Source organism: Poromitra crassiceps (assembly GCF_964638095.1).
Source record: "Poromitra crassiceps genome assembly, chromosome: 2".
NCBI lineage: Eukaryota > Metazoa > Chordata > Actinopteri > Beryciformes > Melamphaidae > Poromitra > Poromitra crassiceps.
Window position 1 is genome coordinate 40443110 of NC_139624.1, and position 144179 is coordinate 40587288.

A 144179-nucleotide genomic window follows, 5' to 3' on the forward strand; every position below is an offset into this window, starting at 1 on the left:
ATGTCCAAAAATGTATGGAAAAATACATGAATTTAACTTACTATTTACTTTAGCTTAGTATTACACATGAAGATATTTTTATACTGGCTTACTGTATGTATATGTAGCATGGAATCTATCTGGTGTACATCAGGCCAAAGTGCAGAATACAGGTAGGCCTATAATATGGCACACTTTGTGTGTGTGACCAGTGCCCACCACTAGGTGGAGTGCTAAACTCAGGCTTCACAGGTTTGGTTTGTTCCAGCAAGTCCATTTTGGTTACTTCAGAATTCTGTCAACAATTGCAGAATATTTCATTACTTCTACCTGGAGATGTTTGGACATCGGTACCCATAGTGTTTGTTGTCAAGTTTAAGCAAACGGTAGAATTGGTCCTCACAAAAATATTAATTCCACTTGAGTGTGAACATGATCTTTCAGTTAATATAAGAGCTATGCTACACTTACACATTTGTGTTATTTAATAATATAGATATTATAGCTACAAATATAAAGATAATTTGTTTTAGTTGATTTGTCCCCTCTTGTGATTACAGCACACTGTCAGCACCTCCCTTAAGAGATTTTCACACATGGAATTAAAGTAATTATTAAACTACATAACGACTTCCCACAATGTTGATAGAGGCACGCTGTGGTTACAAAAAGCTACAACCATAAATTATCTTCCTTCATGAACAGCACCGTGTACGCCGTGCCCTCGCTCAGCCTACTCAAGTAGAGGGGGGGGGGGGGGGGGGACAGAAAATAACCCACTCTTATATAAATCTCTTCACAGTGAAAATATAACATGAGTCCATTTGCATCAGCAGTTGAACAGAATGGAATGCAAGTATCTCCCTTTCATTTGCCCTGCTCAAACAGAGAGCCGTGCATACAGTACGGTCTAAGCCAAGATAACAGCACAACTAACCAGGCTTAGATCACAGTCAGATATCAAGAGCTTTAACAGTCTGGTTATGCCCCAACTGCATCACATAATATATGAAGAACCTAAAATTAGCCTGCTTGGGCAATGGCACCATTTGTTTCTGACTGCGATGTGGGTGACCTGGTACGTGCCCATCATCTTGACTTGGTTTGGATCAACAGGTAAGAGTTCAAAGTTCAAAGGTTGAAGTTAGGTGTTCATTGCTCCAACTGCATGTTGGAGGTGGAGTGTTGGTGGCCTGGTGTGCTCAGTAAGGCTCGATCTTGATCCTCCTGTACAAACAGCAGGTGAACACCATGCCACAGATCTGAAAAGAAAAAGGGTTAGGTCAAAGGGTGCTGGTCAGTTGCCATGGCAGACCAGTGGAAGCCTGGATGCTGTTGACTGTGGGAAGGGAGAGGGGTTAAAAGGTGGTGCGTTGAGAGATTTCTGCTGGTTGCTATGGCGACGTCAGGTGTCGAGCAGCCGTTATTGTAGCAAAGTGTGTGTGCACGGTCTTGCACAAGCAGAGTACACAAAAGGGGTCAGGCGTGAATGAAGATATGGGCAATGCAGTCAATGCTTTTCTTTCTTTGTGTGTGTGTGTGTGTGTGTGTGTGTGTGTGTGTGTGTGTGTGTGTGTGCGTGCGTGTGTGTGGGGGGGGGGGGGCAGATTTCCCGGTGAGATTTTAACTGAACTTTGGCGTCATTCAGAGAGAAAAAAAGAGCATCAGCTGAAATCTTCAGCCATAACTTAGATTTGAATAAAACACTGTGATCCTAATTTCATCAAATTAGGGATGCATGATATATTGGCAATCATAACGGTATCGGCCGATCGATGTTAGTCATTTTTTAATATATCGGTATTGGCCTGATGAGTAAATGTTCATGTCGGTTATCGGTGTTGGGCAAAATCTTCATATTGAGAAGAAACAATGCGGTAAATCTACAATTTATGGGCTTTTACAAATGTTTTGGAAATAAAGAAAAATACATTTACTTTCTCAAATGCACAGTGTTTACATGTTTTTCAGTATTTTCAACATTTGATTATCATAGAAACTTGTTTTTATATTGATCATATCGATATCGGTAAATATCGGTTATCAGCCATAACAGCAATGTTAATATTGGTTATCACTATCAGCAAAAATGTTCATATCGGTGCATCAAATGCAAAATACATTGAATGCAACCACATTTTATTGCTACTTAGTAAATGCATCATTGTTCTTTTGTACTGCAACACCCTGGAAGATAAAGCTACCCACTACATTTACCAAGACACAGGATCTGATGTAGCAGTCCCTTAGGCTATTAAACCAGGGTGAACACTGCACCTACACAGAACCTAAATAGAGCCACAAGACTAGTGGTTCCCAAACTAAAGTAGGGGTACATGGTGGTACTAGAGGGCAGGGGGTACTTGAGATAAAGGGGGAAAAGGACAAATGCAAGACTAAACAATGAAATACTGTAAATGAAACATTAAAATAAATCTGCTCAGGAGGCCCTCTTTTTTGTAATTTTTGTAATGTTAGTCTTCAAAAGGTGGGTTATCATTCATTCATTGCATAATGCTATAGCTTTCTCTTGCAATTTTATAAGCAAAATGTTGTAGTCGGGTAAAGGGGGTACTTGGAAAAGTAAAAGTACAGAGCAGCAGGGATATACATTGACCTCAGCCACTGTGTGCACAACTGGCCGTGTGTGTGTGTGTGTGTGTGTGTGTGTGTGTGTGTGTGTGTCTGTGTGTGTGTGCGTGTGCGTGCATGTGTGTGTGTGTGTGTGTGTGTGTGTGTGTGTGTCTGTGTGTGTGTGTGCGTGCGCACACATGGGCATGTCAGGCTTGATGGATGAACAGGCGAAGGCTCAGATTCAATCTTCGGGTCTCTGAAAGCCCTCCAAGAGAGCATTATCGAGCGGGTGGCCATTGGGAATAGACTCATCGCAGACTCTCTTCAGGCCGGTTTATGATGTTTCTCTCCCTCTCTGCTGCCTCCGCTGACAATTGATGTGACAGAGCGCGGAAGGGGAATGACATTTAGGCTCAGGATGATGATATGAGAGGGGAAAGTGTGAAAGACTTCCTGTCTGCTCCTTAGTTTTCTTGGAGCATAATTGAAAAGACTTAGGGCATGGATCCAAAGAGAGCAGCGATGGTGTAGCAAATTATCATTTCAATTTCAGTGATAAAGAAAAAAAAGTTACCAATTTAAAAATACAGGTTATTACCTCTGACAACGGAGTTGCCAACAAGTTGCCCAGGAGGTTGTTTTCAACCCCGTTTATCGGCAGGATATCTCAAAAAGAGTTACGAACAGATTTGCACAAAACTTGGTAGATCAAAATAATAAAATTAGCAGCGCTCCTCCGGTATCAGACTTTGCTGAGGTGCTGGGCTGGAGCTTAACACGTTCATTGCCAACGACGTATTGATACGTCAAGCAGAATCCAACCGTTGACTGCCAGCGACGTATTGATACGTCAAAAAAATCGTTTTTTTTTTTTTGACGGTGGGGCGTTGATCAATCCCTTTTACGTCTCCTATACAATTATTGGAGGTATTGAATGTGTATAATCTATTTTACCGACCCACTAAGTGTTGACAGTGCTCCCCCAGACGAGCGAAATCAAAGAAAAAACTGCCGCGGGAGCAAGCCATTCAAGGAAATGGCGAGGCGATTTTACAGTAATCCATTCCAGACTTGTCTTGCCCGAGAGCGGCCGCGCAGGCAGCAGCACACAGAGAGCGGAGAGCGATTTGCAAAATAGATTATAGGTGAAACACACTTTGAAACACCTCAGAAAGGCCAGAATCAACATCTGCCCATCGCCCACGCATTCCCCGGCCCATCTTGACTCGCACAAGGAGCGTCCGCACGCAGGCAAGCAGGCAGGCAGGCACGCAGGAGCAACGCGCTTCTGACACGCCCGCTGTAGAGCCAGGAGGAAGGAGGAGAAGACACACGGAGGGAGGAGTTTGAATGAGAGGGGTGTTTCCTGTTGTTATGGAGGAAATTACTGTTCAAAACTATTGTTTAGAATGTCTGACGGTCTTACTGATGCCAAAAATGAATGGTTAAAGTGACTGTTCTATCGAATTCACAAAAAGCCATTTATCTCTGAATAAATTTCCAGACGCTGAAACCATGCTGTACTCAACGGCTAATATCTACATAACTACTAACTCTACAAACTAACTCTTTTAGACAGAGAAAGCACACATTCTATTAGTACTTTTCTGAACTTTGTGTTCACAAAGTCCAACCAGAAAATTATGCTCGGCTCTTGTAAAATGAGCCAGAATCCTCAAAAAAAGGCCTGGCAGAAGCTACCTACAGTAAAAAAAAAACGGCTGGCAGTCAATGTGTTAAAAGTATCAAGATGGATTTTTTTGGATCCACACCCTAGAAACTTTACAACCTCTGGGTCTAAATGAGGATTTTGACATGAGTCTTGTGCTCTGAATGAATTATAATAGATTGTATGTTTTACGTTGTATGATGGCTACTGCCTGATGTTTACATATTATAACATTCTCTATTGTTTTTTGTTCTGTTGTATATATTGTAAATGATATTTGATGTACTTTATATTGTTTCTTGTCTCAATGGACACTTGTGTCTTTGGGTTGTCGTCCTGAAAATCTATAGGACTACAATTCCCTTGATGTTTAGCCACCAGGAAATGTTTTTTGACACAGGTGTTGTACATTGGCTAATCAAGTGATGATTGTCTGAACCATTAAAGGCTGTATTCACTTGTGTTACCTGTCTTATGCCTGAAGAAGGTCTATGACCGAAAGCTTGCAATAAACAAGATATTTGTACAGATTTGAGTGTGCGGACGCTGCTTTTTTCATTCATCACAAAACTTGGTAGAAAAGCAGATGATGGGCCAAATAGAACTGATGAACTTTCCACGCCCACTGGCCAAAAGGGGGCCAAACACAGAAAAATGTAAATGTAAATATCAGATTGAAGTACTGTAACATTATCCGAAAACTAGATCCCAGCTCCATCCCAGGATTCTTTTTATCATCATTTGTCATCGTCCCATCACAAAAATACAACAGAGCTTCATAAGGCTCCAATTAAAAATAGTTGCAAGTAAATACGTAGCAATTATTTCAGAGGTGAGTATACACAAACATCACCCAATGCTTGTTTGTTTTCCTTGCTAACAGCCACAAGTACCTTCTAGTACGAGGCGGTATAGAGCTATGGATCATGATCGTGTATACAGTAGCTAGCAACAGTGTCATCATGCAGACGCAGTTAAGTTTTGATGAAGTTGTACTCATTCAGTGTTTGACCTGAACCATGTGATCACATCCTTTTCAGTCATGCAAAGGTGATCTGATCACACACGCAGCCACAGGTAGTTCAGCCATTATATCACGACATACACGGTCACAACCGCCAATATATAAGCCAAAGCCAGCGAGCTGCATGCTTGACCATAGGCAGAGAACAACTAAGAACATAAACACCACCACACCCTCACACAATACATGAGCAGGCTCACAGACTGTACTGTACACACATTGAACACAAAAGGACAACATGCAGACAGACATCAATCAAATGTTCACAATGCCCTCCAACCTTGTCCTCTCAGTTGATTAAGACCACAAAGTGGCTCGAGAACTAATCACATTGTAGCAAAGTCCTCTTCCTCTTCTTTATAGAGTAGATAGATAAAGCAGGCTGTCAAGACTGCCCCAGCCAGCTACAGTGACACCACACACACACACATACAGTACATACACGGAGACACACACAGAGACAAAGACATACATTGCACCACCGACAGGTTAGTGTGGTAGACAAGTTGTATGACAAAAACTACAACTATCTAGATTTAACATGGACAATAACACATAGACAAAGATTTCCAATCAGTCTGACAAAATTATTGATATGAAAGATCAGCAGTATTGTTAAAGCAGATTACATTGCAGACTTGAAACATACAGCACAGATGGAGAGCAAAGATTTGATTGGATGTAAATGCCAAGAGGAAGTGTTTAGAAAAACTTTGAGAAAAGTGCAGCTAAACAGGCTTGGCTTGTATAGTATTATTAGTTATATTTTACATGCATTTCACCTTGTATTCAGTCCCAGATTGGCCTATTTGGCATAATCACTTGGGGCCATTTGGGAAAGAAAATCTTCACAAACAGGAAGGGTTAATGGAATGCTGTATATACTATGCATATGAGAATTCCCACACCAACAGCCATATCTGTCAAGGACATCACACGACAAACACCCCACTGGTGATTTATTTTCCTCCTTTCCTGTTTCAACACTTCATTGTTATGGGGAAGTGGGGACAAGGACAAGAAAGATGACTCCTTAAGGAAAGCTGATCTGTTTCCTTGTGCTAGATTACAAAATTCCAGCTCTTCAGCCTCAATATCAAGTAAAGAAACAGTGGGCACACGGGGGCATGTTCATCATCTCTCACAGTAGACACACAGGGGGGCATGTTCATCATCTCTCACAGTAGACACACAGGGGCATGTTCATCTCTCACAGTGAACACACAGGGGCATGTTCATCTCTCACAGTGGACACACGGGGGCATGTTCATCTCTCACAGTGAACACACAGGGGCATGTTCATCTCTCACAGTGAACACACAGGGGCATGTTCATCTCTCACAGTGAACACACAGGGGCATGTTCATCTCTCACAGTGAACACACAGGGGCATGTTCATCTCTCACAGTGAACACACAGGGGCATGTTCATCTCCCAAATACCATGAGCAAGAATCAATGCAGGGCAGGTTTGGGTGTTCTCATGTTTCTCTGGAGTGTATTTAGAGAGAGCCGGTGCAGCGCTGCTGGACGGCAGTCGGCCATCCCAGAATGGTAATAAAGCCTCCTATGGCCCCATGAGGCTTAAAAGCTCAGGCCCATCTGAGACAGGACCAAATCAAATCACTTGAATGAGTACAATCACATAATGATGACTGAGAGGCTCACATGAAAAGAGGAGGCCATTTTGGAGGTTGTCTGACCTGCAATGGTACATTTTCAGTAATGGCAAGATTAAAAGCCATTTGCCTGGGTTTGGTTTTAGAAGCTTTTACACAACAAAGGGCAACGTTTTGCTTCAAAAAGGTCAAAGCGGTGAACCTCACCTTGTGGACTTGTTGGGATGACAGTATCATGATACAGAAAACATAATGCTTTGCATAAAATGTCTGTCTCGGGATGAAGGCAAGTAGAATATTTGTAATATATTGCGTTAGTGTGCAAGACATAGGGTTCTGCCGCTTCAACACTGTGGGGACTAAACATTATAGATACACATATGATATATATACATTATATATATATATACACACCGTACATTTTATATCTCACTTACCTGTAGACAGGCCACTCCTATCCCCACAGCACCAATGACCAACAGGTGGTCTGTGAGGAACTGCTCCAGCTTGGTGATGCAGCCCCCCTGCGGAGTCAAAGGGTCAAAGTTGAACTCATGTCAAATAGACGATACATACGTTTGAGCAGTTAGGCATCCAAAGCCATCAATGTGTTTATCCCACATTGATGGAAGCTTGCTTGCTTTCACAGAGGGGCATGTTGCTTTCCAGCTCTCCATGGCTAACATCCAAATTACTGCAGCAAACAAGAAGACATCCTGTGGGAGAATACTCAATATGTGTTGTTCTGTGTGTGTATTCGCACAAGTGTGATTACAAGCCTGTATAATCAGACATGTTTATCAAAGATATACTTTGAGAACACTCAAATCCAAAGGTGTTTCTTTTTCCCAACAGTCAAATCACTCAAAGGAGGACAACATTCCATTCAATATGCCTTACAAACATGATAGCAGGCAAAGTAAATGGTAAGAATGGGAACTGGTTTGATGCCAAAATACTTCACCTGAGCCTCTATCTTAGATAAACAAAAAAAAAACTCTCATCTTTTATTGATTTCCAGAGAGCTGTGAAAAGTTTACACAGGCAAAGGTTCAGTGTAAACTTTTCAAACTGTGTGCTCTGGACACTTTTAATTCAACACATGGAATAAGAGGAGGGGAAGATTTGGCAGGGCCAAGTCTCTGAATACTGTGAAGATTGTGTTATATCATCAAGCAGCGCCCAAAGCTTGGACATGAACTACTGATCAACTGCTTCAGTGTTCTTATTTTAAATTTCACAAATAGTCAATCAAGTCACGTCTTAACTCAACTCAACATTAGGCTGTTTGTTTGTTTGATTGATTGATTGTTTTAAGATCGCCATTAGCTTTTGCATAGCAGCAGCTATTCTTCCTGGGGTCATACAATTTACATGGTGACAACACACAAATACACATTCACACTACTCAACACATTACACTGACAAAACACATAGAACAAACACTAAAAACACACTGCAAATAGACAATGACCATAGACATTATACAGGCTCCAACTGAATCCATCATGAGCTAATAAATAAAATAAATAGCATAATTTAACCTAGAAATGTCCATGTAACCTTACACACCAATTAATTACTTACCAAAATTCATTTTTAAGTAATGATCTTTAAGCTTTTTTAAACAATAATATTATGTTATTATGCGTAATAGAGAGTCAAAGTGAAACGTCACTTCCTGCTTTCTCCCTGTACCAGCGCTGTGAAAAATATGAATGGCGGTGGACGGAGAATAAGGTTACTTTTTTGATCCCGTTTGAATTGTGCCACGGGGTGCCAACGCTAATTTTGTCAATTTAAAACGTAACTTTGCATATCAAGAAAGTCGCAGTTTGTCGCCAAACTGTTGCACTAGAAGTTATAAATCAGAAAGACTACATGCACTGTCGCCTAAGTGACGTCACTTTCTCTACCGGCAAAGCTGAAGACCGGCGACATGACATGGGCTTCCACAAGCTATGTAGTTTTTATACTAAACTAACCCCTACGTTTCAGTTTGACGACAAACTGTGACTTTCTTGACATGCAAAGTTATGTTTTAAATTGACAAAATTAGCGTTGGCACCCCGTGGCACAATTCAAACGGGATCAAAAAAGTAACCTTATTCTCCGTCCACCGCCATTCATATTTTTCGCAGCGCTGGTACAGGGAGAAAGCAGGAAGTGGCGTTTCACTTTGGCTCTCTATATGATTTGGGAATGAATTCCATTGTAGCATTGGTCTGTATATTACTGTGCACTGAACTGATAAAAAAGTAAAACAACCTCCATCAGCATGCCTTGTAGACTAATTGTGTGTACCGGAACTAAAAGATAATTTGTTGTAAAACACAAATGGTTCCTTTGTTGTTATGCCATTCCTCATCAAAACAATCAATAAATACAAAAATCTATTTTTCCACTTCCAACCAAGACAGACATTCATGCATTTTAGCAGCATTTGTTCTCAAGCCACAAGAAAGAGCAACACGTGCTGCTTTATTCTCGACCAGTTGCAATTTTCTTAAATTGCCGAGTGAAGTATTGGACCAAACTACTGAACAACAATCCACATGAGACAAAACCAAAGCTTGAATTGAATTGTTAAAGTTACTCCTAAATGGATGAGTCAGCATGAGAAATTAGTCAATAACAAAGAGAGAATGTTGAAAGTGAGCACATCCACTCCCTTTTAAATTCTGCGTATCTTTAATCAATCTGGCCAAAATTCCCCAGTCAAAACAATATCTATTCAGCAACTAGTCAGAAACTGTGCTTGCCAGATCCAGTGTTTAGTGGTGCAGAATCACACAGCCTAACTGACCTCCACCTTGTAGATGTTGGAGGGGTGGTCCCTCCTGCCGCAGTGGGGGGTGATGGTCTTGCAGCAGCTGTCAGGAACCACCCTGCGCTCCGCCAGCTCTGATGAAATGTACACACTGTGCACCCAGTCACTCATGTTGTTGCTGCCACAGCACTTGAACTGCAGAGGTGGGAAAATAAGAAAATCATTTGGTTTGGTTCTTTTTTAAACCTTTATTTAAACAGGGGGAGTCTCACTGAGAGCGATACTCTCTTTTTCAGGAGCGCCCTGTTCACATTCACACACACATTCATGCCTTGAAGCTGACCAGTACAACCACAGTCTGATCTGCTGGCTACTGAGCAGCTCCACTGGAGCGGTTGGGGTGAAGGGCCTTGCTCAAGGGCCCAGTGGTGATAATGAGGGAGGGGCAAGCACTGCTTTTTCACTTTAACATGGCCAGACTTATGCTGCATTCGTTTATGGTAGGAGCTGGCAAGTGGCAAACGCGTCATCTCCGACCTACGTGCGTTCGAGCTTCAGGCTTCAAGTCGCAAAACCATGGATGCTACTGTAATAGCCATTAGCTGTCTAAGCTAACAGCTAATAACAACATTAACGTTTAGTTGTATGAGTTTAACCAACTATTGTATTGGTATGCTGATTGGTCTGAAAACTTACTATTGTTGAAAAAAGAAAAATGTGTCAAAAATGTTTTAAATTCTTACAATAGTGGGTGCCATGTTGAAATGACGTCAAATGACGCGCTGGGAGCAACTGGAGGTTGAGAAGTCATACCCAAGTTTACGAGTAGGAACTCCCAGTTAATGTGGCGTTTTATTTAATTTTTGCTAGTAGCAACTGGCAATTTGTCACTTGCCAGTTATAAACGAACACAGCATTATCCTGCCGGTCCAGGGGATTGAACCTTCTGGTCACCAGCTTGCTTCTCTAACCTTTAGGCCACCACTGCCTGTCACATATGAGAATCTCAAGTCGCCTTAAGCTCCAAATGATCCAGTTTTTTCAAGGTTTTGATCAACATGATTTTACCACTCTGAATGAATACCCTGCCTATGAAAATTCTAGCAGTCGGGGCGGATAGCATGAGCATGGCCTGCCGGTGAAACTCCAGGTCAAAAGAAACAGCTGGCGACTGCACATGACTGCACATCGGAGGAAGCATGTGCTCCTCTACAATTCTCCCCAGATCGGCAGAAGGGGGTGGGGTCCGAATGAAATGTTCTATGGTCTCTCGTGATTCCAAATATAGCTGTAAACTTGGTAAACTATTTTTATAAGCATTCTATGAAATGTATATGGAAAAAAGAATGGCAGATGAAATCCCTTTGTTCGTATGCCTAAACCGGAAGTGGCCGTGACTTTGTAACAAACTTTGTAACAAAGTTTGTTACACCGCCCTGTTTTTAAGTGAGACGTTTTATGGTCACTCATGATTCAGTAGGTCACAGGTTGGCTTGGTTCCAGCCTTAAAACTGGTTATATAAGGATTTTTCTAAATGTCTATGGAGAAAATGAATGGGGAACTCTCTTCCAGGGCTGGATACGTCACGGAAAGTCACGTGACTGTTGAGCTCTATAGAGGCCTGGATGAAATGACTTGTTTCACCAGTACTTTTAGGAACAATGCTTTGGGCAAACCCCCATAGATTAAACAGGTCTTTAATTTGAGCAATGAGTCATGGAGCAAAATGTATTAAATTCATAACAAGAGTGTCAGCGCACTTGACCCTGCTTGCTTGAGGAAAAGTACAGCACATAACCTTACATACACGATACACCAAACAAAAACTTCAAATAGTTTTTGAAAATGTAGCCCATACATCCTGCTGTAGTCTGTCCACAGCTAATGTGATGGCCTCCTTCTCTGACTGGGCGTAGTTCTCCGTCATAGTCTGGTTCAGATGCTGCTTCAGCTCCTCACTCAGCTGGGAGGGGGGGGGAGAGAGAGAGAGAAAGAAAGAAGTGTACACTTTTATACAATAGTTATTTGTGGGTTAACAGCCAGCTTCATTTAGTACACATGGAAAACATCAAATATGGAGAGAACAGAAATAGAGAAAATATGTGGGAGCACATGAGAAAGAATCAAAGGTGAGAGAGTGTGGAAGTGATAAGCTTGACAAGGTGAAAGAGTGGGAGGATTAGGGCGAGATAGAAGGGTAGCTACCGCCACGCTTCTGTGGATGCTATGATTGAGGGTAGCCTACACACCAACACCACGCAGCCAAAACTAGCTTTAAAAAAATATTGCCTTTCCTGTGTGTGTGTGTGTGTGTGTGTGTGTGTGTGTAGCAGAGAAAGAGAGAGAGATAATGAGAGGCCTTATCTTTAAATGGATCCTATCCTGTGCTGAGCCCTTTTCCACTATGATAAATCACTTGAGCATGCTTGCAGATAGCATCTTTGCAGACCATGCTGATGTGTGAGAGATAAGTCAACCCTCAGATAAAGCCCAGACACACAGCTGCCAACTCAGACATATGGAAGAGAGGGAGACCGAGGGAGTTTACTGTAAGGCTCATCGCCACCAATCTACAAGATGGAGCAAAGAACACCACCTTTAAAATAAGTATTTCAAACTTTTTGGACTAGGGAAAAAAAACATAAGAAATGTTGTGATCGACACATTATGGACTGTACTGTATCATGAGAAATATGAATGAACATATCATGATGTAACAGGCTCTCTTCTTTGTCTTGACATTCCTGCTGGAGGGAGAACCAAATGGCTGGGTCACACCCTCCAGATACCAGCACAGCTGGATGCAGAGCCTGGAAGGGCTTGCCATTGTTTTTTATCCCTCAACCCCCAGGACGTTTAACACCTCCCGGAGCTTCAAAGACCAAGTGCCCCACAACCGAAAGGTGAACAGAGAGACCTTTCAGTTGAACTTACAGAATGGGTTGAGCCCACTCAAATAACACAAAGTAGGCTGGGCACAGCCCAACTCACCGAACGATGTGATTGGCCACCATGCATGCTCATTTTAATATGCAATCTCCAACAAAACTGTTGGAAAGCAGTTTTTAACTAAGAGTCTCAAGTAAGCTTTCGCACGCAGCGGAACCAAGGGTTGGAGGGGCCAGGAAGCCGGCTCCCCTCCCCCGCTCGCTGCACCCCCTGAACAAAGGCCTAACCAGGCCTGACCACAGCCACCAGAGGACTCCGAACCCACAGCAGGCCCAGGGATCGCCTACCAAGGCCGTAAGTCCCACCAGACATAGCATGCGTAAACTGAGATAGTTCCACTTAATCTCAGTTTAATTTAAGTCGGTTTAGTGTTATAAGTCGCACGGAAAAGCCCTTCCTGTGCTTTCAAACTCGCGCGTAGACCAGCCGCTCTCCTTGCCCAGAGAAGCCCAGCTGGACCGCAAAAGCCGACAACAAGACCGTACCGCGAGCAGACCGCTCAGCAGACCAAGAGGAGCAGAAGAAGCAGAAGAGCCACACCGCAGCAGATCCAACCAACTGCTGCAGACGAAAGACGCCCAAGACAGACCGTGGCTTGCAACCAGCCACAGAGAGGGACCCAAAGCAGCAGACCTCGACTCCACGAGCAGAGAGACTGCACGTCAACCCCAGGCATCATCTGCACCCCCAGCAGACGTCCGCTGCCCGCTTTTCCAGGCCAGGGTGAACCGCGCTGCAGGCCATCGCTCCCACGAACCAACGCCATCCGCTCCACGGCACCCCAGAAGCGCGTGCAGAGCAACAGAGGAACCCGCTCACAAAGCGAGACCCACGTGAGAGTTTATGGTTTAATGGTTCTGGGCAGTTAGGGTTAAAATGCATTACCATGTATGTGTTGATTACAGTATCCTGTATGTTGATGTACCATGTTTGCACACTGTTGAATGATATAGACGCCTGAAGGTGAGCGCTAAGTTCAGAAGAACTTGGCGGCCATCAGCGGGCCACTCTCCTCTCTCCCTCTCCCTCTCACCCTCCCCCACTCTCTCAGCCTCCCAGCTGAGCCCGTTCAACCGGGAGGGCTAAGCTTGGAACGGTCTGGAGGTGTTCAGAATGTCTACCCGCAAGAATACAGTTAAGCTGAATTAGAGAGTTTGATCAGTCACTCACACCGAGTGATCCAGGCTAAACAGTCCCTTCCTAAATTCGGCAAAACCGCCATTTTGAAACGGAGGCGGTCTTAACACGATCAGCCCGCCCCTCAGCCAATCCTGGGGTGACATAAGACACTCCGCCCTCTCCTCCCTCCTCCTCTCTCTCACACACACACACACACACACACACACACAAGTACTAATTAACACACACACACAGACATTCAAGCCTGCTTCGGACCGGCAGACGGAAATCATCGCACACACACACCCACACACACACACACACAGTGATATAATGTTGATTCATATTAGTTATTAGCGATAGATGTGGTAGAGTATTAGTCATAAAAGTAAATGTGATGAACTGATATTTTAATCATTATGTTAATGTCAATTGATATTGTGATTTATTAAATCTTTTTTATTACATAATGCTATGAATCTTGGTGGTTATTCATGAGGTATTTTATCTGTGGAAATCTGTGACAGAAGCTTACAAACTTTGACCCTTCAATTAACTGTACAATGTACACTATATCATTATGAGACTGATATGACAATTTGGTTTGGTGTCTAAACAAGTCATAACTTGACTTTTAGACAGGTCTGTAGCCTTAACTACAGTGGTGCCCCGAATCTTACAGAGAATACAATATTTTCTGTCAAATCTAATAAATTTATGAATATTAATAATTCATAATTATTAATAATCATATTTCATAACCAAACCAGCTCCTGCGAGCACAACAGAAAGAAACAGAGCCAGATATTCCTCAAATTGTATGTCTATTAGCTAGGACTGCACGCAATGGGCTTCTGTGATATTGTAGCAAGCCTCGTATTGTTGCAGACCTGCTCGTAAGGGTTTAAGACTGGTGTCTGTCAACAATGGCACGTCAAGCAATAGCTCTGTCCAAAGCACAGGGAGGTGGCCTGTTCAGTGATATGCTGCAGGGACTGAGCTGTAGTAGCCCTACAGCACTTTGTGCACTAATCTGTGGCTCGTTCTGGCCATTCTGCCTTTGGCTGCTGTCCACAATAAGGGTGTACATGAAATAGCCTAAATGTGGTCTAAATTGAACGTTTACTTGCAACATAGTATTACAAACTATTACATGATTAAAAAATATATTTTAGCAAAAAGATTGTGTTCTGAATCGCTGGGGTCACTAGAGTTTTCTGCCGGCAAAGCGGGGTCACAAGCCAAAAAAGTCCGGAAAAAAGACAGAGCTCAGAGATACTATGCATGCCAGGCAGGCAAGTATCCTATTTGATGAGATGAGGGACAATGGCCTAAATACGAAGAATGAGATAAAAACTAAAGAAGAGAACAGAGACTATAGAAAAAAGAAAAGAAAAAGACAAAAGTTTGAGGAAAACCAGTAAAGGAAACAGTCAAAGGAATGTGTTAAGGGGCTTTTCACCAATAATACTTAAATATTGTTAGGTCAAATGCGAATAATCCCATAAGACTTCCACTTTTGGAAGTTTTCGGTGTATGTGAGAGAAAATTCATTGAAAACACTTTATTTTATTGGAGAATTGCCCATTTAAAAAGGAATATAGCGAGAGCCATAAGAAAATCATAATCAATGATCACTTACCCTCTGGTAATACACATAGGCCAGTACTCCAGCCACCAGCTCAATCAGGAAGATGAACAGCAGGCAGGAAAAGTACTGTGGCCACAGGGGGACAGAGAGGGAGAGATGAAGACAGAGCCACCCAACAAACAAAAGACTTTGCTTCATCCACCACGTTCATCTTGAGTCGTCCGCTCAGCCAACTCACTGAGTAAAGTTGCTCACACATCGTGACAACTCAATAAAAAGTTCAATCAACTGTCATTGTGCTGCCAAACCCAACACAGATGGCAATGCTGCACGGAAAAGACAAGCAGAAAGCTATTTGACAGACTGTAGAATCGGGCGAAAAGAGTCATTGGAAAGGCTGTCACATTTCTCTAGTCTACGGTAGCTTTTAATGAGCTTTCTAACTAGTGCTCCAATGTGTCAACATTCACAATACTTCATTCAAAAACATCGTAACACAAAATTAAATTCTGCTTATTTGACTGTTGTTAACCAACACAACCAGTCTGCAAGTAGGGATATTAATGATTAATTGACAATCGATTAATCGCCATTAAGAATTTGATCGATCAAACATATAATAACCAATTAATCGACAATCTTGGCTTTGTGCCATTTTCTTTTATTTTTTGCTGAAATGATTTAAAACAACTACGAGCAACATTTTCACTTGTTATGAAAGCGTCTAGATTTATCATGATCTGCCAGTTCGGCCATAACCACAAAATTACAACAAGAAAAATAACGTGCTTCCAATCAAACTGTTAAAACAGGGGTTCCCAAACTTAAGAATGCCGCAGCCCACTTTGAAATCTAAACATCTTCTGGGGCCCACCCAACCCTTAAATCACAACTCTGATCAACACATGAGACTAAGATGATGTATTTCACTATATGTTTTTTACATTATATATTTTTTTATTTAATTAACAGAGCATGTGAACTGGGGCATAAGGGAAATTAATAATCCATCCACATACATGTACAAAAACATTTCGGCCAAATACCCAAAAGCACATTTGCTCCCCCCTTTTACTCATCAGAAGTATTTGCATGCATAACACATTTGTTGAGACAAAATGTGATGAGCAACAACATAAGAAATCAATCTACAAGTTATTAATGCTAGGCTTTGAAAAATGCGACCTTATCTGTAAAGGGGAGACTCGTGGGTACATTCAGATAAATTGAGCTGAGAGGTCAAGGGACCCCTTTGAAATAGTATTCCCTCGCCAAAATTTAACCTATGTTTGATGCGTTATTTACCCCCCTTCCCGACAAGCTCGCATATTATGCTCTGTACCAATGGATGCTTTAGGTCAGTGGTACTCAACCTTGCCCTACTCAGGAGCCACATTGACAAAAAATACTTTTGTTAGGTCAGTGGTACTCAACCTTACCCTACTCAGGAGCCACATTGACAAAAAATACTTTTGGCAAGAGCCACAATCCAAAAACATCCCTTTCCTCTCTGAAACCAGTTTGGTTCAGTTTCAGTCTCGCCAGCTCTTCAGCTCTCCCCCTTTCGGAAAGTCAGTACTGGACCTGCTTTATTTTGTGATGTTGTTGCAAATTGGACCTTTTGAATTGTGAAATGACATCAAAAAGCAGAGAGATGCATTTTCCTGAACCCATGGACACAAAGAAAAACTCAAGTTCTCACTCAGTCCGCTTTAAATGTTCGATATTCCACTTCAGCCATTTTAGGTTCATGCTAAGCTAGTTTTCCCAATGTGATGGAGCTTGCACTTGTCTCACGCAACTGCAAACAGAGCGCGACACCCGAGATAAATTCTGCTGACAGTTTTGTTGTTGTTTTTATTTATTTATTTAATTAATTAATTTATTTTATTTATTAATTCTTAAGTAGGACTTAAAAGAGCCACATCCACCCATAAAGGAGCCACATGTGGCTCTAGAGCCTCACTGCCATAGGTCTTCTAGTTTCTTCTGATAACAGGATCTCCACTGTAGCTTTAAAAACGACCGTTCTACAGCCATTTGATTGCCCGCGAAAATCGGGAGTGTTGGCAGACCACTCGCGGCCCACCTGCAGTAGCTCCACGGCCCACTAGTGGACCACGGCCCACAGTTTGGGAATCACTGTGTTCGAATATAGTGACGCTTGGGGACTGAGCCACATCAAAACTGCAACTTTCTAACACACACACACACACACACACACACACACGACTGCATGTAAAATGGTTCACACACACAAATAAAACTATAGGCCACGCTGCACAATGCAAACACAACACAGGTCATTAATCCCACCTGTCGGAGAGGCGGGACACCAGAGTTTGACGGCAACAACAGCGCTGTTACGCTCAAGGCCATTACGGAGAGACAGATGCTACATCCACAAAGTGATGGCAAACTACATAGACAGCTGCAGGGGAGCAATCATCTCAGGGAACAAAGTTAATATTGAGGAAGCTCAAGCAGATGTTCACTTCCTCTTTCTTTTTTTAAGTTAGTTATGCAGTAATTATGTGATGCAGAAACACTTCCTACTGTGTGTATCTCCTAGTTACACAGGTACAAAATGTACTACCGGTACTCTCTCCATGTGCCTGCTGCCCACACAGAATGCTGACTGCCCCTGCCTTCACATACATGCACAAGTAACCCACCCTCATTAAAGCACACAGTAACAAACACCACGAGTAACCCACCCTCATTAAAGCACACAGTAACAAACACCACGAGTAACCCACCCTCATTAAAGCACACAGTAACAAACACCACGAGTAACCCACCCTCATTAAAGCACACAGTAACAAACACCACGAGTAACCCACCCTCATTAAAGCACACAGTAACAAACACCACGAGTAACCCACCCTCATTAAAGCACACAGTAACAAACACCACGAGTAACCCACCCTCATTAAAGCACACAGTAACAAACACCACGAGTAACCCACCCTCATTAAAGCACACAGTAACAAACACCATGAGTAACCCACCCTCATTAAAGCACACAGTAACAAACACCATGAGTAACCCACCCTCATTAAAGCATACAGTAACAAACACCATGAGTAACCCACCCTCATTAAAGCACACAGTAACAAACACCATGAGTAACCCACCCTCATTAAAGCACACAGTAACAAACACCATGAGTAACCCACCCTCATTAAAGCATACAGTAACAAACACCATGAGTAACCCTCCCTCATTAAAGCACACAGTAACAAACACCATGAGTAACCCATCCTCATTAAATCACACAGTAACAAAGCTGCTCTGCATCCACCTCTTCACTCCTGCAGCCCCCTTCCTCTCCTCTCCTGCTGCATCCATCTCCAGCACATAGAGAGCTATAAATAGTGGTGCAGCAGTGAAGGCTGCTCTCCCACTGGGCGCTGTCTCTGTCAAATAATGAGGACAGTAAGGGCCCTGTCACAGCCATTTGTCAGCATCTAGCCACAGAGCACTTGTTGTGTATTTTCACAGGAGAGAGAATACCTGCATGTATATGTGGGCTAGTACTATTTATCATCACAATGTAGACGTAGTAAACTAGGACCACTAACCAGTAGACTGGCTCAAGCACTATCAATCACTTCCTTTCATTTTGCACTCTTTTCACGTCCACTGCCCATTTCATTTCCTTGACCATTTCTATTTTGCGATTATGGGACAGGGGCTACTTAACTTGATGCTGTTTCAATCCTCAGACTAGATTGCTGTTGGCCAAGCCACAGTAGAGTTGATTTTCTCAAAATGGGTATATACAAGCACAGAGTAACAATTTTATATATATATTTTTACATTTTTATTTATACAGTGAATATCAACTTATAATATATAATATCAACTTATAATATCATACTAGCACAGCTGCTCAAGCATTCACACCTGGAAGCTCCCCAGTACAAACAGTATATTGAGCAGCTACAATGGAGCAAGTGGAAGTTAAGGCTGCATTTACACTACAGGTCTTGTTGCCCAGATCCAACTTTTTGCCTATATCTGTTTGTTTTTTACCTTCTGCTTACATCTACTTTTAAAAGTGACCCATATCTGATATGTGTGTTTACACTTGCTTCACTTGAAACAAGCCGCATGCGTACATGAGGAATAAACTCATTATTGAGTAGCACAGATCTGACAGTGCAGCACAAGTCAGTCCCTATGGGAATATTATAGGAATATTATAGGAATATTATAGGGGAGCCACATGAGAAAGAAATAAGCTTCCTAAACTCATTCTCGAGCACCACTGACTCGCCAAGTCCAGAAATATTAAACAAATATTAAATCATCATGCTGATATTAACTCATTGAGTGCCAGCCACTTTTGGAGAACGGACGCTCCCAGTGCCAGAGTTTCAGAGCGTTTTCAGTGATTTCTCGAGGCCCACAGAATATTGTGTGATATTACTATGTAAACACCGAACACGCACAAAGAACGATGAGACTATCTTCTATCATCTGCAAAAAAAAGTTTATTGATACCATTTTCCGTTCTTTAGTTATGAGCCGGAGAAGATAGGTTGTTTTGAGCAAAAAGACACATTTCAAATTAGAAGCTGAGTTATTCCGCCTTTTGTGAAATGAAGCATTTCAAGCACATTCACTGAGTCTGAAGCTAATATTTTCTGATGTAGTGACGTGGTGTAGTTGTGTGGTGCCCTGCGTGCCCCACCCCCCTCTCCCCCCCTCAGCTACAAACTCCTCCCCACACTAACACACAGCCTAACACGCACCCAGTCTATTTTCGGAGCGCTCCGTTTTTGTGCGCCGGCTCCCAGCGCGACACGGAAATGCCAAACCGGACTGCAGGGAAAAGTTTGGCCCTTCGGCGTCGGGTGCTGCTTTTCTGGCGGCTAATCGTGTGGAGAAACTATGCAGACAGACAGACAGAGGCAGAGGGGCTCAGTTGTGGGCGTGGATTGACTGCTGTTCGCAGCCAACGTCAGCTGCAGACAGAGCAATCTATATGGCTCTGGCTGCAGCATGAGCGGTTTCTCTTTCATGACAGGGCTTTTTCCTGCTGTTTTCCAGACCTTTCTCTAATCTGGAGAGCACTGTCGCCACCTAATGAGTCCGTAAAATAGGTTATACACCTTCAATAGCTACAATATTTGTACAGGAGATGCAGGAGGCTTTGATCCACATCCCACCGTCAAAAAACGCATTTGACGTCGATCGACATCTTTGGCACTCTACGTCACTATTTACTTTGACGTCGATCGACGTCCTTGGCACTCAATGAGTTAAACCACATGCAAAGAGCTGCATGGTAAATTGCCTGTTTCTCATCCTCCAATCTTTTGATCAAAACGTTATTAATAATAAAGTGACCGGGAGCATTATGCTCAGTGTGCGGACATTATTTTTAGCGTATTTGATTTGACTGTACTTTGCTTTTAAGTGCTTTTAATAACATCTAGGGATGGGCATTGCAAACTAGCATAGGCTACAAATGTTGTGATACATGACATCAGACGTTTCTTGCTAAATGTTAAAAAAATGTTTAAAAAAAAAACTACTAACCTAAACTAAACTTGTACCACTGTTCCTTCAAAAGTTGTAGTTGTCATAGACTGTGTTGCATAGTTGATTGCTCTATTGCTGACAGAAATGTGATATTGTAAGTCGCTTTGGATAAAAGCGTCTGCCAAATGACGTAATGTAATGTAATGTAATGTTTGTGTCCCTATGCAAATAAACGATAAATTAAAAAGAAAATCCCAAGTTAATTTGTCCTGCACCTGACTTATTGAGCTAATGTGCATGCTCCACTTTCTTCTTCATGAAACTGTTTCTATAAACCCAAACCACATTTTTTCTGGAAAAATTTCCTTAACTCATTCACTGCCAATATCTGACTGGCATTTTTGGCACAGGCCAAGTATTTCCATAATGTTTGGTCATCTTTCAAGACCCACAGTAAATTCTGTACTAGGACTACAGTGATGTCCAATACCTCGAAATGAAGATCTAAGTCTCTACTTTCACCCCCAAAAAGAAAGTTAGCTTTTAGCATGTTCTGTACTCTACTTATAACCCTTTTTATACACCCCATGTTCACCAAAAAAGCCTGTCTGGGAAGAGAAAAGGGAGAAAAAAGCATTTTTGTAAAAGGGCACAATCTCAGGCATAACTCACTCTCAATTCTTTTATTTTGAACTGTATTGACATCAGACATGTAAATATTATTCGTTAGGACACAAATGACAAAAAAAAAATATATATATATATATATATATACACACATGAAGTGCTTTTTTTTTACATTCAACAATACAGTTTACTCGGTGTGAGTGTGCAGACAGACAGACAGACAGACACACCGACAGACAGACAGACAGACAGACACACACACACACACACACACACACACACACACACACACACACACACACACACACACACACACACACACACACGATCCCCCTTTTAGATTTCTAACCCAACATAGGATAAGCAATAACCACGCCCTGTGGCGCTGGGATTGGCCAGGAGCAACACTGGAGGGCGAGCAGCCCAGCGATTTCATGAACCAACTGCAGAGCTCTTGAGAAGGACAGCGGGCTGCTGTGAGTGCCTTCTGCCCGCTGCTGCCTAGCTGTTCCTGTGTTTATTTTGATTTGTTCTGGTACACCGTCCTCGTCCATGTCTCCCTGTCATATCTATGATCGTTCCCGTTTTCCCCTCGGCTATTCAACACGTCCTCACCGCCCTCGCAAACTGATCGATCATTTCCTCATTCCTCCGATGATCAAACACATCTCTTGATTACTTTCTCCCGTTTTCTCCTGGCTGGCACAGAGGAAGGCGACTCCAGCTCGGCGTTTCAATTGCGTTTCTCCTGTCTGCACAAGGAAGCGTTACCCGTTCTCTGCTTTCCCTCTGCTCAATTTCAAAACAACAGCTGCGGTATGTGTTTGATCGCGTGCTGTCGGCTACCCTTTGAAGGCAGGGACCTGTGTCTGTGTGACAGGCTGGGCAAGTGTTTGCTGCAGGCGCTGCACCAATAAAAACAAAAACACGTCAAACACGTCCTTGGCGGGGAAGGCCATTGCTGATAACACGTCAAAGACGTCATTGGCGGTGAATGAGTTAATATAAGCAGAACGCAAAATAAAGTTATCAAATAAAACAGGCTGCATCTGAGGAGTTTAATTCTAAAATGAACCTCCATTATTTAAGAAACTGACACCTATAAACACAGAATGACAAAGCAAAAGTAAAAGAGATCATTATTATTATGTCCAATTCATATCTTATTTCCACATGATTGAGGCCTGATTCGGACCTGACAATATCTGAATCCATGTGCTTTGTTCCTGCTTGTAACATGTTCATAGCACATATCGGACATGTGCCACATCAATGTGAGCACTTGTACTGTACCAGACAGTCTAAATGTGGCCTAAGTGTGCTGCTCAAGCAGCTGTTGCCTGTACACTCAAAGTCCTTCCTCAGAGAAAACTACTCTCCCACAAATCACAAAATCCAAAGTGTCACCTATTTAACATTGGAATGTGGGTTGAAACAAAAATGAGAATGTCACAAAGCTAGCACTCTGGCTGATGATCCATCAACAGGCATATTCCCTCAACACACACACACACACACACACACACACACACACACACACACACACACACACTTTGCCATCTGTCCACCTTCAGGACAGGCACTTGAGTAGAATGAGTGCCATGTCTCACCGTGGACAGGCAGCTCCTCTGCTCCCGGATGACAGCACAGCAGCCCAGGAAGCCCGTGATCACCACCAGGCCACCTGCCAGGATGAGGATGTATGCCGACACAGCGAAGGTGCTGGAGGCCAGCAGGCTCAAGTAATCACTCTTCTCCACCAGGGTCCAAACTCCTACGCCCAGAACGGCTGCTCCACCCACCTGGGAGAGGGAGGGGGGGAAATGGGTTGGAGAGGGGTGTTGAAGGGATGAATACATTACAGAGGGAAAGCAGAAGAAAGGCATAAAGAATATGTATATAGAACAATGTGGTATGAGTTATAGATGGAGGCATAGAAGATAAAGGATTTCAGAGAAGAGAAATGATGAAAGGAATGTGAGGAGATATGGCTCATAATATGGAGAGAAAGAGATAAAAGGAGGGTTACAGGAGATATGACTTGGGGAAGAGACAAGGAAGATGGTGGTGAGTCACTGATCCAAGTCTTTGTTGAAGAAAGGAAGACAAATAAAAAACCCAGAAGTTAAAAGTGTATCGCAGGAAGTGACAAATAGGAAGTGAGGTTGACGACATCGATGATCAGGGGAATGAAAGAGCGAAGATGTTTCAGGACGGTGGGAGAGTGTAAGAAGGGGCACAACAGCGGGTAACAATGATGGAGAGAGAAAAGAAAAAGAGAACCAACAACAACCACAGGGGGAGGGCGAGATCACAGTCAGGGCATACAGTAATGACCGTTTCCTCACAAACAATCCCATAACACACCCAGGGTGACGTCCAGATCTGTTCCTCTCATCAGTGTCACAGGAAATGCCTGCGAGAGACTTGCCCCTTCATCCTGCCATCCCTTTCCTTCAAAAGCATAATGCCTCTTCCCATGTTCAAAACAACACAGAGCAACAACATGCACCCAGTCAAGACACCACTTGGACTAAATGGACCGCTTGGCTACCAAGTTATAAGATTTATAAAAAGTTAGTTAACCCAATTGCAGAATTAGAATAATTACTATTTTGATCATAGTTTCACTGTTATCTTCCTACCTCCAATATAGATTCTGGACAAAATCATATCAAACAATAAAAGATATTCTCAGATCACAAACCACTGTGTCTCGACAGAAGATACAACAAATATTCCTGCGTCCCTTGAATGATTATGATAAGAGTGGTGGTGGATGAAGAAAGAGGAGCAGAGGAGAAAATGTAGAAGCAGATGGGATGTTTTTCCTTTTGAAGTGAAGGAGGAAGATATGGGAAGAGAGGGGCCTGTGGTCCAGGGAGGAGAGCGAGACATGATGCGCTTGCTCAAGAGATGAGTGTTCAGGTGACAACACCACATTAACCTGAGCCTGAAAATAAAGCTTGATCCCTTGTCTCCATTTAACTTCTCCTACCCAGATCTACTGTATCTCTTTCTGTAGGTCTCTCTCTGTCTCTCCACAAAACATCGCCTCTTCAAAGTGACTGCAGACTCTGTGTGCGCTCGACCATCTTCTAAGGGCTCAGCAGTGAGAGTGTACCGCTTTAATAGCAAACTGCAGTATCAAACATTAACGGTAGACTGTCTTTGCCAGAGAGTAGCTTTGATACAGTGCACCCCACCATGCACTGACAGCTCGTAAATAATGTGACTCACTTTGGGCCAAGTCCACTGCTCGGCCCTTTCAGATTCACAACTCTCCTCAATCGTCTCCCTCTTTCAACACCTCTCCCCACGCTCAAGCATTAAATATGATTTTTACTTTCCCATAGTACAAAATGACATGTTGATAGAACATGCCCCCCCACCACTCATAATTTCTACTGCATAACGATGGATAGAACATGCCCCCCCACCACTCATAATTTCTACTGCATAACGATGGATAGAACATGCCCCCCCACCACTCATATTTTCTACTGTGTAACGATGGATAGAACATGCCCCCCCACCACTCATATTTTCTACTGTGTAACGATGGATAGAACATGCCCCCCCACCACTCATAAATTCTACTGCATAACGATGGATAGAACATGCCCCCCCACCACTCATAAATTCTACTGCATAACGATGGATAGAACATGCCCCCCCACCACTCATATTTTCTACTGCATAACGATGGATAGAACATGCCCCCCCACCACTCATAATTTCTACTGTGTAACGATGGATAGAACATGCCCCCCCACCACTCATAATTTCTACTGTGTAACGATGGATAGAACATGCCCCCCCACCACTCATAATTTCTACTGCATAACGATGGATAGAACATGCCCCCCCACCACTCATAATTTCTACTGCATAACGATGGATAGAACATGCCCCCCCACCACTCATAATTTCTACTGTGTAACGATGGATAGAACATGCCCCCCCACCACTCATAATTTCTACTGCATAACGATGGATAGAACATGCCCCCCCACCACTCATAATTTCTACTGTGTAACGATGGATAGAACATGCCCCCCCACCACTCATAATTTCTACTGTGTAACGATGGATAGAACATGCCCCCCACCACTCATAATTTCTACTGCATAACGATGGATAGAACATGCCCCCCCACCACTCATAATTTCTACTGCATAACGATGGATAGAACATGCCCCCCCACCACTCATAATTTCTACTGTGTAACGATGGATAGAACATGCCCCCCACCACTCATAATTTCTACTGCATAACGATGGATAGAACATGCCCCCCCACCACTCATAATTTCTACTGTGTAACGATGGATAGAACATGCCCCCCCACCACTCATAATTTCTACTGTGTAACGATGGATAGAACATGCCCCCCACCACTCATAATTTCTACTGCATAACGATGGATAGAACATGCCCCCCCACCACTCATAATTTCTACTGTGTAACGATGGATAGAACATGCCCCCCCACCACTCATAATTTCTACTGTGTAACGATGGATAGAACATGCCCCCCCACCACTCATAATTTCTACTGTGTAACGATGGATAGAACATGCCCCCCACCACTCATAATTTCTACTGCATAACGATGGATAGAACATGCCCCCCCACCACTCATATTTTCTACTGTGTAACGATGGATAGAACATGCCCCCCACCACTCATAATTTCTACTGCATAACGATGGATAGAACATGCCCCCCCACCACTCATATTTTCTACTGTGTAACGATGGATAGAACATGCCCCCCCACCACTCATAATTTCTACTGTGTAACAATGGATAGAACATGCCCCCCCACCATCATATTTTCTACTGTGTAACGATGGATAGAACATGCCCCCCACCACTCATAATTTCTACTGCATAACGATGGATAGAACATGCCCCCCCACCACTCATATTTTCTACTGTGTAACGATGGATAGAACATGCCCCCCACCACTCATAATTTCTACTGCATAACGATGGATAGAACATGCCCCCCCACCACTCATATTTTCTACTGTGTAACGATGGATAGAACATGCCCCCCCACCACTCATATGTTCTACAGCGTAACGATGGATAGAACATGCCCCCCCCACCACTCATATTTTCTACTGCATAACGATGGATAGAACATGCCCCCCCCACCACTCATATTTCCTACTGCATAACGATGGATAGAACATGCCCCCCCACCACTCATATTTTCTACTGTGTAACGATGGATAGAACATGCCCCCCCACCACTCATACAGTATGTTCTACAGCGTAACAATGGATAGAACATGCCCCCCACCACTCATATTTTCTACTGCGTAACGATGGATAGAACATGCCCCCCCCACCACTCATATTTTCTACTGTGTAACGATGGATAGAACATGCCCCCCCACCACTCATATTTTCTACTGTGTAACGATGGATAGAACATGCCCCCCCCACCACTCATATTTTCTACTGCATAACGATGGATAGAACATGCCCCCCCACCACTCATATTTTCTACTGTGTAACGATGGATAGAACATGCCCCCCCACCACTCATATTTCCTACTGCATAACGATGGATAGAACATGCCCCCCCACCACTCATATTTTCTACTGCATAACGATGGATAGAACATGCCCCCCCACCACTCATATGTTCTACAGCGTAACGATGGATAGAACATGCCCCCCCACCACTCATAAATTCTACTGCATAACGATGGATAGAACATGCCCCCCCACCACTCATAATTTCTACTGCATAACGATGGATAGAACATGCCCCCCCACCACTCATATTTTCTACTGTGTAACGATGGATAGAACATGCCCCCCCCACCAATCATATTTTCTACTGTGTAACGATGGATAGAACATGCCCCCCACCACTCATATTTTCTACTGTGTAACAATGGATAGAACATGCCCCCCCCACCACTCATATGTTCTACAGCGTAACGATGGATAGAACATGCCCCCCCACCACTCATATTTGCTACTGTGTAACGATGGATAGAACATGCCCCCCCCACCACTGATATGTTCTACAGCGTAACGATGGATAGAACATGCCCCCCACCACTCATATTTTCTACTGTGTAACGATGGATAGAACATGCCCCCCCACCACTCATATTTTCTACAGCGTAACGATGGATAGAACATGGCCCCCTCATAGCTTAATTTAAGAACAAGGCCATGTCCAGACTAGGTCGTCTGGACATGTCCAGACTAGGTCGTCTGGACATGGTTTATTCTTAGCCGGCGTATTGAAAATAAAGACACTATCGTCCACATATGCGTTTCAGCTGCTTTTCAGGAATAATCTTTGTCTATGCGAACAGGGCAGGCCTGAAAATGCATTTCACATGACCATTCACATACAGTACACTGAGGATGTGCGTGCCGTGTAAACAGAAGACAGATTGTCCGACCACTCGGTTGGTTGGTTGCTAAGCTAAATGGATAAAACTCGCCATTGTAAATAAGAATTTGTTCTTAATGACTTACCTGGTTAAATAAAGGTTAAATAAAAATAAAATAAAAATAAAAACTCAGTCTGAGCTGTCTTAAGTCAGTCTTTTTCTCATCTTTCTCGTTTATCTTTATGGATTATATTGATGCCGAATTGACAAGAACACTGTCTACATATGACGAGTTTTATCTTGTGTTTCTACAGTTATGTGTTTTTACGGACACGTAAGGAAATGTTTTATTATGTCATAATTCTTAAAGGGAGTTTGGCACAGACAGCGCAGGGAGCTTCAGTTTAATATTCAGACTGGTAATGTGTATATATTTTAAATGTTTTGTAATCACTACAGAAACACTAGGTAACTGCTAAGTATGACAAGGTTGTGTTGACATTGACTGCTGTTAGTTATTGGTTTGATTCATGGTTTAATAATGTGTTTGTAATTGTACTCAGTTTCTAACAGTAAATGGTTGCAGTAAATGTTGCCCTTTGTGTGCATGTATTCTAAACTAGTTTCCTACTTAAACATTATGTGTAAGCAATAGCATGTAAACTTGATCGTTTTCCAAAGGACTCCATTTCCACCTGTCCACCCTACAACACAACCCCGGAGTATTCCAAGCAATGCAGGGTCAGTAGCGTATTCAGGTCTCCGTCTTCAGGGGTCAGATACACTGGACGCAAGGCACAAACATGCGGATTCATTTCAAAACGCAATAATGTGGACATAGCCCCAAGTTGTAAGCAAAGTGAATGCAAAGTGTAACCTTGGCAGTACTAGTTGTTTAGGTAAAGGGCTTGTCAGTTAGGTTTTTGTATATGGCCAGTCACCACTCACCCAGAAGAGGAAGTTGAAAACAAATAGCAGGTACTTGAGACACACAGTCAGCCAGTCCTCTTGGTCATCTTTGTACACCGCCGACATCTTCCTTCCTCTGGTTCAAATCAGTTCTGGGAGAAAACACCACCAAAAAGGCAGATTAGTCCTGAGTACAGGAGGATTATATAAACGGCGTGCAAATTTGCAGCTAAAGTGTAAAGATGCATAGTTAAAGTAACATTTACACAATAATACAAGATAAATAAATAAAAAACACAGGATTTGAAGAAAAGATGTTGTATAAAGTATTTCAACTTGAAACTTTTATTAAATTTTAACTTTTTTCTTACTTTCTTTTTATGAATTTGCAATTTGAAACTTCTTAGTTCTGACAGTATCCAAATTTACAATCATCATTTCCTCTTGTTATACACAAACCACCATGGTAAATTTTTAATAGCACCATTATATAAAGATCAAGGTATGAATCTTTAATTGAGTGTACAGTTTCGCTACTGTAAATAAAAGGTGGGAAGCACTTAGTCCCATCAAATAGATCTGTAGTAGGGTATCCATAATTCATCAATGGACCAAGGGGAGAGAAATATTATTTTCAATTTTCTGAATGAAATGCAGGGCAATATCATTTCACTCGGACCGAAACAAAAAAAATCAAACGTTTACTGTTGTTTTTTGTTTTGGTCCGAGTTAAATGTTATTGTTTCTCTGATTCTAAATAGTTGAATCGCTTGGTTTGACCAAGTAGAACTATTTTTTTATAAGCGTTTTACTAAATGTCAGATGGAAAAGTGAATGGCAGATGAAATGCCTTGGTTCGTATCCTAAATGCGGAAGAGGGCGTGACGTTAGATAGAATCCCTTCTCTCTCCCAGTTTACCAGATATTTATTATTGATGTATCATGTAACTACCATATATTGTATTTTTTTTAACAAAACAAAAAAAGAATCGCTGTATTGTGTAGCTAGCATTACGTAACGTGTTACAACATTATTATCTGCGACGATGGTTTCCTGAGGGAATTAATGGCCTAACGTAACGCTAGCCACCGTCAGGCATGGGATACTTTCGGACTTTGGCCACAGATACCCTTCAATAAATATCATACACAGAGATGCCAAGCGTTCAGTATACTATGCTACATCATGCGTTTGATTCCCAAACTTTCCTGTAACGTTTCAGGATGGGGTGGCCAAGCGTCCCGAAAAAAAAATCTCTCCACCTGCGTCGTTGGTGTGCAGGACTGGACAGAGTTTTACCGAATTACCTTGGTGTTGCAGATATGTTTTCGCCTCCTGAGCAGCCTACTCACCGTCACAGCTTGGAACAATAAACTCGTACTGTAGCTATTCGCTATTCCCGTCAGGTCGGAGTGTAGGCTACTGCACTGCAGCACTGTTGTACCTTTGTCCGGTCAAGCTTGTTACTTTCTGTGCGTCCGGCAGGTTGTTTGAGCGAATGCTGCCTTCAAGTGCTCCTTGTAAAGTCCTAATTTCCAGAACGAAGCCCATATACATACAGTCCACAATACGACTCGTAGCGCTGTCAAGTGCATTTGGTCAGAAATAATAACATGAGCACTGTATCTTTTTATTGATTGATTGATTGATTGATTGATTGATTGATTGATTGATTGATTGATTGATTGATTGATTGATTGATTTTTAAATATATTTTTAGTGTAGGCTGCAGCGCATGAAGTAGGCTATCGCAAGATTATGTTGTGCTGCAGTGCCTAAGGACAAAATGTGAAACTGGTATGATTAATTATTTGCCAAATCAAGTTGTGTATGGGGGACAGATGAAAACAGAAACCTGCAATTTGCAACAATATTAGCTATTTTACATAGAAAGCGAAAGACACCAACAATTGTCCACACAGCTTCCCTTACAACGCCACCTAAATGTCACACTTTGGCAACAGGAGGAATCCTCGATTACCACTTTATGTGAAATATAGTCATTATATTTTTGACAGCACCTGAAGGCAACACGAATGCGAACTTGGGAACTTGTGGAAAAGCAAGGGGTGGAAATAATAAAAGGTCAATGTGGGCTGGGTGAAAGGAATGATTCAAAAGGCATAGAATAGAACTGATTGAATGAATAGACAAGAGCTAGATTACCATAGCCCCTAGGGCATTTGTGGCCTAATGTGTATCAATTTAATTGTGCTTCACATGAAAAAGTTCATGATCTGACACCTTTAGAAAACATGGCTAGAACAAAATGAATGCGTTTCTATTATCAAGTATTCACATTTTCCAGTTTTTATGTAGGCCTAATGAAGAGTTGATTTACTCATATTACAAGAGTAGCTGTTTATGCTTTTTACACTGACTATAACTCTATTCTACAGGTTAACTCTATCCTGAAACTATTTCTGCAAAATTATTGAAATAATTCATTGGTGATAATATGCAAGCCTTGATTTGGACCAAAATACATCTCATGCATTAGTTATTCCAATCAAGCGGTAGAGAAAGACAGACAATCAATTCTCAAATCGCTCTTCATTATGTAAAGTACCCTACTTACTGATTGAACTGGGGACCTATATGACCCCGAAGCCAGGGGAGAGGCTAATTTGGTAATTTCAGCAGAGAGCTGATTGATTTGACTGTCTGGCATTGTTTGCCTTTTTAGTCAGTTATCCAAGAAATGCAACCGCATACCCAAAATGCAAAATTTTATTTTATTTTTATGTTTAACTAATTTGTAAATAAATACGCTTTTCAAGGAATAAGCCATGACGCCAGAGGAATGGATACCTTTAACAGCTTGTTTTCATTGAGATATGTGACTTTTGCAAGAGAGCCCTGTAAGGCGTGTGCATATAGGAATGAACAATAACAACAGACATTAAGGAAAATTGTAAGATTGTTGATTTTTTTCTGAAAGCAGCTGTAATACTGTCGTATGCATTAAAAGCCATATCACATCACATTTTCACACATTTTCAGACCATTATAGTATTTTAGTGGTGATTGTGATTACTCTCTATACATGTCCCAAAGAGCAGCAGATAGACCTGCATCTTTAATGCTTCATAACACCCCAGCTCACAATGACCAATGCGTGTGTGTGTGTGTGTGTGTGTGTGTGTGTGTGTGTGTGTGTGTGTGTGTGTGTGTGTGTGTGCGTGAGTGCGTGCGTGCGTGCGTGTGTGTGTGTGTGTGTGTGTGTGTGTGTGTGTGTGTGTGTGTGTGTGTGTGTGTGTGTGTGTGTGTGTGTGTGTGTGTGTGTTTTCGGTAATCATCAGATCATCAGGGCAAGACTTCCTCTCTTGCAAAAACAGGCTACTCTCTGTGTATTTACCTCTTTTTCCACCTCAGTAAGTCAATAAGCCAGTAAGCCATTAGGACTAGATGGAGGTCTGCAGGGGAATAAACTCTGCACTCACCTGCCCTGGTGACAATCAGTCTAGTAAGTCTACCAAAACAGCATTACTTAGGGGAGGATGCCATCTGTCAAGTCCAGATCTCACCAATAAAGAGGATTCACCCAGAACATAAAGACAATGAGATTTATAGGTAGGAATTTGGAGTGTGTCCTGTTTCTCACTTTTGAATACATTATTTTACATGGTAGAGGAGAAAGAGAAATTAGAGCAATAGGCTAAACAATAAGCCAGCTCATTTCTATGCCTGGCCAGTGCCTCTCTGTCCACTCTGTGATAGTTGTATCTATGCCTGGCAGGTGCCTCTCTGTCCACTCTGCGATAGTTAGTTTTATCACACCTCTTCCTTTGTAGCCTGCTAAGCTCTATAATGCAGGCAGCGTGGGAATAGGGCTTGAGCATGCAAGTCAAAGGCAAACTGACTGAAGAGAAAGCAAACATGATGTGCAGTGGAGGGAGAGAGAGAGAGAGAGAGAGAGAGAATGAGAGTGTGTGTGTGTGTGTGTGTGTGTGTGTGTGTGTGTGTGTGTGTGTGTGTGTGTGTGTGTGTGTGTGTGTGTGTGTGTGTGTGTGTGTGTGTGTGTGTGTGTGTGTGTGTGTGTGTGTGTGTGTGTGTATGAGAGAGAGTGAGAGAGAGAGAATGAGAGAGAGAGAGAGAGAGAGAGAGAGAGAGAGAGAGAGTAGCCTGTGGAAAAAAAGACTATGGAAAATGAACAAAGGCTTCCACTGGCCAACAGTATTGCTGGTACTATACATGCATTTGATTTGATACTGCAAAAGTTCAATTCAATTTCTCATTCAGTTACATTCATCATCCCACAGCAGCTAACATCTGTCTCCTTGGCTGTCTGGTTAGCAGGCTGATTAGTGGGCTGTTTGTACAGTTAATCAGGAGAGACCATATAACATTTCACTAGGGCAAAAAAAAAGAAATATGTTTTGGCCGAGTGAAAATGTTGGTCTCTCCTGTTTCTAAATATAGCTGAATTGCTTGGTTTGACCAAGTAAAAATAAGCATCCTTTTCCTATAAAAGGGAGCATGTGGGCAATCTCTGTTCTCTCTCTGTTCTATCTCTGTTTACATTTCTGTCCCACTGATGATGTCATCAGTGATGTCATAAATCACTGATGATGTCATAAGTGATGTCATCAGTGATGTCACTTGAGTAATTGTGGCAACTGATGATGTCATAGCATCACTGATGCCTGTTGACCTATTTTGTCAAACCACACGTAGTTGAACCCATTGGAGTTAAATATTGTAAGTGTATGTTGTCCAGATATGGCCAGTGCAGGCAGTCTGCTTTCAGAGAGCACTTCCTGTGTTCCATCTGTCTGGATGTGTTTACTGAGCCAGTCACAACATTATGTGGACACAACTTCTGCAAAATATGCATCCAAATGTATTGGGAGAACAATGACATTTGCCAGTGCCCATTGTGTATGAGAACATTTGCCACAAGGCCTGAACCGCAAGTCAATACTTTTGTGTCTGAGTTAGCTGTTCAGTTTAAGAAGTCAGTTCAAGTGAAAGCCTCGACTCCAGACCTGCCATCTCCTGAACAAGTGCATGTGCTGTGCGATATTTGCTCTGACTTAAAGGTCAAGGGAGGCACTTAAATGTTGTGTGGTGTGCCTATAGCTTCTCTGTGTGAAGTGCACCTGGAGCCTCATCACAGAGGTGCAGGCTTCTCTGTGTGAAGTGCACCTGGAGCCTCATCACAGAGTTGCAGGCTTGAGGAGCCACACTCTGATAGACCCAGTAAGGAGCCTTGATGAAAGGAAGTGCAAGAAGCACAAGTGGCTGACAGAACTGTATTGCAGGACTCACCAGACCTGTATTTGTGTCTTGTGCTTTAAAACCGACCATAAGGGTCATGATGTTGTATCGCTTGAGGAAGAGTATGAAGCAGTGCTAGCAAAAATAGATGAGACAGTGCATGGTAAAAGTACAGGAGATGATAGCGTCACGGTCTGAGAAGATCAGTGAGTATGAAAGCTCACTGGATGTCAGCCAAAGAGAAGCGGAGAAAGAGAAAGCAGCCAGCGTGCAGGTCTTCACTGATCTGATCCACTCCATTGAGAAAAGTCAGGCTGAGCTCATGGAGGTGATCGAGGAGAGGCACGGAGTTCCAATGCAAAAGGCAGAGGGCTTTATCAAAGGACTGAGGATGGAAAGGAGATGCACCGAGTTTGAGCGACTGTTACAGACCGAGGACCACCATCTTTTTCTCCAGAGCTTCTCCATCATGTGCTCTCCTTTAGACAAAGGACTGGAAGAAAATTGCTGTTGACAGTAATGTGTCTGTCGGGACAGTGAAAGGTGCTCTGTTTCTGCTAAAAGAGATAGTTGATCAAGAAATGGACCAGCTGTCTGAGATCAAATTGAAAAGAATGAAAGAACATGCAGTGGACCTGACCTTTGACCCTGACACAGCATGTGAACTCGTCCTAACCCAGGATGGGAAAAGAAGTGACACATGTAAAGACGAGACAGAATGTTCCTGACAATCCAAAGAGATTTGCCATATATACTGATGTTTTGGCAAAGGAGGGGTTCACAACAGGGAAGTTTTACTATGAGCTGCAGGTGAAGGGAAAGACTGAGTTGGTTGTCGGAGTGGTAAATGAGTCCGTTGATAGAAAGGGGGAGACAACACATAAAGTTTCACATGGATTTTGGGTCTTTGGGCTGGATGACGGAGAATATCAAGCACATGAAAAACCCAGGGTTAACATCACACTGAGAGAAAAGCTCCATAAGGTGGGGGTCTTTGTGGACTATAGTAAGGGAGTCTCTTTCTATGATGTGGATTCTAAAGCTCACATCTTCTCTTTCACTGGCTACTCCTTCAAAGAGAAGCTCTATCCATACTTCTACCTTCAAGACAACAAAAATGGAACAAACTCAGCTTCTCTAATCCTAAACCCTGTACATCACCCAGACTCACTTTTTGTCTTTGGTTTAAATTCCCGCCTTTAAAGGTTTGGGAGAAATTGCATCGGTCTATGTAAGTGTGGTCTTTGACTGAATTTCAATCATGGAAGACTAACCTCTACACAGCATAGTTTAGAGCACCCCATGCGTACATGCCCCTCGTCATTCAGGGTGTGTAACTCCTTAGTGACATCACTGATGACATCACAATTGCTTGAGTGACAAGCTTTTGGGAAACGCAGCCTTCTTAACGGAAGATAATTTTAGGATAAGAAGCAATCGGGAAACGCGTTGGCTTCGTTGGCTTCTTACGGGAGCCTTAAGAAGGGTCAAAGAAGCTTCTTAGCGCTAATAAGCTTTTGGGAAAGGCATGCCTTCGTAACGAAAGATCATCTTAGGCTAAGAAGCATTTGGGAAACGCGTTTGCTTCTTAAGGGGGCCTTAAGAAGGGTTAAATAAGCTTCTTAGCGCTAAGAAGCTTTTGGGAAACCCAATGTGGTTTAGATTGTTGATTCAACTTGGAAAAGTTGCCCTAAGACTGAAGCACTGGTGGTACTTATTGATGTTCTGTGCATGTGACATGTGGTGCTGAATAAATTCCATAAGACCCAGGATCACCCTCTCTTTCCTACTGTTGAGAATTCTAACTATCCAGCAAACTCACCCATAAACTATCAAATGAAAAACCTTGGGGAAGCCTACGCCAGGTATATTGCTTAATGTTAAAAGGTAAAAGCAAGCACAAATGTACACTCTGGATGCAAGGGAATTGGGAAAAATGCACAACTTAAATCCACTGCAAAAATGACACAGTTGCACTGTTCTATCTATCTGGTTCAATCCGGCCAAATCTATTATCTGGAGCCTCATTCGTCCCCCTGTTATTGCACGGAACACTATTTCTGGATTCTACTCTACCGTGACCTGCCCTAGTACCTAGCTGTGGCTACAACTTCTCCGCTCGGTTCCTGCCCGGCTCCTGCCCACCCCACAAGCGTGAGTCTACAGTCCAGCTGATTGAGGACCCACATCAGTGGTCAGGGCCATCTGTCCTGGTCGGCCGCGCGGTGCCTGTTCCAAAGGCGGATATTTTTATTTTTATTTCTATTTTTTAATTTTTAATTTTTTTCCTTTAGTGTCTGTGTTGTATTTGGATGTAAACATGCTCTTCTTCACAAAATCCCCTACGGCTTTTTGGGCCACATTGTTGGTATTTTGTTTGCATACTCTGGCCCAGTCTCCTGGTCTTGCCAACGGGCATTTCCACAGGCCAGCCATAACTTCCCATGGTGGTGGCACGTTGGACTTCAGTCTACTGCCCAGAGATGCCCCCTCTTTCTGGATTACTAAGAACACAGGTCTTCCTAGAATGTCTGTGTCTTGCTCTCCACTATGCTCATTTATTCTATTGCAACAACTTACTGACCCTTCTCTCCTAACTCCTGCTAAACCCTCTAAGAAACCAAGCAATCTAAGGCAATGTTATGGCTCTATTCTAAGGCGCATTTTAATTATTCTCTTGCTATTTATCTCTGGTAATGTACATCCCAACCCAGGCCCTGCTATTGACAATCATGCTGCTTCTAATCTGTCATTTATTGATTTCTGTGATCGCAAGTCTCTGGGTTTCTTACACATTAATATCCGTAGCCTATTACCCAAAATTGACCTGCTAAAATCATGGGTTCACACTGCTACTCCTGACGTTCTAGCTATCTCTGAATCATGGTTAAGAAAAAGCGTTTCCAACCTAGACATCTCCTTAACAGGTTATAATGTCTTTCGCCAGGACAGAGCCACTAAAGGAGGTGGTGTAGTCTTATTCGTCAAGGACCACTTGCAATGCTCTATTTTACTGTCAAAATCTGTTGCTAAGCAATTTGAACTACTAGTGTTAAAAATCAAACTGTCTGCTAACTTCTCTCTCTGTGTTGCTGTCTGCTATAGACCACCCTCTGCCCCAGCCTGCACTCTAGCTGCACTTAGCAAGCTCCTGGCCCCTCACATCTCCTCTGAGTTTGTGCTCCTGGGTGATCTAAACTGGGACATGACCAACCCCCCGGACACAATCACACAACAATTTGATGCTTTAAATCTCTCTCAAATCATATCCGAGCCGACTAGACACAATCTGAAAACTCCTTCATCTGCCACACTGATTGATGTCATCCTCACTAATGCCCCATCTAACTATAAATCTGGTGTCTTCAGTCAAGATCTGAGTGATCACTGTGCCATTGCCTGCATCCGCTCTGGCTCTTCGGTCAAACGACCACCAGTGCTCGTTACTAAGCGTTCCCTGAAAAAGTTTGTCTTGGAAGCCTTTCTTCACGATGTAGCCGCTGAGAACTGGGACAAAATCAACTCTCTCGCCACTATTGATGCCGCCTGGTCTTACCTCAAGATTACCTTTAGCCGGATCATCAACAAACATGCCCCACTTAAAAAACTACGGATTAAGGATCGCTTCAGCCCTTGGTTCTCCCATGACCTGGCTGTACTAATCCGTCAAAAGAACACCTTATGGCGGAAAGCTCGTTCCTCTCAGTCTCCTGCCGATTGGCTTGCCTTTAGGCAGTGTAGAAATAAATCAACTCAGGCTGTCAGGAAAGCCAAAATCAGCCACTTCTTGGACAAATTTTCAACCTGTGGCTCGGATGCCAAGAGGTTTTGGAAGACGGTTAAATCTATGGAGAACAAGCTCTCTTCTCCTCATCTTCCCAATGCGATGACATTTGGTGACACTGTTGTCACTGATAAGTCTCGCATGGCCTCGCTCTTCAATCATCATTTTGTTAACTCGGCCCATGTCTTCATGGCCACGCCCCCCTCTGCTGTTTCGTCGCAGTCTCCTCTTTCTCCTCCCAGCTCTGGTGCTAGCTCTGGTGCCTTCTCCTTCAAACCCATCTTGACCTCGGAGGTTTTAGAGGAGCTCACCAAGCTGGACTCAAACAAGTCAGCTGGCTCTGATGGTCTCGAGCCCATGTTTTTAAAAGCTGCTGCTCATATCATTGTCGTCCCCATCACACGGCTTTTTAACTTGTCTCTTGAGCTGTCTCTCTTTCCTTCTGACTGGAAATCTGCACTGGTCTTCCCGCTCTTTAAAGGTGGCTCTGCCTCAGACCCCAACTGCTATAGGCCTATCTCCATCTTGCCCTGCTTGGCCAAGGTCTTGGAGAGGCTGGTTCATAATCAGCTCAGCCACTTCATGGCCTCAAACAACATCCTGACCAACTTGCAGTCAGGGTTCCGGCCGGGGCACGGGTGCATCACAGCTACCCTGAAAGTCCTGGATGACATCATCACTTCCCTGGACTCCAAGCAGGTCTGCATCGCTGCCTTTATTGATTTAGCTAAAGCTTTCGACTCAGTGAACCATTCCATCCTCTTACAGAGGCTCTCCAGCATTGGCCTCTCACCAAGATCATGCAAATGGTTTGCCAGTTACCTTGCTAACCGTGCTCAGCAGGTGAAGTCTGAAAGCATCTTGTCCGACCCTCTTACCATCTCTAAAGGGGTGCCTGAAGGCTCCATCTTGGGCCCATTGCTGTTCTCCATCTACATCAATGATGTAGCCAAGGCTGCTGGAAATTCATTGATCCACCTATATGCCGACGACACCATCCTATATTCAACGGGCCCTTCTCTCCACTCTGCGGCATCCACCCTTCAACTTCTCACCAATGTTGAGCAGTCATTTCACAGCCTCCATCTGCTTCTTAATTCTAAGAAGACGAAATGCATTCTTTTCGACAGAAAACATGATACCACCAGCGCCCCCAAGATCACCTGTGCCGATGGCTCCGAGCTGGAATTTGTCACATCATACAAATACCTTGGCCTCTGGCTCGACCCATCCCTCTCTTTCAACACTCACATAAAACACCTACAGTCTAAAGTCAAAGCTCGCCTGAGCTTCTTGTACCGCAACAAAGCTTCTTTCACCCGTTCTGCCAAACACACGCTTGTCAAGATGACCATCCTGCCCATCTTTGACTACGGCGACACCATTTACAGAATGGCATCCCAGAGCGCCCTCAAAAAACTGGACTCGCTTCATCATTCTGCCATCCGTTTTGCCACTGGCGCACCATTCACCACTCATCACTGTGACCTTTACAACCTGGTCGACTGGACATCCCTTCACACCAGACGGCTTCTTCACTGGCTCCAGCTCATCTACAAATCCATTCTAGGCAAAACTCCTCTCTACCTCTCCTCCCTTTTACACTTCTCCAGTTCTGACTACAATCTCAGATCCAGTAACTTCATCCGACTCTCCGTTCCGAAAGTCCGCACCGTTTTTGGCCGCAGTGCCTTCCGCTTTGCATCAGCTTACGACTGGAACACTCTACAAAACACCCTCAAACTCACGGTCCTCTCATCGCTCACTGTTTTTAAGCAAAACCTGCAACAGATTGTAATCGACTGTTGTACCTGTTGACCTCCTCCCAACCACACACATACCCCCAGTCCCTCCTCTTCTCCCTTCCCTGCCCCTTCACCCCCTCCCCCCTCCTCTTCCTGTCTCTCTCTCTCTCTCTCTCTCTCTCTCTCTCTCTCTCTCATATTGTTATTGTAGCCTGTGTTTGTATATAGTTTGCTCCTATTACTACTGTAAGTTTTTACTTGTATTTATATAACCTTGTTTTTATTTCAGCCTCCCACCCCCTTCCCCCAAAAGGCCCTTGCTTTTTGTCAGGCTGCTTTTGTATATAAGAAATTGTTCTTACTTGCTTGCCTGGGTAAATAAAGGTTAAATAAAAAAATAAAATAAAAATTACCTCATATGACGCCCCATTTTCTCATATCCTGTGATCCCATGTCTTTGCCTGTATGAGACTGCTACTCAAAACACAACGCCTAATAAGTACATTTCGTTATCTGTCTGTATTGTACTCTTAGAAGAACACCATACGTGACCGTGTCTTTATCTGCCATTGACGTCCTTCCTTATTCAGCAGTACTAGGATAACAGCTGCTCTATTTTGGCTGTATTCAAGTATTTTACATCACCTACCTAGAAGCTAAGCTCTGTCACGCTGTTGTGTTAAACCTATGAGCATCAGGGGCTCAGTGGTACAGTAAGAATGACTCGGGCTCCATTCCCAGTGCTTTCTGCATGAAGTTTGTTCTCCCTGTGTTTTCCTCGCTTTCTTCCTGCATCCCAAAGCATGTCAGATGACTGGAGCTGCCCATAGGTACCATCAACATATTATAGCTCAATGATAGGTACAAATGCAATTGTTTGCCTTACGATGATGGTGACCTGCCCAGGCTGTCTCATGCTGCTCCAATGTAAAAAATAACACGCAAAAGAGGGTTTTTATACTATTGTGGTCGAAGAATTTTCATGACCTAAGAATGGCCACTGCCAGCAATCTCCTGTATGGTGAACAGCTTGTGTTCTGTCTACGAGAATTAACTGCGCTGCTTGTTCCATGTTGACATAACTTTTGCCATGGCCTGTGTCCATATACTGGAACAGCCAACAGTGACAGCTGCCACTGATGGCTCTCCACTAAAGATGATGAAGGCTCAATGTTTTTTTCTCCTATAATAATTTAATAAGTTGCAGCACACATTTGCTGAATATTTTGGTAACGCTTTAGAATACAGCCCGCAAATAAGCATGTAACTAGAGGGTAACAAGATCTGTACTTATAGTATAACTACGGGGTACCACACTGTAGTTATAGTATAACTACGGGGTACAAGGAGTGAATTTAGACTGTAACTAGAGGGTAACAAGATCTGTACTTATAGTATAACTACGGGGTACTGTGGAGGAAAAATCCACTGCAATGCTCTGCTGATTCATCAATAACGAAATATCCGTTTTAAATGTTCATAGGAGGTTTATTCCACAATTCATCTCCGTGCACGGAGGTCTCCCCTCATCAACATTTGACGATACAAGAGCCCCGAATTATTGTTTACTTCACATCATATACTGAAACTCAGGTACCTGCCCTCCACCTTGGAGGGCAGTTCATTCAACCTCCCTCCAACTCAGTACTTCTCCATGACGTCCATAGTTAATCTGTTGTTCAGAAGAATACATAACAAATCCAGTCTAGAGCCACAACAAGACACAGGTTCTCACAGGAACCTACATGTTCTCACAGGAAAATTCTATTCCCACAGACACTTCCCAAAACAAGACATATGTTCTCACAGAAACTTACATGTTCTCCTTGAACAGCAATCTTCTGCATTGATGAAAAACACAGTTCACAAAATACATCTTAGGATTGTCATAATTAATAATTAATCAATCAATACACACTTGATCAATAATTTTCCATTACAATTCCACACTTTTGATAAGAATAAATCATTATTATCAATATTAAAAATAAATTATTGATAAGAAACTATAAGTTCAAACACAGTCAAAGAAAACTAAAATAACTATCATCCTTAACTTGTTAGAAGAAAATGATTAATAAAAACGACTTCATCAATTTCAGTAAGTGGTGTTACCTCCAACATCTTCCTGTTCAAACTTTTAGCAAAATGTTGTCATTAGTCCTTCCCTACTAAAATGAATCATTACTTTGCTAACAAACTTTTATCACGATAAAATGAATATACTGCTGTACAATCAACAATAAGAAAACAACCTGTGAAACATCAAATGATAGGCTGTTTGCCTTTCTGCATAGATCAAAATTTCCCTCTGTGTTCACAATTACAATTAATAAATCCTCACTTAACTGTATTTCGGTTACTTACTTACTTAATACATACTTATGTTACAATGTATCATTTGCTCAAATCAAACTCTTGGCGATGCTAAATATCAAATCAAGCATGATTATTTACCCAGGATTTCATAGCATAAACAAAGTGTGTCAGAGGCAAGATGGCCTTTTTATTGTTCCACACTTTTATCACATTTCTGGTAAATGGGCCCCTGTTGTCCAATCGAAGACTGAAACCTTTAACTTGTTGCAGGTTACCTTCAAATTAAGCCCTACTTGGTAGTTTAGAATATGTTTATATTCATTTAACACACAATTTGATTAATTACCCCCAACCCTGCTTAATACACAATTTACACAACCTACAGAACACATTAGTCAGATTAACCTCTATGTTTTGGGTTCCCTTCCAAGCATCCGGCAGACATACATCCCAAGTCGACTTTGGCATGTACTCTGCTCAAAGGCCGGGAAACAAACCCGCAACCTATCAGCTCACAAGTCATCTTACAAGTCCAAGTCATGTCTCAAGTCTTTGTCCTCATCTCCGCTCTCTAGTCACACTGGAGTCATTCACATTCCCTATATCAATCCCACACCTTTCACTGTTCCAAATTCCACACTTTCACACTGTGTTCACACTTCCCCTGTCTCCTGTGGTTCCAAAACGCTTTTTAATACACATGATCACAGTTTTTTACACAAACCACACCAAGTACGACTCTCAGCATCTTACTCGCCAGGGGGAAACCGTCACGAAGGATGCACTCGCCCGAGTGCACCACACTGTCCGTCCTTCGCCATTCATCCGGTCTGTCCTCAAACTTTCGCATGTGTGTGTGTGTATGCAGAGACTAAGCTAATTACGCTGGCAGAGAATGTGGGAGGCTGGAACTCAGCATCTGGCATTGGAGATCTGATTGTCCCATGGTGATTGTCCAATCTGCCTGTCTCAGTCACACAGACACACAAAACACATTCACCACAACAACACAAAAAAACTTAAAAACAAAACAAAAAACAGACACAAAAACAAAAGCTGCTTACCCCCTTTGACAGATGCGTTATTTAACGCATGTGTCAATTAATTTAGCAGTTTTTCTATATATTTATTTTTTAGAGAGAGACACCCTTTAACTTGTCTCTGCCTCTCTCAGTCCTCTTGGGAAAATGTGTGTGCGCTATGCACTGTGGTTATCTTGGAAGGTGCTGATCACATTTCTAGGCTTCAGGCCGAGGAGCGGGGGGGGGGGGGGGGGAGAGAAATCTCAGTGTCTATTCACAAACATTTACCTTTTCGCTTGGCAATAAGAGTTTTTCCAGGCTAAATAATCCCTTTTCCAAAAAAAAAAACATAACTTCTATCCAACAGTATTGTAATAATGCAAAAAAGTACTTTTGCTCTGTGTGCATTGCATATACATAATGTGTGCAGTGTGTGATTCTCTTGCTAAAACAATGGTTTCTCAAACAGCTGTAACATGCAAATGTTCATGTGTGTCATTACTTATCTGCTCATAATTGGTGTCTTTGGAGGAAGTTCTGCTGTGAACCCTCCACCCTCAACTGGCTTGCGTCTCCGGCCGTGTCAGTCTCTCGCCTGTTATTGACCAGCGCCTCACACCTTCTCCGCTCCGTCTTGATTCGCTTCGTTGAGTCCTCTCCGCTGTTAAACTGTCCAGGTCGGTCCCCCCACAGCGCATTGTTCATATCCAAGGGCAGATGTTATCCTGCTGGCATCAACCTCCGGGCCAAGCTATGAATGGGAAACTCAACGGCAGTTATATATTCTTTTACAGCAAGCAAACCACTCCTGTTGCATTTCTGTAGCCCGTTTACACCGGTGTGGTCAAACACTTACACGGGAGGGAGAGATAAATCTCTCCCACTGCTGGCCGCTAGCAGCGGTGTTCAGAGCTGTAGTGGCTTCGGATGTTGCTGCCGTCGGTTCCCTGGCTGAAGCCTGCCCGGGGTGTTGATAGTCTGCGCTTGAGCCTGGACTGCTGGTGGTCCTCAGTGTAGTTGAGCCTGGCGCTGACTCTCAGTCTGCTACATGATGGTGGTGAGGCACGGGTCAATTTCCAGGTTGAGACCTTTTTAAGACACATTAAGAGACACTAGCGAAAGATTAAACTCCTCACATAATAAATGAAAATGTATGTATGTATGGTATGTATGTATTGCTTCTGGCAGACATACTTTCTTTCCCCCCTTATAATAAATGTGTTGCTCTTGTTTTCTGTGGTTTTTCAAAACCACCTAGGCCATAACTTTTATACAGTCTATATTTCCCTCTAAATGTGGCGTGTAGGTCTGCTTGAGATAAATGTGCTTTCCTGGTGTGTATTTCGACCTCTGCAAATACAAACCCATAGCTCCTCGTGAGCTTTCTCTAAACAGCTGTGGTTTTGTTTGTGTGTGCGAAATCAAAACCAATACCTTGTGATATTACCAATAAAAACAAAATAACAACCAATCCCTCTTTTGTAGGCAGGTATGGGTTAAAATAAAACACACTGTGTATCCACATAACAAAATAAACAGCCCCATTTGTCCCCTGCCGGCCGACTTATCTACACACATATGAACGTTTAAGCCCCAAAATAAAAAGTTGAATTTGAACGTTTAGCCCCTGTTTACGATTGAGTCCCAAAACAAAAAGTTCAATTTGAATGTTTAGGCCCTGTTTAAGCCCAAAACCATTTCCCATTCATTTCTGTTTAAGCCCAAAACCATTTCCCATTCATTTTTCATTCCTTCCCATTCATTTTTCATTCATTTTTCTCATTTTTCCTTCCACAATGAGCCTCACTGCTCAGAGAAATTTCTCAGTCATTTCCCATTAATTTTCCCATTCATTTCTTCCTCAATGAGCCTCACTGCTCAGTTTCATTCATTTCCCATTCATTTTTCCCATTCATTTTCCCATTCATTTCTTCCTCAATGAGCCTCATTGCTCAGTTTCACCCACACATTTCCCCTTTTTTTTTATTTTGGTTTCATTTTTATTTATTTTTCCAAAGGAAAGAGACCTTTTGAAAACAATTTTTCTTTTTTTTCTTTTTCTGTAAATGAATGGTAAGAATTTTCCCAATGCTTTGACTTTGTAACTGTAACTACATATAATTTATACCTCCTTTCGCAACGCTCAGGTCTGGGTATGTGCTGCTTTACCCCTTTATACTGCAGTTTTAGACGCTAAGTATACCTTTCAACTTACGTCGACGCCAAGTGTACCTTTCAACCCGCGTCTTTACTGTTTGCCCGTCGACAAACAGGCCGATTTTTTTCTCTAAATCTTGCCCAAAACGAGTCGACTCTAGTAAGCTCCTCTTACACGTGCGTTCTAACCTAACGCAACGCCTCACCCTCTTCTGGATCCGTTATCCAAGGCGGTGAGTATATCCGAAACAGCAATAGTGAGTTTTATCTAATATTATCTCACGCAGGCATCCCCAGGACCCCGCACCACTCTCTTCTAGACAATCCTATTTTGACTAAGGCAGTGGTTACATCCGTTTTACACGCACACACATCCCCCAGACCTGTACCTTTTACCAGAAATTGCAATTGCCTATGTTTTAAAACCAACTGTATAACAGTATTCAGCTAAACAAAATTTGGCATAATTGGTCAATCAACAACAATGCATTCCACACCTCTCACCGGATTTTTTTTTTGTAGATCTCAATCACCGGGCAGGGCTGCGCAGGCGGGCCGACCCCTCCACTCGTAAGCTAACTCGAGTTTTGAGGTCCTGATAACAGGAGATGATCAATCAGTCGACTCCCCGCTTACAGCCCGGTCCAGCAAAAAAGGATTACAATCCCGGGCAGAGCCCCCAAGTTGTGGAGGAAAAATCCACTGCAATGCTCTGCTGATTCATCAATAACGAAATATCCGTTTTAAATGTTCATAGGAGGTTTATTCCACAATTCATCTCCGTGCACGGAGGTCTCCCCTCATCAACATTTGACGATACAAGAGCCCCGAATTATTGTTTACTTCACATCATATACTGAAACTCAGGTACCCGCCCTCCACCTTGGAGGGCAGTTCATTCAACCTCCCTCCAACTCAGTACTTCTCCATGACGTCCATAGTTAATCTGTTGTTCAGAAGAATACATAACAAATCCAGTCTAGAGCCACAACAAGACACAGGTTCTCACAGGAACCTACATGTTCTCACAGGAAAATTATATTCCCACAGACACTTCCCAAAACAAGACATATGTTCTCACAGAAACTTACATGTTCTCCTTGAACAGCAATCTTCTGCATTGATGAAAAACACAGTTCACAAAATACATCTTAGGATTGTCATAATTAATAATTAATCAATCAATACACACTTGATCAATAATTTTCCATTACAGTACCACACTGTAGTTATAGTATAACTACGGGGTACAAGGAGTGAATTTAGACTGTAACTACAGGGTAACAATATCTGTAGTTATAGTATAACTACGGGGTACCACACTGTAGTTATAGTATAACTACGGGGTACAAGGAGTGAATTTAGACTGTAACAAGACGGGGTACCACACTGTAGTTACCACACTGTAGTTATAGTATAACTACAGTGTGGTACCCCATAGTTATACTATAAGTACAGATCTTGTTAGCCTGTAGTTACAGTCTAAATTCACTCCTTGTACCCCGTAGTTACACTATAAGTACAGTGTGGTACCCCGTAATTAGCCTATCAGTACAGAATTGGCCCCCTGCTTTAGAATACAGCCCGCGCACCTCTAGTTACACTATAGTTACTATGTAAGTGTGGGCAAATTGACACAGCTTCAGAATACAGCCCGCGACCCCGTAGTTACCCTGTAAGTACAGGTATGGTACCCCGTAATTAGCCTATAAGTACAGATCTTGTTACCCTCTAGTTACAGGCTAAATTCACTCCTTGTACCCTGTAGTTACACTATAAGTACAGTGTGGTACTCCGTAGTTATACTATAAGTACAGATCTTGTTACCCTCTAGTTACAGTCTAAATTCACTCCTTGTACCCCGTAGTTACACTATAACTACAGTGTGGTACCCCGTAGTTATACTATAAGTACAGATCTTGTTACCCTCTAGTTACAGTCTAAATTCACTCCTTGTACCCCATAGTTATAGTATAACTACAGTGTGGTACCCCGTAGTTATACTATAAGTACAGATCTTGTTACATTCTAAATTCACTCCTTGTACCCCGTAGTTATAGCCTACTATAACTACAGTGTGGTACCCCGTAGTTATACTATAAGTACAGATCTTGTTACCCTGTAGTTACAGTCTAAATTCACTCCTTGTACCCCATAGTTATACTATAACTACAGTGTGGTACCCCGTAGTTATACTATAAGTACAGCTCTTGTTACAGTCTAAATTCACTCCTTGTACCCCGTAGTTATACTATAACTACAGTGTGGTACCCCGTAGTTATACTATAAGTACAGATCTTGTTACCCTCTAGTTACATGCTTATTTGCGGGCTGTATTCTAAAGCGTTACCAATATTTTTTGCAAGCTTTCGCCAACCATATAAAATCATGATATCAGCTTTGCAAGCCGTATTGTAAGTGAATCAATAGTAACTTCCCTCCTTCACTCCTGCCTATTGTGTGCGCGCGTGTGTGTATGTGTGTGTGAGTGAGTGCATACTGTGAGTGAGTGCATTACCCTCAAGTGCGATGCATAGGCCGGTGCGCTGACGGAGCTCATCCATAAATGTGACTAAAACCTAAAATGTGTTTCAGTGTTTTGTCTTTCATTAACAGGAAATGAGCCCATTATTCCTTGTCACAAATAATTTATAACATGAAAACTTTGAAGTAGTTGAATGATGAATACCTCAGAACAATATGAACCTCAGTGAAGGACTGAGTGAGTTGGTTGAGTGAGTGAGTGAGTGAGTTGGTTGAGTGAGTGAGTGAGTGACTGAGTGACTGAGTGAGTATAGGTTGAGTCAATGTCTCGTCATAAACGCTGCAGTAGCTTGCTGGGTGCGTGGTCAGGGTGGGTTAAATCCCCTGTTCTCCCCATTCAGCATAGTTAGCATTTAGCTGCCAACCCAGGCAGACAGGATCAAGGATTTAACCCCTGCAATAAACGCACATCTGAACAGATGTGTACCTGCTCTAGAATCCTCAATCCTACAGTGTAGAGCCACAGCACTGTCCTTTGGTGAGTCAGATTGAGATATATGGGTTTTGTTACCCCACCCACGCGCCAGTCTAGTAACATTTTGTGGGCGTTCCCACACAGACTGACTGTATCTATACAGCATGTCACCTGGAAAATAGAAGAATATGGCCGTTCAAATTTGTGGATACATGCTTTTAAGTGCAACCTCTGAGAAAAGGCTTTCATCATTTGAAAACCGTCTTCACTTCGGTGCCCAGATAAAGTAAGTAATGTCTAGAGATGGAAGTGTAGACAGAGGGAAAAAGCTCAATGATGAATTATATTGTCAGTGACAGGGCACTAGCGAGAGCCCTGGACCAGAGATAGCCTCAGAATTCGACTACCGTATTCAAATCTCATTTCACTCATAGCATAGTCTCAGACAAGCACCCCGGATACTGCGGGCTCCATTCTCAAAGAGGCCCTACTTTTTCATACATGTAGCAATCACAATAAAACAGGAGGCTACTTGCCTTAAACCCAAGGTTGTTGTCCATTGAACCAGGCTATTCATATGTTGTTGTTGTTGTTTTTACAGATTTTTCTCCCATTTTCTCCCCAATTGTACTTCGCCAATCCTCCCTGCTGTCCCAGTCATTGCTCCACCCCCTCTGCCGATCTGGGGAGTTGTAGACTAGTAGCCTATGCTTCCTCCGATACATGTGCAGTTGCCAGCCGCTTCTTTTCACCTGACAGCAGAGATGGGAAGTAACGAAGTACAAATACTTCGTTACTGTACTTAAGTAGATTTTTCGAGTATCTGTACTTTACTTGAGTATTTAATTTTCTGACGACTTTTTACTTTTACTCGTTACATTTTAACACAAGTATCTGTACTTTTACTTGTGTACATTTTCAAAACAGGTTCGTTACTTTTGTTTAAATGCACGAGGATGTAATTCAAAAACGAGTAGAAACGGGAGAACGGAGCAGAAGTAATAGACGAGTTTCCCAGCGCTGCTGATAAAAGCTCATTCCAGCTCCGCCAATAGACCCTTCTCACGGGGGCCATTTTGTGTCGAGAAGCCAGGGTAAACACAGGTGCAAGCAAAACACTAATGAGGGTTTCCAACTTCCATGATTGGAATTTGGAAACCCTCATTAGTGTTTTGCTTGCACCTGTGTTTACCCTGGCTTCTCGACACAAAATGGCCCCCGTGAGAAGGGTCTATAGTATGACTTGGCACTCCTCCGGGGCGTGGACAAAGAAGAGAAACACACGGATTTTCTCTGAGGGGAGACACACGCAGACATTAGGAGCCGTGCAGACAGCCAGCACTTATTAGCGCTCCTCTTTTTGCAATTCATTCTCTATAAATACGCGCTTAGCGCGCATCTCTTTCAAGAAGCATTTCATCGCGTTTAAAAGCTGGTGGTGTTTTTTTTAGCGCAGCGCTCTGGGCGCTGAAAGCTGAGCAAAGTTGAACAGGAAAAGCGCCCTGCTCCTCTTCACTCCTCCCACCTCGAGTCTTCTCCCAGGAGAGGAGGATTTTCATCTCGCTGCTTCCAGAGTTGCCAATCATCTGGCTTTTCCAAGGGTTCTTTTTTAAATAACCGCTCCCTACATTCAGTTTGTGCACTGTCAACATTCAGCTAATATGGAATATGGTGGTGTTCTAACACCAGAGACAGTTCTGTCTTAATAATAAATAAACCTTGAATTTGTGAATGTGATCAACCTGTGGACATTCAGTTCCTTATCCATTAGGTATCAGTATCATATCAGTCTCGAGTATTGTGATTCTGCACTTTGTAAGGGACACCTTGTATCCAGCAGTTAAACTTGTCTAACTATTTGCACATTCATATATCATGGAAATATTAATGAGGGAGGACTAGATATGATTTTAATGGGGTTTTTTTGTGTGGAAAAACCATAGCACACTATTTAAAGTAGAGTTTTAAGATGTGTAAAACATTTGTAGGGGATCTTTTATCCTCAAATTATATTCTATGATGTGAGGTTCAGTCATTCAGAAAGATACGGTAAAAATACTTTTACTTTTACTCGTTGGGTACATTTCAGAGCCTGTACTTTTTTACTTTTACTTGAGTAAAATAATTGAATCAGTACTTCTACTTTTACCGGAGTAGTTTTTTACACAAGTAACTGTACTTCTACTCAAGTACAGAATGTCAGTACTTTTCCCATTTCTGCCTGACAGTGAGGGGTTTTGCTGGCAGGATGTAGCACATGCGAGGATCACGCTATTCCCCCCAGTTCCTCACCCGCCCAAATAGGCGCCCCGACTGACCAGAGGAGGCACTAGTGCAGCGACCAGGACACTTAGCCTTAATCCGGCTTCCAACCCACAGACATGGCCAATTGTGCCTGTATGGATGCCTGACCAAGCCGGAGGTAACATGGGGGCTCAAACCTGTGACCCTCGTGTTGCTAGGCAGGGAATTTACTGCTGCACTACCGGACGCTGCGCTATTTGTGTTCTTAAATATTGCATAGTTTCCAAGAGCTACTGAGCCATTTTTGTCATTCAAAACTGCCTGTCTCGGCCCGTCTTTTCCATTGAAAATGGCCATTGTCCTTCTTCCGCTTCCCAGCGGGCAAACAGCGCCATCTCTGTTGTGGCTACGGGTGGAAACCTGTAATTACACATCCGGAAGAACAGAAATTACAGGCTCTGGCAGGCATGACAAAAACGGCTCGGTTTTGGAAACTACACAATATTTAAGAACACGAATAGGCCGGTTCCACAGACAACAATTAACCTTGGGTATAAGGCAAGTGGCCTACTGTTTTATTGTAATTGCTATCCTATGAAACATTAGGGCCATTGCGAATGGAGCCTGCCCTGCAGTGAAAATCTGGGGTGCTTGTCTGAGACTGTTATATTATTAACAATTTTGAATAGTGAAATTATGAGGCTATGAGGCCCTCATAATCATAATGAGGGACTGTAAATTATAGGTGCAGTTGTTATAGGGCTACTCATGAATTCGCCTCTGTGAAGCTCATTGGTCCCTAGCAAAACTGCAGTGGCGTGCCGTCCTTAGGCGAACTAGGCAAATGCTAGGGGCGCTTGAGCCGTTAGGGGCGCCAGAGAGGGTAAAAAAAATAAAATAATAATAATAATTTACAAATACTTTTTCATGATAATATGCCTACTATTATTTTACAATAGTAGACAAAAAATAAGCAGAACAACGTCTTAAGTCTTTAAATAATAGTGAAATCATTTTTCTAATTCTGGCTTTCTGGCTGCCTGGGCTGCAGCACTTTCACCATGGTCCCTAATCCATACCACCCCACCCCCGCGCCCCCTTCTACCTGCTCGGAGATTTTTCCCAGAGTGGGGGAAGGGAGCTGGAAGGTGGGTGCTGAGGGTGCTGCAGCACCCCCTGGTGGCAAGAAATGGGATTTTCGAAATTGTTGGATTTGGCTGTCTTGTGTTTATACCACCAACAAGATGCATTAAAAAACAGTTTGTGCTTCCCAGCTCTAATCTTATTTCATACGCTCTGCTCTCTCTTCAAAAGTGTTTGATTTTCATCATAATCTGGTTTTCCATAATAATAATAATAAGTTCAGTGTTTATGCCTGTGTTGCTGTCTGTTGTAGTGTAAAACGACTAAAGGGAGAGCAGGTGCTTACATGAAAGTGAGTGAGAAAAGGAGAAGATACTGAATAATGACATCACAACAATCCTAATGTTAATTTAAAATTAAATATTCTTCTAAATATGGATGAAAGTCCAAAAAACGTCAAATTTTCTTCGGCGCTGCCCTCACGGGCAGCACCGAGAGTCCCTTTCTTACAGCACCCCCTACCTAAAAGTACTTCCAGCGCCACTGGGGAAGGGCCATTCTGAGTCTGCACTGCAGCGGTGGAATTAGCTGCAATATAATTTTGATTATATTTTCTTTGGGGGAGGGGGGAGGGGGGAGGGGGGGGGGGGGCACCAGCAAAAATCTTGCCTAGGGCACCAACTTGGTCAGGCACGCCACTGCAAAACTGGCAGATAGTTCTAGTTCACGGTCCTCGGTTCGGTTCTGATTGGCTGAGAGTGAGTCATTGGCTAGCCTACTCCGCTGAAAACCCGATAACCGCACACACGTGTCGCTTTAAAAGCTCACTTGTTTATGCAGTTCAAGAACCGTTATAAAAAGCGCACGGTGAAGATTGGAGAAGCTCATTGGTCGTTGTGGGAAAGTCTGGTGGGTAGGTGTGAGGAGGCATCTGGCGTGTGGGAAGCCGAGATTTAGGACGAACTTCTCTCTCTCTCTCTCTCTCTCTCTCTCTCTCTCTCTCTCTGTCTCTCTCTCTCTCTCTCTCTCTCTCTCTCTCTCTCTCTCTCTCTCTCTCTGTGCGTCTGTGTGTATCACGGTTCCGTTCATGTCATCCGAAGGACTCGTCAGTGGAATTAACGTTACTGTTTGAGTCCTTTTTTAACTTTCTCATTGGGAAACGTGTCGGAATTACGCAAAGGACAGTCTTTCCAGAGGAGGTTTTCTTTAATGCGCACATCCCGATAGGCTATATTAATAAGGTGTGAGCCGGAGATGTGACTTTACCATGCGCTACCACTTGTGAATCCTGATGTTGAGCGATGTCAACTGTTGCTGAGAGGGTGAAGTAGCAGAGAAGAAGCATTTGGGGACCCCCGATTACCATTTGTTGTTGTTGTGGACGACATTTACAGTATTCAATTGCATTTAGCTGACATGAGTAAGCCGGTTCAGTGTCTGGACGGTGCACCCGGTTATTGATGGACTGATGCAGGGATCGAACCTATGGATTTCCAGACGGTCTAGTACTCCCCAAAACCTGTGTCCTATGTTATAGTATGGATTACTGGACGTTTCACCTCGCACAAATCCACGCCACAACTTTTTTGGGGGGAATGGGTTAAGATCGAAATTGTAATAGCCTTATCAAACGTTACAACCATTTCTTATTTATATAATTATATATATCCCTGCACAATATATTCAGTGGTTTATAGTCTGATCATATTTGCACCTTATCATTAAGGTTTAAGATCCCCCCCCTCTCAGAGTTGTAAATCTCGCCGGCTCTCATGGGACTGAGGCATTCGTCGCGTTGTTTGCTGCTACGGAGGAAGATGGCGGAGGCGGACAGCTCGGAGGTAAGGTCCTCGATGTAACCTACTGCACCCGGTCATGATGGGACCGGCCGGGACATTGTCACTCTGCTTATTTTGTTGTGTGTGACGACAAGTCCTTTGATTTCAATTTGATGTTTGATTTGCAATCTTTGTTTCGTTTCATCAACAATAAGGCTCGGTCCTCGGTGAGGCACTGATGGCATGAAAAAAAATACATGCTAATCCGATGCATAGCTATTTTGTGGATGGTCTAATTAGACTGCTGTTTGCATCATATTCTGACAATGTGATATTGCATGGAGAAACTGAGGTTAGTGGTCTGCTTCACGGTCGGACCGCTATGTCCGCTGTCCTTGGTGCTGAAATGGAACCTGCATCCTATACCGGCTCTTCTCTGTCTTATTGTAGCGAGTCTTGTGCCTAACCTATAGCCTATATTTTAATGGATTATTGATCAGCTACTATCCTATCTGGTGGCTCTCACACACATTAATTTGATCTGGTCTCAGACAGCTTCTGAATGAATCCACTCACTCAGAATAGTTGCAGTGTCATTGTAAAAACTGCCTCCCTGTTGTAACATGATCCCCACAACGTTGCTTTTTGGTTTCCTTATCTATTTATTTTTATTACTCTTACTCCCTCTCTGTCTTCCTTGTGTCCCCCCTTAAAGCGGCAGCAGCCTGTCACTTCCCCCCTCTCTCAGTCTGCCCAGCCCTCTGCGATGCCTAAACCAGTGCCTACCCACCATGTGCCCTGTGTGCCCCACACACCTCATGTAGCAGCGCTACCCACCTGCCCCGGTCGAGGCAAAATAGCCAAGTTCGTCAGCCCAGAGGAAATGACATCACGGGACTACTACTTCGACTCCTATGCCCACTTTGGCATCCATGAGGTAAGCGGACAGACAAGGTAGCTCAGATAAGGCCAAAGTAAGAGAACCCAGATCTTTTCCCATCTTAGATAGCCTACTGTTGTTCAGGGGCGTAGTGGTATTTTTCAGATCACCTGTATCAATCAATGAGGGGAAACACAGTGGGTAAACTATTCACCTTGGATAGTTTACCCACCTCTGTATTTACCACTACACCCCTGCTGATGCACCATAACCAGGCATCTGCTGGGTATAGACAGTTCTTTTTCAAAAGGAATGTGATCTGTGTCCTACCTTTGCAACATTCTACAGGGAACTGCTAATATTGCAGAGCTATACCCGGCCCAGTTAATGACCTTGGGGTGTGTGTGTGTGTGTGTGTGTGTGTGTGTGTGTGTGTGTGTGTGTGTGTGTGTGTGTGCGCGCGCGCGCGTGTGCACGTATTGGGGGAAAAGTGGAAAAGTTTGGTGACATATAGACCTTATATCAATGTCCATATTTAGTATGTGGGTCAGGTTCTTGCCTGCTTCCAGACAAAGAGAGTGCCCTGATTGGACGAGCGCAAAGAAAGAAGGGAAGAAAGTGGGATGTGTGAATGGGCTCAGGGAGATGGCTATCAGTCGGTCCCTCAAGGCTTTGAGTTGTAGTCCTGTCTATTTCAAGAGGCATTGCGGCTGTCACAGAGGCTTTTGGCCTAAATACTTCATTTAGTTCTTCTTATACTACCATGTATTCTTATTTGCTCTGAATAAAATAAAATATGTATTCACATGCTGAAGAAGATATGAGTCTGTACCAACCCCTTCTCACTCCCAACTCGCCAAATACTGACGTTTGGTCAGGGCTCCTTGGCGTCACTTTTTAACACACTGACTGGGCACCATTTTTCGTCACTCCCACAACGTCTGAAATGGATGCCACAGAAGTGTGACAATGAAATAAAACGTGGCCAGTAAGGGCATTGGGGTCGGGGTGGTGAATGGGCGTATATGCAGACGCCAGGGGTTCGAGACCCAGCGTTTTCAAAGTACATTTCAACTGTAAGCAACATTTAACATTTTTCTTATGTAACCTAACCAACCATTTCACTAACCTTAACCAAGTTGTTTTAGTTGCCTAACCATAATGGTGACACAAGATGTTGGCTACAGTCTCGTGGCAAAATGGGTACCCAGTGCGTTAACAAGAGACCCCAAGGGGGCTGCTGAGCAAACTCGTCACTATATTTAACGAGTTGGGAGTGAGAATGTGTTGGTCATACAGTTGTATGTTTATTATGCAATGTTGTGTGTGTATTATTTGATCATGTGAGCATTTGGTATGAATATACTTGTAGTTCAACATAGCATTATTACTGGTTTATATGTGGTGCATTACTGCAGATTTCAGTTCCACATCCAAACTATTTCCCCCATAACCCCCTCCAATTGAAACAGGAGATGCTGAAAGACGAGGTGCGGACTCTGACCTACCGGAATGCCATGTACCACAACAAGCACGTGTTCAAGGATAAGATCGTCCTGGACGTGGGCAGCGGCACGGGTATCCTGTCTATGTTTGCTGCCAATGCTGGTGCCAAACACGTGTACGGGGTGAGGGGTTGGTCTCCCACACACACTGACAGACAGATCCACTCTGAACACAGCAGGGGTTCCATTCTTATCCACAATCATCCCCAGTCTTTTTGAACAAAAAAAAAGGCTTGCACCCATTCAATGGCCAAATGAAATGGTGTATCTGGCTCGGCTGTCTCATTATCTCTCATCCATAGCCTTTCCTTCTCCTGCTCAGACAGTGTTTCACAGAAGCACACGAGGCAGAGCATCAAGAACATGCACGCACGCACACACACACACACACATACGTACACACACACACTCGTGTTTAGAACACGCACGCGCACACACACACACACACACACACGTACACACACACACACACACACACACACACACGTACACACTGGTGTACACACACACACAGACACACGTACACACACACACACACACACACACACACACACACACACGTACACACTGGTGTTTACTGTTCTAGCATCGCTCTCCCCAACATTTTAAGCAGCATCATTTCTGCGCCAATTATAAGCAAACATGTATCAGAACTGTCTTGAAATCATCCCTTTGTAGAATTCTTCTTGATGTCCAGTCTTGTGGTTTCTGTCCAGAAATTGGTAATCTGTCATGCAGAAAGTCACACACACACACACACACACACACACACACACACACACACACACACCCACGCCCCCCCCCCCCCCCCCCACACACACACACACATGCAGAGGCAAAAGAAACAGCTGCCTCCTTTTAATGCATGCTGCAAGTCCCATTCACAGCTAATAGATTAGTGGCAGCGGCCGCCACAGTCACGCATGATTCATATACTGTATTAGACTTATGGATGGGTGAGCTAAATGATGAATTAGTTATCATGCAGCACATTAGAGCATCTGAGATGAGAGGCCAGGGACATTATATGTGTTTCGATGGATTAGCAGAGGTTTGATTCAATTTGACCTTCCAATATTACCGTAAAGGTTAACCTGCTGTATATCCAACACATAAAAGGATAACCGTACGTATCATGTATGTATCATGTATGTATCATGTATGTATGTCTCTCTGATTAATTATCCTTGGACAGACACCCTTTTGCCCGACAGCATTCATATTTGGCACGGGTACTTTGAGAGCAAAGCAAACCGGAGTCAAATTCCTTGTATGTGTTCATACTTGGCTGATTCTGATACATGCAGTAAAATGCAGCAGGCGCGGCCCCAGTTTGGAAGAATGGAGGCCGGCAGTGTCAGGTCAGTAGCCTACAGGTAGAGCTGTCTGCTGAGTGTGAACATGGTCAAAAACGTACAAAACAACAGAAAACAAACATAAAATGCTTCCATACTGCTCACCTGGCTTAATCCAAATCCTGAGATGCCAAGTTGACTTGAAAAGACACCATTTAGGGGACATTCACACCCAAAGCGCTTTTGGAGCTGCCAGCGTCTTTCTGCAATTAATTCTCTATGTAAGGACACGCTCCTCTTTTAATGAGCGCTATGAGCGTTTTTAAGCTGAAAAATGTTGAACATTAGAGGAAAAGTGCGCAGCTCGTCTTTTCCACTCATCCTACCTTTTCTCCTCCCGAGGGATCCTCGACCTCCGCTCCTGCCAGAATTGGCAATAATCTGGCTTTCATGTTGACAGTGGACAACATCTAAACAGACAAAACCAGCTGGCTACCGTCCGTGTGGTCGTTGTGCTGCTATCTGTACTGCACGCCACAGCAGGGGGAAACAAAACAAAGGGGAAACAAAGCGCTGTGTTTTGCGCACAATGGAAGTGCTCTCAACATGATTTTCATAGCGTTCTGACTGAAAAAAACGCTTTTGGTGTGAATGTCCCCTTAGGGTGTCTTTATGGGTGTCACCACCATATAGGGGCGGCTGTAGCTCAGGAGGTAGAGCGGGTCGTCCACTACCGTAAATTCCGGACTATAAGCCGCTGCTTTTTTCCCGTTTTTTGGCCTTTTTTGGCCCCTGCGGCTTATATAACGGTGCGGCTTATCTATGGATTTTTTCAGCAAACGGCCACTCGGGAACCTCCAAAATCTATGGATGTTGGTATGAGGCAGAACGAGAGCAAGACAGACATTACGAGAGCGAGACCCTGATTGGATGATGTTGCAAAAAATGTGCCTCGCGACCTGATTGGAGCACTGTGCCACTACTCTCTCTCAGCCACTACGGTAAAACACCCTCCCTCCTCCCTCGCTCCGGGGGGAAAATGGCAGCGATTGAGCCTGAAAGACAGTCTGAATGAAATTGAATGTAACATTCCCAATTCTATGTATTACATTCTAAAAAACTAACGGCAACATTTTGGAAGGCTAAGCCACACAACTAGCTCGTTGTAATCTAACATCATGCTTCAAAAGATGGAGAACTGGCTGTGTTACGACGATGGCGGCGAGAAGAAGAAGGAAAGAAGGAAATCGAGCAGCAGCACGTAACCTTGGCATCAGGGTGTTGACACAGAGAGCAGACGGCCGAGGTGCCGTTCAGATCCGACTGAAGGCTCAAGTTTGCCAGTGGATCCTGACAGCATGGAGGAGTGTCAAAACATCCACGATCACCAACGGGTTCCGAAAGGCTGGACTGCTGCGTGATGAAGAGGAGGACACCGCCACAGCTGAGGGCCTTCAGAGGCTGTTCGATTCCGACAGTGACGAAGAGGAGTTCGTTGGTTTTGAGAGCGACAACGAAGGAGAGAGGAGAGTGGCTGACGAAGCCACCCTGAGCCTGTTCGTTTCCGACACTGAAGATGAGGACTTTGGTGGTTTTAGTACGCAGGAAGAAGACGAAGATGAGGATTAATGACTTGACTTTTCTGGTTACAGCCGTGTACTGCACCTTAGCCTAAAAGATGAAGACGAGGATTAATGACTTTTCTGGTAGGCTGATTACCGTATATTTTAAGCAGCCGTGTTACTGCAACTTTAGGCTTACGCGCTTACTGTCGTGTTACAGGCACTTTATTTTGCACTTTAAAAAAAACACATTTAATTTAGCCATTGATATTGCCTCGTCAAGCGCTGTAGGCTTTGTTTTTTGTTATGGTACTACTGTAGGCTATAATGTAGATCAGTGGTTTTCAACCTTTTTCATGCCAAGGACCCCTAAATTTACACAGCACAGTACATGTTCTGTAGCTACTATTGCACTAAATGGTAACACTTGAATACGTTATGCAAATATGCAACTTGTTTTGTTGAAATGTTAATAAATGGGAGCTTCCCCAAACAGCCATCTCTTTCCCGACAATCCCCTCTGTGCACGAAACCTTACATATGGTAATTAAACATCAAAACACCCGCGGCTTATAGTCCGGTGCGGCTTATATATGTAAAAAACAGTCAACTTTGCAGGTGCGGCTTATACACCGGTGCGCCTTATAGTCCGGAATTTACGGTAATCGCTTTGGATAAAAGAGGTCGGTGGTTCGATTCCCGCCTCCTCCAGTCTGCATGTCGAAGTGTCCTTGGGCAAGATACTGAACCCCAAATTGCTCCTGATGGTGAGCCAGCACCCTGCGTGGTAGCGTGCCGCCATCAGTGTATGAATGGGTGAATGTACCTACTGATTGTAAAGCGCTTTGGATAAAAGCGCTATATAAATGCAGGCCATTCACACCTTGTTTTTAGCTGAAATCTGCACTGTAGCCAGACGTTGCGGGAAGAAGTGCAAGTGAGGTTGCAGCTGCACATATTCCAGCTAAAAACAGGTGTAAATGATGTCTTTTCAAGTCAACTTGATTTTTTTCTTGTAAGGTTTTTGCATGTGACCTGGTCCCTGTTCACACTCAGCAGACAGCTGTACTTGCTGTTCATACTCAGCAGACAGCTCTACTTGCTGTTCACACTCAGCAGACAGCTCTACTTGCTGTTCACACTCAGCAGACAGCTCTACTTGCTGTTCACACTCAGCAGACAGCTCTACTTGCCTCAGGCAGCCGGTCTAGCCCTTTAAGATCATTTAAACAGTCTTTTATGAAAATATAGGGTTATAAACAATGTGGACAATAATATTCATAGCAATAAACCTTCCGCAGTATAAATTTAAGCTTTAGCTGTCAGCATGCAGCCATAATAGGCTAAATAAATTATGTTTAAATGGAAACTGAATATAGGTCACATTTCACTCAGTTTGCGTTGTAATATAATTTTATATTGAATTTCCTATGGAGGATTCATGGAGAGTTTTGAGCCACCAAGGGGCGACATGACCACTTCCCCTCTCTTTAGGTTCAGAAGACACTGTAATCACATCTATGGTTGTCCTTGTACCTACAGATTGAATGTTCAAGCATATCAGAATATTCAGAGAAGATTATCAAGTCTAATCACCTACACAATGGTAAGTACTACTGATTCGCCTTCACCTTAATGTGAGTAATTCTACAGAGCATATTTAACAGCATGCAAGCAGGGTAAAAACTATAATGGGATACAGATACAATTGGTTACTGGTGAGGAAGATGAGTGGTAGATTACCTATCTACAGTATATATCTATCTATCTATCTATCCATCTATCTATCTATCAAATCTATATATCTATCTCTCTACCCATCTATCTATCTATCTATCTATCTATCTATCTATCTATCTATCTATCTATCTATCTATCTATCTATCTATCTATCTATCTATCTATCTATCTGTCTGTTTCTGATAATTGTAAAACAGTGGGACAGAGATATCTGGGTGAGAAGTAGTGCAGAAAATCAGCATATTTCCATTATTACTGTCACAGCTCACAATATCCGTCACAGTTCTGATGCTTAACTGACAGCTCGCCTCTGATATTAAATTACTTTAATCTCTGCCATCAATTAAAATTCCCTCGGTGGAGCTGATTACCATTGTAAAACATCACCTTCACATTCACAGATGGAGAACTGGTAATATGATGGGTATCATAACCCAAACATTTGGCATTAGACTCTTTGTTTCATCTGTTACATTTACATTTAGCTGATGGTGTTATTCATAGTAGTGACTTACAATATGTGCAACAGTACAATAAATGAAGCATTGCATTAGTTCATGCAGGACACAGAAGTTATAGGCTACACCCCAGCTAACAGCCCGCTGATTGGATCAGCGTTTCTGATCATTCACCAATCACATCCATTCTAAAACAAACAACATTTAGATATGGTTGCCTTCTACACTGACCTTTGCGACACCAATGCTGCCTCACACATCACTGCTGCTGTTGTTGCTGCTGCTGGCAAAGCTTTGCCTCCACCACTCCACCCAGCCTCCACCTTTCTAGTTCAGAGTCTGCATGGCTCAAAGGTTAAACATGTATTCAATGTCTTGCTTTGGGCTCACTCTTTTATACCCATGGGGGATTCTGCATTGCGCTCCCTGATTGGCTTAGCATGCTGCTTGGCTAATCCAGGGAGCATCTCCTGTAAAGAGCAGAGCCATCAGTGCCAAACATAACTGTATTTGCATTTGCTGCAATAATTATGATGAGTGTTCCTGACTGAAATGTCATTTTCTAGATCGTCAACATCAGGGTTCAAGTTATAATCTGAGCTTTGGTGGGGGTCTCTAAAATAGGCAAACTGACGTTAGGGGCGCACAGGCGAATACGTCTTTTTGGTTACTTTTTTAAGCGGTTGGTTACAAGAGAGAGCGAAAGAGAGAGTGAGAGAGAGACTTCACTGCTCATGACGTGGTCCAACACTTTCACTCTTGCACACATAGGGCTACACACACACACACACACACACACACACACACACACACACACACACACACACACACACACACACACACACACACACACACACACACACACACACACACACACACACACACACACACACACACACACACACACACAGCAGCCCATTTTGCACCCCACACAACAAACGGCGCTGTCCAAGGTGGTGAAGTGGAGCCATGCTTTCATTCACAAGATAGTGGTGCTTTGTTCTTTTGGAAACCTTAAAACATGTTTCTTTTAGCTGATTTATCTCGTTAACCTAAAAACAATACTAATTAAATTGAAAAATGCATTATTTGTGATTAAAATAATGGTTGTTGGTATGTATGTTAGACCCCCACAGGTGTACAGTATGTGTCCATGGGGTCTCAGACTCTCCTTATGGAAGCTCAGCCCCCATTGGCCCCCACATAACTACACATAGTACAAGAATGAAAACCCCAATGCTAATATATGTTACAAATATTCCTGTTCCCCTATGCTAGAGAAAAACAGGTTAAGAAATAAAAATTGCATTTTTTATTTAGGTTTGCCAGGCAGGGCTGCCAGCCTATCTGATTCTGTCTGAAGGTCGGAAGGAAAGCTTGCTGAGACTGACTGACTGACAACCCTCAAAATGCTTGTGTGACATCACTGATGACATCACTCACTGATTACATCACTGATGACATCACAATTCCTAGAGTGACATCACTCGGAAGGCCGGCAGCCAGCTGCCTGGCAATATCTTTGCCAGGCTGCCAGATGACGTCATCAGTGAGGTCATCTGTAACACACATGCTGCCTGGCATAAAGCGAATTCGCACTTGTTTTTTTCCATGTAACACTATAAACAGATTGAAGGGGCACAGTGGAAGTCAGTCTCTAAAACCAGAAAAAGTGTTATCTTACACAATGAGAATAACAGTATGGTATCAGATGAGTCAGATGTCGCGGGCGTCACTTACAATCCATCAAGTTTAGTAGAAAATGTTCATCATCTAAAAAAAAGAGAAGATTCAGCTTCACTTACATAATGAATCATAAATGCAAGCCTAAAACATTGAGACATTAATTCAAGTTTGCCCTTGCTCCGGAAAAGAGAACATATAAAACGTCCATGAACGCAGCAATTACACTGTGCAAATTTACACCAATCCCAAGACATAAAAACAATGTCATCTGAGAGCAGATCAAGGCACTATCCGATGAATGTGGTAATTAAAGACCCCTTAAACTCAAAAATCAGTTTTTCTTCTTGTTCCTACAGTTGGATGTGCAGTTTGACACTAGAAGGCTGTTTGCACAATCGTCTGCTGAAAGTGCAAAGTTTCTCAGAGCTCACTGAGCAAGATTCATGACATTACATTACATTAGGTCATTTGGCAGACGCTTTTATCCAAAGCGACTTACAATATCACATTTTCTCAACAGTAGAGAAATCAGTAACTATGCAACACAATCTATGACAGCTACAACTTTTTGAAGAGGAGCACTTAGAAAGTAGCTAGACAAGGTTTATTTTTTAAAGAGAGAGAGAGATGTTAGTTCAAGATGGGCCTTGGTGGAAGGTGACATCATGAATCTTGGAGCCAATCCCTGTCCAGTATTGAGCAGTTAAAGCCCCAACACATTCTTACTTCCAACATATACTTCAGATCATGATTGTGATTGGCTAGTTATGTTCTAGATAACCGTGATTGGTTGCTTTGGATTTTTAAATGAGGGAGAAGGAGGGGAAGTCATTTTAAGGATTTTAACAAAATAATTTAACCTTTTTTGTGGGGAAAACCATCAGACACAAATGATTATTCAAAGTAGAGTATTTTTTATACACATCTTGAAACATGACTTTAGGGGGTCTTTAAGTAATTTGTAATTTTTTCGCATGCTGTTTTGTCCCCCGCCTGCAGTCATCACCATCTTCAAGGGCAAGGTGGAGGAGGTGGAGCTGCCTGTGGAGAAGGTGGACATCATCATCTCTGAGTGGATGGGCTACTGCCTCTTCTACGAGTCCATGCTCAACACAGTCATCTTCGCCAGGGACAAGTGGCTGGTATGCTGGGTGGGGTCGGTCGGAGGTGTGTGTGTGTCTGTCGCCCAGATCTTGAGGTCATACACACATGATCTGGTGTATCACCTCAGCTGCTGCCTGCAGCTTTTAAACTTGCCACTTGTGATCTTACATTGCATGCCAGGTGTGCGAACAATGGAGATGGCCTTTGTGTGTGTGTGTGTGTGTGTGTGTGTGTGTGTGTGTGTGTGTGTGTGTGTGTGTGTGTGTGTGTGTGTGTGAGAGAGAGAGAGAGAGAGAGAGAGTGAGTGCGAATCTACATACAGTATGTACGTATGCATTGATATTTGAAGCCTTTCTTGTGCTCAGAAACCTGGAGGCTTGATGTTCCCTGACAGAGCAGCACTCTATGTGGTGGCAATAGAGGACAGACAGTATAAGGACTTCAAGATACACTGTGAGTAACTACAGGGGAGCTGTTGATTCTCTTTTTTTCCCCTCTCCTTTCTTTTTTAACATTGAACATTGATTGAAAGGATTAAAGGCAATCTGATTCACATTAATTTCTTCATCTCTTTCTCTCTCTCTCTCTCTCTCTCTCTCTCTCTCTCCCTCTCTTTCTTATATGTAGAATCGTATTTCTAACCGTAAGTAATTAAATAAGTAAAAGTGCCCTACGCCGGGAAACCCAATGTGCTTCACGTAAAAGCAAAATTCTAACGATGGAAATAGTACACAAGCAATACAAATACACACACACACACACACACACACACACACACAAACACACGCACATTCACACAAACTCAAAGGAATAGAGTGCAGCCAAACCCTCGTGCTGTCAATTTGAGCTTCCCACCTCCTCATGGCACGGCCCTAGTGGTTTGGCCCAGTGACAGAGCAACAGGAACAACGCCGCACGGATGGACACAGAGGGAATGGGGGAGGAGGGGAGGAGGGAAAGTCTGCTCCGTCCGCTTTCAGCCCAAAGTGAAGGAGGAGATGGCTGCCAGACACGGCGGAAGGGGGGCGGAGGAGGCTGGAGTCTATTTCAGGAGGTCTTGTCTTGTCTCCGGATGGGGGCTGGATAGACACAGAGAGAGAGTGAGCAGGGAAGGGGTGGGGGGGTGGGATCTGGATAGACACAGAGAGTGAGTGGGGGGGCGGGGCTGGATAGACACAGAGAGTGAGTGGGGGGGCGGGGCTGGATAGACAGAGAGAGTGAGTGGGGGGGGGCGGGGCTGGATAGACACAGAGAGTGAGTGGGGGGGCGGGGCTGGATAGACACAGAGAGTGAGTGGGGGGGCGGGGCTGGATAGACACAGAGAGTGAGTGGGGGGGGGGCGGGGCTGGATAGACAGAGAGAGTGAGTGGGGGTGGGCGGGGCTGGATAGACACAGAGAGTGAGTGGGGGGGGGGGGGGCTGGATAGACAGAGAGAGTGAGTGGGGGGGGGGGGGGCTGGATAGACAGAGAGGCCCAATCTCAATGTCCGCACTCACAGACTCACTTTGAGGCGCGTGCCCGCGAGGTGTGCGAGGGCTTAGGGCTGTCCCACTGTGAAATCATCAAGTGCATGAGGGCTCTCGGCAGACATTTTCAAGCACTTTATGCAGACTTTCCGTAAGTCCGCAGCTCTGCAGACTTTGCCCGAGGGGATTTCCCACAGTTCATAGCGTTGTGATGCTACTGTATATTTGGGTTACCGTGGTTACTAGGGGGTTTCCCGGAAGTGTGAAAGAAACGGTAAACAGATGGAAGGAGCAAACGTTACCGCTACCAAAAATAAGTTCACATGTAGGTGTATACTTTGTCTGTTTTTGTTTTTTGTCTTGTGAAGGGATGGGGTGAGGGGTGGGAGGAAGGTGGCTGGAGTGGGTATATATAATTGCTTGCAAAATAATCTATTATACTGTCACTGTTACAATCATTTGCAAACTGAAACGAATAAAAAATATTGTAAACAAAAAAGTAAATGTAAGAGAACAAATCCCAACCCCACAAAGCTGAGAAACATGGCTGCATGTTGTTGGTGTTGTCAGGGTAACGTGAGAGTGCTACCAGCTGATTAATTAAGTCTGTGAGGGCTCAGGGCTCAGTGCTTAGGGGGGACATTGAGATTGGGTCAGAGAGTGAGTGAGTGTGGGGGGGGGGGGGGCTGGATAGACACAGAGTGTGAGTGGGGGGGGGGGGGCTGGATAGACACAGAGTGTGAGTGGGGGGGCGGGACTGGATAGACAGAGAGAGTGAGTGGGGGGGGGGCGGGGCTGGATAGACAGAGAGAGTGAGTGGGGGGGGGGCTGGATAGACACAGAGAGAGTGAGTGGGGGGGGGCTGGATAGACAGAGAGAGTGACTGGGGGTGAGGTGGTGGGGGCTGGATAGACACTGTACAGAGTGAGAGTGAGCGGGGGGGGGCTGGATAGACACAGAATGAGTGGGGGCGGGGCTGGATAGACACAGAGAGAGTGAGTGGGGGGGGGCTGGATAGACACAGAGAGAGTGAGTGGGAGGGGGGGCTGGATAGACACAGAGAGAGTGAGTGGGGGGGGCTGGATAGACACAGAGAGAGTGAGTGGGGGGGGGGACTGGATAGACACAGAGAGAGTGAGTGGGGGGGGGCTGGATAGACACAGAGAGAGTGAGTGGGGGGGGGGGCTGGATAGACACAGAGAGAGTGAGTGGGGGGGGGCTGGATAGACACAGAGAGAGTGAGTGGGGGGGGGGCTGGATAGACACAGAGAGAGTGAGTGGGGGGGGCTGGATAGACACAGAGAGAGTGAGTGGGGGGGGCTGGATAGACACAGAGAGAGTGAGTGGGGGGGGGGCTGGATAGACACAGAGAGAGTGAGTGGGGGGGGGGCTGGATAGACACAGAGAGAGTGAGTGGGGGGGGGCTGGATAGACACAGAGAGAGTGAGTGGGGGGGGGGCTGGATAGACACAGAGAGAGTGAGTGGGGGGGGCTGGATAGACACAGAGAGAGTGAGTGGGGGGGGCTGGATAGACACAGAGAGAGTGAGTGGGGGGGCTGGATAGACACAGAGAGAGTGAGTGGGGGGGGGCTGGATAGACACAGAGAGAGTGAGTGGGGGGGGGGGGCTGGATAGACACAGAGAGTGAGTGGGGGTGGAGGGGTGGGGGCTGGATAGACACTGTACAGCAGGGGTGGGCAACTATTTTTCATGGGGGGCCACATGAGAAACCCAGATTGTTGCCGGGGGCCGAACAAATATTGTCATGCTAACCCATGGATTTTTGCTGAGGGCTGAATGGCGCCAGCGCGAATAATTTTGGGCATTTGAAGCCAGGTTTAGAGGAATAACTCATTTTAAATGAACAATTGTTGTCAAAATGTCATTATTCAGTCTTAACCACCAATATTTGATCCTTTTCTCACTCACTCATGTCACCACCTGCTCTCCCTGCAGGGCTTGAAATTAACTTTTTTCACCACCTGCCAATATGGCTGCTAGATTTTAAAGTTACCAGCCAATTAGAATTTCCACTAGCCGAAATGTTTTTGTTGAAATAAACCAGAATATGAGTGGGTTCATTTAAGCATAAGTATCAGTAAGTGGCCCGGGATTCTCAAAGCCTGTGTTGAGGGTCACACAAGAACAAAAATGCACTCTTGAAGCTACATTAAATAAATCCAAAACCAACAAGTTAATTATTTAAATTTCTACTTCATCATTTCTTACACATGAGATTACTTTTAGCCTTTTAGTCATAAATATCATTGAAAGATATTCCATATTCCAGACTGAAATGCTATAACAGAAGAGTATTGGCCAGAATGACATGAACATTTGGACACTTATTCAGCGGGTATCTTGCATGTTGCGTTCAGGTGCACTGTAAAAAAAAATAAAAAAAAATATTTTTTGCAATTCCATCGCGGGCCACACAGGGGGGTGGGGGGGTGGGGGCTGGATAGACACTGTACAGAGTGAGAGTGAGTGGGGGGGGGGGGGGGGGGGCTGGATAGATACAGAGAGAATGAGTGGGGGGAGGGGCTGGATAGACACCGAGAGAGTGAGTGGGGGGAGGGGCTGGATAGACACCGAGAGAGTGAGTGGGGGGGGGGGCTGGATAGACACAGAGAGAGTGAGTGGTGGTGGGGGGTGGGGGCTGGATAGACACTGTACAGAGAGTGAGTGGGGGGGGGGGGCTGGATAGATACAGAGAGAATGAGTGGGGGGGGGGGGGGGCTGGATAGACACAGAGAGTGAGTGGGGGTGGGGGGGTGGGGGCTGGATAGACACTGTACAGAGTGAGAGTGAGCGGGGGGGGCGGGGTGCTGTTCTTTCTGGCAGGGTTAAGAGCTCTCTGTTTTACTTTCTCCGCTACCTTTCTGTACTGACAGCTTGGCAGCAGCAGAGAGAACAGAACAGAGACTTTTGCGACGTATGAAAAGGCTGAAGTAATGATAGCTCCACATGAAAGGCATGCCATGTGCGTGCCTATTCAAGTGAGTGTTGTACTGTATGTGGGTGTGTGTGTTTGCGTGTGTGTGTGTCCCTAGGGTGGGAGAACGTGTACGGCTTTGACATGAGCTGCATTCGAAATGTGGCCATCAGAGAGCCTTTGGTGGATGTGGTCGATCCCAAGCAGTTGGTGACAAACTCCTGCCTCCTAAAGGTTAGTGTACCCACCAATGGTTGCACGGCACACATGGGTTTAGTCTCTCATACCATCATACCATGCTGTTTCATGCCTCTCTCATACCATGCTGTTTCATGCCTCTTGAATTATTATTTTTATTTATTAATATTATTTTTTCTGAAAACTTTCCACCATTTTCTCCCTAATTGTACTTGGCCTGCTGCCCTGGTTGCTGCTCCACCCTCTGCCGATCTGGGGAGAGCCGTAGACTAACACCATGCTTCCGCCGACGCATGTGCAGTTGCCAGCCGCTTCTTTTCACCTGACAGTGAGCTTCACTGGCAGGATGTAGCACGTGGGAGGATCACGCTATTCCCAAGAGAATGGCAGATCAAGCAGACTACAACAGCTGTCCACTTTTCTCTCTCTCTTTCCATGGCCTTTTCCTTTCAGTGGCCTTTGTGCTCTGCGTCATTCTTCCTTCTCTTTTCCGCTCTCCATTTCCATTCTCTCGTATCGTCATTCTTCTCAGCAGCTCCTCTCTCATATCCACTTTGTAATCATTCCCTCATTTCTTTTCTTCTTAGCCTAATTCTGATCCTGCCCTTCCTCCTCTGTCACCTTTGCTGATGTATCCGCTGTCAGGCCTCAGCAGTCTGAGTGAATAGGGACACAGGGGAGTCATCAGTGGAAAGCAAATGGACTCTCCACCACTTCAATAAGCACTGCCCTGCTTTTGTGTTGGCGGTTAGGTACTCTTTATATTGGATGGTGGTTTCTAGTGACTTATCTGTGCTCTGCTCATCCATCCATCCAACCTTTCCCTCCGCCCTCCAGTCAATTCCACCAATAATTCAAGCAGACGCTCGTCACTCCCAGCGACTTTTGTCGTCACCCCGCCCCCCCCCCCCCCCCCACCCTGAATGTGCTGTATGTGACATTGGCCTGGAATCATGGGAAAGGACAGAGGTGTTGAATCACGATCTGTCACGCTGATGCCACATGGCCCAGCTATCTGTAGGCCAACAGGCCGGGGCGAGACGAGCAGGTTGCACAGTAAAATCCTCCCCGCCCTCTGAATACGCCCTGATTTGCATGCAGAGCAGAGACACAGCTGCTCCACACACATGTCGGGCCTGTTATCATGCCCAACAGGTAACACCTCAGTATGTGACACTTACATTTATGGTCATATATATATCAATGCTTGATAGACACGAGCAAGCACGCATAGGCTCACAGACACTCTCAGGGCTAATGTACACCGCCTCCGGAACAGATGCGGTACAGCTCCGGTACGGCTGCGAACAGACCCACACTCATGTAATCTGTCAGACGGATGCGGGATCCGATAAAAATAGAACAGGTGTGTAATTCTTCCGTACCGCATGTATCGCCCATCAATTAACATGGGCGAGAGTCGATCCGTCAGGTTTGCCAGATCCGCAATGCAGCTGAAACGCATCTGGTGTACATTGCCTGTCACTCACTCACTCACTCAACGACCGGGACAGCAGAGAGAATTGGCCAAGTACAATTGGGGAGAAAAACAAGGGGACAACAAGTGGATTTCTCTAACATGCTATCTTCTGGGACGCTTTACCCTTTGCCCTATAGGAAGTGGACATCTACACCGTGAAACCAGAGGACCTGTCCTTCACCTCAGCCTTTTGCCTGCAGATCCAGAGGAACGACTATGTCCACGCCCTGGTCACCTACTTCAACATCGAATTCACCAAGTGTCACAAGAAGACCGGCTTCTCCACCGGTGAGGGAACACGGAGTCCTCGATAGTTTTCAGCTATGACTTCCGTAGATGTTATGAGTGCTTGTGCCTCCCCTAAACCTATGCTTTGTCTACAAATGATACCTGAAAAGTGCAAGGAAAAGAGTAGAGAATAAACAAGGTGCATCAAGAGGGCAACCAAATCCCAAATGCCTTCTGAAGTCTTTGAGCATAATTAGCATTGCACAGGCCACCCTAGCGTTGGCACCGACAGAATCAGCAGTCGGTTCTGGCAACATGGCGTCGAGACCTCCCATCACGGAGACAGTGACTAAGCTGTTATGTAAGCTGTATGTTAATACATTCTTTTGGTTACATAATATTGTGTAGAGGAGGTTCTATGTTTGGCTGGGTCGATCGGGCCTGAGGCTGAGCATCTCTGCTTGCCGGGGTCCAGACCTTCCAATCCGCCCACTCCACCGAGTCGGCTGCTTGTGGTCTGGCATCGTGACATCATGGAACCACGCTTTTTCATGTTGAAAAACATTCACTTCAATGAGTGCAGAGGGGGATTAACGATTAGCCAATCAGTGCTAATAAACAGCGCAATGGGCAGAACTAACGCCATTGTCAAGTGCACCGGACACAAGGAGCAGAGTGGGAATTACACTCTGGCCGTGATGACCTCAGATCCCTAAGGCCACCTGGGCAGTGACCTGCTACCAGCCTGCTACTGTCAGTTGCTTTGAAAGCATCAGTGGTCTGAGTTTAATGTAGCCTGCCCTATGCAAAGGATGTGTCGTTGGCTCATTTTAACACACATTTCAGAAAACTCGCTCTTCACAATGTCAACAGAGCAATTGTCTTTGTGCCCTGGCATGTGGCCTTGTGCACTAAAAAGATTGCAATGCCAAAGGCCAAATGGCCTTGCCCCTAAAATGATGAAATTCCCACCCTGCCAAGGAATTTGTGACTGCTATAGATGAGGTAGTCACTGCTATCAAGGCTGTAAATCAATTACAATTATCAATTACTTTGAAATCCGAACAGCACTCTGCTCTGAATACATTTATTCAAAGCGAAGATGTTTTTTTGCATTCTCCCCACTGGATTAGATTCAGGCAGACACATGGGTGTCTATTGATTGGTTAGGACACGTTGTTGGTCTCTAGTGATTGGTTAGCGAAAATGGGATCCCCCTCTGGGATTTCCCCTATGGAAATCAGTTAGAGTGGAGGTCATGTCAGGATGAAGAAGGAAATGGAGTGTAACGAGTTGACAATTCAATCTGATATCAGGCTACATCACTGCCAATTTCACCACTTTTTTCGTACGTTTCGTTCATGTTAACGTGCCCAAAGGCAGTTGAGAGACAATCAAAACAGTTACATTTTGTAAGTCAACATAAATTCAGTGTAACCAAGTGTCAGACGAGGACTGGAATTGAATCCTGGCACTCAAGTTCTAGATTTACAATACTTCTTATTCACTCAGCCTCTCTGCTCATCCTCAACCTTTTCCCCTTCATTTTCTTCCCATAACATCCCCTCTTCTGTCTTCCCACCTCCTCTTGTCCACCCCAGCTCCAGACCACCCCAGCACACACTGGAAGCAGACCGTGTTTTACCTGGAGGACTACTTAACCGTCAAGAAGGGAGAGGAGATCTTTGGCAGCATTGCAGTCCGGCCTAATGAGAAGAATGTGGTAAGATATGACAGGACAGAAGAAGATAGATTGAAACTTGAAGGTGTATTTTGCCGTTAAAACCCTCCATTGTTCATCTTTTGCAGCGTGACCTGGAGTTCACCCTGGAGCTGGACTTTAAAGGACAGCTATGCGAGACAGCCATTTCCCACGACTATAAAATGCGCTAGGAACGATGTCGACCCAGCCTCAACCCCTCTGGACATAGCTAGGGAGGGGGAGGGCAACAAGCTCTGCGAGAAGTGCTCCGATTGGCCGGCGAGGGCGACCAGCCGCATCTGATTGGATTCCATCATGCCAGCACCTAAGCGAATAAACAAGTTAACTATGAGCAATAGTGCCATCATCTGTACCAACTTGATTGCCTTGGGCACGTCGTTGAATGTAATATCCTAAATGAACTTGAGTTTATTTCCTCACTAGTTTCTGGTTTTTATCATTTTGAGTGGAACAGAGAAAAGATGAGCGTTTATATTGTAGACAAAGCAAATTTAAGTGTTTTTCCGTCATTTGAAGATTTATCATGTATATTTGGATACTCTTACTCTATAGTAGTTCATTGAGTGTTTTTTCTATTATTTATTATTTGCATGTGAACGATTTTTGTTTCCCGTTGTTTTCAGAAAGGTGTGAAATGTGATTTTATTACTTTTATTGAAGATTATTCAGAATTAATGTACTTTGGTGCCAGAGTTACATAGAACAATGCCTCCGAATGGTAACACAATACAAATGCAATATGTCATATACAGTACCATCTTGTTTTGGAAATCGAATGAACACACAGGATGACGGCAAAAGATCAACAAGATGATGAATAAAATAACAAAGAATTACGAAGTAAAGAACTCAACATTTTTCTCACTTGTGATTTTCATTTGAAACTGCGATTTTAATTAATTCCAAGTTGATTAATTTATTTCAGTATTAGTTTAAACTAAAACAATGATTACATTCAAATGTTCTACACAAGTTAAATAGAGGGAAATAGAGAAGATCTTCATTTCTGAAAAGCTATAATCATGGGGGTGATTGTATAAAAATGAAATCATAAGATATTTTTTATTTTAAAGCTTATTGACAGCACTACTGTGATTTGCTAAATGCCAACACAGCATTATTTACAGAGAGGGAATGGTGCAGCACCTTACTTAGCTACCTGATTTGAGCCTTGTTATTTAAACTTGACAGTGGGTTTAATTCCCACATGAGCAATGCAATCCTGGTATGAGTTACAAATTTAGGCCAACTTCACGTTGCCATCAAGATGTATTTCTAGCCCAAAAGTAAGGCCAAGACACAATTTCAATGCACGAGAAGGTCTCTAGTGTCAGAACAACCCAATGTCCAACAACAATGCTTTCATTGTTGTTCCAACAACAATGCTTTCATTGTTGTCTTCAGACGTTGCAAATCTGATGTCCATAAGTGATGGCATGTTTTCATGCGTGTCCTTGGTTTTCTAGTTCCAAACCCAGTACAGTGTGTGTAGGTTCTCCCTGAGTTCTACCACGCTTTGTCTGTCTTTACTTGCAGCAGGCTTTCTTCCTTATGGGCTGGGCGCTGAGTATGACAGTTGTATCTCTCACTCTGTCCTCTTGCTCCTTTAACACTCTGAGTAGAGAGGGGGGGGGGAGAGAGAGAGAGAGAGAGAGAGAGAGAGAGAGAGAGAGCTATAAGAGCCAAATAGACCAGGAGTTCCATTCCTCACTATGGATAAGGTCTTGGATCTTCAGCTTCCTTGCCTCCATTTTTGTAATAGGCTGCATTTATATTTATAAATGTGGTTTATTGGCACAGTCTTGTTCTTACCTGGCCAGGTGCGTCAGGGACTCTGTCACGTTGTTGCCGGTGTAGGCACTAACCTCATAGAACATCACCTTGTGTTCCTACACAGGATAAACATGCAAAGTAAAGTCAGACACACTGGTGGTCATGAGCAGAACTGCAGATAATCACATCTTTGGTTTGAGTTCATGTCACATTATTAGAAAGGCCATCATAATAATCATGTTTTGAGTGGGGCTTTGAATCCAAACCCACATCGGCCAGTAGCTCTGCCTGTTTGAAGGACACCTCCCTCTCTCCATCCATGTCCATTTTGTTGCCCAGCAAGAGGATGGGGATACCTTCTCCTGCAGCATCCTGGGAAAATAAAAGGCAAAGGGGAGATTCATTTTCTGCTGAAATATTTTAATGAGCATTAAAGTCCATTGTTAAACTATGAATATTTAAAATGTCATGAATACCAATGAGGCAGTGATCAATCACATGATGCATACTGGAGACTATGTATTCTCAAATTGCATTTATAACTTAGCGACTGATGAAACAATACAAAATGGTATAACAAAGAATCTCTTTGATGATTAAAGATGAAAGATTTGTATATGCATGAAGTAAGATAGAGTGAGACCTCTGAAAAAAGGGAAATAAAAGAAAGTAAATAAAAGCAAGGAAAGAACACTTGATAAATACTACGCTACAATCTCAACTCAAGACGAGAGCGTGTTTGTTGTTTTGTAGTTTGTTTCCTTAGTGTTAGGTTCAAAGGTCAGACCTGGACATTGGCCAGCCAGGGTCGCACAGCCTTGAAGCTGTCCTCCACCGTGACATCAAACATCACCACCACGCCGTCTGCCTTGCGAAAGAATTGCTTGGTGATGCTGCGGTACCTGTGTCAAATCAACGAGTCACAAACTTTATTGATATCACGCCCTGTCCACTGCTGTATGACTGATATCACACCCTGTCCACTGCTGTATGACTGATATCACACCCTGATATCACACCCTGTCCACTGCTGTAATGACTGATATCACACCCTGTCCACTGCTGTATGACTGATATCACACCCTGATATCACACCCTGTCCACTGCTGTAATGACTGATATCACACCCTGATATCACACCCTGTCCACTGCTGTATGTCTGATATCACACCCTGATATCACACCCTGTCCACTGCTGTATGACTGATATCACACCCTGATATCACACCCTGTCCACTGCTGTATGTCTGATATCATATCACACCCTGATATCACACCCTGTCCACTGCTGTATGACTGATATCACACCCTGATATCACACCCTGTCCACTGCTGTATGACTGATATCACACCCTGATATCACACCCTGTCCACTGCTGTATGACTGATATCACACCCTGTCCACTGCTGTATGACTGATATCACACCCTGTCCACTGCTGTATGACTGATATCACACCCTGTCCACTGCTGTATGACTGGCAAAATGCAGCAAAACTATGTCCAAAAAACCAATCTGCACACAATCATTCAGAGACTGACTCTGGTTATGCAGGAATCCAATTTGATAATTACACCTATTGCTTTGGCATGATTTTGAGTACTGGCAAGTAAAGCGGCAATTGCCCATTGGCTTGCCAGTTATAATTTTAGATTTGAGATAGAATTGAAATGCCATGTGGAAGTGACTTGTGCTCACACACACACACACACACACACACACACACACACACACACACACACACACACACACACACACACACACACACACACACACACACACACACACACACACACACACACACACACACACACACACACACACACACACAGGACCAATGGATTGTTTGTAGTCTACAGATAACTGGTCTCTCACCTCTCTTGTCCTGCTGTGTCCCAAAGCTGCATGGCTATCTGTGTGTTGTCCAGGGTTAGAGTCTTCACACTGTAGTCAATACCTGGTTAAGATACAAGGTTCCACATAAACAGGTTACCACCAATGATTTGTATATTTCTGAAGTTTAGTGCTTGAAGGATAAAAAAGAAAGAAAAAATAAGTTATATTCACATATTTTCTGCTTTCCTCAGATTCCTTTGAGGTAAAACATCTATGGGCAAAACCCATGAATGACCAGTAGAGGGCAAAGCTAAAGTGAATGGTGACTGTGTTTGCCTTGTGTGCTTGAGAGGGGGGGGGGGGGGGGGAGATATAAAATGAAGATAACACGCATGGCTCAAGTGAGGATTGGGAAAGATGAAAGTGAGGAGAAAAAATGTATCAGAAGGGACATAATCATGTGGTAGCATGTGTGCCGGGGCTCTGAGACAGGCAGTGTGACTCCACAAGCCCTTGCATGTGATTCTAAGTCGCTCTCCGATCTTCTGTGATAGTATCCCCACACAGGCACACACACACACACACACACACACACACACACACACACACACACAAGCACCTTTTAATGTGTTACACAGCCCATACACCTTAGGCTCAAGATATATGCCACATCCACATCCACGCACACTCAAATGCAACATCATCACAACATGGTTCATTCTCACCCACAGTAGCGGCGGTGGCGGGGTGGAAGCGGCCCTCACAGAAGGAGCGCAGCAGTGACGTCTTGCCCACACTGGAGTTGCCAACCAGAACCACCTTGAACAGACGCTCAGGACCGGCCATTGCTCCTTCTATCGCCCTCTGATGGCAAAGACCAAGACAGACAGAGAGAGTGAGTGAGAGAGACATGAAGAAATTAATGTGAATCAGATTGCGTTTAATCCTTTCAATCAATCAATCAATCACAAATTTTTATGTTTATTGGGCGCTACCCAACCTGAGAAACTCTGTACAGTATGTTGAGTTGTATGTGCTTCTTCTCCCACAAATAATGCTTTGTTTTTTGTTCAGATGTACAGATCAGATAGCATGAATGAATTCCCCTTCGGCAACCACAGGTTTATGTAATTATTGATACATGTCTACATTCTGAATGTAACGTTGCTGTCCTAGGGGAGTTAGAAACATAGTTTTTTTTGCCTCTGTAAAGTGGCTGAGCTGTGAACATACATGCTGGGTCTCCTTGCCGACAGGCTGTCCTCTGGGAGACATGGGGGTCTTTTTCGTTCTGGTGAAGCGGGATTTCCCCACCGATGGGGGTGCTGCTGAGGCCGGGACGTGGCTGGAGGGTGGGGTGGCGTTTGCTTCAAGATCACTCTGCGCTTCCTCCCCATCCTCTTCTTCATCCTCTTCCTCCTCGCTGAGCTGGTGCAACAGGGGCTGGGGCCCCCCGTGGAGAAGGTGGGGCAGATGGTCCTCCTCGATGGAGATGACTCGGCGGAGGGGCCACCCGTCCGGAGGGGCGTCCAACACCTCTTCCTCTACCCCAGGCTTCCTCTCAGGCTCCGCCTCCTTCATTCTCTCCCTGTGTGTCACCGTCACTCTCTTGGCGGAGGCCGCCCTGTCGGGCAGCTTTTTAGCTTTCGTCTTCGCATCGCGCACCCTGGCTGAAGTGGGGCTAGCGTAGCCGTTGGCTAAGCCAAAGTTTTTCTTGGCCGCGGGTCGTTGTTGACTCCCGAGGGCCCTGGTGGTGGAAGTGGAGGTGGTGGTGGAGTCATCCTCGCTACAGGAGGAGGAAGCAACAAACACGATTTGAAGGTGCTCTATAGGCAAGGCCTCCAGAGACTGGTAGGACCCATCCACCAGCAGTGGGGCTCTTGGGAAACAGAGGAGAAACAGAGGATATATCGTCAGTTCACTTGACTGAGATGAAAATCTAGTCTAGGCACAGTAGGCACTGATTGACAGTATGCCAAAATCCATCTGATTTCAGTTTTTCCAGTCTTCACAATTAAAATGATAATTTTAGTTGATTGCTGTTTGTGTAGACTGTACATTATGTAAAAATTGTAATGTAAAAAAATCAGAATATTTCAAATTGTAATATAAACATCAAGTAAACAACTATCGTGCCTTGGGGACTTTTTATATCCTCTGTTTTTCCTCCTCCAATACATGGTAATGATTTTTTTGGGGTCACATCATGAGGGAGGAAAGTCTTATCTTTTCACGCATGAAAGAATCTGACAGGCGTGATTTATGTTAAGAGTATTTGGAAGATAGTGAATCACCTTTTTGCTGGCTGGCTGGCATCATCAAATAAATTGGCTAGGCCCGCTCTCTGCTTCTGCTTCTTTCTGAGTGAGGTTCGAGGCTGATTTGAAGAAAGTGGGATGATTCATTGATATTTGATCAGTCAGGTAATGCCATGATAGATACGGGTGCAATGCGATTTGAGATCAAATTGTATGCTCACCACACCACAGCGTATATCTCGTTCGTCTTTTAAATGTTTGTTCATCTCTCTGGGTCGATTGAAAAAGGAAAGACAAAAGAGATTTGTAAAAATAGCACATCTTTATGTGTGTGTTTGCACATTATGTGCCCAACCTGAGTCTTTGCAAAGCCTTTCAGCTTTGGTAGCAGCTTGGTGAAGTTTGCCAACAGAACAGGAACACCAACGTGCCAAACAGATTCAAATAAATACGAAGAATTAGTCACAACTGCTACCCATGAAGCAGATAAAGTGACATGTGGCCGTGGGATGTTGGTCTTACCTGAGGAGGTCAAGCTGTTTCATGAGACTCTGTTTCTCTCTCTGCAGTCCTTCAGTTACTCTGTACATTTCCCTAGAACACAACAGCACACAAACTCAACACTCAAGTCTCAAACTTCATCAACACTGTTCAGAGAGACACATTGGTTTGTGTGTTTATGTGTGTGTGTGTGTGTGTGTGTGTGTGTGTGTGTGTGTGTGTGTGTGTGTGTATCAGAGAGAGAGAGAGAGAGAGAGAGAGAGAGAGAGAGAGAGAGAGAGAGAGAGAGAGAGTCTACGTGTGTCATTATGGTGAAATGAGTGTATAACTGAGTATCGATTTAGCAGGGGGTATGAAAGAGAGTGTATGTGTTTTCTGAGTCCGAAAGAAAGAGCATGACTAGAGGTGAGTGAAAGTGGAACAGAGTATACGTGTTAATATATCTTTGCAAATAACCACGCAAAAATAAAAAATAAATTGAATATCTTAGTTTAATGTAGATGCAAAGGAACATGTAATTGGCTCGTTTTAACACACATTTCAGAAAAATCGCTATTCGTGATGTCCCGGCCACGGCTCCCTTCCCCCGGCCGGGAAGCGGCTCTCTGCCTGAACCAGGTTAACATCATAGTAGACTGTTATTGAAACATGACTGCTAAGTTTCAGATTTGTCGAGTAAAATAAATTATTTTGCAGACTCCTGTCTCGCTCTGCTCGGGAGGTACTGCAGTCCAGGGCACTCGCACTCAGTCCCTCGTCCCAGACACGCCCACTTAATACGTCACGATACGTAAGTTTGTGTGTGTGTGTGTGTGTGTGTGTGTGTGTGTGTGCGTGTGCGTGCGTGCGTGCGTGTATACCCACATCTCCTTCTCCTGGTGGAGGCGGGTGGCCTGCTCCTGCAGCATGGCCAGCTGCTCCTGGGCCAGGGCCAACTCCTGCATGGTGCTCTCTAACTCGCGGGACAGCTCATCGTTGGTCATCTTCAGCTTAACGTTCTCCACGCGGCTCTCCTGCTTCTCGCTGCTCAGCTCGCTGCACTGGAGCTCTAACTGAAGGAGGGATCATCACAACAGCCAATATGCACGAGTGCTGAGTGAGTTTACACAGTCCAGTCCAGTGAGAGGAACAAGCATGAGCTCTCTTTCAATCCAATCCACACTCCACACCACTTCTTAATTAGGGATTAGGGGGAGGAACAATAGCCACTCACTTTCCCAAAAGCACACACAAACTCTGACTTCAGTATATGGACATCATGTGGACCTGTGTTTTCATGTTTTTAACATTTCATTGTGTTGGTTTTTACTCTGTCTAATGTTTTAGCTGTTGGCACAAACCTTTGAATAAGCTCCCACAACAACACAACAACCATACTATCCACTGTGTCTTGTGTACATGAATGTACAATGAGTTCTACAGAGCAATTATTTTCAAAGGAATGCTTGCTGTCTAAATGTAAATGTCTCTATGCTGTGTGTTATGATGTGATAATTCAATTATATTCAGCATGGGAGATCTTGTCCATCTCCGCTCACCCTTTTCTGCTTCTGGAAGAGCTGCTCCAGATCTCTCTCCTTTGAGAAGAGCTGGTGCTCCAGGTCCTGACTGCGCACATGGAGGCGCTCAGAGTCCTGGGTAGCCAGAAGAGGAAAGGGTTCAAAGTAACATTTTCTCTTTTAACCCGTTTTCTCCCCAATTGTACTTGGCTGTCCCGGTCGTTGCGCCACCACCTCTGCTGATCTGGGGAGAGCCATAGACTAGCACATGCTTCCTCTGATACATGTGCAGGCGCAAGCCGCTTCTTTTCACCTGACAGTGAGGAATTTCACCAGCAGCACGTAGCATGTGGGAGGATCACGCTATTCCCCCCAGTTCCCTTCCCCCCGACCAGAGGACCAGGACTCATACCATAGATATTATATTACTATAGATGGGTCACCGCAGGCTTCGCCAATTCTAACAAATGGTAGCAGCAAGTCTCCTAAATGGGCGTGGTCAACCATTGACTCAGACCTGCCGAAAGTCTCCTAAGTGGGCGTGTCCGTGGAAAACCATGGGCAAAACCCACGTGACAAAATGACAGGAAGTGAGTTGAAGTTGGGCCGTCTTGCTTGAATCCCATTGTCTTTGCTCATACCCTTAATCCGGCTTCCCACCCTCAGACATGGCCAATTGTGCCTGTATGGACGTCCGACCAAGCCGGAGGTAACACAGGGGGTCCAACCTGCAACCCTCAAGTTGATATGCAAGGAATCTACCACTGCACTACCCTTAAAGGTAACAGGTTAAACAATTGAATCTACCACTGCACTACCCTTAAAGGGAACAGGTTAAACAATTGAATCTACCACTGCACTACCCTTAAAGGGAACAGGTTAAATGATTTGATCTACCACTGTACACTACCCTTAAAGGTAACAGGTTAAACGATTCAATGACATATCATCTAGTTTAGGGATCAAACCTGACCTGTCTGTGCTCTTAAAAAAACGACACTGTGCAGCTTGAGGAGGTGGTGCTTGGGTGGGGTAGTTCTGGTTTGAGCGCTTGTACCTTAAGTCGCAGTCTGTCCTTCTCATTTTTGATCTGTGCCTCCATCTCCTCATATAAGCGACGGATCTCGCTGTCATGTGTTGCTGCCTTCCTGTAATGAGGCACAGTGATAATCAATTAGGTTAATCAATTTGGTCGATGGGGAAGTCTCTAAGAAAAGACATGACATCATGTCTGGAAACAGAAAGGCATTATTGTCTAGGCTGAGCTTACAGGATTGTTTTTCCGTCTGTGTCCATAATCAGATGTAATCAGTAAATATTGCTGCCTTGAAACTTGCACATGTACACGCACGCAGACACACACATGCACGCGCGCACGCGCGCGTGTGCGCGCGCACACACACACACACACACACCGATTCAAAAGCATACCGAGTGGTATTAACATTCTCTCTGACAACCTTAAGACCTAAACTTCCAATTAGTACCGTGTAGAAGAATAACAAGCTGTTACACAGTACCATTCAGTGCCATGGGAAAAGCACTGCGTGTACACTATGATAAACAAGCAACAAGCAACACTCCCAACACACACATACAGACACACACACACACACACACACACACACACACACACACACACACACACACACACACCTGCAAATTGAAATTATCTTCAAACATTATCATGCATATCATGGGAATAGTGTTGGGCAAGTTACTGAAAATTCATAATTAGTTACAGTTACTTCTCTCAAAATGTAATTGAATTACTTTACAAATAATAATAAATAAAATAAATAAAAGTAATTCATTACTAGGGAATGTAAGTTTTGCGTAATTTTTTTTAAAAGCTTCAATTCTCTTATCACATTCACTGCCAGCCTTTTTTCAATACTGTAGTTAGCTTCTGCCAGAGGGTTTTTTTGAGGATTCTGGGTCATTTTACAAGAGCCGAGGATTCTTTTCTGCTTTGACTTTGTGAATACAAAGTTCACAAAAGTACTAATAGAATGTGTGCTTTCTCTGTCTAAAAGAGTTAGTTTGTAGAGTTAGTAGTTATGTAGATATTAGCCGTTGAGTACAGCATGGTTTCAGAGATTTTCAGAGAGTTTTGAGATAAATGGATTTTTAGAACCACCTCACGTGCCTGTGATTATGGGTGCCCTTGGGCAAGTCTGTATACTGTATTGTGTTTGTGTGTGTGTGTGTGTGTGTGTGTGTGTGTGTGTGTGTGTGTGTGTGTGTGTGTGTGTGTGTGTGTGTGTGTGTGTCTCCAAACTCCTCCCTCCGTCTGTGCTGCTGCTGCTGGCTCCGCGGCCGCTCTCGGGGAAGTCTGGATTACTGTAAAACGGGCTCGTTCGTTTCTTGGGGTGTCGGCTGAGAGCTTTGATGAAGCTTTTGCGATTCTGGTCTTATTTATGCTCAAAGGTACTCGAGTGTGTGTGTGTGCGCGCGTGTGTGTGTGTGCGCGCGTGTGTGTGTGTGTGTGTGTGTGTGTGTGTGTGTGAAATCGAAAGCGTTTTCGCCCAGCTATTTCCTTGAGAATGGCTTTCTCCCGCGGCTGTTTTTGCTGGCTTTCTCTCTGTCACTGTGCACTGTCGCCACTTAGCTGGTCGGTAAAATAGATTATACACATTCTCTTCCTCCAATATTGGTATAGGAGACGTAAAAGGGGTTGATCGATGTCCCACCGTCAAATTTTTTTTTTTTTTTTTTAAGCCGAGATATCTCGTCTTTGGCACTCAACGGTTGGATCCTGTAAGCCGAGATATCTCGTCATTGGCACTCAACGTGTCTCTTATTAATGAATTTTAGTCTTGCTGTGGCACAGTGTGGGACAAGACAACTGTCAAATTTGATCTATCATTGTGCCCATTATCACTACTAGTGCAATGCCCGTTCCCCCCATGCACCACCCCGTGGGCGCTCCCCCGCCCCACTGCATTCAGTCAGGTCCCCCTAAGTGCACTCCCCAAGTTTGAAGTCGATCTGACGGTTCTCGAGATACGCGAAGGAAGCTGTGATCTTATTGGTTGAATTGCACAAAGTTTACCACTGCAATATAAAAGTAAGTAGTGGAACAATAAAACACAACAGATATGCAGTGTTAGGCAAGTTACTGATTTTTTTTAATCAGTTAAAGTTACAAGTTACTTATCTCAAAAAGTAATTAGTTAAGCCACTTTCACACCGGCCCTGAAAGCCGTAAAATGCACGTAAAATGGGATCCGCGCCTCCGATGTGAAAGTTGTGAAAGCGGGTTGGTGGGTAATTGTGTTACGCCTTTCGTTCCGCCAGTGGACCTAGTCACAGCGCCGGATTCTGCCTCAACCTGAAAGCGTAGGAGCGGCAACACGGAACGGTGCGAATGGTCAGCTCATTCATAAAAAAGTATACAGGGGAAACCACCTCATGCAGCAAAAAAGGCATAAGTGAAAGTAAAAAAAGTAGTCTATACAATCATGACTGCAGGGGCGCCAGGAGGAATGCTCCATGCCTAGTAAGTAGGTTAGGCTTTATGCTCAAACGATGTTGACATTCGTCGGTAAAATTAACGGATATAATAATACGCTTCAGAGGACGTATAGCTGTCTGTGGCGAGTTGGTCTGAGGATATTCCCTCTGGAAACCAGCTCCAGAACTGCAATCTGTCTAGCTAGCCAGTTGTGCGTTCCCTTACAAAAACTACTAAAGTTATAGTAGTCATGTGCATTTATAGCCTATACTATTCCCCCGACGAACGTTATGCAGACTGCAGCTGTTTGATATGCGGGCATCGTCTTTCAGAACGGACGCTAATTAGGCTACTTCATGGGAATAATTTGCTTTACAAAAAACTGGAACCAATAGATAGGAATTAGCCTTGTACCTAATAGGCTACATGATGGTGCATCTGTGATCCATAAAGTCGATCAGATGAATATTGAAAGCCTTGTTACCATGCTGCATGTGGACAACACTTTCGTGTTTTATCACTTTGATGTTACGACCGCAGCTGCACGTTGGCTGGCGTACATCGGCGATGTTTGGTTGTTGAATGAATTCGTTCATCATACAGTAGCCTAGGCTACACTAACCTATGAAATTATTCATTTGGGCTAGGAGGAGCTGGGTGGAAATGCCTCCGCTCGCCTTTCAATCCGGGAGGGGTGGATGTCACTTGAAAGCTCTGTGTGAAAGCAATTTCTGTGGCGAGGCTGCTGGCTTTGCGGGCCTTCTGAACTGCAATATTGCGCAATCTGTGTGTGAAAGCGGGTTTAGATTACTAGTTACCGGGGCTTCCCTGTGGCTCACCTGGTAGAGCACGTACCACAAAGGTTTAGTCCTTCGCGCGGCCAACCCGGGTTCAAATCCGAGCCGTGGTCGTTTGCCGCATGTCATCCCCTCTCTCAATCCCCAAATTTCCTCTCTGCCTACTCCCCTATCAAATAAAGGCAAAAATGCCCTAATAATGATAATAATAATAACAACAATAATAAAAAGATTACTAGTTACCTGCAAAAAGCAGTGGAATTACAGTAATGTGTGTTACTTAGTAACTAGTTATGGTCTTTGCACACACAGTCCGATTGCTTTCGTATGCATTTTTTTAAATCCGTCATCTAAAAACGCAGCTCACAAAAATCTATTGACTGATGCGAAAAATGAAGAAAATGGAACCTGTTCCAAAAACTTTAATGATGGACAAAAGTTTCGGAGTCAGTGTGTAAACGTGAGTGAGTGACACAACATGAGGTCGTATTTATTTTTAAACGTGCGACAATTTCAGACAGAAAATACGGACTTGATGTGCAAAAGCCTTTACTCCCAACACTGCTAATAAATATATTGACCAAGATCTATTATCATTTTGGCTACTTTTCATCTCTGGTCAGTCATAACATGAATGGACCAGCGGAAGGCAGGCAGACTTCAGAGTGCGCCTCAAGATTAGTGGTCATTTGACAGGGATAAAGGTTCTATAGAGAATTATAGATAAGTCCATGCAAACACTCTCAGTCTGCAGGCCCTGCATAGGGCCGCAATATAAACACACACACACACACACACACACACACACACACACACACACACACACACACACACCCTCACAAGTATGTCACTGCTCTTTACGTAGCTAATGAGAGAAAATAACATTTAGTTTCTGTGGTGCAAAGGTACTTAAATGATTTAAGTGTGGGACCCAATTGAGAAATTTAGCCTTTCACCCCAGGTTCCACACTCACTGTTCATATTGTTATGTGGACCCATTGTCGCTGCAGTAAGGACTTATGGGTGGCTGAGACTGTGTCCACATTTATTTATTTCATTCCTGAAAGTAAAAAAAAAGTTTTTATATCATTCTGCTGTGTCTTCTGTTCATTTATTTCCCCCTTCCTTATTCCCTCTCTTCCCACCTTCCTTTCACCCATCCTTCTTTCCTTTCACATCCCTTGTTTCCCATTCCACTCCAAATCCAAATGTGTACTTCAAGTTAGTGGTTACATTACTAAAACACTACTAGTAGGTACTAATCTAGTTTGTCAAGAGTGCATGTGTGTTGTCCCACCTCTCGAGGGCGCTCTCCATCTCCTTCTTCTCCTGGTGGGCCTCTTTGATCTGGTACGTGACCCTGGCCAGGAACTCCTCAAAGTTGGACAGCAGGTGAGGCTCGTCCTTCCTCAGCTGGGCCCACAGGCTGCGCACCTCGCTTGGACTGGAGAGAGGGTGTGTATGCAGGAGAAGAAGAAGAAGGCGGAGAAGATGAAGAAGATGAAGAAGTAGTAGTGCAGTGTGCAGCATGTTATATGCATAGGACTACAAAGGTGTTGAATCATTAATACTTAACATACACTCAAACCAATCTTGATCAGCAATGACACAGCGTAACACGGACAGTGACCATGTAGATAGGAAGAAAGTGCTTGGTCCAGCAATTTTGAGATGAGGCACAAGGCTCAAACTCAGAAATTCCGGTAGGTTAAATTCAAGCATTTTTAAGGACCTCTATATGAATCCAAGCACTTTCCAGTACTTTATTTGTTTGTTTGTTTTAATTCAAGCACTTTTCAGACTTGTGACAACCCTGGATATTGTAATCTTCAATCTGCACATGCACAGTTTTGCAGTAAGACTCACTCCTCAAACACGTTGCTGGCCCCCAGGCTATCCAACAGCATGCAGAAATGTTTCTCCTCGTCATCTTCTCCTCCTGCCAGCTTGGCATCCCACTGGCTCTGGTACAGGGCTTCCTTGGCCCTCAGACCGGAGGCAGGGGCTGGACTTAGGTCATCAGCCACTGAGATCCTCCGGCCATGCAGGAACTGACCTGAGGACACACCCACGGGAGGGGGCCATGGGGCCAGTTTTAGATTTTTCAACAGATCAGATTTGAGTCTTTATTTATATGGCATGTCTCACTTCTCTGTTTACCATTTATCATTTGTACTATGGGGGTGGGGGAGAATAATAATAAAAAAAAAAATTATAATAAAATAATACCTATATAATAAAAATGGAGGAAAGTGATGTGTGCTATGTAAAAATGAAAATGAAAATAACAGCCCGTCTGCTATGAGCCAAATTCAACTCATGCAGTCATAGTACACCGATGGTTTCCAGGCAAACAAGCATAGACACAGTATTCAAAAACTAGTCCAAATAACTATTTTTGTTGCAACCTCAGCAAAACAGTCAGTAGGCTACCAGTCCAGAAAGTTGATTGATATTGATTTAGTATACTTTTCTGAGTGACAACTTTGCCTTATCCTGATGCAGTTAACGCCACCTATCTGGTACCCCAATTAGGTAAATGCTAGGAATTCTCTGCATATGAGACATGGGTCTGATAGACGGTGAGCTCAACTTCAAATCAAAGCAACCTGTGTGATGCAAGTGAAAGACATGGAACAGGAGGGAACCTACTGAATCCCGAGGAGAATGCCTCCAGCGTGAGGTAACTGGTGCGCCCTGTATCCAGCGAGTCAAACACATCCTCCAGCTCTTCTGCAGACAGGGGCAGCTCTCTGTGGAGCCTCTGCCAGGAACACATAAACACCCACAGATGGGACATTTCAACAGCACCTACTCAGCTGTTGTTGCGTCTTTGTCTGCACACACTATCTATCAGCCATACAAAGCATGACACAGAGCGCAATATGGATGTGTCTTGGGGGTTAGAACAGAAGGCATCATTTACCTAAATACATGTTGTACAGCAGATACAGTATATTTAAAGCAAATGGGTGAAGTCTATGATGTATGATTCTATGTATGATTTCAGTATTACTACTTTCAGCACAACTTGCATAGTAAACAGGCATAAATCTGTTCTTTTCTGAAGAGGCTGTTGTGCGTTCAGCTGTATGGAGCTTTTCTTGGAAACCCTCCAGACACACAAACAACAGCAACAAAAGGGCCTGCTCTTATATATACACACACACACACACAAAACAAAAGCGCCTGCTCGTAGTTAATTGAACACCCAGCTTGGACATTGCTAGTGCTTTGAAGAGCTTGTGTGCATTATTCATGCATGCGTGTGTCAGTGTGTGTGTGTGCATGTAACCCTCACCACATGAACCTATATTCATAAACATTGCCATCAATGGTGCTACTCCACCACTTCTGCGGCTGCTTCAGTGGATGGAGTGGGTCTCTAATGAAGGTAGAGAGTAAAAAGACAACTATGACTGCATGCGTGCCACTCACTGTCATTAAAGCACCCAAATTATGCGGCAGATAAGAGGTTTGGAGCATTTCCTTTGACGATCCATGCATGTTAAGAGAATGAGAGTGACATCAACGAGACACACACACACACAGTATAGTAAGGCCTGTATCTATCTACTCCTGTCCCTAACCCTGTCTCCATATAATTTTCAGCTAATACCGTATATAAATCCAGAGATATTAGAGATAGAGACTCCTGCTCTATTGGTAGGATCTCCAAGAGTGGTAGAAGATAGTTGTACTTTGGGACTGAGGCGTGCACCTATCCCATCTCACTCTATCCCCCCTCTCCTAGTAAACACACACACACACACACATGCAGCCATCCCTCTCTGACCCTCATATCAGTGCGGGTGATGAAGCCTTTGCCCTCCACGTCGCAGGTCTGGAAGAACTCCTTGGTCTTGTCCAGCAATGCGATGTGGCCCCAGCCCGAGCCCCTTCTGTCTGGGCTCTGTCTGCAGCCGTTCGCCCTGCTCTCCTCCTCCATCTCTGGCTCTCTTTAAGGACACAAGTAGTGTGTAACTCAGTGGCACATGGCCCCCTCACTGGCCCAGTATCCAGTGCATGAGGGCCCTCGCAGTCACCATGACGACAGCGACAGGAAGCAGCATCAGATGAGGAGACCACAGATGAGACCACAGATGGGCTGGTTTGGTGTTGCAGGCTCCTATTAGACAGAGAGAAACTGTCTAAATATAGGTAGCATTTAAGTTTGATCTACAAATAAATTGACATGAGAAGACAGTGGTTTTGAAAAAGCTAAATGTCTGGTTACACAAGTTATCAGAAAGTTAACGCAACAGTCCTGTGCTTGTTGCAGCAGTACAGTACTTCCCTTTTCTTAATAAGCCAGGCACAAGCAAGTGAGTATGGCATGTAAACATAGTGTAAAGGATTATCTTAAGACCCTGCCATACAGAACACATGACAGCATAATGCCTGCAAGACCGCAAGGGCCTTTTCAAGAGGCACAGCCACACATCAATTCAATGTTGTATTTTTCTCAGCGGTGTCTTGTTTTCATCACTTCATGTTGGCCCCGATGACGCAAATCAGCTTTTGAAGTATCTACTTGTAACATGTCTATTGAGTGGCTGTACTTCAGTTTGTCTTGTTCACAGACACGCTCTTTGTACTTCCAACACCAAGGGGAAGACGAGATGCAGATAGATGTGGTTTTGTGGTCAGATCTGCCAGCTCACCACTTGTGATGCTAAATATTCTGCTGTAGTGGGAGGGGTGAGAGATTGGTTTCAGGCGTTGTAGTGAGATGAACAAAAAACATTACATCTCCAAAAGGCTTCTTCCTCTGAACACAAAATACATTCCCTTATCAATAGACTGTATGCATGTATCTTACCCTCCACAGTATAACATAACTCCTCGAAAAGTGAAACACTTTTCTCCTCTATAATTATTAAGTACGACAAATATAAGATTTCTGGGATTCACTGAAAACTTGGGCCTACCTGTACAACAGTTAGGAAACTTGACTTGAGTAAGTCCGTTCTGCGGCTATTTCAGTGTAACTAACATTAGTTACCATCATCAAATGCTCAACCTTTAAGGCTGCAAAGTACCATACTTTGCAGTGTGCTAGACATTAATTCTTTGAAAAACAAAAGGAGAGAGAAAAAAACAAAGGTGCTCTTACCTTTTACAAAACGATAGCGACAAGAAACTGAACACTTTCCCTCTCCCAATATGAGAGCAGCTATGGCGCTTTCAATTTAGGAAGTCTTGCCCCACACATGAACGTTACAGAAGTCATCCTGCAACCATGTGATGTCATGAGGCAGTGGCCTGAGGCTTTGCTCTCTGCACACAGTGAGAGAGAAGGCTGCAGAGTGAGAGCTCTCTATGCAAGCTGCACATATGCAACGTGTCTGCATCACCTGTAACTATGACGACAACCATGCCACGGTCACGCTGATTTTTAATAATAACGGTACAACTAATTCTGCTATCCGTAACAAGTGGCTGCCGACATGTGGAGATACTGAGTTAGATTATGAAAGGACATAACCAATTTCATTTACTCTTTAAGAGGTTCAGCATTAAGTAAAATGTGTTCTCTGGTCAAATTGAGTACTTGTTCTAACCTTGATGACAATTGGCTAAAAACAAACATTTGATTTGCACTTGAAAATAATGGCATTTTATTGCCAACCTATTATCATACATTCAATGATAAAAATAGATCTAATATGGAGAAAGACTGTCTTAGAAGGGCATGTTTTTCCCATCTCTTGAGGCGCTATGGTGCCATCTTGTGGTCTGAGATCAAAATGTGCAATAACATACATTACAGTTATTTGGAACAATATGCTGAAGAATCAAGTCAAATGAGCACAAACACTTTGAGCTCAGAGCCAAAGTAATGTCAGATCACCACTCCAACTCGAAGACTCTTCACTTATATACCGCCCATGCATTGTAAGCACTCCTGAAATCAAATGACAACACAGTCCTGCTGCACTTCAGCACAGTTGTCTCTACCAAATAAGATGGCCAAATATAGGCAAGTTCCACTCTTTCTGTACTCATTGTCCCACAGTAGCTCTGGCCTGGAGTCATTTCCCAGGTCCCTGGATCTTCTGAAGCAGGTATTCCATTTGCAGGTTCAGGTTGGGTTGTCCTTTCTTGGTCTTTTTGCTCAGCATCTGAAACGTCACCATCTTTTTCTCTTTGTACTTCTGAATGGCCTCCTCTCTTTGCAGCTTGTTCTTTAGGTAGTCCTGAGATCAAAAGAAATTACACACACAGGTCAAACTACAATTTGGCTTGGAGCCACTTAAAACACAATTTGTGATAAAGAAGATGAGTGACAATATTAGCATCAAATCACTGACACTTCACCTCTTTCTTCGTTTTACGTTTTTCTTGGATCCTCTCAAACTCCTCGCTAGACTTCTGGTAGGAAGTCTTCTTCATCATTTTCTTCCTCATGCGGTTGCTCATGGGGAGACTGGGAGGGACATTATTAAGCCAGAATTAGTTTGTGCTTCACAGCATGTAATCAGAATGTAATCAGTTAGTCTCAAATAGTTACTAAATGTTCTACATTTCTTGACATGGTTCCTATCACTCCACGTTCTACAAAAAAAAAAAAAAAAAATGCTCACAGGTGACAAAATGGTGGCTGTCCAGTATCAGGGCTCCCACACATTTTCATGGATACAATTTTAAAACTTTTCCATGACTTCTCAAGGATCCATAATATAATTTATAATATAAATGTAATGTGATGCAGTAACTTTGAATGAATACCAGAAATTACTATTACACTGGACAAATAGGACACACCTCTTGGGATTTTAGTGCTTTAGAGTCACTGCATCACATTACATGGAAGCTATTGAAATAAAACATGAATTTTCCATAAAAAATACAATAAGCACTAAAATCCAATATATAGAGGTGTGACTTGACTTATTTCTCCCAAGTAGTAATAATTTCTGGTATTGATTTGGAGAAACTGTGCCACATTCCATGGAAGCTATTGCCTTTTCCAAAATGATTTTGACTAATTCCATGACTTTTCCAGGCCTGGAAAACCAAAATTTGACACTCCATGACTTTTCCAGGTTTCCCATGACCGTGGGAACCCTGCAGTATGTGCTGTTACCTTTCGGCCTCCTTGGCCCCTGTTGGTTTCGGGTTTCCAGAGGCAGAACCTTCCTGCTCAGCTCCACCAGTCTCCACTGCTGGATCTGCAGCTGCAGCCTGCTCTCCTGCAGCTTCACCCGCAGCTCTGTCTTCCGCCTTCTCGTCCTCATGTCCTCTCCTTCTCTGCTTACTCCGGTTCACTCGGTTCAGCCAAGCCTCGTTTTTCAGTTTTGCGGCCTCGGCCACATACAGGTGCCTGAGGTGTTCTGGATACTCCTCCTTGTACAGTGTTTTGGACTCTGTGTTCTTCCTCTTCTCCTTCCGCAGCAGCTTGTTGTACTCATGCTGGACTTTCTGCTTCCTCTTGAAAGCAAACCCCTGACCTGAAAGGTGGGAGGAAAATGCACACAATCAAATATCAGAGGTCTAGGTCCCAATTAACTACTGTAGCCCTAATATGTCCCGTAGTCTCAGTGGTCACGTTAACCAAATATTTTCATCTTTAGGAAAATCTGAAGGCTGTCTGTCATATTAAGGTAATAATAGAAATGACAGAATTTTTACAAACTTGTCTGTCAAAATGACAGACTATGAGAAAGTCTAATGCAAGCTCTGTAGACTCCGTTCTCAGTCTCTAATAATATGTGTTGCTCAACTAGATTGGTTAGGCAGAGATCTCCAATTGTCTGGGAACCGAGTAGTCTCATGCATGGAGAAAAACCTGACCTTACAGAGCCACATATCAGTAAGGACTTGAGACCTTTTACAAATCATCAGGTCCCACTGAGTGGGCATCAGATCCACCTAAAAGTTATTGAATCTTCTTCCAACAAAATATACAGCAGAGGGCGGTAGAGAGCAGTGAACAAATTCTAGAAAGTTGCTATTTTATTGAAATTAAGTGCTGCTTAGTTTCCCAATTGTATGCTGAATTTACCAATAGACCATAATATTATTTAAAAATAACTTAAAACATGTTATAGACGGTATGTATCTTTGCCTAAGGAAGACCAAGTTAAATTGCGAGATTTTTTAAACAGAGTTTGGCCCACATACGAGCGTCCCATATTAGCTGTCAACAGTCGTGTCTTTCTCCCTACGTGCCGTTGAGTCTAGGGCTGAATGTGATAACATGCCTACTAGCAAAGACGATAGAATAGAATATAAGATCTATGCTACTAGTGAATTGCCTGACTAATGTCACCAGAGAAACGTTGTTGGTTGTGTTCTAGCTGGCAACCTTACCTTCCTTAATACTGCCGTCGAATACTTTGTGCTCCGGGACCCATTTCCTCTTCTTGTTAACACCTGCTGACCTGTTTTGTGATTTCTTCCAGTTACCTCCTTTCCCTGTAAACTTGTCTTTATTCTTCATTTTCTGATCTGTTGGTGCCATTTCACTCAGTTATGTTCTGGAACCGTGAACTGTTTACAAATCTCATTGAGTTTCAGGCTGCATGGGTTTCCTTCAGGACGCGTGGCGATGACGTCACGTGTTCAGGGCCGACATTAGAAGTAGATTGCAGAGCATTCGATCCAAATTAAAACAATAATAAATCATTCGATCAATTTTGCATTCGCGTCATACAAGAAACCCGGTAGATATGAGCTTTTTACTTGAAAACTGGACATGTTTCATAGAATGGCTTATAAATGATAATTTCAAACGTATCGGATAAATATTCACTAAACCATCGTTGATCATTTCCGACTGGTAATGCCTGAGCGTACATGACCAAGCGGCGACTCGCTAGCTACGTGCTTCATTTGAGACCATTCTTGAGACACGTCCGTCCTCTTCGTCTGACATGGCGTCTTCCTCATTCACCCTCACAGACATTCAGCAACGGATAGATGAAGTAAAGCGGTTTCTTTCTATATCTCTAAACATCGCCAATGCACACACTGTGGAGTTTTACACTCACGATGTTTGGAAGCAGTTCGTGGCTGTGCAGCCAGAGGAGGTCCTGTCAGCCGTCAGTTCATATAATGGCCACGAGGGGGAGCCACAGCCCAGTGCAAATGGTAACTGCATCATGTGGTACAGTAAAGGCAGCAGATTTCTCTTCCCCCTTCTACATGATTATAATTTATATATAATTTGTGTTATTATTAGCATAGTATTATACATCAAACATCTATCAAGAATCAAGATGTCTTAGTTTGCCATTTTAATACACTACCAGAATATTTTCTCTGTGTTTTATGTCGAGGAGAAGGGATAGGTTCAGAACTAACTTTTATATATAAACTTTATAGACAGGACTATGTTTAATGGTTTGTTTTCAAGACCATAAAACGGCAACATTTGTAATGGTGTGTACACTTTTAATATATTTTAACATCTGATGCATGCTACTACATGGGAGGAAAAACAACAACATCCTGAAAAGCTCAAGATGTCTTGCAAGATGAAAATGTGCAACCTCTCCATTCTTTCTAGAGCGATCCAGGACTACATTTGGGTTCTGCGATGATACCAAGCGGCTGGTTGATACCCGTGAATTGCTGCAGGGAGCCAAGGCCTGTTCTCTCCCTGACCTTGGTGTCTGCGTGAGCCGGGATGAGCTACTGCAGGCCCTCAGAGAGAACCTGCCCGCCTCTCCGCCCGCAGAGGAAGGTAGGAAAGAATGGACAACACACGCTTTCTCATGCTGAGAGGAGGAAACAGTCAAGGCTTCGGCATGCCCAGCCCAAATTTGCAACCATAATTTCTGGGATGCTATCATAGGGATGATTTGGGGCCTTCTTAAAGTAAAATTATTCTTTCTTTTGCACTTGTGTTCTGTATGACCCAGCTGCCGTTCTGGAGCCAGATGAGTTCATGAATTCTAAGAAATCCCATGAAGTCCAGTCCATGTCGGAGGTGGTGGCCTGTCTGGCCCAGCACTGCAGAGTCAAGCAGGTGGGGCAACATTTGGCTCTGGCTGGTTGTAAAATCACCGCTAGAAGGTGGGCTTGGCTTAGTAGTCTGAGAGGCATTTGGATGGGACTTTACCTGGAGGGATACAAGGACAGAGGGAAGAAGTGCTGCTTGTGTCTGATATGAAGGCTGGTGCTCAGACTCAAACTGATACTAGAAACATTTTCTTTGGATTCTTCACTTGCTTGTAAAGTTGACGAAAAAGTGAATTCTGTGAAGATGACTTTCAAGGACAAAGCCCCCAGGTCGATACATGGTGGTTATTCTTAATAATCTTTTAATAAAGGCTGTTCATCTTTTTCATTTCTTTTTCACTTTAAAACAGAGTGCCTTGGGTTTTACTTCATTGTTTCACTGCTTAGTTTTTGCCTGGACAGGATGGGTACATCGACTCCAGACAGGCAGCACTTTTAATAACACATACTGAAAGTTTGACCCTCAACTCTCCCCGCTCCCTCCCAGGTGATAGACGTGGGCTCGGGGAAGGGCTACCTGTGCTCCTTCCTGTCCCTGCAGTATGGCCTCCAGGTGTACGGCATCGACTCTTCCAGCACCAACACCCACGGAGCGCAGGAGAGGAACCGCAAGCTGAAGAAGTTCTCCAGGGCGTACCAGAGACGGAAGGCGGCCCGGGCCCGTGGAGAGGCCGCGCACTCCGCTCCGGACGAGTCCGACGAAAACACAAAGGCTGGGAAGAATGGGGATGATGACGTTTTATACACTGCTGAGGAGGAAACTGTGTCACAGAGGGAGGAAGAGGAGGAGGAAGAGCGATCACTAGGGTTAGTCAGTTTATCAGAAGTCAGCAGAGATGGGAAGCAACCAAGTACAAATACTTCGCTGCTGTACTTTTTCAGATTTCAACTCATTGAGTGCCAGCCACTTTTGGAGAACGGACGCTCCCAGTGCCAGAGTTTCAGAGCGTTTTCAGTGATTTCTCGAGGCCCACAGAATATTGTGTGATATTACTATGTAAACACCAAACACGCACAAAGAACGAGGAGACTCTATTGTATCATCAGCAAAAAAAAGTTTATTGATACCATTTTCCGTTCTTTAGTTATGAGCCGGAGAAGATAGGTTGTTTTCAGCAAAAACAGGCGTTTCAAATTAGAAGCTGAGATATTCAGCCTTTTGTGAAATTAAGCATTTCAAGCACATTCACTGACTCTGAAGCTAATATTTTCTGATGTAGTGACGTGGTGTAGTTGTGTGGTGCCCTGCGTGCTCCACCCCCCTCTCCCCCCCCTCAGCTGCAAACTCCTCCCCACACTAACACACAGCCTCACGCACCCAGCGTCTATTTTCGGAGTGCTCAGCGCGACACGGAAAAGCCAAACCGGACTGCTGAGAATGGTTTGGCCCTTCGGCGTCGGGTGCTGCTTTTCTGGCAGCTAATCGTGTGGAGAAACTATACAGCAGAGACAGAGGGGCTCAGTTGTGGGCGCGGATTGACTGCTGTTCGCAGCCAACGTCAGCTCCAGCCAGAGCAATCTATATGGCTCTGGCTGCAGCATGAGCGGTTTCTCTTTCATCACGGGGCTTTTTCCTGCTGTTTTCCTGACCTTTCTCTAATCTGGAGAGCACTGTCGCCACCTAATGAGTCCGTAAAATAGGTTATACACCTTCAATAGCTACAATATTTGTACAGGAGATGCCTGAGGCTTTGATCCACGTCCCACCGTCAAAAAACGCATTTGACCCCGATCGACGTCATTGGCACTCAACGTTACTATTTACTTTGACGCCGATCGACGTCATTGGCACTCAATGAGTTAAGGTATTTGTACTTTGCGGAGTATTTATTTTTCAAACAACTTTTTACTTTATTCCCTACATTTTAACACAAATATCTCTACTTTCTACTCCTTACATTTTCAAAACAGGATACTGTGATGGAAAAATTGCTATCACAATACTTACTTTAGTTTTAAATGCACAACAGACAAAAACGATGACATTGTTTGTCTGTCTCTCTCGTCTCATGCACTTTTTTGTGGAAAAACAATATCACACACAAATTATTGGTGAATTGTATTGGAAAGCATTTATATGGCGCTTTTATCCAAAGCGCTTTACAATCAGTAGGTACATTCACACACTGATGGTGGAAAGCTACCATGCAGGGTGCTGGCACAGCCATCAGGAGCAATTTGGGGTTCAGTATCTTGCCTAAGGACACTTCGACATGCAGGCTGGAGGAGCCGGGGATCGAACCACCAACCTCTTTTATCCAAAGCGATTAGTGAACAACCCGCTCTACCTCCTGAGCTACAGCTGCACCGAAGTATAGTCTTACTCTTTATACATCTTAAAACATGTTTGAAGGGGATCTTTTAAGTTGAATAATCTTTGAATTATATTAATACGTGAGTGACGTGAGTTTCAGATAGCTTTTACACAGAAACAACCAGTATAAATACTTTACCATTTTTATACTTTATTACATTTCAGAGCCTGTCATTTTTTGTTTTACTTTTACTTGAGTAAACAAGTTAAATCAGTACTTCTACTTTTACCAGAGTATTTTTTACACAAGTAACTGTACTTCTACTTAAGTAAAGAATGTGTGTACTTTCCCCCTCTCTGACTGCAGTTTATCAGAAGTTAGTCCTGCAGCTGATGGGAGTTCAGACCCAGGCAAAGAGGAGGTTTTCCTCAGTGCCCTGTCGCTGGATGCGATCGAGGCCACCTCCCCCAGAACCCCCCCTGGCCAGCTGAGCGTGGAGGAGCGGGACAGGAGGAAGAGGGAGAACCTGGAGAGGAAGGCGCGGAGCAGGCCCAGCACCGACGCGGCTGCACTCTTCTCACCTCTCACCTCCTACGTCACCGCAAAGACTGAGCTGCGAGAGCTCATCGATGAGCTGGAGGTGAGCTACAGGGTTCCCACGGAAATCCTTGAAAGTTTGTGAATTTGAGGAGAGGGCGGCGGTCAAGTCCTTGAAAGTTTTGGAAAATATACAAGCTTGAATTTATATATTTTGTGCAAGAATCGAAATTGAAGTTCTCGGTGTTGGGTCCTTGAATTTGAGGGAATTGGGCCTGGAAAGTCCTTGAATTTGATGTTTAAGAAGGTGTGGGAAGCCTGTGAGTAAAAGGGGGGAAAATAGCTGTCATATCCGGAAAAAAAGAAAAAGAATGAAAATGAAATGTTGAAAAGAGATTTGCCGTGCGTCCAAGATTCCCACCAGCTCCTGAAATTACAAGTCTGTCTCGCGGCGGCTGGTGTTTGGATTATTGGAACGGGGAGCTACGATGCTGTCGCGGCGCCAAACACTGCAGCGTGTCATCGTCAATAACCTTTGCCATCAATCCCCCCTCACCCCCCCTCCACACGCTGCAGGATGCGGTGGTGGTCGGCCTGCACACATGCGGCGACCTGGCGCCCAGCACACTGAGGATGTTCACAGCCAAGCAAGAGCTGGCCTCCGTCTGCAGCGTGGGCTGCTGCTATCACCTGCTCTCTGAAGAGCACGACCCGGCCACACAGGGTGAGTGACCACACACACACACACACACACACACACACACACACACACACACACACATACACACACGCACGCACGCACGCACGCACGCGCACACACACACACACACACACACACACACACACACACACACACACAGATCTAGTTGAATATATATATGTACAAGGCATCTCGCATGGCGGCCTCGCCCACCCTGCAACTCACCGAGTAGCTCGCTGAGTAGGCCCTGCAGCTCACCAAGTAGCTCGCCGAGTAGGCCCTGTAGCTCGCTGAGTAGGCCCTGCAGCTCACCAAGTAGCTCGCTGAGTAGGCCCTGCAGCTCACCAAGTAGCTCGCTGAGTAGGCCCTGCAGCTCACCAAGTAGCTCGCCGAGTAGGCCCTGCAGCTCACCAAGTAGCTCGCCGAGTAGGCCCTGCAGCTCACCAAGTAGCTCGCCGAGTAGGCCCTGTAGCTCACCGAGTAGCTCGCTGAGTAGGCCCTGTAGCTCGCATATGCAGCTCGGCCACCAGTGGGGACAAAAATTGAAACAAACAGAGAACATTGCCCACATGCTCTAAATCTTATGACATCACTGATTATGTCACAATGCCTCTTATGACATCACTGATGATGTCACAATGCCTGACATCACTGATGATGTCACAATGCCTGACATCACTGATGATGTCACAATGCATCTTATAACATCACTGATGATGCCACAATAGTCTCTTAAAACAGACTGTCTCATCTACATCCGGCGAATGCAGCTATATACAGTCTGTACGTTACACCCCCAGAACATGCACAAGGAAGTTGGGAAAAAAACCTTCAGACAGGAAAGAAGTTCGACGGAATCCGACCAATCACGACACGTGTGTCCACGAAAAATGCGGCATATTGGATTCTGATTGGACTAATGAGCAGAAGACCCGCCTTTCTCCTTCCCATTCCGGTTGGTGCATGATTCTCCCCCACAAAGTACAGACGGTATGGCGGAAGCATTTGAAAATTGCGGAAGCCAACTCGTCTGTTCTAAGAGACTAATGCCACAATGCCTATGATATCACTGATGACATCACTCCCGGGACAAAAATTGAAAACGAAGAACATTGTCCACTTGCTCCCTCTTATAATAGATGTGCAGAGTGGTGTGTGTGTCTGTGTCTCGCTGTGTGGTGCGTCTGTACATTGTATAGCCGTGACAGTACAGTCTACAGACACAGGGAAGCAGTAATGCGTCAGCAGCAACCCCCTCCGCACGCACGCACGTACACGCACACACACACACACACACACACACACACACACACACACACACACACACACACACACAGACAGACAGACCTCCACCCCTTTTTGAGAACATATGTTTCCTATTGTACAGGGGGCTTCATCCAGAACCATCTACTCCCCCTATTCTGTCTCTCTCTCTGTCTCTCACAGTTTCTCTCTCTTTATCTCTCTCTGTCACACACACAGACACACCCCTTGTCTTGATTCACTCACCTGCAGTTTTCACTTCGTCCCTCTGATCCGATCCAAAGTGAAATATTTTTTCCCCACATTAAACCACATAAACACTTATATTCATATTATATAGTAAACAAGTCAAATGTTCCACTGAGTTCCTGCAGCGCTCGGGCCAACTCGCCCTTCTGGAGACTGCGTTGAGCACGGAGACCCGCTGTTAGAGTCATCAGGGTGGATTTATGGATTTAGGATGACTGTTTAAGGGCTTTGAAAATGAGATTTTTTTTCTTTACCTTTTAATTTAGACGGGATTCAATTGAAAATGATTGATTCCGCATCCTGTGTGTAATATTTCATCTCGGGTCCGAGGGGGGCCTCCGCTTTTATTTAGTTAGCTTGGACTTCCACTCTGAGCAGGCCGTGCATCGGCCTCCGTCGCTGCCTCACCTGGGCTTGGCTCAGAGCAGTCAGTTCAGGTAGCGCCTCCTCCAGCCGTGAAGTCCTGCACTGTTCAGTTTATGAGGTATGAAACTGTCTGCATGTGTACCTCATGCTGTGACTGAAGCCTTCGTGAGATATTCCTCGCTACACTTGATATCTGCTCAATATCACGCCATGTCTGTTAACGGCGTGACGTTTGACCCGCACGTCATGGGGGTGGGGTGGGGGGGATCGGGATTGGCGCCGCCATCGCTTCAGCCAAGAGCCCAATATGATCTCACGACAGCTGATTGAAAACACTCCAGGCGTTACGAGGGGCCCGTCACATGCTCGCCTGTCACTCCCATCCAATCTCTCTCTCTCTCTCTCTTTCTCTCTCTCTCTGTCTCGCTCTCTCTCTCTCTCTCTCTCTCTCTCTCTCTCTCTCTCTCTCAGACACACACACGCACACTCACACACATATGTTCTCTCCCCTGCTGGCCTTGCCGTGCAGTCTGGGATGCAGGCCAACTCCTGTGGTGGGCTACCTCACCCTTAAAAGGAACGAAACCGCTAAAGAGCTGAAAAGCTTAATTATGGAGTAGGTGAAGACATAACCATAGGTAGGCAGTTATAATGTCATTTGCACATAAATTAAGCCTATTCGTATTGCATTAAAGGCATGGTTCATCTCTTGTACCGTACCGCTGATGTGGTATCTCACACTGTTTACTCACACACACAGCAACTACGTGGAGATCAGTGCTGGAAGGCGTCTAAAGTCTGGCCTGGAGTGTCTCTTCTCCACATGTCTGGGACGAGTATACAAGCGTCCGGTGACCGCTCGCACGCATAGTAGAAATATTTGTCTTTCTGAGTGGAAGGGGACAGAAGCAGGCAGGTCGATGTTATGCTTTTGGCCAATGCTTTTCACTCTCTCCCCCGTTATGAATGCTTCTCTGGACCGTGTCCCGACCCCACACCCGTTATGAATGCTTCTCTGGACCGTGTCCCGACCCCACACCCGTTATGAATGCTTCTCTGGACCGTGTCCCGACCCCACACCCGTTATTAATGCTTCTCTGGACCGTGTCCCGACCCCACACCCGTTATGAATGCTTCTCTGGACCGTGTCCCGACCCCACACCCGTTATGAATGCTTCTCTGGACCGTGTCCCCTGTTGGTGCACTGGGCCTTGGCCTCAGTGACCCACCCTTTTAGGAAAGACATGGAAAGGATGGCAGGCTGTCAAGCAGTCACACGCAACACCTCCCATCGGGAGATTAGTGTGTGTGTGTGTGTGTGTGTGTGTGCGCGTGCGTGTGCGTGTGTGTGTGTGTGTGCGCTGGGGTCTACGATGGTTGGAGATGTTCTGAACCTCATGTTATGTTTCTCAAACAACATTAATTAGAGGTCAGGCGTTCTGGATTTCTGATGATAGAAGATGTATTACAAAAATTATATAATTTTTTCAATCATAGGCTTTTGTTAAAGTCGCCCTCCACTCAGAAATGTGTTTTTCTTCTTGTTCCTTCAGTTGGATGTCTGAGCTTCACTGTGCAGAATGATGTCTGTGCAGAGTTTGACACTAGAAGGCTGTTTTCACATTCATCTGCTGAAAGTGGAAAGTTCCTCTGTGCTAATTGAAAATCCCATTTTTAGGGGGAGCGTGTTTTGTGAAATAGTTTGTAAGCCAATCCATGTGCAAGATTCAGCTTATACAAACTCCAGTCTCCACTGCACTGCACATACACTGAGAATGGACTTTACAGTGAAGTAGGAAACATCTTGTGTCTTGCAGGAAAACTTTTGAGATGATTATGAAATATATTTGCATATTTATAGATTCTGGAATTTTTAATGACGAAAAAGGAGTAGATGTAATTCTAAGGATTTTAACAAGGTATTAATTGAACCTGTTTTGTAAAAAAAACACACTCATTATCTATTATTTCTGTGTGTATGTGTGTGTGTGTGTGTGTGTGTGTGTGTGTGCGTGTGTTCCCTACAGAGTGTTTGCGCGGTGTGTGTGGTTTCCCCATGAGTCAGTACCTCAGGGAGCAGTCCTGGTTCTGTGGCAGGAACGCCAGGATGTCGGCGTGCTTGGTGAGTCGGATGACACCGCAGAAAATGTGCGCAGCAGCATATTTTCTACACAAACATGTGTTCTTCTAACTGTAACAACGGTGCCTGGAACAAAAGTCTCTTTAGAACAACAGTGGATTTATTTCTGTACAGTAAGGGTTTATGAGCAGGGCATCTGGGTGCAATAATCCTTTTTAATGAGTTTGGGTGGATTTTCAGGAGTAGTTTTCACCTTTGCAGCTACTTTATATTTTGTACAAAATATTTCAGCTTCCAGGCATTTAACCTTCTGCCTTTTTCCTACAAAACAGGCACTGGAGAGAGTGTCACTGGGTCAAGGGGTAAGTAATACATGCACACATATCATCAATATTATAAATTAATAACCTTTGTCATTGCAAGAATATGGAATAATTTCTTTATACTGATCTGTGCACTGAGCAATTAATGGAATAGTATTAACATATTTGCAATAATCAGAACTCATTCACACCCATCAAAACTGATTCATCAGGGCGTCCAGGCAGCAGTAGATTCCCTGCCCACCAACATGGTGGTCACAGGTTCGAGCCTGGTTGGGGACCCATATAGGCACAATTGGCCGTGTCTGCGGGTGGGAAAGGGTACGTGTCCTGGTCGCTGCACTATTGCCTCCTTTGGTCGGTCAGAGTCTGAGCACCTGTTTGGGGGAGGGGAACTGGGGGGAAAAGCTTGATCCTGCCGGTGACACCCCTCGCTGTCAGCTGGCGACTGTACATGTATTGGAGGAAGCATGTGCTAGTCTACAACTCTCCCCAGATCGGCAGATGGGGTAGAGCAACGACCGGGACACCCTAACAAGTACAATTGGGGAGAAAATGGGGAAAAAACTACTACTAATAATAATAATGATAATTATAATGATAATAAATAAATAATTAAATATTCATCAAATTGTAAAACAGTGAATGTGGGCGTTCACATACTCTCAAGACTGTATTATCTGCATCCTAGATCTAGCATATACATTCAAACAAGCTGCCCCATGAATTCTCCTCTTGTTTTAAAGCTGTGATTGACTACAGTGTATTTGTTTAAAATGCAGAGCCTGGAACTCCGGGCCAAATCCCATATGCAATACCACCAGCCATTAATATGGAATGTTTATAAATATTAATGCAATCACGGCAAGATTGATTACATGTTGGAGGTTGGGGTCTGAAATCCAACAACAGTCTTGATTGCTTGCTAGTCTTGCATCACGTTTGGAAATCGGAGTAGAAAGTGTCAGGGAAATTCCTCCACCTGTCATGTTTCATAATGCTGGGTGGATATGAAGGGAATAAGAATGACAAAAGGGATTAAATGCCTTATTTTCAAGCAAATGCATATCTTTGTTCCACAGATTCAGATGGAGTCCCTGTTCTACCGGGCTGTCCTTCATGTGATTCTGAGGGACCATTACAGTTCCTTTAAAAGGTACTGTAGCTTAGATCTGCTTAGATCAACACATGCCTCCTTCACACTGTGCCCTAACACATGCCTCCTTCACACTGTGCCCTAACACATACCTCCTTCACACTGTGCCCTAACACATACCTCCTTCACACTGTGCCCTAACACATGCCTCCTTCACACTGTGCCCTAACACATGCCTCCTTCACACTGTGCCCTAACACATGCCTCCTTCACACTGTGCCCTAACACATGCCTCCTTCACACTGTGCCCTAACACATACCTCCTTCACACTGTGCCCTAACACATGCCTCCTTCACACTGTGCCCTAACACATGCCTCCTTCACACTGTGCCCTAACACATACCTCCTTCACACTGTGCCCTAACACATACCTCCTTCACACTGTGCCCTAACACATGCCTCATTCACACTGTGCCCTAACACATACCTCCTTCACACTGTGCCCTAACACATACCTCCTTCACACTGTGCCCTAACACATACCTCCTTCACACTGTGCCCTAACACATGCCTCATTCACACTGTGCCCTAACACATACCTCCTTCACACTGTGCCCTAACACATACCTCCTTCACACTGTGCCCTAACACATGCCTCCTTCACACTGTGCCCTAACACATGCCTCCTTCACACTGTGCCCTAACACATGCCTCATTCACACTGTGCCCTAACACATACCTCCTTCACACTGTGCCCTAACACATGCCTCCTTCACACTGTGCCCTAACACATACCTCCTTCACACTGTGCCCTAACACATACCTCCTTCACACTGTGCCCTAACACATACCTCCTTCACACTGTGCCCTAACACATGCCTCATTCACACTGTGCCCTAACACATACCTCCTTCACACTGTGCCCTAACACATGCCTCCTTCACACTGTGCCCTAACACATACCTCCTTCACACTGTGCCCTAACACATACCTCCTTCACACTGTGCCCTAACACATACCCCCTTCACACTGTGCCCTAACACATGCCTCCTTCACACTGTGCCCTAACACATACCTCCTTCACACTGTGCCCTAACACATGCCTCCTTCACACTGTGCCCTAACACATACCTCCTTCACACTGTGCCCTAACACATACCTCCTTCACACTGTGCCCTAACACATACCTCCTTCACACTGTGCCCTAACACATGCCTCCTTCACACTGTGCCCTAACACATACCTCCTTCACACTGTGCCCTAACACATACCTCCTTCACACTGTGCCCTAACACATGCCTCCTTCACACTGTGCCCTAATACATGCCTCCTTCACACTGTGCCCTAACACATACCTCCTTCACACTGTGCCCTAACACATACCTCCTTCCCACTGTGCCCTAACACATACCTCCTTCACACTGTGCCCTAACACATACCTCCTCACATACCTCCTTCACACTGTGCCCTAACACATACCTCCTTCACACTGTGCCCTAACACATGCCTCCTTCACACTGTGCCCTAACACATGCCTCATTCACACTGCCCTAACACATACCTCCTTCACACTGTGCCCTAACACATGCCTCCTTCACACTGTGCCCTAACACATGCCTCATTCACACTGTGCCCTAACACATACCTCCTTCACACTGTGCCCTAACACATGCCTCCTTCACACTGTGCCCTAACACATGCCTCCTTCACACTGTGCCCTAACACATACCTCCTTCACACTGTGCCCTAACACATACCTCTTTCACACTGTGCCCTAACACATGCCTCCTTCACACTGTGCCCTAACACATACCTCCTTCACACTGTGCCCTAACACATACCCCCTTCACACTGTGCCCTAACACATACCTCCTTCACACTGTGCCCTAACACATGCCTCATTCACACTGTGCCCTAACACATACCTCCTTCACACTGTGCCCTAACACATGCCTCCTTCACACTGTGCCCTAACACATACCTCCTTCACACTGTGCCCTAACACATACCTCCTTCACACTGTGCCCTAACACATACCTCCTTCACACTGTGCCCTAACACATGCCTCCTTCACACTGTGCCCTAACACATACCTCCTTCACACTGTGCCCTAACACATGCCTCCTTCACACTGTGCCCTAACACATGCCTCCTTCACACTGTGCCCTAACACATACCTCCTTCACACTGTGCCCTAACACATACCTCCTTCACACTGTGCCCTAACACATACCTCCTCACATGCCTCCTTCACACTGTGCCCTAACACATACCTCCTTCACACTGTGCCCTAACACATACCTCCTTCACACTGTGCCCTAACACATACCTCCTTCACACTGTGCCCTAACACATACCTCCTTCACACTGTGCCCTAACACATGCCTCCTTCACACTGTGCCCTAACACATACCTCCTTCACACTGTGCCCTAACACATACCTCCTTCACACTGTGCCCTAACACATACCTCCTTCACACTGTGCCCTAACACATACCTCCTTCACACTGTGCCCTAACACATACCTCCTTCACACTGTGCCCTAACACATGCCTCCTTCACACTGTGCCCTAACACATACCTCCTTCACACTGTGCCCTAACACATACCTCCTTCACACTGGGCCCTAACACATGCCTCCTTCACACTGTGCCCTAACACATGCCTCCTTCACACTGTGCCCTAACACATACCTCCTTCACACTGTGCCCTAACACATACCTCCTTCACACTGTGCCCTAACACATACCTCCTTCACACTGTGCCCTAACACATACCTCCTCACATACCTCCTTCACACTGTGCCCTAATACATACCTCCTTCACACTGTGCCCTAACACATGCCTCCTTCACACTGTGCCCTAACACATGCCTCCTTCACACTGTGCCCTAACACATACCTCCTTCACACTGTGCCCTAACACATACCTCCTTCACACTGTGCCCTAACACATACCTCCTTCTCACTGTGCCCTAACACATACCTCCTTCACACTGTGCCCTAACACATGCCTCCTTCACACTGTGCCCTAACACATGCCTCCTTCACACTGTGCCCTAACACATACCTCCTTCACACTGTGCCCTAACACATGCCTCCTTCACACTGTGCCCTAACACATACCTCCTTCACACTGTGCCCTAACACATACCTCCTTCACACTGTGCCCTAACACATGCCTCCTTCACACTGTGCCCTAACACATACCTCCTTCACACTGTGCCCTAACACATACCTCATTCACACTGTGCCCTAACACATACCTCCTTCACACTGTGCCCTAACACATACCTCCTTCACACTGTGCCCTAACACATACCTCCTTCACACTGTGCCCTAACACATACCTCCTTCACACTGTGCCCTAACACATACCTCCTTCACACTGTGCCCTAACACATACCTCCTTCACACTGTGCCCTAACACATACCTCCTTCACACTGTGCCCTAACACATACCTCCTTCACACTGTGCCCTAACACATACCTCCTTCACACTGTGCCCTAACACATGCCTCCTTCACACTGGAAATATTTGTAAGCCCAGAATGTTCTACTTCTATTCTTTCAGTTTGCATTGAAAAGGTGAAATGTATAATCTCGTAGTTCATATATAATTCTTCATGACAATGAGGAGGGGCAACACTCTTCCAGATATACAGCTTTGGTGCAATCTCCAGATTGTAATTGCAGTCTAAGTGGGGCGATCACACAGACAGATTGGAGAAGTGGAAAAGTTCACTTTGTTGCTTTTAGTATTTGGCTTGTTTACTGTAGGTTCATACTGACCAAGCAAACCAGTGCTTGTAAACAAAAGTCAGATGGATTTACAAGTAGCTTGTTTATAGGACAGAGTTTGGTAAACTGTCATCCCACCAGGGGACACAGTATGTCAAAATAAACCTGATTCCAGCCCCTGTAACTTAAGCAATGCATGGTGGACTTGTCTGCAGTAAATGACTTTTGACCTCTGGTCTTCATACTAATTAGGAACTCAAGAAGAAATGGCTGTCCTCCATACTGCAGTTTACCCTCCATTATGTTATGCTAGGAGGAACGGCTGGCTATTAGATGTCAACATCCATCTCCTTCTACCCAAAAACTGTGTGTTGTGTGCTCCTTTCCAGTGGCGGTTTGGGACTTGGTGTTTTGAGACTTGCATTTTCAGGTCATTGGCATTGTTCTCATCTGCCTAAAAAACTAAACTACAGGAGGAAATGTTCCAAAGTTAAATTAAACCATATAAAAATTGAAAAAAAGTCCAAGGCAACTCTTCTTATGATTAAAAAGCCTTTATTCTATCATGGCTAGTTCAAATTCGAACACTCCAACATGTTTCGGCCTAAGCCTTCATCAGGGACAATCTTCGGCTCATTCAGATTGTCCCTGATGAAGGCTTAGGCTGAAACATGTTGGAGTGTTCGAATTTGAACTAGCCATGATAGAATAAAGGCTTTTTAATCATAAGAAGAGTTGCCTTGGACTTTTTTTCAAATTTTATATGGACTTTCCCCTTTTGAGTTCCAAAGAGCACCTTCTTTTTTAAGTTTTTAACTTTGATCCAGAGCGTCATAGCCCTCTCCTATATTATCTACCTTACCTTCAATGAAACCACTCCAAACATGCTTGGTCCTTGGTGTGAACACAACATAAGATTCCTCAGAGACCTGAGCCTTATCTGCACTCACATGCTGACGACCCCTCTGTCTCTCTTCCTGTGGCCTTCAGTACAGTGACTAGCTGGATCACATGCATTGGTTTTGGTCCAGCGACACCTACTCATTGCTGTGAAGTTGCTGAGAAGTTGTTTAACGGCTTGGTCGGTTGCTAAGGTGTGATGAGAATAAAACAGGCGAGAAACAAAGCGGGAGTAAAGAAGTGAATGTTGTTTATGTCGTGGCGATTACTCGAGTTGAGACTGAGTACAGCGAGGCAACGCATGGGGCTGAATTGTGTGCGTGTCTCTCTTCCACAGTGAAAAGCGAGTGGGGAATGTCTACTCCAAGGCTAAATCATTTGTGGACTACGTACGCCGCGCTCTACGGAGACTGGAACTGGATGAATCAAAGGTTAGGACTGGAATATTACCCTCATCTTACAGCACCTTCCAGAATTTACAGTAAGGAAAGTTATACAGTACGAATTGAAAAAATAATAATATGCTCATTAATTTAACATTCAAACCATATTGGGTTGAGAGTTGAAATGTATGTTATCTCCTTCCACATCTTCAGAATGATTGTAACAGTATAACTACACTATAATTATCCATAAGTGGATCCTGAACTCTCCTCGCAATCTCAGTCATATCTTGCTGTAAATTGTGAAACTCAAACCATGTGTCTATTTGGATCATGCGTTTTTCACTTTTCTTTCAAATTTCAAATTTAGTCACGTCGGATTCATAAACTGTACCAGTCATCTGCTTAAAATGCCTGCCCTCTTGCTTTAGGGCGATGTCAGGCATTGTCCTACAATATAAGTGTTGTTGAGTGTTTGAGAAGATGTCATCGGGCTGCCCTGAGGAGACGTTTGAATCAGGATGATGTATTTCTCCTGGTGGTTCATTCTGTCTGTCTTAACGCCTGCACCCTGGCTCCTGCACTTGTTGGAGAAGCTAAGCAGGGCTGACTGTGATTAGTCATTGGATGGGAGATCATGGTTGCTGGAAGTGGTGTTGGATGACCAGTAGGAGGTGCTCTATCCTCTGGTCTCATGAATATTTTCCCCAATGCTGCCCAAGGGCAGAGACAGGGACTCTGTCCTGTGAGTGAGGACCGTCCTTCGGATGAGACGTTAAACCGAGGTCCTGAGTGACTCTCTGTGGTCGTTAAAGATCCCATCGGCACTCTTCACAAGAGTAGGGGTGTAACTCCAGTGTCCTAGCTAAAATCCCACACAGGCCTTCCTTCAATCATGGCCACCTAATCATCCATCGATATCGAATTTGCTCTTTCAGTCCTCTCCTCTCCTCCGTGATAGCTGATTTGTGGTGAACCTTCTGGCGCAAACTGGCTGCCGTGCATCACCCAGATGCATGCTACACATTGGTTGTGGATGAGTTGAGTCACCCCCTGACCCCGATATGTGAAGCGCCTTGAGTACTTAGGAAAGCTCTATATAAATGCAATCAATTATTATGATCAATTATTATTATGTCGCTCACAGCTCCACAAGCCATAGACCTCTCTCTCTCCCTCTCTCTCTCTAGCTCCCCGACAGTGTCATCCAGGACTACCATGACACATACATAGCACGGATGGGTGAGATGCATGCCTTTAACATGGTGAGTCCTCGCCAAATACGGAATGCCTGCGGGAGGTCCCTCGCTGTGGGTCGCCTTTGTCTTTGGGAGAGGTTCTTAACCCGCACTCCCCTGGGTTTAGATTTACACAACAACTACAATACCCTATGCGAGCTCTGCTTTGTGTACATCATTCTTTCCCTGTAAACCGAGACGACACGAGGCCGTCAGACTGCAGTCTGTTAAACAAGATCATTATAGAATTGAGGGAAATAATACAGCAACGATTATACAAATGGTTAGAAAATCAGCCTCCAGGGTTGAACTAAGACCACTAATTGTGGTGTCAACCGACATCCCAATTTTCCCTCGTGAAATAAAGCAGTCAAATGGTTTTGGAGGGGATGGCCCACTACCTACTGGGAAGGCCATCGCCATGCTGGGTTTCAAGCGTGGACAATGTGGGGAGTAGCCCGAAAAGACTGTTACTTTTTGTCATCTTGGATTAACATTACAGACAAGAACAATGCCATATTGTAGTCGCTACATTCAGAGGGTCCTGTTGGAAAAGCTAGAAAAATGAAATTGAATCTCTCTTACAGCACACTTAATGCTTTTCTTCTGTCCTGCATTTCCTTGTCTAGTTGAAGGTGATGCTGGCTCCCTGTATCGAGGGTCTGATTCTCCTGGATCGCCTCTGCTACCTAAAAGAACAGGTAACAATCACCAGCATGGTCATAGCTACAGTGTGTGTGTGTGTGTGTGTGTGTGTGTGTGTGTGTGTGTGTGTGTGTGTGTGTGTGTGTGTGTGTGTGTGTGTGTGTGTGTGTGTGTGTGTGTGTGTGTGTGTGTGTGCGTGTGCGTGTGCGCGCGCGTGTGTGTGTGTGTGTGTGTGCGCGTGCGTGCGTGCGTGGGGGGGTGGTGTGGGATAAAGAGAAAATTGTGTTTGTGGGAGTGGTGTACATGCAAAAGGTTAGGGCAAAATGTATGAGAGTTTTCTTGTGTGGATATATCCGTGTCCAGTACCCTGTACTACGAAGCTTTGAATTGAGACGATGCGGGCATAGTCATCATTGATAAAAACTAGCCTATTTTTGCTCATATATTGGCATACAGCCTACAGGACACAGTTCCAGCTGAAAGATGCAAGAATAGCCTGCATATTTAGTATTGGGGCTATCCCATATTTAAACTAATATCTATATTATATGTATAGGCTTTTCTGGCATGTAGGAGAATATCACCCTCACTCCATTTGAGGGTCCGTTCATGATATGCGCCGCGGTGATTAATAGTGATCATATTTCTCCACGCATCGTTGAGCTGTTAAGACATAAAGTGGTAAGTAGGCTTAATTTAATTATGTAGCCTACAGAGCCACGAATGTTTTGCTTGTTCTATTCTCAGTTGACTGCAATCTATTTTTCATATGGCGATCTTATGAATGGTGAGTGACTCCAGAGAGCCGATATTATATGGGTCTCTCATGGATTTTGATCTTATCCTCTGAAGCTAACCTGGTCGCGACCAGGTTAGCTTTGCAGCGTCAGTTGCCATGGTGATTGAAAGTTAACTTGCTTTGTAGTACGGCTAAACCAGGTTTAAACTCAAACTTACTCGGATAAGGCATTAAACTAGCTTCGTAGTACAGGCCTCAGCTTTACAGGGCAACAATACATTTCTCTGTATTTACATTGTTTTTCCAGACATGTACTCTCACCTCTAGCTAAGTGTGAACAGTTGACTCCCCGATATCCATGCCTGGAAGTGAGAGGTCAAGGTCATTAACCTACTGTAAACTAAAACTAAGACAGCAACTAGGTGTTAAAAACATGATCCTAAACTGGAATAAAAATAAAAATTACACTTTGTGAAAACACTACAATTGAACTAAATGATCTTGTCTACAAAAATAAAAACAAAATCTAGTTGAATTGCTTTGACTCCTTTTGCTGATGTGCAGGGTAAAATAAATTTTAGTTTATTGAAAAATGTGTGTAAATACTTGAACTTTTATCACTTTACCTTTGCAAAATTCCACTCGTAACAAAAATTCAAAAAAACACTTGAATTGAAACTAAATAAAAACTAAACTAAAACTTACCAAACCCACACTGTGAAAACGAACTCAAACTTAGCTGAAATTGAAGTAAAAACTGACAACTATATAAAAAGTAAAGCTAAATGAAAACTCCCCAGCTGCCTCGTCACATGGCGGCCACACATTCTCCTTTTACAACTCCGCTGTACATTGACTTATGATCTTGATGATTTGCTTGTACAGTGCAGGATTTGGAATCCGTTTCCCCCGATGACGAATGTGTGATCGTGCAGGAATCTCAGTGGAAATCCGGAGTGATCGTTGAGCGTGTAGGTGTTCGCTAAATTAAAACTGGCCCGTCATTTAACGTCTTCGGTTTCTCCTGCCAAACATAACATGCTAATGTGCGCTCTGAGTCGCTGTGATGAGATGCGTATGAGCCAAAAGCTTTGAAGTTCTGATTACATGTGCGATTGTGTCAGATGGACTTCCTTAGCAGGGATCTGTAATCAAACTACATAACGTCAAGTGTTTAGATATCTCCCTCGAGGAGGAGGAGGAGTGTGTGTGTGTGTGTGTGTGTGTGTGTGTGTGTGTGTGTGTGTGTGTGTGTGTGTGTGTGTGTGTGTGTGTGTGTGTGTGTGTGTGTGTGTGTGTGTGTGTGTGTGTGTGTCTAAAATGTATATGCACATTTGGCCGAGGTTTTTCTCCACTTCTGAACAAGGGGAAGATCTGCAGTTAGATAGATTTGTATACTGTATAGTAGTGTTTTTCAAACTTTATGTGGCCAAGGCACGCACATCAAAAGGCAAGCCAAAATCTCAAGGCACACCTGTATTCATATCCATGGAAAATAGTCTGTATATGCTTTTCATTTAATTAACAAGCATATTTACTTAAAATAATTCAAGAATGAATTTGAAACTTTGTAAAAAATTAACGTTCTGTTATTAAACCTGTCAGTTTCTTATCGGACCTATTCTCCCTGCCTTTCCATCCACCTGTTACTCTGCCATATGTGCTGTCTGACCCACTGACAATAGGCTGCTAGTTGACACTCTTGATTGAATGCAGTTTGATCTCATATCATCATCTCTTTCTGTTTCATGGGGGTTTGGGGGGAGAGGGTCGGTGCTCCCATCAGCTAACAAGAGATCCTAAAGTGACGGGAAAACATTAGTGAAAGTATCCCAAGCGAAAGTTAAATACCTGGACTTGCTTCACGGCACACAAGTGTGCCGCAGCACGCCATTTGGGAACTGAGCCTGAGGCTATTGCAGTGGTGTTGATGGATAAACACTTATGCACTTATAAAGCACTGTATATATACAGTATATACATGGTGTCACTACAGTATGTGGGCGTAATGTCTGGAGCAGGGCTGTAGTGGTCATAAAAAAGCAGGTGGGTAAGCTACAATATATCTGCAGCAGCTCTCATGCTGTTGTAAAAAAGGTGGATAAACCATAAACTTCAGTCGCCCACAAGACTAGATACAGTATAGGAGATTGAACAACTGAAACATAATCATATCCCTATAAATATATATATCATTTTATCGTCGTCATCATCATCATCGCCTCTAACAGAGAGGAACCACGTTCTCCAGGTTGGGTACAGAACACATTCTCATTCAGATATCTTGAGGTGAGAGGTCAAGGGACCCCTTTGAAAATGGCCATGTCAGTTTTTCCCTCGCCAAAATTTCGCCTGCGTTTGGACCGTTATTTAGCCCCCTTTCCGACAAGCTAGCATGCCAGCGTTGGGACCAATAGATGCCTTGGGTCTTCTACTTTCATATGAGACCAGTAGCTTTAAAAAGGAGCCAGCTACAGCCTCTGAAAGACAGTCATGTCGGCAGAAGACTTCCACGATTAAAAGTCAACACGATAGCAAGTCATAAACTATCATAAAAAGGTGAGGAAATGCTATGTTGTATATAAAAAGGTAGGCTACGTCATTTGCGCTTACGTGCGTTTACCCCCCCACTACAGCCCTGCTCTGGAGGAAGGTGGAAGGACTGAAATGTGGACAGTAAAATCAGTGTGTGCAGGAATCTCCTTTTTTAGTAAGGATATCAGGAGAATGTATTCCTTCCGACGCAAAGGAGAACACGGCGTGCGTGCTATTTATATCTATTATCATTCATAAAGACGCGTAACTGAGCAGCACACTGTCCAGGCAGACTGTTTGCTGGAGACAAACTGGTTTTACGCACAAACGCCAGTCCACCTGACACAATATTTGCACAGATGTTTCGTCTCTGGGGATTTTTTAGAAAGAACTTTAATGGCGAGAACAACGTACACGTCGAAGAGTCACACTGTAGTCGCAGATGAACTAGGAGGAGAAAGCAAGATTTTTGATAACTGTGTGTGTGTGTGTGTGTGTGTGTGTGTGTGTGTGTGTGTGTGTGTGCGCGCGTGTGCGTGCGTGTGCTACAGGAGGACATTTCATTCTCTGCACTGGTGCAACTCTTTGATCCTCTGCTGTCACCGAGGTGTTACGCTGTCGTTGGAGTGAAAGGTTATGGAAGAGTTATGAAGACACAATTAGAGACTGATTAACTTCTATGCATACAATGGTTGTGATTGTAGACTTTCATATCGTCATGCAGTTCATACATTGCGAGTGAATATCTTTTGTTCTGTGCTGTAAAATACAGCATTTTGTTTTGATCATACGTATGGTTTTAGAAGAGTTCTGAAATGTATTGATTATTATTGCAACGCCTGTATCGCATCACAATTTTAAAAGGTGTTTTGTATTCTTTATTGCATTTGATATTAAATACTGAAACATGAACAGTGTTTAGTCCTCAGTCTCAGCCTTGCTCTGGTCTCAGTGGATCACTCATGAGAACACATGTTTAAAACAGCTGGAAAGACAATCTGTCAACCCCACATTGTTTGATTGAGTTATGTCCATCTAATACCTTTGTCTCTGTTCTCTCCAGTCTCTCCTGAGAGAACTGTTGCGTTTAAGGACTGGTCAGGGGGCCAGGGGCACTGTGGGATTTGGGGAAACCCGGATCCTCTCTGCTGGGTTGTGCAGGTCTGGAAAGCCCATTTCTAGGCTTCCAAACCAGAGGAAGTAGAGGAAAGGGTAGAGGGGGCAAGGGGAACCCTTGACCCTTTTTTAATCTTTCCTCCTGTTTTGCTCTGTCATTTCATAAATCACTCTCTCCTTCTATCCTTCAAAGTGAAGCTTATAGACTTCAGCGCAGACATGAATGCATTACACATAAACTTGACAGGAAGCCGAAAACATGGGGTCAGGTGCAAGGGAGCAGCTGAAAGCATCAGATTATAGCCTAGATGGTTATCACATTTAACACAGAAAGCCATATACCATATTATACAATTTAAACAATGTCACTTTTACTTGATTTAATTTTCAATATCCAAATGTCAGGAAAATAGGAGCAATTATTTAAAGTGAATTTTTATGATTTTTTTATATTGAAAATTCACGCAGATACTTTTCGGTACTTATCTTTTAGGCTCTAAGCAGGTTATCTCCTTGATATTTATATCAATTGTGTCATATTTTTGCAGCAGGCTATGTCCTTATGGAGTCAGATTTGTCTCAAAAATAATGCACAAAACAAGTTTCACAAATGTATATCACGACTCACAAATAAACATGATCACAATTGTATTCTCCTCTCCACAAACAAATGCCACCCGACTACTACAACAAATAGGAACGAATTTACAGAGTTGTCAGACACTATGTTGTACAACTGGAAAGGGAATACGATACGACACTTAGCCCTGTGCAGGACGGAGAAAAGCCAGACCACGCTTCCTCCAACCTCATCTGCCACCCGTCGCTGCTATTATTTGTCAGTGCAGCTGTGGCGGCCTGCACATCTGTAGGCTATCCATAGGTTTGTCAAGCTCGCCGCGGTAAAACTGTCCCAGAGCTTTATTTTTACCTCCGTAAAGACAGATGGCAGAGCTCTCTGCTGCGTCTGGACCGTGTTTGGACCCGGCACCGTGTATGGCACTGACAGCCCGCATAGTGGGCAAAGCGGACTGACGCGCCTCCAAGCAGTTCAAGATGTGCACGGAGTCTGTTTTGGGATATAAATGTTGCTGGGTTTTGTTGTGGCGTAGTGAGTCACGTCCTGACGACCTGTCCCGTCTTTGATGCTCGCACGCATGTTTGCATATACAAGCACACACACACACACACACACACACACACACACACACACACACACACACACACACACACACACACACACCAACTGGCACAAGTTGTTCCCCCTGCCCACATTGAAGACAAGAAAAAGGACATGATGCTGCACAGAGCCAACTTCCATCACACAAAGATAAACATACACACTGGGAGTCATGAAAATCAGCAAAGGCCATCCAGGCAACTGGTGAAGTGCAGTTTCCTGAATTTGCATGTAACAGTAGACAGGAAGCGGGTTCAGGATGTGATGAAGGCGGCGGCAGGATACAATTGGGGGACAGAAATAGTATGCGTGGGGAAATGGGCCGCATGGGGAATGATGCGAGGCCATCCCTCACCTCTCCCGGCTTCTCAGGAGGAGAGAGCGCGATGCCTCAAACACTTCCGTCCTCACACCGTTTCTCACGCTCTTGTTTGGACGTGCTGCAGTTTCCATTTTAGCTGGGTGGCGACTGGCGAAACACATGTTGGCACACGGGTTCTGTGACCGCTGTTGTCCTTAGTTTGAAATGTCATCTCACGGTTCCTTCCTCCATCACCCTCGGTATGAAGTTTGGATTCTTGGTAGAAGTTCAAACAGTAAATTTGCAGCTTGTGGATCTTAAAATGTATCCAGTAATATTAATCTCTACAATCAATTCTCAGTTTGGACTGAAAGAGCACTTCTTGTGAATGGGAAAAGCACTGAATGTAGTCAAGCTTTAATTAATGAACTCTGCTCAATGGGTAAGAATGTGAAGGGAAGTGGCATGGCTTATCAAGCGTCGACGTGATTTGAAATGCACTCCAGTGAAGAAAGTGTGAGCGAGAGCGAGTTGGCTACAGTTCTGTAGCCGAACAGGAAGTGTGGCAATGAAAAGGCCATTTACAGATCAGCAGCCGTGGCAGCATCTCTCTCATGCACACGCACACACCTACTGCCCCCCCCCCACTCACTTTCTGCTCTCACTCTCATACACACAAGCACACACTCCCACTTATAACACTATAGTCTCTCTCTCCCTCTCTCTTTCACACACACACACACACACACACACACACACACACACACACACACACACACACACACACCTAATAGTCTTGTGATGACTTCAATCTGAACACAATCATCGTTTTGTCGTGTTTTGCCTGTCCGGAGTGCAAACAGGACTTTTTTTTTCTTGTACTTTGTTTTCGAAGACGGGCCTCGGCTGAAAGCCATGGCAGAGAAGAGTGCCAAGATAGACAGAAGTAATCCTGGCTGCCACCATGCCCCTCCAGTCACGAACAGACTACAGCACCGTGCCAGATGCCATGCTTGTGAGAAAGAGGGGAATTGGCTGGATGTTGTGCCGGGCACACACCGCTTGTTTTAGATTAGACTCCCTGTCATCACAAGTCATCGCAGATTTACTCTTCCAAACAACACTCAAACAACACTCCAGACAGAGATGCATTCCAAACCTGTCAGCCATGTTGTATCTGTGGTGTGCTCGTGTCCGCGTGTACCTTGTGGATAAGCAGGACAGTCAAGCCGAGAGCACGTTTGACTTTGAGCCTCAAACAATCTCACCTAGAAGAAACACTTTGCTGGAGGCGGACAACTGTTGGCTTGACTGTGAAATAAAGTCATAAAGCATTCCCAGCAACAATATCTGTCCCTCCAATTCACATTTTCCATTAATGTTGCCCGTTCTGTCGTGAGTTTGTCCAGATTAATATCGAATTAGAGCAATCTAAACCATCTGACAAGAGAAAGAAGCAGTCACAGAAAATAAGAACCATCCATTCATCTGCGTGACTTGGAATTTAAACTCGCTCATTGATTCACTGGAATAACCCTTCGATGTTCCCTATCCAAAAATGGCGAATGTTTATTGTGTCCTCAGCTGCTCCCTCCAAAGTGGTGCCTGGATATTTCTCTAGTCACCTGTCTCACTGTGGTGTTACTGTACATGGCTGAGTTGCTTTGTTCATTAAACTTGTTTTACATTGGTACTTAACTTTAATGATCTGTCTGAGGAATAATATGAATCTTAAACGTCTAAATATTTTCAATGAGCTATGATTTGAGCTGCATTGAGCCTCTTGCTATCCCAACACAGGACACAACAACACCTGTCATAATATGTACAGTATGTTCGCTCAGACTGCAGTTTAATGAATGTGCTGGAGATTGAGAATGTACATGTTATTCCTGTAATCTAGGATAATCCAATCAACATTTGAGATAGAGATTTGTTGTCAGGAGAAGAAGAAGAAAGAAGAGGGATTTGTCAGGTTGAAAGACTGGAGCTGCACCGTAGACGGAATGAAACACTGATGCACAAATTAATTTGAATTTTAAATTAATTTTATTCCACAGTAGTGCTGCTAGGAAACGAATCCCCACAACAACCCTCTCTTGAGTGCAATAACCAGTCACCTTTAGCATCTATTCACCATGTATTCTGTGCTTCAGCCTCTACACCAAAAACACATGGTATAGTAGGCTGTATTATAGTGTTGCATTTTACAAACAAAATAGCTGATGATTTCAATTTGGATCTGATCCTGGTATCACATTTCATCATCAGAACTTCATACACATGTAAAAATTACAAGCATTATCCTTAATTTACTGCCAAACCCAAACAATCACCCGACTCTTTTTGTTCCAGACAAACGTATTTCTCGGATCTTCCTGAACACAATCAGGATGTTCCACAGAGCAGGGTGGATTGGATTTGGCGTGCGATGTGTTCCCTTGATTTTCCCCCTGATTTCAGATTGTTGAGCTTTCATGTTGATATTAATACCTCCAGCGTGCTATTTGTGTGAGGGAGGGGCCCGAGCCGGGTCGCTCTAACTGTGATTATCCGTTTCCTTTGTGATGTTTATCTGCTGGCGTGAATAAGCAGTGGTTCCGGAGTAAATAGCTCAGGGGAAATTGCCATTAGTCACTTGGGGTGGCTAAAAGGGAGAGGAAATCTCTCCATAATAGCATCTGAATGGAAATGTATTTATAAAAGCTTACCCTGTTGGCCAGTTGTACTGCATTCACTTCTAATCAGTGTAAACATGATATATTAATGATTACTTATGATATTTACATTATGATATATTATTATATATATATATAATATTTACAACTGCCCCCAACAAATTCTGCATAATAATTGGATAATGCATAATGATGCTATGCATCCTCTATTGGGGAATGTGTGCAACTAATGTTGATTTAAGGCTTGCGACCCCTTGCTGAGGGCCTCAAAAGAGAGTTTGGTTAAGGACAACTGATTGTAAAATGTGCAACTAACATTGGCTTTGTCTTTGAGCAAAACAAAATGTGTTTCAAATGAGAAAAGCCATGTGCTTTGAGTCAGGAGATTGAAATGATCGTCACTTTCCTCAAACAGAAGAAACCAAATAAAAGAGCATGGGAGAGAAATACATTCATCAAATACGACAAATGACAAATATTTAGAATGTAGTTTTGAAAGGTGAAGATGGAAGAGGCAAACACCGCACGCAGCCTCGCGAGCGTCGTTCCAGTGTGGCTTTGGATTCCCGTCAGATGTGTTATTCCCAGTTGACCACTTGACATAAGCCCTCCTCCTCCCCGCCACCCACACGCCACTGGCCCTTCAGAGCTGCATCTCCAATCAAAAGAAGGATGTTTTGCTTTGTGTCGGACGACCGCTGCCTGTTTAGACCTAAAGAGCAGGCTAAACATTCAGAAACGCTCCACCACCATGCCGAGAAGGAGTAAACACCGCTCCTCCTGTAATGTGTTTGTTTTGCCCCGGGCCTGTTTATATTCTCAACAGGGCTATTTTTCCCCCTTCTTTGCCTTAGCTAATCTCTTAATCACTTGTGCCAGTTGCGAGACAGAGCACCCCTTTAGGTGAGGGTACAGTGTTCGTCTTGTAGGCCTATATAGGCTTTGTGAGGGTGTGTGCAGTGCACATGCCTGGATGCATGGTACAGTATGTGTATGTTTTCTTAGATGTGATGTATAATCGTCATTAGGATCCAGGAAAGCATTAATTCTAAGGTGCATTGCATTTGTGGTGTCGTTGCCGTGGGTTACATGGCAACACGTTCCCTAGATACCGAATACTACCACTGGTGCTCCCCGCCCCCTTTTTTTACAACAGCACTGCCGCCATTTTGGACTGAAAACACCTAATTTAAACTCCTCTTTAAACGCCTCCAAACTTACTTCTCTGTTGGGAAGAACACAGGCCATTTCGGTAGAGGTACTTTAGTATGGCACTTTACTGGCGTCATTACGGTATCTCCTTCAGGCCAAAATGGTGGAGGTGTAGCTCTGCTGCTGTGCACTGATGTTGCAATGGAATTACCTATTAGCTTTCGGTTCTTGGCAATGAAAGTTCTTTGAAAGGGGTTTCAAGGTTTCCATGCAGATAAAAGTGGTCCGGGGACCACCAGGGTCCTTGAAGGGGTTCCAGGGGGTCCCCAGCAAATCAATGAATTGCTACACTAGATCAAAATTTACCTGATGCTGCCAGATGGTTTGTTTTAACGTAACCATCTGGGAACGAGTCGCTATAGGTAAACTGTTTCAAAGGGCAAGCACTTTCAACAAATACCTGGCAGCTGATTGGATGAACCATCTGTCTATCACGGGCTCGCTCTCACTGGCGTCACACCAAAGCCCACCCGTAGCTGCCTCTGAACGTTGATTGGTGTGAACTACTGGTGTTTTGGATTCAAACCAATAGATTGGAGCGTGGTGAGATAGATTTGTCGTGTGATTGTGATCTTGTGTGAATCCAGCTGCCTCGCAAGGTTAGGTCAAAATAATAATGACAATCAATACATTCTCTGATTTGAGTCCGCGAGACAAAGTCTCATCAAATAGGGGTCCATGGACCCAATGTGCTCTTAATTAGGAGTCTTTAAAAAATCCCCTTTTTTTCTCCCCAATTGTGCTTGTGCTTGTTTTTTTTTGTTTTTTGTTTACCTTTATTTAACCAGGCAAATCATTAAGAACAGATTCTTATTTACAATGGCGTCCTGGCAAAAGGCAGGGCCTCTAGAGGGATAGGGGTAGGGACAAAAGAAAAAAAACAAAATAATAATCAATAAAATACAAATAGGTTAAAATGACAAGGCACATATCAGGACATATACAACACATCCTGTACTTACGTCCCACACGTTAGTTGGTATCGTGTATGACAGCAACAATACCTGAGCGTAAATAATCTAACACACAAACATAGTTTGTAGCATCAACATTATAAAGGAGAGAACAAACAAACTGTTCACAAGCAACGAGTAACTAGTAGACAGCACACACTACAGAGTAGACAGCACACACTACAGTAGACAGCACACACTACAGAGTAGACAGCACATTAGACAGCACACACTACAGAGTAGACAGCACACACACTACAGAGTAGACAGCACACACTACAGGGTAGACAGCACACACTACAGAGTAGACAGCACACACACTACAGAGTAGACAGCACACACTACAGAGTAGCACATGCCGGCATTAGAACAAGCGAGCACCAAACAATTTATAAACAGCAAAACAAAACAGCAGAGAGCAGAGATATCAGAGGGTCGAAAAGCAGTTGCATGACTCCGAAAGAGAATCCACAATCAAGCGTTTAAAGGCTGATTTGGTGATGAGACTAACTAGTTTAAGTGCTTTTTGTAGATTGTTCCAGTCGCTGGCACGGAAAGCCAACAGACCGAGATCAGGATTAGTTTTGGGAACTTTCAACAGAAAAAGGTGCGCAGAGCGGGTGTTGTAGATAGCAGAGGCTTTTTGCAGCAAGTGACAGAGGTAGGGAGGGGACAGACCAAGGAGGGTTTTGTAAATTAACATGAACCAGTGAATAGAACGAGGGATGTGCAGAGAAGGCCAGTTGACAGAAGAATATAAAGTGCAGTGGTTGAGAAGAAGGCATTTTGAACTTTAAGGAAATTTTGCTCGAGTGAATTTCCCTCTGCTTCCACGGTTGCTGCTCCACCCTCTGTCGATCTGGGGAGAGTGTAGACTAGCACCATGCTTCCTCCTACACATGGACAGTTGCCAGCCGCTTCTTTTCACCTGACAGCGGGGAGCTTCACCAGCAAGACGTAGCACGTGGGAGAATCATGCTATTCACGCTATTTCCACCAGTTCCACCCCGAACAGGCACCCCGACCGACCAGAGCAGGCGCTAGTCCAGTGACCAGGACACATACTCTTAATCCAGCTTCCCACCCGCAGACACAGCCAATCGTGCCTGTATGGATGCCCGACCAAGCCGGAGGTAACATGGGTGCGTGAACCTGCGACCCTCGTGTTGGTAGGCAGGGAATCTACCGCTACACCACCCGAACGCCCTAAATTAGGGGTCCTTGATATGATATATTGCTCCAACCCAAACAGGGCTCTCATTTGTTACCTCTAGACACTGGGGAATGCAGGGAAAGAGGAAGTACCTCCCCATTAGTCTGAGGTACAAAAACAAGTCGGCCAGCCGGACTTCTTAACTAGTCCAACAGGTTCCATGGGGTGAAGGGCGAGTCTTGTTCAGAATCAGGGTCAGTGGATGCCAGTGTTACAAATGGCTTCCTCACCTCATACCCCTGCCTCTCTCTATCTGTCTTCACCAGGGATGGCCTCACTCTCTATACATCCTCCTACCATCTGTCTTTCTTTCTCCGGTGGGTTGATCCTCCCGGAGCCCCGACTGAGGGACAGGCTTCAGTCCAGCTGGTAGTCAGCAGGACCAGGCTGCACGTTTCCAAACGGACGCCTGTGTGTGTGCGCGTGTGTGTGTGTGTGTGTGTGTGTGTGTGTGTGTGTGAACAGCAGACGCCTATACTCATATGCGTCCTCGCCATAGGGTGAGGTGCACCAGTTCATCATCAATCACCTGCTCGCTCACTTTATCTTCTTCATCTATCTCCCACTCTGGGTCTCTCCATAGAGACAGTGGGGGTTGTTGTAAAGCAAATTAATCAATATTTTTCATTTGCAAAACATCAGGGGAGAATGAGATAATGTGTAATAAAGGAGCCCCATTTCAGCTGTTTATCAGGACATCTCAGCATTCAAATGATATACTGGGTGTTAAGCATAGATCATTCACCAATTGTCTGAGTCTCATGTTGCACAAGCAACTCATTACCTGAGTAACGTGTGGGGCTCAATTATAAAGTGTGTGTTTTATAAGAGGGTCTCATGGGATGTTGGGGTTGGATCAGTGGGCTAGCTCTGGGTTTTTCAGAGGAAGCCGCCGAAGTGATCCTGAAAGCTGTAGTTCCTCGAATGGCCATTTGAGGCCGGACCCGGAAGTGACGTCGTTCCCGTTCCCGTTCTTTGTAACAGTGAAGCATAAGCATGTTTACAGATTGGACTCAAACACGGTTTTGGCCTATATAACTAATTTCACCTTTCATCATAACAACATAGGGGGCTGCATTTTTTACCCAAACACTGCAAGACACGGCCAGGAGAGTGGGAGGGTCGTCACATTTTAGATGTTTTATTACAAGTCGTAGACGTAGAGACAGCGCACATGACTTCACTTGGGGAAGACTTTTTTAACAAAATAATACATGACGTTTCGGTCAAACGACCTTCATCTGGCATGTTTTATTCCAGAAACCCATGACCAAAAATAGTCATACATTACGTTATTATGTGTTGTATAAAAGGGAGCAAGTGGGCAATATCTATTTCAAGTGGGCAATGTCCGTTTCAATTTTTGTCCCACTGATGATGTCACAATGTCTATAACATCATCAGTGATGTCATCAGTGACATCATTATTGACAAAATCATCTTATGACATCACTGATGATGTCAAAGGCGCTGATGATGTCATAGGCATTGTGACATCATCATCAGTCAATGTCATAGGTATTGTGACATTATCAGTGACATGTGCAAATGTAAACTGCGTATGCCTTATAGAGCAGGCAATTGTGTGCTGTGCGCAGCGGGCAAGCCTAGAGTTTTGGCCATGAATTCTAGTGGTTAGAATTCTAGTGAAAATAAAATATTACCCTATTTGCTGGGGACCCCCTGGAACCCCCCCCCCCCCCCCCCAAGAACCCCTGAGAACCATGCACTGCCCATACCTGGGTAAACAGTGCCACAGTGTAGCTGTAAGTCCATAACGATTATATATCAATAACATAAGAGATTAAATGAAATCCCATGAATATACAATATTAATTATTGAATACCACAGACTTTATGGTGATTTTGGTTTGCTTGGACATGTTACATGTTACCTTTGTAGGCTACACTGGACTAGTTAGATTGACTAGAGTTAAAATGCCTTGCCATGATGGATTCTTATTCAAGTCGACCAGCGATGCATAAAAACCATAAAACACTATCAGTTATTTCCAGCACTCCCCCCAGTGCAGAGCCCAGTGCGCATGTCCAGACTCCTTGAAAACCACATGCGTCTCTCTGCTCTGCTCTCCAGTTCAGTGCCAAGGCAGAGAGATGCGCACACCGAGGACAACGCAACACAGACGGCAATAGCTTTGCCTCCAGACGCCCCCGACCCGTCTGTGAGCAACATGGGTTAAAGGGAATATGGCAAACTTTGAGACACTTTGCATGCCACGGGAAATGCTCTGCGTTGTCTGGAGCGGCCGAATTGAGAGCACAATAACGCTACAGAGACTTGTGTTGGACTCCAATCTAGTCTAGTGTCATTTCTATCCCGGTTCTTTTCCCAAGTCTTCGCTGTGAGAAATGATCACGGAGCTGGTGTGCACCGCCGCGGCTGTGGGTCTCTATCTCAACACGCTGGACGCAGATTTCTGCTACGATGACAGGTAACGTTACGGTTCACCCACCACCCAACACCCGGCCAGCATCACCGACCATCTATCCGCTCCTCCACTGTCATCTCCCCCTGTTTACCTCGGCACGGAAACGGAGGGGGACGGCTCGTTGCGCTCCCCCGCTTCGCTTGTTTGCATGTGCTTTTGTCCGTAGCCTGTAATAAATCACTGCTTATTTGCAGGCTGCAGTCAGACAGAGAGAGAGAGAGAGGGACTGAGGGAGGGAGGGAGAGCGGGAGAGGGAGGATGTGGTGAAATGAAATACTAGCTATTGCTAAAATCACATTAATATTCCTGTAATATGCATCTAATCCTGTAATGTTATGAACTTGTATTCCCCACCGACCCACGTGCTTCTCAGAGCGACATTGGTGGTATCTCGTCATCATAACATTCCTACTCAATGGACCGCGATCATTCAAAGCATCCTTCAAAACTGCAGGCTATTGCATCTTAATTTAATAGTTAACAGTCACACCGCCACATGGTAGAGTAGGCTACACACAATAACAACAAAGGAGGTACAAGTTCAACACGTTGATCGCTCCTCGGTTGTAACAGCAGCCTTGGTCTGATCAGCGCCTAGCTGCATGTAAACACAAGCCTCTTTTAAACTGGGGCAGGTTGCATTTGTCAACACTAGCATGCTTTCATGAGAGGTTGGGAAGAGATTGTGGGGAAAACCTCTGTGCCACCCATACCTGACCTGTGCCTGCAGGGCAGTGATGTGGAGGTGGCCAAACTACAGGCAAACAACATTTACACACCCCAATCAATTAAACTCACAGAAAATCATTAATTTATGCACCCTCCCCCCCAATATCCCACCTTTATGCATACATCAGTTAATACTATTTCACAGCATACCTGCAAACTAGCCACTTTTAGGTACCAGTCACCTTTTTGATCCCAAAAATAGGGCACTTAAGTGAATGCTTTTTTATTGTTTTTGTGTCTGCCCCAGTAGGCTATCTGTCACCTTTTCAGTCATGAGTTTGGAGCTATGCTATTATTTACTACTATGAATTTACATCATCAAGGTCCATTTCAGCCTATAAAGACTAACTAAATTATTCCACAAATAAAAAGCAGGCAGAGATTAAGTGGGTTTAGCCTCTGCCTGCTTGAAGGATTACTGCCCACCATACAAATGTCCAGTCCTTCTTGGTTGAGCTGTACCATGGGCTTAGAAAGAGAAACTAGAGTCAGGTAATTCACCATCACTGGTCCTGAAGAATATGTAGAAGGCTGTCAAAACTAACAAAACTTCTATTAATGTCCTATCGAGATTCGAGAATCAGAATTCTGGATCCTGGCAGTCAAACTGGCGTCATACGTCATAACATTTATGTAGGCTATGCTTTAATAGGATGAGCTGTTGGTCGACAGACAGTGAACAGGTCGCCTCCATTTTGTCCACACTTCAGTCACTGGTTGCTGTCTGGCTAGTATCTCCAAACACCCCTTTAAGGTCAAAGACCCCCGCCTCTACTTTTCAGCACCACTCAGTGACCCCTGTGTATTGTGTGTGAATGAGACAAGGTGTGTGTGTATGTGGAGGGGGTGAGGGCCAAAGAAAGGAGGGAAACAGACTGACGGTGCTAAGAAATGTGCTCTGTACTCCAGTCTTTAATGACATCACACCTCGCCTGTACTACTCGTGTAATGTGTACAACACGTTCTTCATCCATCAGCCTTGTCTGTAAGTCTGACCATGACACAGTGACGTTGTCAAGCGGCCCTCCAGTGACGGATCACCAGAGGCGCTGCCCTCCCCTGGCTTCAAGCCCACGCTCGCACCGTGTCCCCACACTGAAAGTTCCAAGTCCAAAGCGGCCCCCGTGTGTGTATCTATCAAAGTCACAGTGGTAATTTACACTCGCCGGGGAGAGGACAGACACTGGCGTTTTGGCTCAGTGCTCTGAGATGTAGGAGGTTGAATACCAATCAGAGGTTTGACCTTCCCTGCTCGTTCATCAAACCGCGTCCTTACCCTGAGGTCAAGAGTCCCGCGCCCCCTGTCGCTCCCCTGGGGAATTCTTTCTGGATGCGTTTTTCTGTAGCTGGGTCCTGATCTGTATGTTTTTTAACCGCCTTCCAAGCGGAGATGATCTTATCACCTCATAGTAAGATGATTGTTTCTTATCACCATTGGTGGAAAAAGTACTCAAATCCTTTACTTAAAGGAGAACTTCACACAAAAAACAATGCTGATTTATTTTGCACATGATCTCACACATCTTAGTTAAAATTGGCTAAGTGGGTGGCGTCTGTGGGCTCGGTGTGGCGGTGTGGTTCAGTCACGATTGTGATGTCATCAGTGATTATGTCATCATTGATGTCACTTGAGCAAGTCTGTTTGACAGCGGTGTGGTTCAGTCACGACTGTGATGTCATCAGTGATTATGTCATCATTGATGTCACTTGAGCAATTGTGATGTCATCAGTGATGTTACTTCAGTAATTGTGATGTCATCAGTGATGTCACTTGAGCAATTGTGATGTCATCAGTGATGTGGTGGGAGTATAAGTAGGGAGAAGAGGACAAGTGGCGCAACATCTCCAGAGTCTCCACCCTAGGTTCCTAGTAGCCAAAAACTGTAAACAGTTTTGCAGACATTCATTCAGTTTGACAGTTAATGAGAGTTGATCTGAGTTAAGTTGTGGACCAGTGAGGTCACTCTAACTGTCAAACTAAACAAATGTCTGCAAAACAAACTTTTCTTTCATCTGTGAGATCATGTGCAAAATAAATCACCGTTGTTTTTCATTGAAGTTCTCCTTTAAGTACTTAAGTAAAAGTATAGAAACAGTAGTATCAAAAGTAAAAGTACTCATTCTGAAGAACAGAGTGTTAAATTGTAGATGCAGTTAGCATAAACTAGCAACTACAGCCGTCAGGTAAATGTAGTGAAGTACAGTCAAAAATAAAATATTTCCCTCTGGAATAAAGATATAAAGTCTCAGCAAAATTAAATACTCAATTAAAGTGCCAGTGCCTCATAAACTGTACTTGCATAGCACTTGAGTAAATACACTTTCTGACTGCTTGTCACATGCAGCTCTTACTGTACCACCCTTGACTGTGTGATTGTGGCAGATGATGTCTCTGTGTCCAGTGGCTCCGACTTGTGGGATGTTCTTGCGAGTCTCTGCTTTTTCAATCATGTCAAGTGTTTTTCCTGGGCACATCTCAGAGCCTGGCCAACAGCTCCACCGGCCAGAGCTAATCCCAATGAAAAGCCTGTGCGTGTGAAAGCACTGCGTTTTACTGGTGCTGAGCAAGGACGCGCGCCAGACACGACGAGGGCGGAATCATCAAGCTTTATTAGGATGTGATCTGATGGTTTACAGTCAGGCACATCTCTTATTTTTTATTTTTAGAAATCAAAAGGTTACGAGTGGTAAAGAGCTTTGTCATATTTTAAACAGGCTATATACACAGTGCTGTCACTGTGTATCTATCTACATGGGTGTTTAAATTGTGACTGATGTTACTGCCAGCTGAGTGATAGCTTCAGGGCCGTACGTCATATTGGAAAATGTATTCACTGTGATTGTGAACTCTGAACTCTCCCTTGAATACTCATCATGGTGGCTTTTGACAGGTTAACAAATGCCGCTTTGCATGCTGCCAACATTTCAATGATATTGGTTTTTAAACCGCGCCTTTTGACAAATTGACCCCGCCCAGTGATGGATGTCTTAAACGAGAGGTTTTCAGAGGACGCTAAAGGTGCGGCAAGGTCTCTTTACAACAGATACACAGAGGCACGTTGAGGGAGCACCCTGTGATGGAATGCATACTAAGTGGCTTTCAGCATTCAGAGTCGCGTATCCTGAAACATCTGTGACCCCAATCACGTCACAGTCTCCCCGCGCAACTCACACATGCATTACGGTTCCTCAGGGGAAATGCAATGAGAATATCTTCCCTCTTTGTTTCAGAAGAGCAAAACAATTTAATCTGTGGGCGCGGGGCTCGGTTGGCTTGGGTGGAGTTTGGTGCGGTTTGGATGTTGCTGGCTGACGCAGTTCCTTCACAAGCACCATGATATTCTGATCTGTGTATGCTAAACCTCCGTGACGTTTGTAAATGTGTGGCCTCATCCTTGGTCCCAAACAAAGGCTTATATGATTAAACATCCTCCCACAAATAACACAGAGGTGACACAGTACTGGCTCAGCGTAGTGCGCTGCCACAATCAAGGCAGAAGATCACAGAAACAGATTGGTTCCAACATCTGTTACTTCTCCAGCTTGAGGTTGACCAATAAATGCATCAATATGGGATCGTCTTTCAAAGGTGCCAATTAACCATGTATGGATTTTTGATTGAAGTATTAAAGCATTTTCTTAATGTATGATAATGGACCGCACATTGTGTAACCTCTTAGTACTACTCGTGTAGAACTCTTACTCTAAAAATTGTAAATAAAAACAATAATGACCCTGGCCTGCTCAGTTTCCTATGGAGCGCTCCAACAACATAGAACAATGACATGGAATAAATTGAACTCCAAGAAAACCGCTGATTTCTCATTCCCTTCTTTCTGTCAGTATGACTGCCAACTGTTAAGCCCAATTTATGCTTCGTCTGCCGACACTTTTGAAACGGTCGCCGACAGAAATGAGGACTTGAGTCGACACTTTCAAGTGTCTGCGAGCAGTGTCTGCTACCTGGTGAAATGTCTAGTGTCGCTGACTACGTCATAGTATCGCGCAAGTCTGATTGGCTATATAGACGGCATGCGTTTGACTTCCTTGTTTTGGTTTTCACTCGATTGAAATGAATGAACGTGTCTCCGCTATTTTTATCAGCCTGTCCTTGATCTACAGTATGACTTCGTGAAAATCACAAAGAACATTGTGCATTTCCCAGAGAGAGAGGAGGTGAGTTGTGTGTCGTTTATATGCGGCTGCAGTCAAGTACGTTACATCTTGCCTCCGATGTGGTTTCGCTGTGCGTTCCCTCTCTTCTCTTGGCTGTCAGCATTTAATAGCGTTCGAGTGTCACGTGACCGTTAAACAGAAGCGAACGTTCACTGAAGTATAAATGCAACACCATGAGCGACACTTTCTTTTTCGTCTGCGACCATGTGCTGAGCGACACTTTCTTAAGGTCTCATTATGCTTTCCGCATCAGCGAGGAACGCGAGTGTCCGCGCGGAAAAGTGACGTCAAATCAGCAGACACGCCCCTCCGCAAGGCTCCGTGCGGACGGTTTTCGAGCGGCTGTGCGCACGCCGAAATTTGTAACTACGCGGACGCGGACGGGCGGACAAAGTGGAGTTTTCAAGACTCGCGCTCAATTCCGCCTGCAGAAACCCACACAGAGTATACAAGCTCCACACGTTTCCTCGTCGGATTCCGTGTCTCTCATTTCCGTGCGGCCGGCCAAAGCGTCAAGCATAATCCAGGCTTTATAAGTATAAATTAAGCTTTACACATATAAATGTGTCTCTGGCCAGTAAATGGAAGGAAGCGCTGCTAATAAGCAGCCTTGTTGTGTTGGATGGAGTGTATACTGTAACTGTACTTGTAATTGTTTCAGCATAGCCTGGGAAAAACCATCCTGATCATGTGACCTCACATTCTGTTTCGCTCGACACGTATGTATCAGTCTGGACTCTCAGCTGCCGGCATCGATTTCAGTGGGTGGGAGTACTTGCCTTGACAGACAACTCCTTCAGCCAATCAGCGTCGCCGAATCTAATCCAAATCCCCTTGAGGAATGGCGAAAATATCTTTTCCGGCGACTCCACGGGTGCATACTCTTGTTCTTGTTTTAATTGTTGTTATTGAGTCTAATTCTGCAAGTAGCCATTTTCACTTCCCATCCAAGTCCCCCATTCTGTATCTAAAATGCAGGAAGTAACACAGGTGCAAGCAAAACAGTCACCAAATGGATTGGAAGTTTGTAACCCTCATTAATGTTCCTGCTTTTTAGACACAAAATGGCTGAATTGGGTGGGAAGTGAAAACGGCTAATAACTGCACTTGTTACCGCTCATTGGTTCTTATTAGTTTTCTGGCAGCTTCCCTGATTGGCTGATTACATTGTCAACAAAGAGCTGAGGCAGGTCCCTGATTGGCCGATCACATTGTCAACAAAGAGCTGAGGCAGGTCCCTGATTAGCCGATCACATTGTCAACAAAGAGCTGAGGCACGTCCATGATTGTCCACGAGACTCCTTAACATACACAAATAGTGTAGTAGCCGTACTGTACCGCACTGTAGATGCTACCATTATGTATGACTAATGTTCAATAGTATGTTTAATTAGGTATACGCTATTTGCACCTAACAGAATGTTATTGTTTAATTACCGTAAATTTCGGACTATAAGCCGCGGCTTTTCCCCCGTTTTTTGGCCCTGCGGCTTATATAACGGTGCGGCTTATCTATGGATTTTTTCGGAAAAAAAAAAACGGAATTCTCTCTTTTTTAGCACTCTTTCTAACTATAAATCCACTTCTGTTTTAATTTCCTCTCTTGCCCTCTTTTCACCACACCGCGGACACTGTGTGCACTGTAAAAAAAAACACAGGTGGTGTTGTGTTATGTTGTTTTGTTGAAATGTTAATAAATGGGAGCTTCCTCAAACAGCCATCTCTTTCCCGACAATCCCCTCTGTGCATGAACCCTTACATATGGTAATTAAACATTAAAACACAATTAAAAAAAAAAAAAAACATTAAAACACCTGCGGCTTATAGTCCGGTGCGGCTTATATATGTAACAAACAGGCAATTTTGCTGCTGCGGCTTATACTCCGGTGCGGCTTATAGGGCGGAAATTACGGTATGTTAAAGTATGTTCATGCCATTTGCACTATGGGCAGTGAACACGCCACTGTCTTACTGCTTTATTGCTTGTTGCCTCTTGTTTTTTATTTATATATCTTTTATTTTTTACACTATGTTGTAACGGAGCCTACAGCACAAGAATTTCACACGTGATACTTGTACTACGGAGTGACAATAAAAATCTTGACTCTTGAATCTTGAATCTTGAAAATTGGCCGATTACATTGTCAACAAAGAGCTGAGGCAGGTCCCTGATTGGCCGATCACATTGTCAACAAAGAGCTGAGGCAGGTCCCTGATTGGCCGATCACATTGTCAACAAAGAGCTGAGGCAGGTCCCTGATTGGCTGATCACATTGTCAACAAAGAGCTGAGGCAGGTCCCTGATTGGCCGATCACATTGTCAACAAAGAGCTGAGGCAGGTCCCTGATTGGCCCGGCCACATTCTAATTTCTGGAAATCGCTGGGGGCGGCCAAGAGCCCAGACTGATCTGTGAGTTGACGTGATCAGGATGATTTGACCAGGCTAGTATGAGTCACCTAGCGTCAGGTTATCAGTCACCATTCAGATAAGAAAAGCTGTAGTGTAAAACCCAATCCATCTCAGGGGGGGGGGGGGGGGGGGGCATGGGTTTTCCTCACGCTGTTCCATAGTTCTGCCTTGCTGCTGGCTATACTTAGTTTGATTGTAGAAAGACATATGGACTTTTGGCTTGAAAAGTACAGATAGGCTTTATGTTCCCCAAACTCCTCATTTGACACCTAGGTGTGCAGGTTTGGGGGTTATGGAGAGAATCACACATTAGGGAAACCACAGGAGGGTCGCTAATGTTACAGTTGATGGCTTAACAACAATTAGCTGCTACATTTGATACGTGTGCTATTAACAACTTAACTTACAACTTACAACGAGCTGTACTTGATATCGGTGAGTGATGGTTTCTGTTATGACTTGGCACTCCCAAAGCTCATTGTGATGGGTTTCGGGCCCAAAAACGTTGCCAGGAGTCTCTGTGCTCATAGTTGGTAGCAATGATCTAAAACATGTGCCCTAGTTGTGATGATGCTGTTGATGTCGTGCTTGGGGCGAGTAAATATTGAGGGAGGAAGTAGGCTAATGGAGTGAGTAAGCAGTAAGCAACAACGACGAGTCAAGGAAGCTAGTGTCTATGAAGAGGGATGGGATTGTCACAGTTGGCGTTTAGGAAATTAAAACGAGCAATTTGGTACGGTTCACGATAAAGTGTTCATGAGTAATTTGAGATAGCGTTGTGGCAAGAGGTCTTTCAGATTCAGAGGAGAAACAGAAGAGCTCATTGAAATGTGTGGTTTGCTGGTGAAAAGTGAAAAGTGCTTGCGTGGATATTGTCATCTTAAAACACCAGTTTTAAGATTCACGCTGAAAGCTCTATGCCTATGAATTAAGCATTAACATGTGTTTTTCATCCATTGCCCATGAAAAGAGTATCTTGCTATTGATGTCTTTGTGTTTGCAGTCCCTCGCATCCCTACATTTCGGAGTGGGGGGAAGTCCATCATTCACACAATAGGGGGACGAGAAAAGAGAGTCATCTCATCTTGATTACTAGCAGATTGAAGCCTCATAATAAGCACTTTGTGGTCAACTTAGAGGAACTGTCAGCAAACTCTACAGATGTTCTGGGTTTGAAACTGTTGTAAAACCACAAATGAGGGCTTGAGTTTATTGAATGGTGTAAATTAAAATAAATTGAATTTCTCATCAGATTTATAATAGTGTCTGATTCAGTATATCCAGGAAGACAGGGCAGTAGTTGTGTTGAAGAAGACGGAGGATGAAATAGTACAGCTTGAAATCCTCTTTTGTACTCCAGCTTTCAGAAGCCTTCAAAAACAGCTCAAGTAGTGCATTGGTTCCCAAACTCTGGGCCGCGGACCGCTCCTCCTGGTGGTGCGCCAGAGCATTGCATTTTTATTTATTTATTTAGTTATTTATTTATATTTTACAGACAACAGCTTTTACATATACACATGAACCCTGAGGAGTAGACTTTGGCAGATTTTCGGAAATATCGCAATATCTGGGAAATATCACGATTTTGAAAATAATTTCAGAGGCTGTAGCGGGCTCAGTTTTAAAGCCAGCGTTTCTGTTAGCATATGAAACTATAAGGCATAAGGCATTGATTTGTACTGTACCATGTCATGCTAGCTTGTCAGGAAGGTAGCTAAAAGCAAAAAGCAAGCCTGGGAAAAAACATTTTCAAAAGAGGTCCTTTTTTTCACAGCTTAATGTTGGCAGGTGTGTGTGTGTTCCTTTTTAATCAGTAGCCTTATGTTGTTATTTAGCCTTTCTGATACTATTGCACAGTTAAATCATCAGATTTTATTTTATCTGAAAAAAATGGCTGGTATCCGCAGTGGAAGTGGTCCTGTAATGGTAAAATGTCTAAATGCTTTGTAATTTTGCTCTCACAGTCCCTGTGAAATTTTGTTCGGTACATAGTGGTACTTTGTCTGAAAAGTTTAGGAACCCCTGAAGTAGTGAATTGAGCAAACGCAAGACGTCCTTTTTTATCTGCAATATTTTATGAACGGTATATCTACATAATGAATAAAATCCTCATAGTGTAGGGTTCAAAGATTTATTTGCCAACTTGAGTTCCGAAACTTTTCAAAAGTGCTCAAGACTCTAGGTTTCTATTGTTTATCTCCCTGCTGTTTGATATGTTCAATAATTCAGTGGGTGAAGCTTGATTTGACTTTGGGCCTTAGAAATAGATCTTGAACTTTTCGTGTTCCAGGAGGACAGTTAACAATTTATTGAAACAGAACACTGAAATAAATCCACTTCTAAAAGCTTTGGCGAATTGTTCAATTCTCTGTTTAGGGTTCTCATACTAGCCTATGGAAGCCCATAGCTGACTATATTCAAATGATAATGTAAACTTGAAAATGGTAATGTAATTCCTCTATAACATTATCATTTTCAACACATGTGTGTGTTATTTCAGTCAAAATTAAAATGAAAATGGAATAATCCAATTTTCATTTTCATTTTCATATACCGTAAATTCCGGACTATAAGACGCACCGGTCTATAAGCCGCGGGACCAAAATTGACTATTTTTTTCTTCTATAAGCCGCACCGGACTATAAGCCGCGGGTGTTTTGATGTTTAATTACCATATGAAAGGGTTCGTGCACAGAGAGGAATGTCGGGAAAGAGATCGCTGTTTGGGGAAGCTCCCATTTATTAACATTTCAACAAAACAAAACAAAAGTCAGGTCACTAATCCCCAGACAAAATCACACAACAATAGGCTACCGTATATGTGCAGCAAACCTGTAACCAGAGAAGTCAAGTCACTAATCCTCGTCTTCCTCTTCTTCCTGCGTACTGAAACCACCAAAGTCCTCATCTTCAGTGTCGGAAACGAACAGGTTCAGGGTGGCTTCGTCAACCACTCTCCTCTCTCCTTCAGGTGCCATGGCACGAGTCCGATACCTCACGAGTCCGACACCTCACGAGTCCGAAAAAAGAGGCTAACTTCCCCCAGACCCTAACCCAAAACCTAACCTCTCCCACCCCCACGCCTAAACCTAACATCCCCCAGACCCTAACCCAAAACCTAACCTCTCCCACCCCCACGCCTAAACCTAACCTCCCCCAGACCCTAACCCAAAACCATGAGGTGTCGGACTCGTGAGGTATCGGACTCGTGAGGTATCGGACTAGGGGGCAGTCCCCGTGGCGTCATCCTCTTCATCCCGCAGCAGTCCAGCGTTTTGGAACCCGTTGGTAATTGTGGATGTTTTCACACTCCTATAATATTCCGTGATCTTCCTTTGTGTGAATTCGCCGAAGTTTGTGATTTTCTCCTGATAGTTGGGAGGGAGTTGTTCAGTAGTTCTCCCCCGGACGGACAGTCCCTTTTGCCCAGGTTACGCGCGGCTGCTCTGTTTGATCGGCGGCTGCTCTCTTTTAATGCGAGATTGACTGCTTTCAACTTGAAAGCTGCCTCGTGTGAATTTCTGCGTACCTTCCCCATGGTAAGTGAGAGTGTTGCTTCTACTGCTCGTCTTGTTGTGAATATTCCTTGATCTTCCTTTGTGTGAATTCGCCGAAGTTTGTGATTTTCTCCTGGTAGTCGGCGGAGGGAGTTGTTGCCCGAGTGGCCGTTTGCTTACCGTAATTACCATATGTAAGTGGTCACGCACAGAGGGGATTGTCGGGAAGAGATGGCTGTTTGAGGAAGCTCCCATTTACCGTATTACAACATTTCAACAAAACAACATAACACAACACCACCGTTGTTTATTTTTACAGTGCACACAGTGTCCGCGGTGTGGTGAAAAGAGGGCAAGAGAGGAAATTAAAACAGAAGTGGATTTATAGTTAGAAAGAGTGCTAAAAAAGAGAGATTTTATTTGTATTTTTTTTTTTTTTCTGAAAAAATCCATAGATAAGACGCACCGTTATATAAGCCGCAGGGGCCAAAAAACGGGAAAAAAGCCGCGGCTTATAGTCCGGAATTTACGGTACTTGTAAGGGCTTTCTATGACTATATAAGAATTAAAATGACAAGCTGTTTGACATTTAATTTTCAAAGTCCATAGCCCGCTCTACAATGGACTATATTCAAATGGTAATTTAAATTTGGTAATGAAAATGCAATCCGAAAAATGCAGCCTAATGCTCCATCTCTGCAAGCATTATTTAAGTCACAATTCAAATTAAAATGCATTTTTGTAGAAAATGTCAAATGATAATTTAAATGGTATTTGACATTTCATTTTAATTTAGTCATACTGCTTTTCAATGGACTATATCAAACTTGTAATTTAAATGTGGAAATGTAAATGCAATCCAAAAAATCCAGCCTAATTTTCCATCCCTGCAAGCATTATTTAAGTCACAATTTAAATGAAAATGCATTTGTATTTGACATTACATGTTTGACATTCGACATTACATTATCAAAGACTGCCCATAGCTGACTCAATTCAAATGATAATTTAAACTTGAAAATGGTAATGTAATTCCTCAATAACATTATCATTTTCAACACATGTGTGTGTTATTTCAGTAAAAATTAAAATGAAAATGGAATAATCCAATTTTCATTTTCATTTTCATATACTAGTAAGGGCTTTCTATGACTATATAAGAATTAAAATGACAAGCTGTTTGACATTTAATTTTCAAAGTCCATAGCCCGCTCTACAATGGACTACGGTATATTCAAATGGTAATTTAAATGTGGAAATGTAAATGCAATCCACAAAATCCAGCCTAATTTTCCATCCCTGCAAGCATTATTTCAGTCACAATTTAAATGAAAATGCATTTGTATTTGACATTACATGTTTGACATTCGACATTACATTATCAAAGACTGAACATGCTTTGCAATGTACTCTATTCAAATGAAAGACAGCAAAACAGCGCCTCCCGTGTATTGCAGGTTCACTTCGTGCGTTATCTGTGACAAAAGTCAATTTGAAAATGCAATGTCAGGCCCGCTCGTCAAGGCGGGTCTGAAAATTGGGAGGATGTCACCCATTGGCTACTTTCAGGCTGCCCCAGTTGACCGCGGAAGTAAACAGACCCACTTCTGGTCTGTCGCCTTCAACCACCGCAGTCAGGCATGTAGGAAGGAAGACGCGAGGCGGATTGTTTGCTATGGTTACCATGGTAACGTTACCCTCTGTATGGCTAATGCTAACGTTACGTTAGTGAGTGAGTAATATAGGACGTAAATATCTACAACCACAGGCTGTCAACGGAATAACTGGAGAAATTAAACCATGCCAGACATAAACGGCAAGAAGTGGCTGTGATGTGGATTAACGCTAATGACGAAATGGACGAGATGACGAAATGGTGAGTGTACGTTAGCATGTTGCTTGCTGCTACTTGCAAACGAATTTGATCATCTAGAGCAACCTAACGGTAATGTTTGCAATATAAAGCAGCGTCAAGCATAGTGCTATAAATTATACTACTTATGCTAGTTGAGTGTCAATTCATAGTAAGGTGAATGTGCCAACATTACTTCTCTACTAATGTTATTTAATAATTCACATGGGGGAGTCATTAGATTAGATGTAGCTACGCTACTAGTCTGTATGTAGGCTACCTCTAAAACTGAAGATGAGCTTCAGTTACATGAAGTGAGTTTATAACCAACCAAGCAGCTTCCCATGGTATAGCTAATCACTTTCCTCCAGTCTGCATGTGGCGTGACTGGTGGTTGGTCATCCTATGGCTGTACTATGAGTATAATAACTGCTGGGCTCGCATGTAAATAAATATGAATAAATAAATACATACATATATACACACACACACTGTGAATAATTACATATCTAAACTAAACATTTCATTTTGCTGCTATAGGCTATGCCAAGTGCAACATTTTTCTGACCATTAAAATGATCTCATATCTCTTCCTGTCCTTTGTGTGTGTTCCAACATCTACAGGTGGCCATTAAGTTTGATGGGAACATGAACGTCACCTGGGTTTATCGGACGCTACATTTTCATGTTGATGCCACAAGAGCCACACACTGAACAAGCAGCTCTTCGACATGCTGACTGGTGGTTCTCGTCAGGAGGATATGAAGCAAACACATGTGCATTTTGTGAAAGTTCACATGCAAAACAAAACCCTGCCATTACAGCGATATGAAGCAAACACATGTGCATTTTGTGCAAGTTCACATACAAAACCAAACCCTGCCATTACAGCGAACCACGTGAGACCTGCCAACAGCAAATCCTGTACCATCTGTATAGGCCTGATTTACTGTACGTCTCATTGTTTGTGATGTATCTATGTTATGAATTACTAATTTTGACAAGGTAAAATAAAACATTTTTAACGTAACTGCACTGGCTGCATGAAAACTTTTGTCTTGATCAGAGTTTGTCTGTTACAAATATCAACATTGCTGTATTAATCTTATCTATAATAAATCCGTAAAATCAGTGACACCAGGCATACTTCAACATTCATTGTTTATTTACATGAAGTGAAATATATCCCTGTAATGAGTATGACCCAGCACCTGCCAGTAGTATGTATGCATGCTGTTCTTGCTCTAGTACTTAACAGGGTAAGGGAAAGCAGTGAGAGGTAAAACGTGTGTATATATAAATATATATATATAAAAACAGCAACTGTGCAAATAGTGCTGAACATCGTAAAACTAAACGGGTAGAGGTATTTTAAAAATAACATGACAAAACCTCAAAATAACTTACTTGATAACCAACTAATCTAACTATCTAACCTCAAAATAACCAACTCAAACTGACATGATAATTAATGGATGAAGTTGATTGAAGCAGCTGCACATGGTAAGGCTATATTGCGTTGGAATATGCGGGCAATGGGCCAATGGCTTCAAGTGATGTGATGTGATAGCCAGTAAATTATGAGGCGGTGTTACGGCCTGGGCCAAAGCCTGGGTTTGGTGTGACTTTCAGTTTCTTTCCTCACTCCATCCTTGTCCCAGACACGCCCCTCTCCTGCCGATTCCCTCTGCTGCAATGGTTAAGCCCTCACCTGGAGCTGGTTCAACAATCAACTCCAATTGGCTGTCGTCACTGCTGATTGGCTGCTTCAGATGTACCAGGCCTACATAAGCACCAGTGTTTCAAGATGGCACTGGGGATCAGTGTTGGCGGAGTGCTCTGCGTGCTAGCACTGGTCCTCCATGTCCACCCTCCTTTTGGCATTTTGCCCTTGTGTAGGCTTCACAGAAAAACAATGCTGACTAATAATTCTGCACATGATCTTGCACATATCTGAAAACTATGTTTTTGCAGACATTCATCTAGTTTGACAGTAAATGAGTTGATTTAGTTGTTGAGTAGACATCACTGGTCCACAACTTAACTCTAATCAACTCAATAGATGTCAAACTACATGACTGCAAAACGGTATACAGTTTTCAGATTTCTGTGAGAGATCATGTGAAAAATAAAAATCAGTATAAGCCCTTTTCACAGCTGCCATTTTGTGTCTAAAAGGCAGGGGATACACAGGTGCAACCAACTCACTAATTAGGGCCCCAGCACTGGAACACCTAAATGGATTGGAAGTTGGAAACCCTAACGTTTGGTGCACCTGTGTTACTTCATAGCTTTTAGACACAAAATGGTGGCTGTGAAAAGGGTCTATTTTAAGTAATGTAATGTCAGTCCACTCCAGTCCAGGCGGGCGGTTCCAAAAACTCGAAGAAGGCAAGGCGGGCGTTCACTTAGGACGATGTCACTCATTGACGACTGTCTCATCCAGCTCAGCATTGCTCATGTTGGCATACAAGTCAGATATTCTGTATGTAAGGAAGGAAAACATGATATAATCACATAACTAAGCCCTGTAACAAAACATAACACAAAAAATCACTACTAGTGGATATAAAAACACTTTTAAAACGATATAGGCCCTATTTAGGCTATTGTTATCATTGCAGTCATATGTCGGACGCCCAAAGACGGTGACAGCTCACTAAAGCCGTTTTCCCACATGCGCTTTGTACCGCTAAATGACCGGAACGTGGTCTAATGCCTGCATGTGAGAAAGTCGTCGTGCCGGTATAAGCGCGACCCCGTCATCGCCGACATTTCACCAGTTTCGAGCCAGTCAGAAGAGCGGTATGCTCTTAAAGGCCTAAACATGGTCGTCCGTCAGAGCCTCGCCCCGCCCTCCCCGTAGGACGGCGGGTGGAGCGCCGTCCTACGGGGAGGGGGCCCCGTCGGCTGACGGGGGCTGCTCGAAAATGTGACTTCACGGCGACGATACGTGCGTGACGTCAGCTGCAGGAGAGTTGTGATTGGCCGTTGCCCTGGCTCATCGTCGTAAAGTCGCATTTCAAAGCATGATGTTAGATTATAACGAACTAGTTGTGTGGCTTAGCCTTCCCAAATGTTGAGGGTCGTTTTTTAGAATTTAATACATAGAATTGGGAACGTTACATTCAATTTCATTCAGACTGCCTGGCACACAATCTCCGCCATTTTCACACGGAGCTTCCACAGGAGGGAGGGAGGGAGGGCGTAGTGGCGTCCGAGCATGTAGGGCTAGCTGGCGCCGGCAGACGGCGAGACGGCTCCAATTCGAGACGGACGACCATGTTTAGGCCTTAAGGGGACGCAAGTGGAAACGGGTCCAGTCATTTTCCGCGACAGCAATCATGGGCGAGGTGTAGCCTACACACGTTGCTTAATGTTCCAGCGGGCATAATCTAATCATTCTTCGCGCACATTAAAGCAAACTGGCGAAATGATCTTGTGATAGCCTAATAAGAGCAGTATGTCAGCTTGCTGATTTCCGAAGGCAACCCCGGACACATCAAACGAAGCCAGTCTGTAAAAAGTGCTTCAACGCGACGCAGGTGAACGGATAAACATCGAACCAGCAACTATTTCTCTCAGACACGGATCCCAACTTCTTCAAAGTGCATCATCTAATCATTCGCGCACATCAAAGCAAACTACTTCCACATTTCGCTTCGTGCATTTGCTTTCTCTACATACATACAAGCGTTGGGCAGCTTGCCTTGCAAGCCTCTGCCATTCTCGCTGTGTCTGTCCTGTGTCAGGCTGCTGCGAAGTAAGGAGGACTGAGTGAAGGACTGGCCTCTCTCAGAGGGGAGGGGGGAAATCGGCTGTGTTTATTACGCTGGCTTGACGCTGCTCTTGTCAAACGAGTGTGATTTATTGTGTGGCAAGTTTTGCCGACCCCCCAAATAAGCTCCCCCCTCCCCCCGCCCCCCAACATACCGGCTATTTGACGACTAGATTCCCACATGCGCGCGCTAAGGTGTTAAGGGAAATTCAGGGAAATGTCCGATATTAGGCTCTTTCATACACAGATCGCGCAAAAATTGCCGTTTAGGAGTCCCGTAAAGCGAGCCGCCTCGCCACAGAAATTGCTTTCACACGAGCCAAGCAGCACGGCCACATTACCGTGCTGCTCTGTACTTTCAGGTGAAATCCCCTGCTCCCGCATTGAAAGAGAGGGAATTAATTCGACAAGACTTCCCTCCTAGTCCGCTGAGTGCACTCGCATGGTGGGCGGGCAGATCGATATGGTGTCCTACTAAAATTGGAACGATACACGACCGCTCGCATATCAAACAGCTGCAGTCTGCATAACGTTCGTCGGGGGAATAGTATAGGCTATAAATGCACATGACTACTTAACGTTAACTAATGTCAACATCGTTTGAGCATAAAGCCTAACCGCACGGAGCATTCCTCCTGGCGTCCCTGCAGTCATGATTGTATAGGCTACTTTTTTTACTTTCACTCGTGCACTTTCTTGATCACATGAGGTGATTTCCCCTGTCATTTTTTTTATGAATGAGCTGACCATTCGCACCTTTTCCGGCTCGCTGCGACGACCTTTCAAGTGGAGGCGGGTTGCCCGCCAATACGGCGATGTTACAACCTTTGGTGCCGGGACAAAAGGCGTACAAGAATTACCCACCAACGCGCATTCATGCCTTTCACATCGGAGCCGTGATTCCTATTTTACGTGCATTTTTCGGCTTTCAAGGCCGGTGTGAAAGACCCTATTGACTTACAGGTAATTTTCCGGTACGCATGTGGGAAAACGGCTTAACAGAAATGTTGTTTAACAGATGAAGATCAACATGCTTACCTCAGTCCTTCTTCCTGCATCCTTCGATAGATGGTCCTCTGACACACGCCAAAAAGATTTGCTATGTCTTTGACTTTTATACCTGATGGGGAAAATTTAATCACAAGCATATATTTAGACAATCAATAGTTAATCAATATACTAATATAACTGCATTTCAGATAATACACAATTTTCATTTGATGCTCATAGTTCATTTCAACTTTCTCCTACTGCTCCCCGTACAGGCAACAGAGTAGATAGAGCTGCAGAAGATCAGAATGTACGACATAACAAGTGTAATCTGATCCGTGCCCCCTGTATAGGTACGTTGGAGATGTGTTGTTGACTCTATTCAGTATTAAAGCCTAGTGACATGCACACCTTTGGCTAAATATTTCTACAACAATACCTGTGGTGAGGTATGCTTCGATGACGTCCATCGGGATGTAAATAGATGGCCTTCCGCGGACACGGGGTTCGTCGGAAAGTTCGTCCAGCACCTGTCGTAGGTTGGCGAAGACCCCCTCCTCGACCTCATGAATAGCCGAGTATTCAGCCAAACGATCATTTAAGAGCTCTGCTCTGTCATTTGCCTCTGAAAATGTGATGATGTTGCTCTGTAGCCTGTCGGCTAAAGAGTTCAGCTCCCCTATCAGCCAAGCCACTGTGCGCACACACACGCGCGCACACACGCGCGCACACACACACACACACACACACACACACACACACACACACACACACAGTTAGTGACGTCAGCTTACTATCGATACATACCATGTTTGTCCTCTTGTCCTATACGAGGTTTAATGAGTCAGTGATCACCCATGACTAGATTTTATGGCACAAATATTCATCGCTTCTACGTTAGTCGGCAGACCACACAGCTGCATGCTATATAAATTTGATTGATTGATTGATTTATTGGCTGGCTACAATGGTTATTATTGTATCATTATTACAAACATGCCCGGGGTAACGTGAGAACAACTAGCTAGCGTGGTTCGGCCTGGCTAGCCGTGGTTAGCAGTATTAGTTAGCAGTGACTTCGGGTGATTATGCTACGCACTTCACCCGGTCGGATCGGCCGACCGTCTATCTGAAAGGAGCCAGTTCGATGCGCACCACCCGCCAAGCGGCCCCGGAGGGCAACACGACGGGCGGACGCGCTACCGACCCATCACTGGGCAGGGGCAGCCAACACAGAGCCGAGCGAGCCCTCGTCTGAGGGATTTCCATTAGCAGTGACGTTAGCTTAGCTATCGATAGTAGCATTAGCATGGGCCGAACGACTGTGCGGCCAATGGACATAAGGTGTTGCTTATTTAAGAAAGTAATAAAATAGTGTGAGAGGTGTTGGTGAGATGATCCCGGCGTATATTTACCAGCCATTTTCTTCTTCTTTCTCAGCCGTTGACTCGCTAGCTCCGTGATCTGTCCATGGATGTAAACAGGGACACGCCAGGGGTTGAAGGCGACAGACCAGAAGTGGGTCTGTTTACTTCCGCGGTCAACTGGGGCAGCCTGAAAGTAGCCAATGGGTGACATCCTCCCAATTTTCAGACCCGCCTTGACGAGCGGGCCTGACATTGCATTTTCAAATTGACTTTTGTCACAGATAACGCACGAAGTGAACCTGCAATACACGGGAGGCGCTGTTTTGCTGTCTTTCATTTGAATAGAGTACATTGCAAAGCATGTTCAGTCTTTGATAATGTAATGTCGAATGTCAAACATGTAATGTCAAATACAAATGCATTTTCATTTAAATTGTGACTGAAATAATGCTTGCAGGGATGGAAAATTAGGCTGGATTTTGTGGATTGCATTTACATTTCCACATTTAAATTACCATTTGAATATAGTCCATTGTAGAGCGGGCTATGGACTTTGAAAATTAAATGTCAAACAGCTTGTCATTTTAATTCTTATATAGTCATAGAAAGCCCTTACAAGTATATGAAAATGAAAATGAAAATTGGATTATTCCATTTTCATTTTAATTTTTACTGAAATAACACACACATGTGTTGAAAATGATAATGTTATTGAGGAATTACATTACCATTTTCAAGTTTAAATTATCATTTGAATTGAGTCAGCTATGGGCAGTCTTTGATAATGTAATGTCGAATGTCAAACATGTAATGTCAAATACAAATGCATTTTCATTTAAATTGTGACTTAAATAATGCTTGCAGGGATGGAAAATTAGGCTGGATTTTTTGGATTGCATTTACATTTCCACATTTAAATTACAAGTTTGATATAGTCCATTGAAAAGCAGTATGACTAAATTAAAATGAAATGTCAAATACTATTTAAATTATCATTTGACATTTTCTACAAAAATGCATTTTAATTTGAATTGTGACTTAAATAATGCTTGCAGAGATGGAAAATTAGGCTGCATTTTTCGGATTGCATTTTCATTACCAAATTTAAATTACCATTTGAATATAGTCCATTGTAGAGCGGGCTATGGACTTTGAAAATTAAATGTCAAACAGCTTGTCATTTTAATTCTTATATAGTCATAGAAAGCCCTTACAAGTATATGAAAATGAAAATGAAAATTGGATTATTCCATTTTCATTTTAATTTTGACTGAAATAACACACACATGTGTTGAAAATGATAATGTTATAGAGAAATTACATTACCATTTTCAAGTTTACATTATCATTTGAATATAGTCAGCTATGGGCTTCCATACTAGCCTGCTAGATGCAGTGATGCCTGGTAAATATTCACAGCACCCTTGATTCCAGGGATGTTTTTCCTAGATGCACATAGGGATGTTAGATTGTCCCTATTTGCATATCCTCTAGACTCTAGAAGCTGTGCCCTATAAAAAATAATCTCTAGAATCTAGAGATAATTTTTATAACGTCTTATGATATTAAATTAGTTAAAATCGCCTTAAATATCGCTGTAGAAAAGCCAATTGGCGATCACTCCCTTCAATCATCAATTTACGATTTGATGGCAAACCGGCTCATCCCTAGATGCACATGGGCATGAGAAGGGCCTGTTTATTTTTAGGTTGTCCCTGCGTGTCCCGCTGAGGGCCAGTGATGCACTAGGATGGTTTAGGCCACTGCTAACCCTTGGATGGCCTTCTGCTTCATGAGGCATGACCAACCCGCCCGCATGCCAAGACGCGACCGCCAAACCTCAGTCCCACGACCCTCCCTGTATACTGTCCA

General features: G+C 44.0%; 6 protein-coding genes and 1 pseudogene across 13 annotated transcripts in view; 4 read left to right on the plus strand and 3 right to left on the minus strand.

Annotated features, from left to right (window-relative positions):
* Positions 1 to 920: 920 nt before the first annotated feature.
* On the minus strand, positions 921 to 30140 carry tspan11 (tetraspanin 11). Of its 2 annotated transcripts, none has more exons than XM_083656088.1 (8): positions 30044 to 30140; positions 28730 to 28842; positions 23025 to 23216; positions 15346 to 15420; positions 11494 to 11598; positions 9677 to 9829; positions 7302 to 7388; positions 921 to 1241 (listed from the first exon to the last, which is right to left on the minus strand). In XM_083656088.1, exons 2-8 carry the CDS (start codon positions 28814 to 28816, stop codon positions 1182 to 1184), a joined length of 759 nt encoding a protein of 252 aa, XP_083512214.1. In that variant the 5' UTR covers positions 28817 to 28842; positions 30044 to 30140; the 3' UTR covers positions 921 to 1181. The 2 variants fall into 2 exon arrangements, with proteins under 2 accessions (XP_083512214.1, XP_083512213.1); XM_083656087.1 differs by having other exon boundaries at positions 9671 to 9829.
* Positions 30141 to 33413: 3273 nt separating this feature from the next.
* Positions 33414 to 34425, plus strand: LOC310799553 (E3 ubiquitin-protein ligase TRIM47-like; annotated as a pseudogene). The gene is made up of 2 exons: positions 33414 to 33761; positions 33819 to 34425. The product of its transcript is annotated as an E3 ubiquitin-protein ligase TRIM47-like (transcript).
* Positions 34426 to 52996: 18571 nt separating this feature from the next.
* Positions 52997 to 71434, plus strand: prmt8b (protein arginine methyltransferase 8b; the record flags this gene model as incomplete). 3 transcript variants are annotated; one of them, XM_083650707.1, is made up of 10 exons in its annotated part: positions 52997 to 53065; positions 53718 to 53939; positions 55355 to 55510; positions 59787 to 59850; positions 63128 to 63270; positions 63598 to 63685; positions 67754 to 67869; positions 69451 to 69601; positions 71143 to 71264; positions 71351 to 71434. In XM_083650707.1, 10 exons carry the CDS (start codon positions 52997 to 52999, stop codon positions 71432 to 71434), a joined length of 1215 nt encoding a protein of 404 aa, XP_083506833.1. The 3 variants fall into 3 exon arrangements, with proteins under 3 accessions (XP_083506833.1, XP_083506834.1, XP_083506835.1); XM_083650708.1 differs by having other exon boundaries at positions 53724 to 53939; XM_083650709.1 differs by having other exon boundaries at positions 53727 to 53939.
* A 538-nt stretch (positions 71435 to 71972) lies between these two features.
* On the minus strand, positions 71973 to 88620 carry cracr2ab (calcium release activated channel regulator 2Ab). Of its 3 annotated transcripts, none has more exons than XM_083650800.1 (18): positions 88502 to 88620; positions 87182 to 87514; positions 86038 to 86149; positions 85252 to 85441; positions 84683 to 84829; positions 80189 to 80279; positions 79171 to 79266; positions 78497 to 78684; positions 77654 to 77725; positions 77353 to 77401; positions 77168 to 77250; positions 76107 to 76659; positions 75599 to 75737; positions 74913 to 74994; positions 73825 to 73939; positions 73308 to 73409; positions 73077 to 73153; positions 71973 to 72878 (listed from the first exon to the last, which is right to left on the minus strand). In XM_083650800.1, the coding sequence occupies exons 2-18, from the start codon at positions 87332 to 87334 to the stop codon at positions 72791 to 72793; spliced, it is 2337 nt and encodes a 778-aa protein (XP_083506926.1). In that variant the 5' UTR covers positions 87335 to 87514; positions 88502 to 88620; the 3' UTR covers positions 71973 to 72790. The 3 variants fall into 3 exon arrangements, with proteins under 3 accessions (XP_083506926.1, XP_083506925.1, XP_083506927.1); XM_083650799.1 differs by having other exon boundaries at positions 76107 to 76752; XM_083650801.1 differs by lacking the exons at positions 71973 to 72878; positions 73077 to 73153; positions 73308 to 73409; positions 73825 to 73939 and having other exon boundaries at positions 74911 to 74994; positions 75603 to 75737; positions 76107 to 76752.
* A 216-nt stretch (positions 88621 to 88836) lies between these two features.
* ccdc59 (coiled-coil domain containing 59) lies at positions 88837 to 91910 on the minus strand. Of its 2 annotated transcripts, none has more exons than XM_083658546.1 (4): positions 91702 to 91910; positions 90476 to 90839; positions 89724 to 89815; positions 88837 to 89585 (listed from the first exon to the last, which is right to left on the minus strand). In XM_083658546.1, exons 1-4 carry the CDS (start codon positions 91850 to 91852, stop codon positions 89260 to 89262), a joined length of 933 nt encoding a protein of 310 aa, XP_083514672.1. In that variant the 5' UTR covers positions 91853 to 91910; the 3' UTR covers positions 88837 to 89259. The 2 variants fall into 2 exon arrangements, with proteins under 2 accessions (XP_083514672.1, XP_083514673.1); XM_083658547.1 differs by having other exon boundaries at positions 89279 to 89585; positions 89707 to 89815.
* A 354-nt stretch (positions 91911 to 92264) lies between these two features.
* Positions 92265 to 113084, plus strand: mettl25 (methyltransferase like 25; the record flags this gene model as incomplete). Its single annotated transcript, XM_083651832.1, has 13 exons — positions 92265 to 92481; positions 92900 to 93076; positions 93255 to 93361; positions 93842 to 94161; positions 95991 to 96249; positions 96723 to 96870; positions 100752 to 100846; positions 101137 to 101166; positions 102210 to 102283; positions 107202 to 107295; positions 108438 to 108512; positions 109115 to 109186; positions 112956 to 113084. 13 exons carry the CDS (start codon positions 92265 to 92267, stop codon positions 113076 to 113078), a joined length of 1791 nt encoding a protein of 596 aa, XP_083507958.1. The 3' UTR covers positions 113079 to 113084.
* A 10343-nt stretch (positions 113085 to 123427) lies between these two features.
* tmtc2a (transmembrane O-mannosyltransferase targeting cadherins 2a) overlaps positions 123428 to 144179 on the plus strand; it is a gene marked incomplete at its 5' end in the record, with an annotated part of 95842 nt that continues 75090 nt past the window's right edge. Inside the window, one exon of the mRNA XM_083658718.1 lies at positions 123428 to 123510. Within this exon, the coding sequence (XP_083514844.1) occupies positions 123428 to 123510 (83 nt within the window). The remainder of the gene's footprint in view (positions 123511 to 144179) is intronic.

Excerpts from the sequence above, each read along its gene's own strand:
- tspan11 (XM_083656087.1), bottom strand. The coding sequence starts at position 28,816 with ATGTCGGCGGTGTACAAAGATGACCAAGAGGACTGGCTGACTGTGTGT. Across the intron at positions 15,421-23,024 it reads AGAGGAGCTGCCTGTCCACG|TACTTTTCCTGCCTGCTGTT; the intron begins GTGAGACATGGC and ends CTGTGGCCACAG. Across the intron at positions 11,599-15,345 it reads CCTATGTGTATTACCAGAGG|CTGAGTGAGGAGCTGAAGCA; the intron begins GTAAGTGATCAT and ends CCCCCCTCCCAG.
- cracr2ab (XM_083650799.1), bottom strand. The coding sequence starts at position 87,334 with ATGGAGGAGGAGAGCAGGGCGAACGGCTGCAGACAGAGCCCAGACAGA. Across the intron at positions 78,685-79,170 it reads TCTTCCAGAAGCAGAAAAGG|TTAGAGCTCCAGTGCAGCGA; the intron begins GTGAGCGGAGAT and ends TCCCTCCTTCAG. Across the intron at positions 77,402-77,653 it reads AAACAGCTTGACCTCCTCAG|AGAGATGAACAAACATTTAA; the intron begins GTAAGACCAACA and ends CAATCGACCCAG.
- ccdc59 (XM_083658546.1), bottom strand. The coding sequence starts at position 91,852 with ATGGCACCAACAGATCAGAAAATGAAGAATAAAGACAAGTTTACAGGG. Across the intron at positions 89,816-90,475 it reads GGGGCCAAGGAGGCCGAAAG|TCTCCCCATGAGCAACCGCA; the intron begins GTAACAGCACAT and ends TGTCCCTCCCAG. Across the intron at positions 89,586-89,723 it reads TGAGAGGATCCAAGAAAAAC|GACTACCTAAAGAACAAGCT; the intron begins GTAAAACGAAGA and ends TTTTGATCTCAG.